The 128,125-nt window shown below is 44.4% G+C and overlaps 4 protein-coding genes and 1 long non-coding RNA gene across 12 annotated transcripts; 2 read left to right on the top strand and 3 right to left on the bottom strand.

Moving 5' to 3' along the window:
- Positions 1-11,087: 11,087 nt before the first annotated feature.
- On the bottom strand, positions 11,088-12,164 carry LOC139531437 (putative leucine-rich repeat-containing protein DDB_G0290503). The gene has a single exon (XM_071327885.1). The coding sequence runs from the start codon at positions 12,162-12,164 to the stop codon at positions 11,088-11,090; it is 1,077 nt and encodes a 358-aa protein (XP_071183986.1).
- Positions 12,165-74,672: 62,508 nt separating this feature from the next.
- On the bottom strand, positions 74,673-82,622 carry LOC139531528 (DNA polymerase alpha catalytic subunit-like). 3 transcript variants are annotated; one of them, XR_011666377.1, is made up of 5 exons: positions 81,916-82,622; positions 80,400-80,563; positions 80,200-80,260; positions 79,928-79,956; positions 74,673-79,531 (listed from the first exon to the last, which is right to left on the bottom strand). XR_011666377.1 is itself a non-coding variant. In XM_071328039.1 (5 exons), the coding sequence occupies exons 1-5, from the start codon at positions 81,982-81,984 to the stop codon at positions 78,204-78,206; spliced, it is 396 nt and encodes a 131-aa protein (XP_071184140.1). In that variant the 5' UTR covers positions 81,985-82,622; the 3' UTR covers positions 74,673-78,203. The 3 variants fall into 3 exon arrangements, 2 of the variants coding, with proteins under 2 accessions (XP_071184140.1, XP_071184141.1); XM_071328039.1 differs by having other exon boundaries at positions 74,673-78,383; positions 80,400-80,456; XM_071328040.1 differs by having other exon boundaries at positions 80,400-80,456.
- LOC139531529 (uncharacterized) lies at positions 82,121-83,364 on the top strand. The gene is made up of 2 exons (XR_011666378.1): positions 82,121-82,260; positions 82,579-83,364. It is a non-coding gene; the product is annotated as an uncharacterized lncRNA (long non-coding RNA).
- A 1,914-nt stretch (positions 83,365-85,278) lies between these two features.
- LOC139531537 (choline-phosphate cytidylyltransferase B-like) lies at positions 85,279-97,394 on the top strand. Of its 6 annotated transcripts, none has more exons than XM_071328050.1 (9): positions 85,307-85,576; positions 90,646-90,745; positions 91,520-91,636; positions 91,775-91,926; positions 92,247-92,325; positions 92,992-93,134; positions 93,423-93,449; positions 94,727-94,915; positions 95,313-97,394. In XM_071328050.1, exons 1-9 carry the CDS (start codon positions 85,316-85,318, stop codon positions 95,526-95,528), a joined length of 1,284 nt encoding a protein of 427 aa, XP_071184151.1. In that variant the 5' UTR covers positions 85,307-85,315; the 3' UTR covers positions 95,529-97,394. The 6 variants fall into 6 exon arrangements, with proteins under 6 accessions (XP_071184153.1, XP_071184151.1, XP_071184152.1 ...); XM_071328055.1 differs by lacking the exon at positions 85,307-85,576 and adding an exon at positions 88,772-88,938 and having other exon boundaries at positions 90,646-90,685; XM_071328053.1 differs by lacking the exon at positions 85,307-85,576 and adding an exon at positions 88,773-88,938.
- Positions 97,395-102,095: 4,701 nt separating this feature from the next.
- LOC139531538 (organic solute transporter subunit alpha-like) lies at positions 102,096-115,521 on the bottom strand. The gene is made up of 8 exons (XM_071328056.1): positions 115,070-115,521; positions 108,211-108,362; positions 107,764-107,837; positions 107,232-107,390; positions 106,744-106,855; positions 106,204-106,350; positions 104,922-105,027; positions 102,096-102,671 (listed from the first exon to the last, which is right to left on the bottom strand). Exons 1-8 carry the CDS (start codon positions 115,137-115,139, stop codon positions 102,520-102,522), a joined length of 972 nt encoding a protein of 323 aa, XP_071184157.1. The 5' UTR covers positions 115,140-115,521; the 3' UTR covers positions 102,096-102,519.
- Between the last annotated feature and the right edge of the window lie 12,604 nt (positions 115,522-128,125).

The following is a 128,125-nucleotide window of genomic DNA, read 5'->3' on the forward strand; positions in this document are numbered from 1 at the left end:
GGAGGAATTGAGAGGAGAGGAGGAGAGAGGAGAGGAGGAGAGGAGAGAGAGGAGGAGAGGAGGAGAGGAATAGAGAGGAGAGGAGGAGAGGAGGAATGGAGAGGAGAGGAATAGAGAGGAGAGGAGGAGAGAGGAGAGGAGGAGGAATGGAGAGGAGAGGAGGAGAGAGGAGAGGAGGAGAGAGGAGAGGAGAAGAGGAATAGAGAGGAGAGGAGGAGAGAGGAGAGGAGGAGAGAGGAGAGGAGGAAGGAGAGGAGAGGAGGAGAGAGGAGAGGAGAGAGAGGAGAGGAGGAGAGAGGAGAGAAGGAATGGAGAGGAGAGGAGGAGAGAGGAGAGGAGAGGAGGAATGGAGAGGAGAGGAGGAATGGAGAGAGGAGAGGAGGAGAGAGGAGAGAGGAGAGGAGAGGAGAGGAGGAATGGAGAGGAGAGGAGGAGAGAGGAGAGGATGAGAGGAGAGGAGAGAGAGAGAGGAGGAGAGATGAGGAATAGAGAGGAGAGGAATAGAGAGGAGAGAGGAGAGAGGAGAGGAGAGGAAGAGAGAGGAGAGGAATAGAAAGGAGAGGAGGAGAGAGGAGAGGAGGAGAGAGGAGAGGAAGCGAGAGGAGAGGAATAGAGAGGAATAGAGAGGAGAGGAATAGAGAGGAGAGGAATAGAGAGGAGAGGAATAGAGTGGGGGGGATAGAGAGGAGATGAATAGAGAGGAGAGAGGAGAGGAATAGAGAGGAGAGGAATAAAGAGGAGAGGAATAGAGAGGAGAGGAGGAAAGAGGAGAGGAATAGAGAGGAGAGGAATAGAGAGGAGAGGAATAGAGTGGGGGAATTGAGAGAAGAAGAATAGAGAGGAGAGATGAGAGGAGGAGAGAGGAGAGGAGAAGTGGAATAGAGAGGAGAGGGATAGAGTGGAGAGGAATAGAGAGAAGAGGAATAGAGAGGGGGAATAGAGAGGAGAGGAATAGAGAGGAGAGGAGTAGAAAGAAGATGATGCATGATCAAGATAAAGCAATCATGTCATCATTTCCGAAAAATAGGAGAAAACAATTATATTTTTCTCTTTTCCTCCTGCTGCATTTATTCATTCTTTCTATTTACCCCCTTAACCACTGGAATGTATAAAATAACGACTTAAGAGGAGAGGGAAGGAGGGAGGTAGAGAAATATGCAGAGCCCAGCGCTCAGTAGGGACTTCAGTTGAAATAAATGGCCTCCCTTTAAGAGAGGGAGTGAGGGGAAGGAGAAAAAGAAAGATAGGAGGGAGAGAAATGCGAGGAATGGACGAGAAAGCAAAAGGAGAAACGGAATGTTAAAAAAAAGACAGGTACAGTCAGGAGAATGAGAACCCCCCCCTCCCCTCCCCCCCAAAGCCGGCCTGTCTGCAGTTATCAGGGCCGTGCGCTGCGTCGCTCTAACTAGGTGTAAATACAATAAGGGTATAATTAAGTGTGTGTGATGAAGTTAATGCAGCCGGGCCGTAGCGATCCCTGCGCTAACGTGATGAAGTTAATGCAGCCGGGCCGTAGCGTTCACTAACGCTAACATGAATAATATTCTATTAGTGGATGGCTGTTAGCAGCTAGCGTAGCGGGCAGCTGGGACAGCAGTTAATTGAATCACCCGTCGGAGCATGGTGGAGCACGGTTAGGAAGGGGGAACTTCTTTGTGTGAAGGGTAATTGCACAGAAAGAATAATTGATTTGACAATCACACACAGATGTACTGTCCTTATGTGGACTGGTGTGGAGGGAGGGATAAGGGACAGATACCCCAACGGACAAAAATATATTGAAATGTTTGCAAAACGCAAAAATGGAGGCTGCAAGTGTAACGGGGAGAAGGTAGGGAACTTGTTTGTCTGTCTTTAATGAAAGACCAAAATTGGCAACAACAACAAAAAATGATAATAAATAAATCACGTACATCAGTTTAACTTCAGGACAAAATGTTGAGGGCGGTGTCATACAGGTTGAAAATAGTTGCAAAGAGATTTTTGATATGCCGATTCCGTGGCACAGGTTTTTTCAATTTAAATGATGATACACAGTTCTTGCAACAGACAGAATGTTATGTATATGGGGCATAGAACCATCACCGATCTGCAGATGTTGCTACAAACAGACAGAACGTTATGTATATGGGGCATAGAACCATCACAGGTCTGCAGATGTTGCTACAAACAGACAGAATGTTATGTATATGGGGCATAGAACCATCACAGGTCTGCAGATGTTGCTACAAACAGACAGAATCACTTATTTTGGTATTGCCCCTATGCAGCTTGTTTCTGGTCAAGAGTTCAGGGAATGGCTGAAAAATCACATCTCAAATTAACCCAACAAATAGCAGTGTTGGGACACTTGGAAAGCCACAGTCAACCAATCAACAATATAATAATACTTCTGGTAAAAATATCTTTAACTCGCAATCTATACAGACTCTGCTATCGGAACGGCTCAGAATTGATGTGAAACAGCAGAGTTGAAAAATATATGACACAAGGACATCATAAGAGGGCAGTTTACGGAGATAATAAAACAAATATATAGTTTATACATTTATCAACCTATCTAGTTGATCCAACGTCAGATGTGACCCATGATGCTCTTCTCACATTGTACACATGAGCAGTGTCTCTGAACTTTGAACCCGGATGGACTGAGTAGCTGAGGGGTGGGGTTAAGGTGATAGGTGGGATGGACTGAGTAGCTGAGGGGTGGGGTTAAGGTGATAGGTGGGATGGACTGAGTAGCTGAGGGGTGGGGTTAAGGTGATAGGTGGGATGGACTGAGTAGCTGAGGGGTGGGGTTAAGGTGATAGGTGGGATGGACTGAGTAGCTGAGGGGTGGGGTTAAGGTGATAGGTGGGATGGACTGAGTAGCTGAGGGTTGGGGTTAAGGTGATAGGTGATAGGTGGGATGGACTGAGTAGCTGAGGGTTGGGGTAGGTGGGATGGACTGAGTAGCTGAGGGTTGGGGTTCAAAGCTCATATTCTATAATAGTTTTTTTTTTAAAGCTGTGTATGTAAAATGTGTAAAATGCTGTAAAAGCTCATTTTATTTGTGTCGTCTGAAGAGGATAAATAAATGAATAAGATAATGGCCCAATATATATTTTTTTGTAATATAATCTTTGAGAACTATCAATCACCGAAATAAAAGATTGACAGTCAGGGAGAAGTGAAACTTCCCAAAACAATGAATTTAGCAGTATATATTTTGTTATTATGTTTGAGCAATAGAACACAGCATTAGCCATTGCAGAATGCATAGAATTGCAGGAAATTAGCTTTTAAACGGCAAAATGTTCTCTCAGCTCCATGGCAGAATATGTAGAATCACAGATAACTTGCTTTAAAACTGCAGCATTTTCTCTCAGCTGCATGACAAGATGTGTAGAGTAGAGGGAAATTGGCTTAAAAATGTGAAAATGTCTCCACCAACAAGATGCCACGTCCCCTGCCACGCCCCCTGCCACGTCCCCTGCCACGTCCCCTGCCACGTCCCCTGCCACGTCCCCTTCCACGTCCCCTGCCACGTCCCCTGCCACGTCCCCTGCCACGTCCCCTGCCACGTCCACTGCCACGTCCCCTGCCACGTCCCCTGCCACGTCCCCTGCCACGTCCCCTGCCACGTCCACTGCCACGTCCCCTGCCACGCCCCCTGCCACGTCCCCTGCCACGTCCACTGCCACGTCCCCTGCCACGTCCACTGCCACGTCCCCTGCCACGTCCCCTGCCACGTCCCCTGCCACGTCCATTGTCCAAAATACTTTAAAGTACTACTTAAGTATTTTTTTGTGGTATCTGTAATTTATTTTACTATTTATATTTTTGACAACTTTCACTTTTATTTCATTACATTCCTAAAGAAAATTATGTACTTTTTTACATTTTACCTGACAACCGAAAGTACTCGTTACATTCTGAATGCTTAGCAGGACAGGAAATGGTCCAATTCGCACACTTATCAAGAGAACATCCCTGGTCATCCCTACTGCCTCTGATCTGGTGGACTCACTAAACAGAGAACATCCCTGGTCATCCCTACTGCCTCTGATTTGGTGGACTCACTAAACACAGAACATCCCTGGTCATCCCTACTGCCTCTGATCTGGCGGACTCACTAAACACAAATGCTTTGTTTTTAAATAATGTCTGAGTGTTGGACTGTGACCCTGGCTATCCGTAAATAAAAAAAATAAAAAAGTAAATTGTGCCGTCTGGTTTGCTTAATATAAGACATTTTAAATTATTCATACTTTTACATTTACTTTTGATACTTAAGTATATTTAAAACCAAATACTTTTAGACCTTTACTCAAGTAGTATTTTACTGGGTGACTTTCTATTAAAGTATCTTTACTTTTACTCAAGTACGAGAATGTAGTACTTTCTCCACCACTGGACCTACAGTTATCCCAGTCTGAGCAAATCGAGGGTGTGTGTGCTGATAGGGTGAGTGTATGTAGTCACATACAGTCTTATGTTACAGTAGTGTGTCTGTTTAGGACTGGGAAGTGCTAAACAGTGCTAAAGAGTGTTTATAGTGTTTAGGGTGTAAAAGGTGTATAGAAAGAACATGGTGTATAGAATGTATAGGGTGTACAGGGTGTATAGAATATATAGGGTGTATTGGGTGTATAGGGTGTAGAGGGTGTGTAGCGTGTAGACGGTATGTAGCGTGTAGAGGGTATGTAGCGTGTAGAGGGTATGTAGCGTGTAGAGTTTGTATAGGGTGTAAAGAATGTATAATGAGTATAGGGTGTATATATTTTAGCGGGTGTATAGGGTGTATAGAATGTACATGGTATAAATGGTGTATAGGGTGTATAGAATTAATAGGGTGTATAGAATGTGTAGGGTGTATAGGATGTGTAGGGTGTATAGGATGTATAGAATGTATAGGGTGTATAGAATTTATAGGGTGTATAGGGTGTGTCGGGTGTAAAGGTCACACGGGGTGTCAGCGTATGGGTTGTGTCTTCATTGTCTATTAATGGATGTGTGTAATGTTTGGTGTGTGTGTGCGTGTGTGTGTGTGTGTGTGTGTGTGTGTGTGTGTGTGTGTGTGTGTGTGTGTGTGTGTGTGTGTGTGTGTGTGTGTGTGTGTGTGTGTGTGTGTGTGTGTGTGTGTGTGTGTGTGTGTGTGTGTGTGTGTGTGTGTGTGTGTGTGCGTGCGTGCGTAATTGCCCTCTACTCCCATGCGATGCCCACAGCTGTGTGGTCTGGTCAACTACCAAAAACGCATCCCTCGGTTAACAGTGCCAACGCAGCAAACACACCGAACTTGACTGACAGGTGTCGAAGAGGCGTGGCTAAAGGTGGTACAGGTAGTTATTGAATTTACAGTGCTCACACACTTTCCCACATACTCCCATTATCATTCGGCTCAGTGCTTTGTTCCTGTACTGACACAATTTCAATTTGCACCACAAATCTGCTGCTTTTTCAGCCTGGCTGCCTAAAGAGCAAACCAGCTGTGAAATTGCCTCTGGGAGTGAATAACCCCCCTGCCACCCGCCCACCCCCCCTTGCTAACTAAGCCCCTCACCAGATCTGCACCACACCACCATAGTATAGATGCACTTCCCTTTGCTATGCAAGTGAACCTGACAAGTATGGTGAGAGAGAGAGAGAGAGAGAGAGAGAGAGAGAGAGAGAGAGAGAGAGAGAGAGAGAGAGAGAGAGAGAGAGAGAGAGAGAGAGAGAGAGAGAGAGAGAGAGAGAGAGAGAGAAATATGGGAGCAAAGCGAGAGTGAGGAGGTGGAGACAGGAGAGTGAAAAAGGATGAAAGAGAGAGAAAGACTAAAAATGTGTCTAAATAACTCAACCACAGCCAACAGTCTAAATCACAGCCAACAGTCTAAATCACAGCCAACAGTCTAAATCACAGCCAACAGTCTAAACCACTAAACAACAGCCAACAGTCTAAACCACAGTCAACAGTCTAAATCACTAAATCACAGCCAACAGTCTAAACCACTAAACAACAGCCAACAGTCTAAACCACTAAACCACAGCCAACAGTCTAAACCACTAAACAACAGCCAACAGTCTAAACCACTAAACAACAGCCAACAGTCTAAACCACTAAACAACAGCCAACACTCTAAACCACAGTCAACAGTCTATATCACAGCCAACAGTCTAAACCACTAAACCACATCCAACACTCTAAACCAGAGCCAACAGTCTAAACCACTAAACCACAGCCAACAGCCTAAATCACAGCCAACAGTCTAAATCACAGCCAACAGTCTAAACCACTAAACCACAGCCAACAGCCTAAATCACAGTCAACAGTCTAAATCACAGCCAACAGTCTAAACCACAGTCAACAGTCTAAACCACAGCCAACAGTCTAAACCACAGTCAACAGTCTAAATCACAGCCAACAGTCTAAACCACAGTCAACAGTCTAAATCACAGCCAACAGTCTAAACCACAGTCAACAGTCTAAATCACAGCCAACAGTCTAAACCACAGTCAACAGTCTAAATCACAGCCAACAGTCTAAACCACTAAACAACAGTCAACAGTCTAAACCACAGTCAACAGTCTAAATCACTAAACCACAGCCAACAGTCTAAACCACAGTCAACAGTCTAAATCACTAAACCACAGCCAACAGTCTAAACCACTAAACCACAGTCAACAGTCTAAACCACTAAACCACAGCCAACAGTCTAAACCACTAAACAACAGCCAACAGTCTAAACCACTAAACCACAGTCAACAGTCTAAATCACTAAACCACAGCCAACAGTCTAAACCACAGTCAACAGTCTAAATCACTAAACCACAGCCAACAGTCTAAATCACTAAACCACAGCCAACAGTCTAAACCACAGTCAACAGTCTAAACCACTAAACCACAGCCAACAGTCTAAACCACAGCCAACAGTCTAAATCACAGCCAGTGGTGTAATGTACTTAAGTAAAAAATAAAGTAGTACTTAAGTCATTTCTTGGGGTATCTGTACTTTACTTTATTATTTATAGTTTTGACAACTTTTACTTTTACTTCAGTACCTTCCTAAGAAAGTATGATACTTTTTACTGCATACAGTTTCCTTGACAACCAAAGTTACTCGTTACATTTTGCTTGCTTAGCAGGACAGGACAATTGTCAAATTCCCGCACTTATTAAGATAAGACTTGGTCATCCCTACTGCCTCTTGGCTGGCGGACTCACTAAACACAAATGCGTCTTTAGGAAATAATGTCAGATTATCCGTAAATTATGCCTCTTGCTTTGGTGCCATCTGCTTTCCTAGAAGGAATTTTAAATGCTTTATACTTTTACTTTTGATACTTACGTATTTTTAAAACCAAATACTTGTAGACTTTTATTCAAGTAGTATTTTACTGGCTGACTTTCACTTTTACTTGAGTCATTTTATATTAAGGTATCTTTACTTTTACTCAAGTATGAGATTGGGGCACTAAAACAGAAAAAATTAAATTACTCAGAGAAATGCCTCTAAAATTAGTATTATATTCATACAGGTACTGAGATGTCAATGGATTACAACATGTGTCTCATAGTATCTGCTGTGTCACAGGCCTATACATACAGTCCTACAGTATAGACTGCAGTCAGCCATCACTACAGATCCATAACCACTGGAGATACATCTTAAGGTTCCATACTATATATTCCCCCTAGACACTGTTAAGCTAGAGATCCAGACCCCCTCACACACACACAACTGCGAGAGAGAGGAGAGACAGAGAACTCCCTGTGTTGCTGTGTGTTGTGATATCTGATATGGTTTAACTCTGACGTTGTAGCGGTGGGTTGAATCCTCCTGGCGATCGACTTCACAAGCCTCCATAATGAGTCAATATATGTAAATCTTTACTAGCCAAACACCGCAGGAAACAAATGCAGTTAACTGGCGCTCCCGCTCGCTAGCAGCCCTGCACCAATGGGTCATTTCTCCCCATTCACAAGGAATAATTGCCTGCTATTTAAAGATATTCATGCTCAATTTTTGAAATTAATTCCAATTGGGGGGAAATGTAGAAATGTCAGCTTCAGTGAAAAGGATTTGATTTCAATTATCCTCGCTCAAAGGCCCTGTGATTTCCAAATACACTTAAGCAAAATTATGACAAGAATTTTTGTTCAGTGAATTTCAGTGTTTAAAGAGCGATTAGGCGATAATGGGGCGGCTTTGAGTCGGGAGTGAACGCAGCCGTCTCCCTCTGAAAGGCACTCAATTATCTCTGATTGCTCCAGCTATAATTTATCAAATAGAGATACCTGCTATTGCCATAATTTGTGTGAAAATTTACATGCTGCAATTTCCACTAGAGAGGAAAAAAGAGCTTTAATGGGCGCATCAATGAAACAGAGGGAGGGAGGGAGAGAGAGAGGAGGGAGAGAGAGAAAGAGGAGGGAAAGAGAGAAGGAAAGAGAGGGAGGGAGAGAGGGAGGGAGATAGAGAGAGAAGGAGGGAGAGAGAGAAAGAGGAGTGAAAGAGAGAAGGAGAGAGAGGGAGGGAGAGAGAGAAGGAGAGAGAGGGAGGGAGATAGAGAGAGAAGGAGGGAGAGGGAAAGAGGAGGGAAAGAGAGAAGGAGAGAGAGGGAGGGAGAGAGGGAGGGAGATAGAGAGAGAAGGAGGGAGAGAGAGAAAGAGGAGGGAAAGAGAGAAGGAGAGAGAGGGAGGGAGAGAGAGAAATGGAGAGAGGGAGCGAGAGAGGGGGAATATGAGAGAGGGAAGGAGAGAGGGAAGGAGAGGGACTGAGGGAGGGTGGGCGAGAAGGAGGGAAGAAGAGGGAGGGAGAGGGGGAATGAGGGACGGTGGGAGAGAATGAGGGACAGTGGGAGAGAATGAATGAGGGAGGGAGGGAGTGTGGAAGGTAAAAAGGGACGGTGGGAGAGAATGAGGGAGGGAGGGAGAGAGGAAGGGAATGAGGGACGGTGGGAGAGAAAAAATAGTTTACGCTTTACTGAAGACACTTCATTTACTGAAAATATTACCAAGTGCACCTGTGCATAACTCTCTCAAATTACTAACCAATCAACAAGAGTGGCTATTACTCCTCTATTACATGGAGATCAGAGAGAGAGAGAGAAAGAGAGAGAAAGAGAGAGAGAGAGAGAGAGAGAGAGAGAGAGGGAGAGAGAGAGAGGGAGAGGGAGAGAGAGGGAGAGGGAGAGAGAGGAAGAGGGAGAGGGAGGGAGAGAGGAAGAGAAAAAGGGAGGAGGAAGAGAGACCGAGGAGGGGGAGAGGGAGGACTTGAGAGAGGGGAGAGAGCAAGGGAGAGGTAGCAGGAGGAAGGGAGAGGAAAACATCACTGAAAGAGATGGGAACGAGGCTGTGGAATAAAGAAGAAGAAGAGAGAGAGAGGAAGCAGATAACATCACTGAAAGAGATGGGAACGAGGCTGTGGAATAAAGAAGAAGAAGAGAGAGAGGAAGCAGATAACATCACTGAAAGAGATGGGAACGAGGCTGTGGAATAAAGAAGAAGAAGAGAGAGAGAGGAAGCAGATAACATCACTGAAAGAGATGGGAACGAGGCTGTGGAATAAAGAAGAAGAAGAGAGAGAGGAAGCAGATAACATCACTGAAAGAGATGGGAACGAGGCTGTGGAATAAAGAAGAAGAGAGAGAGAGGAAGCAGATAACATCACTGAAAGAGATGGGAACGAGGCTGTGGAATAAAGAAGAAGAAGAGAGAGAGAGGAAGCAGAAATAAAAGGATAGAAGGATAAGAAGATAAAGGACAAGAGGCAAAAGGCAAAAGGAGAGGGGAGAAAGAAGGATGACTGATAATGACATAGAGAATGAGAGAATAAGGGAGGAATAAAAGAGAACGGAGAAGTGGAAGCGAGCGGGCGAGGAGAGACAGGAGGGATGGGGGAGAACAGGAGGGATGGGGGAGAACAGGAGGGAGCACGGGAGAACAGGAGGGATGGGGGAGAACAGGAGGGATGGGGGAGAACAGGAGGGAGCACGGGAGAACAGGAGGGATGGGGGAGAACAGGAGGGAGCATGGGAGAACAGGAGGGATGGGGGAGAACAGGGGGGATGGGGGAGAACAGGGGGGATGGGAGAGAACAGGAGGGAACACGGGAGAACAGGAGGGATGGGGGAGAACAGGGGGGATGGGGGAGAACAGGGGGGAAGGGGGAGAACAGGAGGGATGGGGGAGAACAGGAGGGAGCATGGGAGAACAGGTGGGATGGGGGAGAACAGGAGGGATGGGGGAGAACAGGAGGGATGGGGGAGAACAGGAGGGATGGGGGAGAACAGGGGGGATGGGGGAGAACAGGAGGGATGGGGGAGAATGGGGGGGATGGGGGAGAACAGGAGGGATGGGGGAGAACAGGAGGGATGGGGGAGAACAGGAGGGATGGGGGAGAACAGGAGGGATGGGGGAGCTGAGGAGAGGAAAGGTTTGTTAAGGGTATAGCGGTGAGTTAAATATTTTATTCAGCCAACAGTTTAAGTGGCAGGGCCCTCAGGCACAGAGAAGGACACCTAAGTGGCCGTGGTGACAAGACAAATTGGACTTTTGTGTTTCAACCTGTCGCCACACAACCCAACACACTACTAGAGAGGGAGATAGAGGGGAAGAGAGAGGGAAAGAGAGAGGAGAGATGGGAAGAGAGAGGAAATAAGGGAAGAAAGAGGAGAGAGGGAAAGAGAGAGGAGAGGGAAGAGAGAGGAGAGAGAGAGGAGAGGGAAAGAGAGAGGAGAGAGGGAAAGAGAGAGGAGAGAGAGGAGAGAGGAGCGAGGGAAAGAGAGAGGAGAGAAAAGAGAAAAGAGAAGAGAGAAGAGAGAGGAGAAAGGGAAAGAGAGAGGAGAGAGGAGAGAGAGGAGAGGGGAGGGAGGGAAAGAGTGAGGAGAGAAGAGAGGGAAGAGAAAAGAGAGAGGAGAGAGAGGAGAGAGGAGAAGAAAGAGAGAAGAGAGAAGAGAGAGGAGAGAGGAGAGAGAAGATACAAAATGAGAGGGAGAAAACTAGAGGAGAAAAATGTATTGAAATGTCTGTCATAAAATGAGAGGGAGAGAAACATCAGATCAAGAGCAGCCATTCAGGCTAACTTGGCTGACTTGGTCTTCCATCCAGGCTGACTTGGTCTTCATTCAGGCTGACTTGGTCTTCCATCCAGGCTGACTTGGTCTTCATTCAGGCTGACTTGGTCTTCATTCAGGCTGACTTGGTCTTCATTCAGGCTGACTTGGTCTTCATCCAGGCTGACTTGGTCTTCATTCAGGCTGACTTGGTCTTCATTCAGGCTGACTTGGTCTTCATCCAGGCTGACTTGGTCTTCATTCAGGCTGACTTGGTCTTCATTCATGCTGACTTGGTCTTCATTCATGCTGACTTGGTCTTCATTCATGCTGACTTGGTCTTCATTCAGGCTGACTTGGTCTTCATTCAGACTGACTTGGTCTTCATTCAGGCTGACTTGGTCTTCATTCATGCTGACTTGGTCTTCATTCAGGCTGACTTGGTCTTCATTCAGACTGACTTGGTCTTCATTCATGCTGACTTGGTCTTCATTCATGCTGACTTGGTCTTCATTCAGGCTAACTTGGTCTTCATTCATGCTGACTTGGTCTTCATTCAGGCTGACTTGGTCTTCATTCAGACTGACTTGGTCTTCATCCAGGCTGACTTGGTCTTCATTCAGACTGACTTGGTCTTCATTCAGGCTGACTTGGTCTTCATTCATGCTGACTTGGTCTTCATTCAGGCTGACTTGGTCTTCATTCATGCTGACTTGGTCTTCATTCATGCTGACTTGGTCTTCATTCAGGCTGACTTGGTCTTCATTCAGACTGACTTGGTCTTCATTCAGGCTGACTTGGTCTTCATTCAGACTGACTTGGTCTTCATTCATGCTGACTTGGTCTTCATTCAGACTGACTTGGTCTTCATTCATGCTGACTTGGTCTTCATTCAGACTGACTTGGTCTTCATTCATGCTGACTTGGTCTTCATTCAGACTGACTTGGTCTTCATTCAGGCTGACTTGGTCTTCATTCAGGCTGACTTGGTCTTCATTCATGCTGACTTGGTCTTCATTCAGACTGACTTGGTCTTCATTCAGGCTGACTTGGTCTTCATTCAGGCTGACTTGGTCTTCATTCAGGATGACTTGGTCTTCATTCAGGCTGACTTGGTCTTCATTCAGGCTGACTTGGTCTTCCATTCAGGCTGACTTGGTCTTCATTCAGGCTGACTTGGTCTTCATTCAGACTGACTTGGTCTTCATTCATGCTGACTTGGTCTTCATTCAGGCTGACTTGGTCTTCATTCAGGCTAACTTGGTCTTCATTCAGGCTGACTTGGTCTTCCATTCAGGCTGACTTGGTCTTCATTCAGGCAGACTTGGTCTTCATTCATGCTGACTTGGTCTTCATTCAGGCTGACTTGGTCTTCATTCAGACTGACTTGGTCTTCATTCAGGCTGACTTGGTCTTCATTCAGGCTGACTTGGTCTTCATTCAGACTGACTTGGTCTTCATTCAGGCTGACTTGGTCTTCATTCAGGCTGACTTGGTCTTCATTCAGGCTAACTTGGTCTTCCATCCAGGCTAACTTGGTCTTTCATTCAGGCTAACTTGATATTTCATTCAGGCTAACTTGGTCCTCATTAAGGAGAGAAGTTTTAAACTAACAGTACCCTGCTACAGACACACACTCTGGCCGTAACAGGCCCGTGCAGAGAACAGAGGATACTCTTAACAGTGTGTATGTGTATGTTGTACTTCTACATTCATTATAAGTGTGTGTGTGTGTGTGTATGTTGTACTTATACATTCATTAACAGTGTGAGTGTGTGTATGTTGTACTTCTACATTCATTAACAGTGTGAGTGTGTGTATGTTGTACTTCTACATTCATTAACAGTGTGAGTGTGTGTATGTTGTACTTCTACATTCATTAACAGTGTGAGTGTGTGTATGTTGTACTTCTACATTCATTAACAGTGTGAGTGTGTGTATGTTGTACTTCTACATTCATTATAAGTGTGTGTGTGTTTTAGGGAGGCCCATGTAAGAATGTTCCTACTTTAAAATGAGATTGAACAATGACAGGATGGGATGGAGGGAGAGGGATAGGAGAAGGATCAATGGGAAGGTAAATCGATTAGGAGAGCAAAAACAAGGGAAAGTGACGAAAGAAGTGGACAAGAGAAGAGGACGAGAGAAGAGGAGAGAAGAAGAGAGGAGAGGAGAGGATAAGAGAAGAGAGAAGAAGAGAGGAGAGGAGAGGATAAGAGAAGAGAGAAGAGAGGAAAAGAGCTCAGTAGCTTTTTAATGACTCTACAGCACCATCACCTGGAAAAATTATCCAACAGTCAATAGTGAGCATGCGTGTGTGTGTATGCAAGTGGTGTGTTCGTGTGTGTATGTATGTGTGTGTGTCACCTCTGGTATGAGTGCAGAACGGGTACAGGCGATATGAAGCCTCATGGTTCTGTTCTGACAGGCCTGGTCCTCACACACCGACCAACTCTGACATGGAGACAAGGAGGGAGAGAGGTCGGAGGGAGAAGGGTGTGTGGAGGAAAGAGAGAAAGGGGGAGGGAGAGAGAGGGATGGAGAGAGAGAAAAGAAAAGGGGGAGAAGGGGGAGAAGGATGGAGAGAGAGAAAGGGGGGAGGGAGGGATGAGAGAGAGGAAGATAAAGAGAGAGAGGGAGAGAAAGAGAAAGAGGAAGGGATAGATAGAAAGAGAGAGGTGATAGATAGAGAGGGGGTGGGGGAGAGAGAGAGAAAGAGAGGAGGGAGAGGGATAGAGAGAGAGAAATGGGGAGGGAGGGGGGGATGAAAAGAGAGGTGGTGGATAGATAGGGGGTGGCGGGAAAGAGAGGAAGGTAGAGAGAGAGGGAGAAAGGGGAGAGAGAGAGAGAGAGAGAGAGAGAGAGAGAGAAGAGAGAGAGAGAGAGAGAGAGAGAGAGAGAGAGAGAGAGAGAGAGAGAGATGAAGAGATGAGGAGAGAGAGAGAGAGAGAGAGAGAGAGAGAGAGAGAGAGAGAGAGAGAGAGAGAGAGAGAGAGAGAGAGAGAGAGAGAGCGAGAGGAAGGGATGGGGAGAGAGAAGCAAAGGAAAATACAATGATGAACAGAAGTTCTATTCATATCAAGGACACTTTCTATCAGGATTTTTATTCTCCTAATTGCCCCAAATGCAAACCTCTGAAAACAATGACATAATTACCTGCCAAAACACACAGATCAACTTTCTACCTCTTTCTCTCTGCCTCCTTCCTAAATGTGATATTTTCAAATTCTCTAAGTCAACCTCTCTGTCTGAAGCAGGCACATGCCTGAGCCTGTGGGTCCTTCCCTTTTCAAACAGGCAGAGCAGAGGGCATCCCGTGGTTAGGACCCCTGGGGTCAGTCAGTGACCTTGGACAGGTGCAGCTCCAACCCCCCCCCCCCCCCCCCCCTGTCCCCCTCCTCCTCCCTAATCTAACGTTAGTCCCCCCAATACCCTATATCTCCCTGGCTAGCCTGCCCTGTCATTACATGAGGGGCTTTGGTTTGTGTGTTTTGGCGGTAATACCCAACTAATGACAGTTCTCAGGCCATCCCCAAGCCCTTACTACATACTGCACCTGTCTTAGCATTAAACCCACCGAATCACCACACACACACACCACCCAGCTGAACCCTCAAAGGGACAGCCACACCCCTATGCACCCATCACCCCTAAGACTCCTAGATATACTGGGCCACAGAAAAGGAGGAAATATGACGAGGTCTCTTTGCCTCGTCTCCATGTCTCAATCGTACAGAAAACTGATAAACTGAAGGGTCTAATTTACTAGTATCAATCTCATTAACCTGTAACCAATCACACACACACACACACACACACATCATTGGGATGAATATCAAAGCCAACAGAGCGGTTTAATGTCCCCATGATCCTTGTGTGCGGCGGCAGGCGATGTTTATATAATCAGCTCTCGCCCAGGGGTTTGCTGGGTAACGTTGTGAACTCTGGGAGATTGTAATTGAATTGGGACCTGTGTGTGTGTTTGGTTTTCATTTAGAGGAGATTGGAGGGACGTGGTGTGTGTGTGTGTGTGTGTGTGTGTGTGTGTGTGTGTGTGTGTGTGTGCGTGTGTGTGTGTGTTCATTAGGGATGTTATTGCATGAGTTTTTGATCCCAGTCTTTTGTGCTCCTGAAGACAAGACTAAACACACAGCACCTTTCCCATAGGCTGGAGATGGACACACACAGTCTTGTTTAACTAACCTTGTGGGGACACAAAATTCCTTCCCATTCAAAATCCTGTTTTCCCTAACCCCTGACCGTAATGCTAAACCTAACCCCAAAACTTTTTTACCCTTAAAACTAATTCTAACCTTAAACCTAAACCCCTAGAAATAGCATTTTTTTGTGGTAAGTAACAACATGTCCCCAGTTGGTAAAATGTTTGTTTGTTTAGTATTCTTGTGGGAACTTCTGGTCCCCCAAAAGTATAGTTAAACACGTCCACACCAGGGTTTCTGTTAGCCAGTAATAGCCTGCTTTTGTCCGAAAAAAGAGAGAAAAGCCTGTAAAATAAATTGCTGCTGGTGGGTAGAAGAAGAAAGAGAGAGAGAGAGAGAGAGAGAGAGAGAGAGAGAGAGAGAGAGAGAGAGAGAGAGAGAGAGAGAGAGAGAGAGAGAGAGAGAGAGAGAGAGAGAGAGAGAGAGAGAGAGAGAGAGAGAGAGAGAGAGAGAGAGAGAGAGAGAGAGAGAGAGAGAGAGAGAACAAACACCATTGTAAATACAACCCATATTTATGCTTATTTATTTTAACTTGTGTGCTTTAACCATTTGTACATTGTTACAACACTGTATATATATAATATAACATTTGTAATGTCTTTATTGTTTTGAAACTTCTGTATGTGTAATGTTTACTGTTCATTTGTATTGTTTATTTCACTTTTGTATAATATCTACCTCACTTGCTTTGGCAATGTTAACACATGTTTCCCATGCCAATAAAGCCCCTTGAATTGAATTGAATTGATTTGAATTGAGAGAGAGAGAGAGAGAGAGAGAGAGAGAGAGAGAGAGAGAGAGAGAGAGAGAGAGAGAGAGAGAGAGATAGAGAGAGGAGGGAGGAGAGAGAGGTGGTGGATAGAGAGGCTTTGCCGCTGGCTGGGAGAAGAAAAAATGGCATTGGGAAATAATTTTAGCCTCTTCATTGATGGAAATACCAGTTGATGGAAATACATTTGACTGGTCATGCTTCTCGGTCTATAGGGTAATTTGCATAATTTTGTGGAATTAAATCGGCGGTGTGTACCATATATTCATTATGCATCTTATTTATCACACGCCTACAGCACAGAGATACTGAGCCTTTGAGTGGAAAATCTGTCAGACAACACAAGAGCTGCCGCTGAAGCATCTGGTGGTGCTTTCAAGACAACTGGGAACTCTAAAAATTCGAGGTCAAAACATGACGTCAGTGACCTGCAGGTCCGTAAGTCTGAACTTTAGAAAGAAGTCAGAGTTCCCGAGTTGGAATTCCGAGTTGGATGACCGTTCAAAAGGGTTGTCGTTGCCGTTTTTCCCAGTTGTCCTGAACGCACTGAAGTCGGAGATTTCCGAGTTCTCAGTTGTTTTGAACGCAGCATCAAACGGCAACGGAAGGCAGGCTTCATCAGCGCGTCACACACCACTTTGCAATGAGCTGGAGGTAGCACGCATTTTGAAAACATATAGGCCTACTTCATTGTTTGAAACCTGAACGTTTTAATACATATGAGGCATGTCTTACCTTGTTTAAAAGTAGCCTATTAGATATTCTCTCTTTTTACATTTCTAACCGATATTTTCATTTCGGTCACAAGAACCGCCTGCATCTGCAGTGCCCTTTTGACAACGGTGTTATCCTGCTAATTGCATTATGGAACGAACGTTCACGCGTAGCCTCCTGCTTTGTAAAATTGCTGGACTTAATATAAATAATAGTTTATTACCATTTTAAGCTCAACATTCTGGTCTGATGCATCAGACTCGTTTATTCGAACCTTGTATTTGATGTAGTTTAGGCCTACTGGTTGTATGAATGTGGGATCTATCATCCCACAACTGTCCCAGAGTCTCTTTAGAATAGGCTATTTATTTCTCAACAAGCTGACCAATAGAATAGGTAGCCTAAAATGGTCTACTATAGTAGATTGACACAGGCTAGTGCTAGTGTTCGTTACTCATCTTGTTGACGGAGGAAAAGTCAATGTGGACAGCTATTGTAACATCGTCAAAGTGCACATCAGAATTAGGTACGAAGGACTGCACGTCGTTGCATCCTCGACTTGCATGTTCTGTTAATATGAACGACCATATTGGAAATGTGATGTCTGTCATTCTGAGCACAGGGAGTGGACGTCCTACTCAGGTTACGCACCCAATGCATAAAGGTCCGGTACATTTCTCAAATGTCCGGTAAATGAAAATGTTGCCAGTCAAATGTCCAGCGCCACATTTTTTTTATAACGGAAACCCTGGTCCACCCACAAAGACGAGGAAAGAACAAATAGTCAAGTATTCCCCTTCTGCCCAGTGGCCTTGAATATCTCACTCCAAAAGTACACACACTGGCTTGACAAACACCCACCCGGTGCCAGGATAAAGTGAAACATGCGAGGGGGAAAACATTTTTGCGGGTTCTTGCATTGGAATTATATTGTGCTATACTAGGGCTGGGCGATATGGACAAAATATCATATCAATATACTTTTTTTTACATTTTTTGACGGTATAACGTATTTGACGGTATTTTATGTATTTTAATAATAAAAGTTCTAAATTCGATTTATGAGTAGTTCATGACCCTAAAGTGGTTACTCAAATTTTAAGAGATTTCAATGTGGCATTTTCCATTTATGGTGTTCAATCCAACTCCAAACAAAATTCATTTTCAGTATTTTCATAAATTTCTGCATTTCCTGCACTTTTATTATCACTTCCACACGATGCCAAGCAGCATGATATGTGCAAAAATATAGGCCTGGTTAATTGGTGAACTGTTGGAATCATGGAAATAGAATGATTATTCTAATTCTATAGTTAGAAGATAGTGGGCAGCACCTTGAATACATCGTTGTTTGACATGACAACAAATTAATAAGCCAGTGAAGAATTATTGACAGGGTAGGAACCAAAGTGTTGGTCAGTGTTTCCAGGTTACCCTAATTAGACATTACATTACATGTTTTCTTACTTCATGTAGCTAGCTGGCCAACATATCAATGCTTCGCTTGTTCCTCTCTGATAAGATACTGTTGCACAAACATGCTTATCTAGGCCTACACCAACACTGGTACCAGGCAGTATTAGCTAGCTAGCTACGTCTGCTCTGACCCTTAGTACATTTAGCAAGCTAGCTGGCCCGCTAACTAGCGATTAGCATTAGCGGCTAACACAAATTATATTAGCAACACCTTGCTAAGAAAAGACAAACTAGCAGACAGTTGTTTGGAGACAGTAAGACACACAAACTAATAGTGCCATCATAGAACGCTTGTGGAAAGAAGCATGTCACCAACATTGTTGCATCCATCTGACCATGCAGTGTGAACAACAACTAAGTGCTCGTGACTCTGTGGTCGAGCAACTGTTCTCCCCTTGAGTGACAGGGGGCAGGGCTTGGTGTGGTTAGCGGCATGCAGCCAAACAAACAAAAAAAACTTCAAATTTTCAAACAGTACATTTATATTTTCCAACAGGGCTATACATTTGGGTGAGATTTTTTCTTGCATGAGTAGCCTAGTTTCACTGCCCAAAATAAAATTAAACCATATAGTGTTCGACGAAATAACAACACAATGTCAAACACAGGTAGCCTAGTCAAATAATTAACATCCACTCACATTAACCGTTACTCTCTCGCGGGAAACCTTCACTCTTGCGCAGACATTTAGAAATTAAACATGACAATTTGAAAATAAGCCATGGGAGTTTGTGCAAGAATAAAGACTACTTTCGAGTAGTAAGACATGTATTAAAGCAACAGATAACATTAATAAGAAGGGGCTAAAATAGTTTTATTTAGTGAGCTACCGAGTGGCTAGGACAGGCATAATATTGTCCAGGACTTAATTCTTCCTGCTGCCGCGGATATGGCTGGGACAATGCTGGGGGAAAAGGCCCAAAAAACCATACAGACAATGCCTTCATCAAACAACACTGTTTCACGACACATCAATGACATGGCAGGCGACGTTTTGAAACAATTACTGCTTTGCATACAAGCCAGTGAATGATATGCGTTATAATATAAGTTATTATATTATATTATAAGTTAATGAGTAAAAATTTGCTTAACACGTCACATAATAACTTGCATGGACTTACGCAAGTCCAGTGTTGAAAAGGATTTGGAATAACTACCTCATCTCCGTACCCTACACATACAGATAATTGTAAGGTCCTTCAGTCGAGCAGTGAATTTCAAACACAGATTCAACCAAAAAGACCAGGGAGGTTTCCCAATGCCTCGCAAAGAAGGGCACCTAATGGTAGATGGCTTTAACAACTAAATAAATAAATAAAACAGACAGTGAATATCCCTTTGAGCATGGTGAAGTAATTCATGACACTTTGGATGGTGTATCAATACACCCAGTCACAGAGGTGTGAATACTTATGTAAATGAGATATCTTTATTTCATTTTCAATAAATTCGCAAAATGTCTAAAAACACGTTTTCACTTTATCATTATGCGGCAGTGTGATGATGAGTGACAGAAAAACATCTATTTAATAAATGTTTTTATTCAGGCTGTAACAACAAAATGTGGAATAAGTCAAGGGGTATGAATACTGTCTGAAGGCACATAGGCCCACTTAAAACATAGATAATCATGTCGCTCATGAGTTTAGCAGCACGTTGTGATATGGCACGATACACTTCTGTGAAACAAATTCAAATACGTACAGTTCCATTTACAACCACGACAACCAATAGGCTATCAAGAAAACCATAACCAGAATGTAATCATCTCTATGATAAAACACACCGATATGTAGCTATACCCAGTCAATTGAGTTCTTGCATTGGAATTATATTGAATTCTGGGTATATCACAATAAAGAAAAGTTCAAATTATTTTGACAAAGTGTCACGTTCTGACCTTAGTTCTTTTGTTATTTCTTTGTTTTAGTATGGTCAGGGCGTGAGTTGGGTGGGTTATCTATGTTTGTTTTTCTATGTTGGGTTTTTCGTTTGGCCTGATATGGTTCTCAATCAGAGGCAGGTGTTAGTCGTTGTCTCTGATTGGGAACCATATTTAGGTAGCCTGTTTTCTGTTGTGTTTTGTGGGTGGTTGTTTTCTGTGTCTGTGTGTTCCACACGGAACTGTTTCGGTTTTCGTTCGTTCACTTTATTGTTTTGTATTTCAGTGTTCAGTTTGATCCATTAAATATTCATCATGAACACTGCGCTTTGGTCCTCCTCTCTTTCTCCCAACGAAGATCGTTACACAAAGAAGTGACGGGTTGGAGCGAAATCAGCACCATGGACAGTGAACTACACACCAAAGCATGATTTTGATAAAAACCAACCAGCTAGATAGTTTCTTACCTTTTTCAGAACATGTCCTTTACGTGTCCTTAAAACCAGCCTACAACTAATTACAAAAACACTATTCCTCGTGAAAAACTTTATAGTCTATTTGTTTTTTTACTTTCCTAAAACAATTGGCTAATTGTCCACCTCACGGTTCATCTGTCGGAGATTTGAGCACTAAATGCATCGGGGCATACATAGGCCCGTTATAATAATATATATATTTATTTTATTATATAAAAAGAAAGAGAAGCTAAAGCCCCAGAGAGAGATATAGAGACGTGCTGGCTATGACACCGACATTCTCTTATTGTCAGATAGACTGCTGCGTCTGCTACAGAATGAGGCTAATTCATTAATTTTCAATTAAAATATGTTTTTATAAAGATAAGCGTTGTATTTGTAAGTCGCTCTGGATAAGAGCGTCTGCTAAATGACTTAAATGTAAATGTAAATGTATTGTTAGATTATAGGAGTAACTCTGGTAGGGCTGAAACATTGTTCAACACCTCAAGTTCAACTGTCCGAGTCATTTGGAGTGTTGGTGCCCAGTGCCTTCACACCATAGCCCTGTGGTATGACAGGCTAATAGCCACACCATAGCCCTGCGGTATGACAGGCTAATAGCCACACCATAGCCCTGCGGTATGACAAGCTAATAGCATAGCCCTGCGGTATGACAGGCTAATAGCCACACCATAGCCCTGCGGTATGACAGGCTAATAGCCATACCATAGCCCTGCGGTATGACAGGCTAATAGCCACACCATAGCCCTGCGGTATGACAGGCTAATAGCCACACCATAGCCCTGCGGTATGACAGGCTAATAGCCACACCATAGCCCTGCGGTATGACAGGCTAATAGCCACACCATAGCCCTGCGGTATGACAGGCTAATAGCATAGCCCTGCGGTATGACAGGCTAATAGCCACACCATAGCCCTGCGGTATGACAGGCTAATAGCATAGCCCTGCGTTATGACAGGCTAATAGCCACACCATTGCCCTGCGGTATGACAGGCTAATAGCCAAACCATAGCCCTGTGGTATGACAGGCTAATAGCCAAACCATAGCCCTGTGGTATGACAGGCTAATAGCATAGCCCTGTGGTATGACAGGCTAATAGCCATACCATAGCCCTGTGGTATGACAGGCTAATAGCCACACCATAGCCCTGCGGTATGACAGGCTAATAGCCACACCATAGCCCTGCGGTATGACAGGCTAATAGCCACACCATAGCCCTGCGGTATGACAGGCTAATAGCCACACCATAGCCCTGCGGTATGACAGGCTAATAGCCACACAATAGCCCTGCGGTATGACAGGCTAATAGCATAGCCCTGTGGTATGACAGGCTAATAGCCACACCATAGCCCTGCGGTATGACAGGCTAATAGCCACACCATAGCCCTGCGGTATGACAAGCTAATAGCATAGCCCTGCGGTATGACAGGCTAATAGCCATACCATAGCCCTGTGGTATGACAGGCTAATAGCCACACCATAGCCCTGCGGTATGACAGGCTAATAGCCACACCATAGCCCTGCGGTATGACAGGCTAATAGCCACACCATAGCCCTGCGGTATGACAGGCTAATAGCCACACCATAGCCCTGCGGTATGACAGGCTAATAGCATAGCCCTGCGGTATGACAGGCTAATAGCCAAACCATAGCCCTGTGGTATGACAGGCTAATAGCCACACCATAGCCCTGTGGTATGACAGGCTAATAGCCACACCATAGCCCTGTGGTATGACAGGCTAATAGCCACACCATAGCCCTGTGGTATGACAGGCTAATAGCCACACCATAGCCCTGCGGTATGACAGGCTAATAGCATAGCCCTGCGGTATGACAGGCTAATAGCCAAACCATAGCCCTGTGGTATGACAGGCTAATAGCCACACCATAGCCCTGCGGTATGACAGGCTAATAGCATAGCCCTGCGGTATGACAGGCTAATAGCCAAACCATAGCCCTGTGGTATGACAGGCTAATAGCCACACCATAGCCCTGTGGTATGACAGGCTAATAGCCACACCATAGCTCTGTGGTATGACAGGCTAATAGCCACACCATAGCCCTGTGGTATGACAGGCTAATAGCCACACCATAGCCCTGTGGTATGACAGGCTAATAGCCACACCATAGCCCTGTGGTATGACAGGCTAATAGCCACACCATAGCCCTGCGGTATGACAAGCTAATAGCATAGCCCTGCGGTATGACAGGCTAATAGCCATACCATAGCCCTGCGGTATGACAGGCTAATAGCCACACCATAGCCCTGCGGTATGACAGGCTAATAGCCACACCATAGCCCTGCGGTATGACAGGCTAATAGCCACACCATAGCCCTGTGGTATGACAGGCTAATAGCCACACCATAGCCCTGCGGTATGACAGGCTAATAGCCACACCATAGCCCTGCGGTATGACAGACTAATAGCCACACCATAGCCCTGCGGTATGACAGGCTAATAGCATAGCCCTGCGGTATGACAGGCTAATAGCCACACCATAGCCCTGTGGTATGACAGGCTAATAGCCACACCATAGCCCTGCGGTATGACAGGCTAATAGCCACACCATAGCCCTGCGGTATGACAGGCTAATAGCCACACCATAGCCCTGCGGTATGACAGGCTAATAGCCACACCATAGCCCTGTGGTATGACAGGCTAATAGCCACACCATAGCCCTGCGGTATGACAGGCTAATAGCTACACCATAGCCCTGTGGTATGACAGGCTAATAGCCACACCACAGCCCTGTGGTATGACAGGCTAATAGCATAGCCCTGCGGTATGACAGGCTAATAGCATAGCCCTGCGGTATGACAGGCTAATAGCCACACCATAGCCCTGCGGTATGACAGGCTAATAGCATAGCCCTGCGGTATGACAGACTAATAGCCACATCATAGCCCTGCGGTATGACAGGCTAATAGCCACACCATAGCCCTGCGGTATGACAGGCTAATAGCCACACCACAGCCCTGCGGTATGACAGGCTAATAGCCACACCATAGCCCTGCGGTATGACAGGCTAATAGCCACACCACAGCCCTGCGGTATGACAGGCTAATAGCCACACCATAGCCCTGCGGTATGACAGGCTAATAGCCACACCATAGCCCTGCGGTATGACAGGCTAATAGCCACACCATAGCCCTGCGGTATGACAGGCTAATAGCCACACCATAGCCCTGCGGTATGACAGGCTAATAGCCACACCATAGCCCTGCGGTATGACAGGCTAATAGCCACACCATAGCCCTGCGGTATGACAGGCTAATAGCCACACCATAGCCCTGCGGTATGACAGACTAATAGCCACACCATAGCCCTGCGGTATGACAGACTAATAGCCACACCATAGCCCTGCGGTATGACAGGCTAATAGCCACACCATAGCCCTGCGGTATGACAGGCTAATAAACACACCATAGCCCTGTGGTATGACAGGCTAATAGCCACACCATAGCCCTGCGGTATGACAGGCTAATAGCCACACCATAGCCCTGCGGTATGACAGGCTAATAGCCACACCATAGCCCTGTGGTATGACAGGCTAATAGCCACACCATAGCCCTGTGGTATGACAGGCTAATAGCCACACCATAGCCCTGCGGTATGACAGACTAATAGCCACACCATAGCCCTGCGGTATGACAGGTTAATAGCCACACCATAGCCCTGTGGTATGACAGGCTAATAGCCACACCATAGCCCTGCGGTATGACAGGCTAATAGCATAGCCCTGCGGTATGACAGGCTAATAGCCACACCATAGCCCTGCGGTATGACAGGCTAATAGCCACACCATAGCCCTGTGGTATGACAGGCTAATAGCCACACCATAGCCCTGCGGTATGACAGGCTAATAGCCACACCATAGCCCTGTGGTATGACAGGCTAATAGCCACACCATAGCCCTGCGGTATGACAGACTAATAGCCACACCATAGCCCTGCGGTTTGACAGGCTAATAGCCACACCATAGCCCTGCGGTATGACAGGCTAATAGCCACACCATAGCCCTGTGGTATGACAGGCTAATAGCCACACCATAGCCCTGCGGTATGACAGGCTAATAGCCACGCCATAGCCCTGTGGTATGACAGGCTAATAGCCACACCATAGCCCTGTGGTATGACAGGCTAATAGCCACACCATAGCCCTGCGGTATGACAGGCTAATAGCCACGCCATAGCCCTGTGGTATGACAGGCTAATAGCCACACCATAGCCCTGTGGTATGACAGGCTAATAGCCACACCATAGCCCTGCGGTATGACAGGCTAATAGCCACACCATAGCCCTGTGGTATGACAGGCTAATAGCCACACCATAGCCCTGCGGTATGACAGGCTAATAGCCACACCATAGCCCTGCGGTATGACAGGCTAATAGCCACACCATAGCCCTGCGGTATGACAGGCTAATAGCATAGCCCTGCGGTATGACAGGCTAATAGCCACACCATAGCCCTGTGGTATGACAGGCTAATAGCCACACCATAGCCCTGTGGTATGACAGGCTAATAGCCACACCATAGCCCTGCGGTATGACAGGCTAATAGCATAGCCCTGCGGTATGACAGGCTAATAGCCACACCATAGCCCTGTGGTATGACAGGCTAATAGCCACACCATAGCCCTGCGGTATGACAGGCTAATAGCTACACCATAGCCCTGTGGTATGACAGGCTAATAGCATAGCCCTGCGGTATGACAGGCTAATAGCATAGCCCTGCGGTATGACAGGCTAATAGCCACACCATAGCCCTGCGGTATGACAGGATAATAGCCACACCATAGCCCTGCGGTATGACAGGCTAATAGCCACACCATAGCCCTGCGGTATGACAGGCTAATAGCATAGCTCTGCGGTATGACAGGCTAATAGCCACACCATAGCCCTGCGGTATGACAGGCTAATAGCCACACCACAGCCCTGCGGTATGACAGGCTAATAGCCACACCATAGCCCTGCGGTATGACAAGCTAATAGCCACACCATAGCCCTGTGGTATGACAGGCTAATAGCCACACCATAGCCCTGCGGTATGACAGGCTAATAGCCACACCATAGCCCTGCGGTATGACAGGCTAATAGCATAGCCCTGCGGTATGACAGGCTAATAGCCACACCATAGCCCTGCGGTATGACAGGCTAATAGCCACACCACAGCCCTGCGGTATGACAGGCTAATAGCCACACCATAGCCCTGTGGTATGACAAGCTAATAGCCACACCATAGCCCTGTGGTATGACAGGCTAATAGCCACACCATAGCCCTGCGGTATGACAGGCTAATAGCCACACCATAGCCCTGTGGTATGACAGGCTAATAGCCACACCATAGCCCTGCGGTATGACAGGCTAATAGCCACACCATAGCCCTGCGGTATGACAGGCTAATAGCCACACCATAGCCCTGTGGTATGACAGGCTAATAGCCACACCATAGCCCTGTGGTATGACAGGCTAATAGCCACACCATAGCCCTGCGGTATGACAGGCTAATAGCATAGCCCTGCGGTATGACAGGCTAATAGCCACACCATAGCCCTGTGGTATTACAGGCTAATAGCCACACCATAGCCCTGCGGTATGACAGGCTAATAGCTACACCATAGCCCTGTGGTATGACAGGCTAATAGCATAGCCCTGCGGTATGACAGGCTAATAGCATAGCCCTGCGGTATGACAGGCTAATAGCCACACCATAGCCCTGCGGTATGACAGGCTAATAGCCACACCATAGCCCTGCGGTATGACAGGCTAATAGCCACACCATAGCCCTGCGGTATGACAGGCTAATAGCATAGCCCTGCGGTATGACAGGCTAATAGCCACACCATAGCCCTGCGGTATGACAGGCTAATAGCCACACCACAGCCCTGCGGTATGACAGGCTAATAGCCACACCATAGCCCTGCGGTATGACAAGCTAATAGCCACACCATAGCCCTGTGGTATGACAGGCTAATAGCCACACCATAGCCCTGCGGAATGACAGGCTAATAGCCACACCATAGCCCTGCGGTATGACAGGCTAATAGCATAGCCCTGCGGTATGACAGGCTAATAGCCACACCATAGCCCTGCGGTATGACAGGCTAATAGCCACACCACAGCCCTGCGGTATGACAGGCTAATAGCCACACCATAGCCCTGCGGTATGACAAGCTAATAGCCACACCATAGCCCTGTGGTATGACAGGCTAATAGCCACACCATAGCCCTGCGGTATGACAGGCTAATAGCCACACCATAGCCCTGTGGTATGACAGGCTAATAGCCACACCATAGCCCTGTGGTATGACAGGCTAATAGCCACACCATAGCCCTGCGGTATGACAGGCTAATAGCCACACCATAGCCCTGTGGTATGACAGGCTAATAGCCACACCATAGCCCTGCGGTATGACAGGCTAATAGCCACACCATAGCCCTGCGGTATGACAGGATAATAGCCACACCATAGCCCTGTGGTATGACAGGCTAATAGCCACACCATAGCCCTGTGGTATGACAGGCTAATAGCCACACCATAGCCCTGCGGTATGACAGGCTAATAGCATAGCCCTGCGGTATGACAGGCTAATAGCCACACCATAGCCCTGTGGTATTACAGGCTAATAGCCACACCATAGCCCTGCGGTATGACAGGCTAATAGCTACACCATAGCCCTGTGGTATGACAGGCTAATAGCATAGCCCTGCGGTATGACAGGCTAATAGCATAGCCCTGCGGTATGACAGGCTAATAGCCACACCATAGCCCTGCGGTATGACAGGCTAATAGCCACACCATAGCCCTGCGGTATGACAGGCTAATAGCCACACCATAGCCCTGCGGTATGACAGGCTAATAGCATAGCCCTGCGGTATGACAGGCTAATAGCCACACCATAGCCCTGCGGTATGACAGGCTAATAGCCACACCACAGCCCTGCGGTATGACAAGCTAATAGCCACACCATAGCCCTGTGGTATGACAGGCTAATAGCCACACCATAGCCCTGCGGAATGACAGGCTAATAGCCACACCATAGCCCTGCGGTATGACAGGCTAATAGCATAGCCCTGCGGTATGACAGGCTAATAGCCACACCATAGCCCTGCGGTATGACAGGCTAATAGCCACACCACAGCCCTGCGGTATGACAGGCTAATAGCCACACCATAGCCCTGCGGTATGACAAGCTAATAGCCACACCATAGCCCTGTGGTATGACAGGCTAATAGCCACACCATAGCCCTGCGGTATGACAGGCTAATAGCCACACCATAGCCCTGTGGTATGACAGGCTAATAGCCACACCATAGCCCTGCGGTATGACAGGCTAATAGCCACACCATAGCCCTGCGGTATGACAGGCTAATAGCCACACCATAGCCCTGCGGTATGACAGGCTAATAGCCACACCATAGCCCTGCGGTATGACAGGCTAATAGCCACACCATAGCCCTGCGGTATGACAGACTAATAGCCACACCATAGCCCTGCGGTATGACAGCCTAATAGCCACACCATAGCCCTGCGGTATGACAGGCTAATAGCCACACCATAGCCCTGTGGTATGACAGGCTAATAGCTACACTATAGCCCTGTGGTATGACAGGCTAATAGCCACACCATAGCCCTGTGGTATGACAGGCTAATAGCTACACCATAGCCCTGTGGTATGACAGACTAATAGCCACACCATAGCCCTGCGGTATGACAGACTAATAGCCACACCATAGCCCTGCGGTATGACAGCCTAATAGCCACACCATAGCCCTGCGGTATGACAGGCTAATAGCCACACCATAGCCCTGCGGTATGACAGGCTAATAGCCACACCATAGCCCTGCGGTATGACAGGCTAATAGCCACACCATAGCCCTGCGGTATGACAGGCTAATAGCCACACCATAGCCCTGTGGTATGACAGGCTAATAGCCACACCATAGCCCTGCGGTATGACAGGCTAATAGCATAGCCCTGCGGTATGACAGGCTAATAGCTACACCATAGCCCTGCGGTATGACAGGCTAATAGCCACACCATAGCCCTGCGGTATGACAGGCTAATAGCTACACCATAGCCCTGTGGTATGACAGGCTAATAGCCACACCATAGCCCTGCGGTATGACAGGCTAATAGCCACACCATAGCCCTGCGGTATGACAGGCTAATAGCCACACCATAGCCCTGTGGTATGACAGGCTAATAGCCACACCATAGCCCTGCGGTATGACAGGCTAATAGCATAGCCCTGCGGTATGACAGGCTAATAGCCACACCATAGCCCTGCGGTATGACAGGCTAATAGCCACACCATAGCCCTGCGGTATGACAGGCTAATAGCATAGCCCTGTGGTATGACAGGCTAATAGCCACACCATAGCCCTGCGGTATGACAGGCTAATAGCCACACCATAGCCCTGCGGTATGACAGGCTAATAGCCACACCATAGCCCTGCGGTATGACAGGCTAATAGCATAGCCCTGTGGTATGACAGGCTAATACCATAGCCCTGCGGTATGACAGGCTAATAGCCACACCATAGCCCTGCGGTATGACAGGCCACCACACCAAACCTTCACAAAAGTTTCTACACATCATTATTTTTTTATTTTTTTAATTTTATTTCACCTTTATTTAACCAGGTAAGCTAGTTGAGAACAAGTTCTCATTTACAGCTGCGACCTGGCCAAGATAAAGCAAAGCAGTGCGACAGAAACAACAACACAGAGTTACACATGGAATAAACAAGCGTACAGTCAATAGCACAATAGAAAAAAAGAAAGTCTATATACAGTGTGTGCAAATGGCATGAGGAGGTAAGGCAATAAATAGGCCATAGTAGCAAAGTAATTACAATTCAGCAGATTAACACTGTGGTGATAGATGAGCAGAGGATGATGAGCTGATGATGGTGTGCAAAAGAGCAGCAAAATAAATAAAAACTATAAGGGGATGAGGTATGTAGATTGGATGGGCTATTTACAGATGGACTATGTACAGCTGCAGCGATCAGTTAGCTGCTCAGATAGCTGATGTTTAAAGTTAGTGAGGGAGATATAAGTCTCCAGCTTCAGCAATTTTTGCAATTCGTTCCAGTCACTGGCAGCAGAGAACTGGAAGGAAAGGTGGCCAAAGGGGGTGTTGGCTTTGGGGATTACCAGTGAGATATACCTGCTGGAGCGCCTGCTACGGGTGGGTGTTGTTATCGTGACCAGTGAGCTGAGATAAGGCGGAGCGTTACCTAGCAAAGACTTATAGATGACCTGGAGCCAGTGGGTCTGGCGACAAATATGTAGCGAGGGCCAGCCGACTAGAGCATACAGGTCGCAGTGGTGGGTGGCATAAGGCGCTTTGGTAACAAAACGGATGGCACTGTGATTATTAGGATTACAGTGCATTTGGGAAAGTATTCAGTATTCAAAATGTGACTTTTTCTACATTTTGTTACATTACAGTCTTATTCTAAAATGTATTAAATTGTTGTTTTTTTCTCATCAATCTACACACCATACACCATAATGACAAAGCAAAAACAGGTTTTTAGAAATTGTTGCTAATTCAGACCCTTTACTCAGTACTTTGTTGAAGCACCTTTGGCAGCCATTACAGCCTTGAGTCTTCTTGGGTATGACACTATAAGCTTGGCACAACTGTATTTGGGGAGTTTCTCCCTTTCTTTTCTGCAGATCCTTTCAAGCTCTGTCAGGTTGGATAGGGAGCGTTGCTGCACAGCTATTTTCTGAGATTTTAGATTAGGGTTCCAGTCCAGGCTCTGGCTGGGCCACTCAAGGACATTCAGAGACTTGTCCCGAAGCCACTCCTGCGTTGTCTTGGCTGTGTGCTTAAGGTCGTTGTCCTGTTGGAAGGGGAAACTTTGCCCCAGTCTGAGGTCCTGAGCGCTCTGGAGCAGGTTTTCATTAAGGATGTCTCTGTACTTTGCTCCGTTCGTCTTTGCCTAAATCCTGACTAATCTCCCAATTCCTGCCATGGAAAAACATCCCCATAGTATGACGCTGCCACCACCATGCTTCACCGTTGGGATGGTGCCAGGTTTCCTCCAGACGTGACGCTTGGAATTCAGGTCAAAGAGTTCAGTCTTGGTTTCATCAGACCAGATAATCTTATTTCTCATGGTCAGAGAGTCTCTAGGTGCCTTTTGGTAAACTCCAAGCGGGCTGTCATGTGCCTTTTACTGAGGAGTGGCTTCCGTCTTGCCATTTTACCATAAAGGCCTGATTGGTGGAGTGCTGCAGAGATGGTTGTCCTTCTGGAAGGTTCTCCCCTCTGCTCAGACCAAGGCCCTTCTTCCCCGATTGCTCAGTTTTGCCGGGCGGTCAGCTCTAGGAAGGGTCTTGGTGGTTCCAAACTTCTTCCATTTAAGAATGATGGAGGACACTGTGTTCTTGGGGACCTTCAATGCTGCAGAATTCTTTTGGTACCCTTCCCCAGATCTGTGCCTCGACACAATTCTGTCTCTGAGCTCTACTGACAATTCCTTCGACCACATGGCTTGGGTTTTACTCTGACATGCACTGTCAACTGTGGGACCTTTATGTAGACAGGTGTGTGCCTTTCCAAATCATGTCCAATCAATTGAATTTACCACAGATGGACTCCAATCAAGTTGTGGAAACATCTCAAGGATGCTCATTGGAACAGGATGCACCTGAGCTCAATTTCAAGTATCATAGCAAAGGGTCTGAATACCTATGTAAATAAGCTATTTCTGTTTTTTATATTTTATAAATGTTCAAAAATGTCTAAAAACCAGTTTACTCTTTGTCATTATGCGGTATTGTGATGTCATTATGGGATATTGTGATGTCATTATGGGATATTGTGATGTCATTATGGGGTATTGTGTGTAGATTGGTGAGGATGTTTATTAATTTAATCCATTCTAGAATAAGGCTAACAAAATGTAGAAAATGTCAAGGGGTCTGGTTATGAATACTTTCCGAAGGCACTGTATATCAAAGGTAAGTCAAGACCTTGTTCATAGGTAAAATACGAGCAGGATATTATATTGAGGCAAACACAACATCACAGATGGAACTGAGTTTGGCAAAAGAAAATGGCTCAACATAACGAAACAAAACACTTGTGAACTGGTTTAAACCTTCACAAAAAGTTTTGAACAGGCTATATTGCAGCAATTACCAAGGAAAACTAGTGCCTACGCATACACAACAATAACCTACGTATAACCTATCTTAAACTAAATACGGAACACACACAATTAAAAAGACCGATCAAACTTAATTTAGCCAACAAAATGTCAATAGAATGAAACAAAACACGCTTTGCATATTTTAAGAACTGGTTTGGATTAATAAATAGTTCTACAATAATAACAATGATATACAATTATAAAACAAATTATTATGAATATGAAATTTTTTATAAATTTAAGTTCCAAAATGGCATCCTACTTGAATAGCGAGTAGCACAATAGCTTGCTTCGACCACGCCAACGTTCTTCTCATCGTTTTCCACTACAATATTAAAACTTTTCCATACAGAGGACATTTCCCTTGTAGCAGGGCTCCAGACTAACATTTAGTCTGTGGCACCAGCCCATGATTTGGTCGCACTAAATGTTTTTTGCAGCATCTTGCAATAGAAAAATTGTGTAGGCTTATCATCTTACAAAAAGTAATCCACAGTGCTTCATTAAAAAGTTTAATAGACTACTGAGATGGTATTGTGAGTAGACACCAGTGTTGGAAAAAGTACCCAATTGCCATACTTGAGTAAAAGTAAAGATTCCTTAATTGAAAATGACTCAAGTAAAAGTGAAAGTCACCCAGTAAAATATTACTTGAGTAAAAGTTGAGTATATTTAAAACCAAATACTTAAAGTATCAATAGTAAAAATAATAAAAAATCTCATTTTAAGCAAACCAGATGGCATCAAAGTTGTCAAAATATAAATATTAAAGTCAAGTCAAGATATCCTAAAAAAACAAATTAAGTAGTACTTTAGAGTATTTTTACTTAAGTACTTTACACTACTGGTAGACACTTATGTTATTGTTGTTATATTTTACAGTTAAAATAGAGTTCCATTTTATTTTTTATTTTTGTTCAATAGAGATGAATTTGCCTGCATCTTAATGTGCTCTAATATCATAGGCTGGTTTATTTGTGGCTAATTCACCACCTGAGGAAGTGGAAACTCAAAACACATTAGCTAGATCACCAACTAAAGAAAATAGCTACTCATAGTAGCCATGTATTCATCTAACAGTACATTTAATATCCCCAAAAAACATTGCAGTTGTAGCCTACCGTCCAATGAGGCTTATGCTATCACAACGGCCAACGAGGCTTATTCTCAAAGCCATATCAAATATCTTTGTAAAATAGTTGCTATTGAACTCATAATTGAGAAATAAAAAGTTTCCCAGCAATTAGATTTAAAACATGTTCTACAATCAGAACACTTTTCTTTCTCCTGGAGGCTTTTCACTATAGGCTCTCTAACTTTCATTTAACTTCAATAAAAAGGCCTCCATCTTCACTATAAACAGTAGCCTCGGCCAAGGCTCCTCTGTTGCTCTCTCTCTACTCAGCAGCAGGACAGCCCCGGACAATTTGGCCGGCTACAATTTTATTTATCGTCTTTTCATTTATTTTATCGTCCAAAAGCCGGCAATTACCGGCTAATGGAAACCCTGAGCCTCAGTGGCTTTCCATAGCCCCTGTACAGACACACAGCGGCGCGCTCTGTCCATTGTGCTAACACAGTGCAAGATACAGATTTTGTGCCAACCTGTCACTCAATCAGTTGACATTTTTTGCTATTTTTATATTAGGGACATAAACCAAACTGAGGGGGGCTAAGCCCCTTTTAGCCCCCGTGGAGCTGGGTACACTAACCCACACACACACACACACACACACACACACACACACACACACACACACACACACACACACACACACACACACACACACACACACACACACACACACACACACACACACACACACACACACACACACACACACACACGAGAATGGGTAGGTTAACTGAGAAAGTCCAGCAGGTCTTTGGAGTGAAACTGAGCGAGAGGAGAGAAAAACATTAAGCCGGAGAGAAAGCGAGAGAGGGAGATGGGGAGGGGGGTAATATAATAATTAATGACATCATTACAGCAGTAGCTACATGACACACTGCATCCAGCCGGCAGATGACTTCCACAAGATTTAACTAAACACATTCAACTACAGTGAGACAACACACACAGAAACTAGCCTTCTCTTCTTCATCCTCCTTCTCTAGTCCTAACTCTCTCCTCTCTTCCTCTCTCTATCCTCCTTCCCTAGTCCTCACTCTCTCCTCTCTTCCTCTCTCTATCCTCCTTCCCTAGTCCTCACTCTCTCCTCTCTTCCTCTCTCTATCCTCCTTCCCTAGTCCTCACTCTCTCCTCTCTTCCTCTCTCTATCCTCCTTCCCTAGTACTCACTCTCTCCTCTCTTCCTTTCTTCATCCTCCTTCTCTATTTCTCACTCTCTCCTTCTTCTCTAGTCCTCACTCTCTCCTCCTCTCTCTATCCTCCTTCTCTAGTCCTCACTCTCTCCTCCTCTCTCTATCCTTCTTCCCTAGTCCTCACTCTCTCCTCTCTTCCTCTCTCTATCCTTCTTCCCTAGTCCTCACTCTCTCCTCTCTTCCTCTCTCTATCCTCCTTCCCTAGTCCTCACTCTCTCCTCTCTTCCTCTCTCCATCCTCCTTCCATAGTCCTCACTCTCTCTCCTCCTCTCTCCATCCTCCTTCCCTAGTCCTCACTCTCTCCTCCTTCCCTAGTCCTCACTCTCTCCTCTCTTCCTCTCTCCATCCTCTCTCCCTAGTCTTCCTCTCTCCATCCTCCTTCCCTAGTCCTCACTCTCTCCTCTCTTCCTCTCTCCATCCTCCTTCCCTAGTCTTCACTCTCTCCATCCTCCATCCCTAGTCCTCACTCTCTCCATCCTCCTTCCCTAGTCCTCACTCTCTCCTTCTCTCTCCATCCTCCTTCCCTAGTCCTCACTCTCTCCTCCTTCCCTAGTCCTCACTCTCTCCTCTCTCCATCCTCCTTCCCTAGTCCTCACTCTCTCCTCCTTCCCTAGTCCTCACTCTCTCCATCCTCCTTCCCTAGTCATCACTCTCTCCTTCTCTCTCCATCCTCCTTCCCTAGTCCTCACTCTCTCCTCCTTCCCTAGTCCTCACTCTCTCCTCTCTCCATCCTCCTTCCCTAGTCCTCACTCTCCTCCTTCCCTAGTCCTCACTCTCTCCTCCTCTCTCCATCCTCCTTCCCTAGTACTCACTCTCTCCTCCTTCCCTAGTCCTCACTCTCTCCTCATCTCTCCATCCTCCTTCCCTAGTCCTCACTCTCTCCTCTCTTCCTCTCTCCATCCTCCTTCCCTAGTCCTCACTCTCTCCTCCTCCCCTAGTCCTCACTCTCTCCTCCTCTCTTGATCCTCCCCTCTCCTCGCACCTCGTTCTCCAAATCTCATTTTCTCTCTCCTCTACCCTCTGTTCTCTTTTCTAACGCTCTTTCTTCTCCTGTCTTCACCTGTGTCCAACTTCCTTCCTTCCTTCCTTCCTTCCTTCCTTCCTTCCTTCCTTCCTTCCTTCCTTCCTTCCTTCCTCTCCCCCTCCCTCCCTCTCTCTCCACCCAGGGTCAGTGATAACGAGGCAGATAATTGACTCTGGAGGGTTCCTGTTTCACACACTGATCTCAGACCAGTGGAACTCAACACATAGGTATCCACATGCGTCCACACACACACACACACACACCCACACCCACACACACACACACACACACACACACACACACACACACACACACACACACACACACACACACACACACACACACACACACACACACACACACACACACACCCACCCACACACACACACACACACACACACACACACACACACACACACACACACACACACACACACACACACACACACACACACACACACACACACACACACACACACACACACACTTCATTTTGACCGGTGGTTCTCAGAATAGAAGGACTAGAGAGAGAATAGAACCACACAGGTTCTAGCTCGTAAAGTAATCAATCCAGCCAGCTCTAGAGTTGAATAGGCTTTTGTAGACACAAAGCACCCAAAGGACGCACACAGACACACACACCACTCTCTGTGTCTTTCTCTCTGAATGGGGTTGAAACCAGTCCACTTTGTACATCCTCCGCTTAATCAAAGCTGCTCCATTCAGCAGTTTGACCTTTTGTTCAAAATAGGATTATCACCTTCTCTTGTATTTATTCTCTCCCTCCTTACCACCCTCAGTCAGTTTCCAGGGGCGACCCACATGACGAGCGTAATTGCAATAATTTGTTGAAACGCCATGGCAACGGGTGTTAGAATGGGGGGAAATAAGAGGGGGAACAACAGAACAAACTAACGACACTCTGAAGACAGCATGGAGAGAGAGAGTGAGAGAGAGGGGGCAGCGGAGAGAGAGAGGGTGGCAGTAGAGAAAGGGAGAGGGCAGTATAGAGAGGGGGAGAGGGCAGCGGAGAGAGAGAGGGTGGCAGTAGAGAAAGGGAGAGGGCAGTATAGAGAGGGGGAGAGGGCAGCGGAGAGAGAGAGGGTGGCAGTAGAGAAAGGGAGAGGGCAGTATAGAGAGGGGGAGAGGGCAGCAGAGAGAGAGAGGGTGGCAGTAGAGAAAGGGAGAGGGCAGTATAGAGAGGGGGAGAGGGCAGCGGAGAGAGAGAGGAGGTAATCTCACTCATGATTCATGTCTCTGTACATTTTGCATTATGTAGCTCTTATCGAGAGGGACTTACAAGAGCAATTAGGGGTAAGTTCCTTGCTCAAGGGCACATTTTACCTATTCGGTTTGGGGATTCGAACCAGCGACCTTTCGGTTACTGGCCCAACCCTCTTAACTGCTAGGCTACCCTGTTGCACCAGGAACACACACAAAATATAGGAACACACACACAGGCCAGGGCTTTCAGTCTATCAGGCCTGACAAACATTTGAGCTCTCCCTTCCTCTGAAAGGAATCCTTAATTACACAATATTACCACTCTTCATCGCCCCCTCTGTGTCTGTGTGTCTACTGAACTTCAGCCTGAGCTGGTGTGTGTGTTAGTATTCAGTGGAAGCAGCTGTTTCACACGTCGTTACAAAGGGGGCGAGGGCCGAGAGAGAGAGAGAGAGAGAGAGAGAGAGAGAGAGAGAGAGAGAGAGAGAGAGAGAGAGAGAGAGAGAGAGAGAGGGAGGTCGGGCATGCACATTCCCCCCACTAATTGATTTCTGTTCAGCACTGTGGGAGAGTAACACCCCCTCCCTCATCCCCTTCCCACAACCACACTACCTTAACCTCCAGAACCCTAAAAGACTAGCAGGCCGCTCCACTCCACAATACCACAGCATTCCACAACCCCGAAGACAGCATCAGTGCTAGTTCTAGTAAACATACAAGGTGTTCAACAACACAAACAGTACACTGAGTATAAGGACCAATACATAGTTCCAAAACAGTTCTAGCATCCACTCTAACTGAAGCATTACAGACGCACACCCCAGTCAGAGCCCCAGTCAGGACTCCAGTCAGGGCCCCAGTCAGAGCTCCAGTCAGGGCTCCAGTCAGGGCCCCAGTCAGGGCCCCAGTCAGGGCTCCAGTCAGAGCTCCAGTCAGGGCTCCAGTCAGAGCTCCAGTCAGAGCTCCAGTCAGAGCTCCAGTCAGAGCCCCAGTCAGGGCCCCAGTCAGGGCTCCAGTCAGGGCTCCAGTCAGGGCTCCAGTCAGGGCTCCAGTCAGAGCTCCAGTCAGGGCTCCAGTCAGGGCTCCAGTCAGGGCTCCAGTCAGGGCTCCAGTCAGGGCTCCAGTCAGAGCTCCAGTCAGGGCTCCAGTCAGAGCTCCAGTCAGGGCTCCAGTCGGGGCTCCAGTCAGGGCTCCAGTCAGAGCTCCAGTCAGGGCTCCAGTCAGAGCTCCAGTCAGGGCTCCAGTCAGAGCTCCAGTCAGGGCTCCAGTCAGGGATCCAGTCAGGGCTCCAGTCAGGGCTCCAGTCAGGGCTCCAGTCAGAGCTCCAGTCAGGGCTCCAGTCAGGGCTCCAGTCAGGGCTCCAGTCAGGGCCCCAGTCAGGGCTCCAGTCAGGGTCCCAGTCAGGGCTCCAGTCAGAGCTCCAGTCAGGGCTCCAGTCAGAGCTCCAGTCAGGGCCCCAGTCAGGGCTCCAGTCAGGGCCCCAGTCAGGGCTCCAGTCAGAGCCCCAGTCAGGGCTCCAGTCAGAGCCCCAGTCAGAGCCCCAGTCAGACTAGACTAGAGAGTGTAACGTAGTATATTCTAGAAAAGTCTAATATTGGCCAGCTGGCCTTCTTTCCCCTGCCCAGTCTACAGTCACCGCACAACAGCCTAAAAGAAAAAAATACATAAATTCCTGCAGGGTCATTCCTCCTGGGGCGACAGGTAGACTAGTGGTTCGAGCGTTGGGATAGTAACCAAAAGGTTGCTGGATCGAATCCCCCTGAACAAGGCAGTTAACACACTGTTTCCCGGTAGGCTGTCAATGTAAATAAGAATTTGTTCTTAACTGACTTGCCTAGTTCAATAAAGGTTAAAAAAAAGAATTAAAAAGTCAAAACAGGACAGAACTGCTTGCAGGGTTGTTCCACCTCAAAAAGCACCAGAAAGAGGACTTTGACCCCCACCAGCTCAGACTGTTCAGAAATCGTTAGAAACAGATAAGATTAGCATTCCAGCTATTTGATTGCGGCCAAATTGGCAATTTCAAAAACACATTTCTGGCAATGAGTTAGACACGAGGAATCCAAATAGATGGTCAAGTGCCAACCGCAGGCCGGCCAATCCCAACAACGTGTATATAGTATCAGTTCTCTGGGTTTGACCAGTATTATGGAGCTGCGGTTTGGAGTATTGTTTCTTTATCATATGTCATGTAATCTCAGTGAATTTGGTGATGTTTCCCCCCCCCCAAGGTTCAGAGAAATGTGTCATTGAAAACACTCACCATCAGCAGAACACACACACACACACACACACACACACACACACACACACACACACACACACACACACACACACACACACACACACACACACACACACACACACACACACACACACACACACACACACACACACACACACAGAAAGGGACATCGTCAGCACAGAGAGGAGAGGAGACATACACACACACCAACACGGACAGACACACAAACACAGGACAACCAACAAAAGCCTGCTCTCCAGGTGTAGCAGTGAAGAACTCTGGGAATCATGTAGTGCCACATATTGGCAGTTCAAGCAGACCCCCAGCCCCAGTCAATCTCCCAGCCTGCAGACCCCCAGCCCCAGTCAATCTCCCAGCCTGCAGACCCCCAGCCCCAGTCAATCTCCCAGCCTGCAGACCCCCAGCCCCAGTCAATCTCCCAGCCTGCAGACCCCCAGCCCCAGTCAATCTCCCAGCCTGCAGACCCCCTGCCCCAGTCAATCTCCCAGCCTGCAGACCCCCAGCCAATGCTGTTCTTATCAGACTATGTTGAAATTCTATTTAAAAAATATAGGTTTATGATCACACTGGTAATAGATCATTTGTTGTATTACTTGAGGCACAGCTGAGTGAGCATAATAATATACTGTATATAAACTTTTTTTAACTGGACTGATGGCCTGCATCGATGGTCAGTCTGAAGGGAGCCTCTCACCTGACTCACCGTCCGTCAGCTCCCCTCCACCCATCCCTCCCTCCGCTGAGAAAAGGGGACACAGTCTCCCAGCTGATGGAAACTCAAGTGACACTGCGTTATTTCTGCCTCATGCACCAATTCATGTTGTCACTCCTACGACCAGAGACAGTGAAATATTCCTCGATATTAAAAAAGATACAAGCCGCTAATAATAACAACGTAAGCTTATCAGAACACTTGGTTTATAAAAGCGTTGAACAAAGTGTTGACAGAGCTGAATAACAACTTAAACATGAACTCATTAAAACAGAACTCTGTGTTGTATTCTGTTGAGTCTCTCTTTAGTCGTGGTTTTAAAAGTTTAGAAATCTCACAGTATCTTTGCTGTGCGTTCGAGGCTTGTTTTAATAGGAGGAAACTGTGCAGACACGGTGATCTGAGCTATCTGATTGGCCAGCTTATAGCTGCACTTGACTTTCTCTCTGGGCCTGCCAGGTAGGCAGAGATCTAACTTCAGACATGAAATTGTTCAAAATGGGAACACTTTGCCTTCCTGGGGCTAAGTGCACCTACCGTCAACAGTGGTTCTAAATTGGATTCAATTAAAATGTTTCCTCGTCAATCTACACACGATACACCATAATGACAAAGCGAAAACAGGTTTTTAGAAATGTTTACTCATGTATAAACATAGAAAAACAGAAATACCTTATTTACATAATTATTCACACCCTTTGCTATGAGACTCGAAATTGAACTCAGGTGCATCCTGTTTCCATTGATCATCCTTGAGATGTTTCTACAACTTGGAGTCCACCTGTGGTAAATTCAATTGATTGGACATGATTTGGAAAGGCACACACCTGTCTATATAAGGTCCCATAGTTGACAGTGCATGTCAGAACAGGAATTGTCTGTTGAGGCACAGATCTGGGGAAGAGTACCAAAACACGTCTGCAGCTTTGAAGATCCCCAAGAACACAGTGGCCATTCTAATCACTCTTCCTAGAGCTGGCCGCATGTGCAAACTGAGCAACCGGGGGAGAAGGACCTTGGTCAGGGAGGTGACCAAGAACCCGGTGGTCACTCTGACAGAACCCCAGAGTTCCTCTGTGGAGATGGGAGAACCTTCCAGAAGGACAACCATCTCTGCAACACTCTACCAATCAGGCCTTTATGGTAGAGTGGCTATACGAAAGTCACTCCTCAGTAAAAGGCACATGACATGCCACTTGGAGTTTGTGGCATTCAGGCCTGAATGCCAAGTGTCACTTCTGGAGGAAACCTGGCACCATTCCTACAGTGAAGCATGGTGGTGGCAGCATCATCTCTGGAGAGACCTGAAAATAGCTGTGCAGCCACGCTCCCCATCCAACCTGACAGAGATTGAGAGGATCTGCAGAGAAGAATGGGAGAAACAGAGGAGTGGAGGCTGTTATAGCAGCAAAGTGGGACCAAACTCCATGTTAATGCGTTTGTGGAATGAAATGTTCAACGAGCAGGTGTCCACATACTTTTGGTCATGTAGTTTATATACACTGAACAAAAATATAAAGGCAACATGCAACAATTTCAAAGATTGTACTGAGTTACAGTTCATATGAGGAAATCTGTCAATTGAAATCAATTAATTAGGCCCTAATCTATGGATTTCACATGACAGGGAATACAGATATGCATCTGTGGTCACAGATAACAAAAAAAAAAAAAATGGGCCTCAGGATCTCGTCACGGTATTTCTGTGCATCAAAATTGCGATCAATAAAATGCAATTGTATTCATTGTCCGTAGCTTATGCTTGCCCATACCATAACCCCACCGCCACCATGGGGCACTCTGTTCACAGCGTTGATATCAGCAAACTGCTCACCCACCCGACACCATACGTGGTCAGCGATTGTGAGACCAGTGGACGTACTGACAAATTCTCTAAAATGACATTGGAGGCGGCTTATGGTAGAGAAATTAACATTCAATTCTCTGGCAACAGCTCTGGTGGACATTCCTGCAGTCAGCATGCCAATTGCACGCTCCCTCAAAACTTGAGACATCTGTGGCATTGTGTTGTCTGACAAATATGCACATTTTAGGGGGGCCTTTTATTGTCCCCAGCACAAGGTGCACCTGTGTAATGATCATGCTGTTTAATCAGCTTCTTGATATGCCACACCTGTCAGGTGTACGGATTATCTTGGCAAGGGAGAAATACTCAGTAACAGATGTAAACACATTTGTGCACAAAATTTGAGAGAAATAAGCTTTTTGTGCGTATGGAACATTTCTGGGATATTTTATTTCAGCTCAGTAAACCTGGGACCAACACTTTACATGTTCCGTTTATATTTTTGTTCAGTTTAGAAAAGGAGGTTGAGTAGAGAGAAACTTCTTTGGGATAGGGGGCAGTATTTTCACGCTCGGATAAAAAGTGTGCCCAAAGTAAACTGCCCAGAAGCTAGAAACTCAGGAAGCTAGGATATGCATATAATATAGATTTAGATAGAAAACACTCAAAAGTTTCTAAAACTGTTAAAATTATGTCTGTGAGTATAACAGAACTGATATGGCAGGCGAAACCCGAGAACAAACCATTCTCCCCCAAAACATTCTGCTTATAATTAAAGTTCTAGCCATTGAAAGTAGTGATAAGGTGAAGTCCTCCCAGATTGCAGTTCCTCGGGCTTCCACTAGATGTCAACAGTCTTTAGAAAGAGTTTCAGGCTGGTTTTTGGAAAAATGACCCAGAAATAGTAGTTTTTCTAGGTGGCTCCTATTTTGGCTATAGTGTTTCCAAGCACATGGATGAAAGCCCGTTCTTTGTTATTTATCTCCGGTAATGAACATACTATTCTCCGTCTTAAATTTGATAGTTTATTTGCGTATTAGGATACCTAAGGTTTGAATATAAATGTTGTTTGACTTGTTTGGAAAAGTTTATTAGTAACGTTTGGGATTCATTATGTATGCATTTTGATGGAGGGAAACTGGATGGATTATTGACTGAAGCGCGCCAGCTAAACTGAGTTTTTATGGATATAAAGAAGGACATTATTGAACAAAAGGACCATTTGTGATGTAACTGGGACCTTTTGGAGTGCCAACAAAAGAAGATCATCAAAGGTAAGGCATTTTCTATATCGCTATTTCTGACTTTCGTGTCGCACCTGCCTGGTTGAAATATGTTTTTCATGTGTTTGTATGCGGGGCGCTGTCCTCAGATAATCGCATGGTTTGCTTTTACCGTAAAGCTTTTTTTAAATCTGACACGGCGGCTGGATTAACAAGTTAAGTTTTATTTTGATGTATTAAACTTGTGATTTTATGAAAGTTAAATATTTATAGTAATTTAATTTGAATTTGGCGCTCTGCAATTTCACCGGGTGTTGTCGCTAGCGACACGCCTTTCCCAAACAGGTTTTAATGTGATTGAAAGAACCAGAATTTTCATCAGTATATTTTCTACTGTGTTCATTTGTCGGCTTTATGTATTTATACTTAGTTGATAATGGAAGCTATAGGCCAATGGCTGCACTGGTCATCTCTGAGTTCCATTCTCTCATTTAGGCTATTAAACCGCCTATGATCAAATCAAATCAAAGTTTATTTGTCACGTGCTCTGAATACAACAGTTGTAGACCTTACAGTGAAATGCTTACTTACAGGCTCTAACCAATAGTGCAAAAAAAGGTATTAGGTGAACAATAGGTAAGTAAAGAAATAAAACAACAGTAAAAAGACAGGCTATATACAGTAGCGAGGCTATATACAGTAGCGAGGCTATAACAGTAGTGAGGCTACATACAGACACCGGTTAGTCAGGCTGATTGAGGTAGTATGTACATGTAGATATGGTTAAAGTGACTATGCATATTTGATAAACAGAGAGTAGCAGTAGCGTAAAAGAGGGGTTGGCGGGTGGTGGGTGGCGGGACATAATGCAGATAGCCCGGTTAGCCAATGTGCGGGAGCACTGGTTGGTCGGCCCAATTGAGGTAGTGACTATGCATATATGATAGAGAGTAGCAGCAGCGTAAAAAGAGCAGTTGGGGGGGCACACAATGCAAATAGTCCGGGTAGCCATTTGATTACCTGTTCAGGAGTCTTATGGCCGGGGGGTAAAAACTGTTTAGAAGACTTTTTGTCCTAGACTTGGCACTCCGGTAGTAGAGAGAACAGTCTATAACTGGGGTGGCTGGGGGTCTGTCCATATGGCAGAGGCTGGTGGTCTCAATTTGGTTAAATTTAAACATTTATATTTTTATACATTTTAATTAAGATGTTTTACGATTAACCATGTGACAACGATTGACAAACTTTATTATTAAAATGAAAATTGTTCGACGAAAATGAGTATTTGAAAATCATGACTGCCACACAGATTGGTAAAAATGGTCGGATAAATTGCATGCTTCCCCGAACTTGAAACTCACACACACCTAAGAAGTGTTTAGAAAATAACTGCCTCCATGTTTTTATGGTTGGATTTTCAAGCAAGGTAAGACATGCCTCATAATATGAAGTAAAAATATTCATGGTTCAATTAAGTATGATTTCAAAAGGCTTACTGCCTCCAGCTCCCATTGTAAAGTGGTGGATGACGCGCTGATAACCTGCCCTTTCTCTCCCGGTCAATTTGGCCTATTTATCGGCTTTTAAAAATATTGGTCAAAAGCCGGCAATTACCGGCTAACGGAAACCATGGTGTGTGTGTGTGTTCAGACCCATGGAAGGGGAGAGTCTCGCTACGCTTTATGAGTTTCTCCACGACAACAGAAAGCTGTGTCTGTCTAATTCATTACAGAATGATAATAACACCTTCTCCAGTCACCACGGGGATAGGAATGGTTGTAGAAAGGGAGGGGGGAGGGGGGGGTTAGGAATGGTTGTAGTAAGGGAGGGGAGAGGGGGGGTTAGGAATGGTTGTAGTAGGGGAGGGGGGAGGAGGGGTTAGGAATGGTTGTAGAAGGGGAGGGTGGTGGGGGGGGGGGGTTAGGAATGGTTGTAGTAAGGGAGGGAGGAGGGGGGGTTAGGAATGGTTGTAGTAGGGGAGGGGGGAGGGGGGGTTAGGAATGGTTGTAGAAGGGGAGGGTGGTGTGGGGGGGTTAGGAATGGTTGTAGTAAGGGAGGGGGGGTTAGGAATGGTTGTAGAAGGGGAGGGTGGTGGGGGGGGGGGTTAGGAATGGTTGTAATAAGGGAGGGGGGGGGGTTAGGAATGGTTGTAGAAGGGGAGGGGGAGGGGGGGTTAGGAATGGTTGTAGAAGGGGAGGGTGGTGGGGGGGGGGATAGGAATGGTTGTAGTAGGGGAGGGGGGGATAGGAATGGTTGTAGTAAGGGAGGGGGGAGGGGGGGGATAGGAATGGTTGTAGAAGGGGAGGGTGGTGGGGGGGGAATAGGAATGGTTGTAGTAAGGGAGGGGGGAGGGGGGGTTAGGAATGGTTGTAGTAGGGGAGGGGGGGATAGGAATGGTTGTAGTAAGGGAGGGGGGAGGGGGGATAGGAATGGTTGTAGAAGGGGAGGGTGGTGGGGGGGGGATAGGAATGGTTGTAGTAAGGGAGGGGGGAGGGGGGGTTAGGAATGGTTGTAGTAAGGGAGGGGGGGTAGGAATGGTTGTAGTAGGGGAGGGGGGGGGTAGGAATGGTTGTAGTAGGGGAGGGGGAGGGGGGGGTTAGTAGAATGGTTTTAGTAGGGGGGAGTAGGATTGGTTTTTAGGAGGGGAGGGGGGGGTTTAGGAATGGTTGTAGTAGGGGAGGGTTAGGAAAGCCTTTTAAAAATGCAGGAGTGTAAACTATGCCAGTGTGTATGAGACAGTCCTCTATCTAAAAATAAGACTGGAGGAGTATGCTTCACAGGAATGACCAAATGTGTGTGTGTGCGCATGTTCATGTGTGTGTGCCTGTGTGCGTACATAGCGCTCCCTGAAAGATGTTGCTGTAGACGTTAGAGTAACAGAGAGGGCAGGTGAATGTCAAGAGGTCTTTATATTAGAAGAGAGAGAGAGAGTAGAGGGTAGAGGAGAGAGAGGGTAGAGGAGAGAAAGAGGGTAGAGGAGAGAGAGAGGGTAGAGGAGAGAGAGAAGGTAGAGGAGAGAGAGAGAGAGAGAGAGAGAGAGGGTAGAGGAGAGAGAGAAGGTAGAGGAGAGAGAGGGTAGAGGAGAGAAAGAGGGTAGAGGAGAGAAAGAGGGTAGAGGAGAGAGAGAGGGTAGAGGAGAGAGAGAGGGTAGAGGAGAGAGAGTAGAGGAGAGAGAGATAGAGAGAGGGTAGAGGAGAGAGAGAGGGTAGAGGAGAGAGGGTAGAGGAGAGAGAGAGAGGGTAGAGGAGAGAGAGAGAGAGAGAGAGAGAGAGAGAGAGAGGGGGGGGGTAGAGGATGGAAGTAGAGGAGAAAGAGAGGGTAGAGGAGAGAGAGATATTCTACACAGATTCTACCAGACCTGGGCCATGACAGTAAATCTCATTAAGACCAAAATAATGGTGTTCCAAAAAAGGTCCAGTCGCCAGGAACACAAATTCCATCTAGACAACGTTGCCCTAGAGCACACAAAAAACTATACATACCTCGGCCTAAACATCAGAGCCACAGGTAACTTCCACAAAGCTGTGAATGATCTGGGAGACAAGGCAAGAAGGGTCTTCTATGCCATCAAAAGGAACATAACATTTGACATACCAATTAGGATCTGGCTAAATTTTGAATCAGTTATAGAACCCATTGCGCTTGGTTGTGGGTTGTGAGGTCTGGGGTCCGCTCCCCAACCAAGAATTCACAAAATGGGACAAACACCAAATTGAGACTGAATGCAGAATTCTGCAAAAAATATCCTCAGTGTACAACATAAAACACCAAATAATGCATGCAGAGCAGAATTAGGCCGATACCCGCTAATTATCAAAATCCAGAAAAGAGATGCTAAATTGTACAACCACCTAAAAGGAAGCGATTCCCAAACCTTCCATAACAAAGCCATCACCTACAGAGAGATGAACCTGGAGAAGTGTCCCCTAAGCAAGCTGGTCCTGGGGCTCTGTTCACAAACACAAACAGACCCCACAGAGCCCTAGGACAGCAACACAATTAGACCCAACCAATTCATGAGAAAACAAAAAGATAATTACTTGACACATTGGAAAGAATTAACAAAAAAACTGAGTAAACTAGAATGCTATTTGGCCCTAAACAGAGAGTATACAGTGGCAGAATACCTGACCACTGTGACTAACTGAAATTTAAGGAAACTTTGACAATGTACAGACTCAGTGAGCATAGCCTTGCTATTGAGAAAAACCGTCGTAGGCAGACCTTGCTCTCAAGAGAAGACAGGCTATGTGCAAACTGCCCACAAAATGAGGTGGAAACTGAGCTCACTTCCTAACCTCCTGCCCAATGTATGACCATATTAGAGACACATATTTCCTTCAGACTACACAGATCAACAAAGAATTTGAAAACAACCCCGATTTTGATAAACTCTTATATCTACTGGGTGAAATACCCCAGTGTGACATCACAGCAGCAAGATTTGTGACCTGTTGCCACAAGAAAAGGGCAACCAGTGAAGAACAAACACCATTGTAAATACAACCCATATTTATGCTTATTTATTTTCCACTTGTACTTAAACCATTTGTACATCGTTACAACACTGTATATATACATAATATGACATTTGTAATGTCTTTATTCTTTTGGAACTTCTGTGAGTGTAATGTTTACTGTTCATTTTTATTGTTTATTTCCTTTCTAGGGAGTTTTTCCTAGCCACCGTGCTTCTACACCTGCATTGCTTGCTGTTTGGGGTTTTAGGCTGGGTTTCTGTACAGCACTTCGAGATATTAGCTGATGTACGAAGGGCTATATAAATAAATTTGATTTGATTTGACATCTGTATATGATCTACTTCACTTGCTTTGGCAATGTTAACATATGTTTCCCAAGCCAATAAATCCCCTTGAACTGAATTGAATTGAGAGAGAGATCACTATATGTCTGTGTGTGGCTGAGATCGTCAATTCATTAGAAGCTGAGCAGCTGAATACCCATTTAGTATTCCCAGTTGAAACCACACACACACACACACACACACACACACACACACACACACACACACACACACACACACACACACACACACACACACACACACACACACACACACACACACACACACACACACACACCCACATCCACACCCACACACACACACGGCTAAGTGAATAATGTGCTAGTAAATCAGTGTTGAGTACTCTGTTACAGAACCCCTCCCTCTAGACGAGAGCAACACACAGCGCCACCTACAGACAGACGAGAAGACCAAGGACTCAAGTTTCTGTGAACTAAATATTAGGGCTGTGCATCTTTCCCTTTCAAGATGTTTCAATACGTATCTAGATACATGGGCTCCGGTACGACAGGGGACAGACTAGTCCAACAGCCCCAGTCTGGAGGTCTACAGACTAGGAAACAACATCATGAAAACAAACACTCAAACAACAATTAACTGTCAAGTCCTCAAACACACATGCACTTCTCTCTCACAAACCCCCACACCAACACACAAGGAAACCCCCCACACCAACACACAAGGAAACCTCAAACAACAAGGAAACCCCCCACACCAACACACAAGGAAACCCCCCACACCAACACACAAGGAAACCCCCCACACCAACACACAAGGAAACCCCCCACACCAACACACAAGGAAACTAATTAGTCAACCTACTAATCAACCCTTCAGTTAGACAACCTACTAATCAGCCCTTCAGTTAGTCAATCTACTAATCAACCCTTCAGTTAGTCAACCTACTAATCACCCCTTCAGTTAGTCAACCTACTAATCAACCCTTCAGTTAGTCAACCTACTAATCAACCCTTCAGTTAGTCAACCTACTAATCAACCCTTCAGTTAGTCAATCTACTAATCAACCCTTCAGTTAGTCAACCTACTAATCAACCCTTCAGTTAGTCAACCTACTAATCAACCCTTCAGTTAGTCAATCTACTAATCAGCCCTTCAGTTAGTCAACCTACTAATCAACCCTTCAGTTAGTCAATCTACTAATCAGCCCTTCAGTTAGTCAACCTACTAATCAACCCTTCAGTTAGTCAACCTACTAATCAACCCTTCAGTTAGTCAACCTACTAATCAACCCTTCAGTTAGTCAATCTACTAATCAGCCCTTCAGTTAGTCAACCTACTAATCAACCCTTCAGTTAGTCAACCTACTAATCAACCCTTCAGTTAGTCAACCTACTAATCAACCCTTCAGTTAGTCAACCTACTAATCAACCCTTCAGTTAGTCAACCTACTAATCAACCCTTCAGTTAGTCAACCTACTAATCAACCCTTCAGTTAGTCAACCTACTAATCAACCCTTCAGTTAGTCAACCTACTAATCAACCCTTCAGTTAGTCAATCTACTAATCAACCCTTCAGTTAGTCAACCTACTAATCAACCCTTCAGTTAGTCAACCTACTAATCAACCCTCCTGTTAGTCAACCTACTAATCAGCCCTTCAGTTAGTCAATCTACTAATCAACCCTTCAGTTAGTCAACCTACTAATCAGCCCTTCAGTTAGTCAACCTACTAATCAACCCTTCAGTTAGTCAACCTACTAATCAACCCTTCAGTTAGTCAAGCTACTAATCAACCCTTCAGTTAGTCAACCTACTAATCAACCCTTCAGTTAGTCAATCTACTAATCAACCCTTCAGTTAGTCAACCTACTAATCAACCCTTCAGTTAGTCAATCTACTAATCAACCCTTCAGTTAGTCAACCTACTAATCAACCCTTCAGTTAGTCAATCTACTAATCAACCCTTCAGTTAGTCAACCTACTAATCAACCCTTCAGTTAGTCAACCTACTAATCAACCCTTCAGTTAGTCAATCTACTAATCAACCCTTCAGTTAGTCAATCTACTAATCAGCCCTTCAGTTAGTCAACCTACTAATCAACCCTTCAGTTAGTCAATCTACTAATCAGCCCTTCAGTTAGTCAACCTACTAATCAACCCTTCAGTTAGTCAACCTACTAATCAACCCTTCAATTAGTCAACCTACTAATCAACCCTTCAGTTAGTCAATCTACTAATCAGCCCTTCAGTTAGTCAACCTACTAATCAACCCTTCAGTTAGTCAACCTACTAATCAACCCTTCAGTTAGTCAACCTACTAATCAACCCTTCAGTTAGTCAACCTACTAATCAACCCTTCAGTTAGTCAACCTACTAATCAACCCTTCAGTTAGTCAACCTACTAATCAACCCTTCAGTTAGTCAACCTACTAATCAACCCTTCAGTTAGTCAACCGACTAATCAACCCTTCAGTTAGTCAACCTACTAATCAACCCTTCAGTTAGTCAACCTACTAATCAGCCCTTCAGTTAGTCAATCTACTAATCAACCCTTCAGTTAGTCAATCTACTAATCAACCTTCCTGTTAGTCAACCTACTAATCAACCCTTCAGTTAGTCAATCTACTAATCAACCCTTCAGTTAGTCAACCTACTAATCAACCCTTCAGTTAGTCAATCTACTAATCAACCCTTCAGTTAGTCAACCTACTAATCAACCCTTCAGTTAGTCAACCTACTAATCAACCCTTCAGTTAGTCAATCTACTAATCAGCCCTTCAGTTAGTCAACCTACTAATCAACCCTTCAGTTAGTCAACCTACTAATCAACCCTTCAGTTAGTCAACCTACTAATCAACCCTTCAGTTAGTCAATCTACTAATCAGCCCTTCAGTTAGTCAACCTACTAATCAACCCTTCAGTTAGTCAACCTACTAATCAACCCTTCAGTTAGTCAACCTACTAATCAACCCTTCAGTTAGTCAACCTACTAATCAACCCTTCAGTTAGTCAACCTACTAATCAACCCTTCAGTTGGTCAACCTACTAATCAACCCTTCAGTTAGTCAACCTACTAATCAACCCTTCAGTTAGTCAACCTACTAATCAATCCTTCAGTTAGTCAACCTACTAATCAACCCTTCAGTTAGTCAACCGACTAATCAACCCTTCAGTTAGTCAACCTACTAATCAACCCTTCAGTTAGTCAACCTACTAATCAGCCCTTCAGTTAGTCAACCTACTAATCAGCCCTTCAGTTAGTCAATCTACTAATCAACCCTCCTGTTAGTCAACCTACTAATCAACCCTTCAGTTAGTCAATCTACTAATCAACCCTTCAGTTAGTCAACCTACTAATCAACCCTTCAGTTAGTCAATCTACTAATCAACCCTTCAGTTAGTCAACCTACTAATCAACCCTTCAGTTAGTCAACCTACTAATCAACCCTTCAGTTAGTCAATCTACTAATCAGCCCTTCAGTTAGTCAACCTACTAATCAGCCCTTCAGTTAGTCAACCTACTAATCAACCCTTCAGTTAGTCAACCTACTAATCAACCCTCCTGTTAGTCAACCTACTAATCAGCCCTTCAGTTAGTCAACCTACTAATCAACCCTTCAGTTAGTCAACCTACTAATCAACCCTTCAGTTAGTCAACCGACTAATCAACCCTTCAGTTAGTCAACCTACTAATCAACCCTTCAGTTAGTCAACCTACTAATCAGCCCTTCAGTTAGTCAACCTACTAATCAACCCTTCAGTTAGTCAATCTACTAATCAACCCTCCTGTTAGTCAACCTACTAATCAACCCTTCAGTTGGTCAATCTACTAATCAACCCTTCAGTTAGTCAACCTACTAATCAACCCTTCAGTTAGTCAATCTACTAATCAACCCTTCAGTTAGTCAACCTACTAATCAACCCTTCAGTTAGTCAACCTACTAATCAACCCTTCAGTTAGTCAATCTACTAATCAGCCCTTCAGTTAGTCAACCTACTAATCAGCCCTTCAGTTAGTCAACCTACTAATCAACCCTTCAGTTAGTCAACCTACTAATCAACCCTCCTGTTAGTCAACCTACTAATCAGCCCTTCAGTTAGTCAACCTACTAATCAACCCTTCAGTTAGTCAACCTACTAATCAACCCTTCAGTTAGTCAAGCTACTAATCAACCCTTCAGTTAGTCAAGCTACTAATCAACCCTTCAGTTAGTCAAGCTACTAATCAACCCTTCAGTTAGTCAAGCTACTAATCAACCCTTCAGTTAGACAACCTACTAATCAACCCTTCAGTTAGTCAACCTACTAATCAACCCTTCAGTTAGTCAACCTACTAATCAACCCTTCAATTAGTCAACCTACTAATCAACCCTTCAGTTAGTCAACCTACTAATCAACCCTTCAGTTAGTCAACCTACTAATCAACCCTTCAGTTAGTCAACCTACTAATCAACCCTTCAGTTAGTCAACCTACTAATCAGCCCTTCAGTTAGTCAACCTACTAATCAACCCTTCAGTTAGTCAACCTACTAATCAACCCTCCTGTTAGTCAACCTACTAATCAGCCCTTCAGTTAGTCAACCTACTAATCAACCCTTCAGTTAGTCAACCTACTAATCAACCCTTCAGTTAGTCAACCTACTAATCAACCCTTCAGTTAGTCAACCTACTAATCAGCCCTTCAGTTAGTCAACCTACTAATCAACCCTTCAGTTAGTCAACCTACTAATCAACCCTTCAGTTAGTCAATCTACTAATCAACCCTTCAGTTAGTCAACCTACTAATCAACCCTTCAGTTAGTCAACCTACTAATCAACCCTTCAGTTAGTCAACCTACTAATCAACCCTTCAGTTAGTCAACCTACTAATCAACCCTTCAGTTAGTCAACCTACTAATCAACCCTTCAGTTAGTCAACCTACTAATCAACCCTTCAGTTAGTCAACCTACTAATCAACCCTTCAGTTAGTCAACCTACTAATCAGCCCTTCAGTTAGTCAACCTAATAATCAACCCTTCAGTTAGTCAACCTACTAATCAACCCTTTAGTTAGTCAAGCTACTAATCAACCCTTCAGTTAGTCAAGCTACTAATCAACCCTTCAGTTAGTCAAGCTACTAATCAACCCTTCAGTTAGTCAACCTACTAATCAACCCTTCAGTTAGTCAAGCTACTAATCAACCCTTCAGTTAGTCAAGCTACTAATCAACCCTTCAGTTAGTCAACCTACTAATCAACCCTTCAGTTAGTCAAGCTACTAATCAACCCTTCAGTTAGTCAATCTACTAATCAACCCTTCAGTTAGTCAATCTACTAATCAGCCCTTCAGTTAGTCAATCTACTAATCAACCCTTCAGTTAGTCAACCTACTAATCAACCCTTCAGTTAGTCAACCTACTAATCAACCCTTCAGTTAGTCAACCTACTAATCAACCCTCCTGTTAGTCAACCTACTAATCAACCCTTCAGTTAGTCAACCTACTAATCAACCCTTCAGTTAGTCAAGCTACTAATCAACCCTTCAGTTAGTCAACCTACTAATCAACCCTTCAGTTAGTCAACCTACTAATCAACCCTTCAGTTAGTCAACCTACTAATCAACCCTTCAGTTAGTCAACCTACTAATCAACCCTTCAATTAGTCAACCTACTAATCAACCCTTCAGTTAGTCAATCTACTAATCAGCCCTTCAGTTAGTCAACCTACTAATCAACCCTTCAGTTAGTCAACCTACTAATCAACCCTTCAGTTAGTCAACCTACTAATCAACCCTTCAGTTAGTCAACCTACTAATCAACCCTTCAGTTAGTCAACCTACTAATCAACCCTTCAGTTAGTCAACCTACTAATCAACCCTTCAGTTAGTCAACCTACTAATCAACCCTTCAGTTAGTCAACCTACTAATCAACCCTTCAGTTAGTCAACCGACTAATCAACCCTTCAGTTAGTCAACCTACTAATCAACCCTTCAGTTAGTCAACCTACTAATCAACCCTTCAGTTAGTCAACCTACTAATCAACCCTTCAGTTAGTCAACCTACTAATCAACCCTTCAGTTAGTCAACCTACTAATCAACCCTTCAGTTAGTCAACCTACTAATCAACCCTTCAGTTAGTCAACCTACTAATCAACCCTCCTGTTAGTCAACCTACTAATCAGCCCTTCAGTTAGTCAACCTACTAATCAACCCTTCAGTTAGTCAACCTACTAATCAACCTTTCAGTTAGTCAACCTACTAATCAACCCTTCAGTTAGTCAACCTACTAATCAAACCTTCAGTTAGTAAATCTACTAATCAACCATTCAGTTAGTCAACCTACTAATCAACGCTTCAGTTAGTCAACCTACTAATCAACCCTTCAGTTAGTCATCCTACTAATCAACCCTTCAGTTAGTCAACCTACTAATCAACCCTTCAGTTAGTCAACCTACTAATCAACCCTTCAGTTAGTCAATCTACTAATCAACCCTTCAATTAGTCAACCTACTAATCAACCCTTCAGTTAGTCAATCTACTAATCAGCCCTTCAGTTAGTCAACCTACTAATCAACCCTTCAGTTAGTCAACCTACTAATCAACCCTTCAGTTAGTCAACCTACTAATCAACCCTTCAGTTAGTCAACCTACTAATCAACCCTTCAGTTAGTCAACCTACTAATCAACCCTTCAGTTAGTCAACCTACTAATCAACCCTTCAGTTAGTCAACCTACTAATCAACCCTTCAGTTAGTCAACCTACTAATCAACCCTTCAGTTAGTCAACCTACTAATCAACCCTTCAGTTAGTCAACCGACTAATCAACCCTTCAGTTAGTCAACCTACTAATCAACCCTTCAGTTAGTCAACCTACTAATCAACCCTTCAGTTAGTCAACCTACTAATCAACCCTTCAGTTAGTCAACCTACTAATCAACCCTTCAGTTAGTCAACCTACTAATCAACCCTTCAGTTAGTCAACCTACTAATCAACCCTTCAGTTAGTCAACCTACTAATCAACCCTCCTGTTAGTCAATCTACTAATCAGCCCTTCAGTTAGTCAATCTACTAATCAACCCTTCAGTTAGTCAACCTACTAATCAACCCTTCAGTTAGTCAACCTACTAATCAACCCTTCAGTTAGTCAACCTACTAATCAACCCTTCAGTTAGTCAACCTACTAATCAGCCCTTCAGTTAGTCAACCTACTAATCAACCCTTCAGTTAGTCAATCTACTAATCAACCCTTCAGTTAGTCAACCTACTAATCAACTCTCCTGTTAGTCAACCTACTAATCAACCCTTCAGTTAGTCAACCTACTAATCAGCCCTTCAGTTAGTCAACCTACTAATCAACCCTTCAGTTAGTCAACCTACTAATCAACCCTCCTGTTAGTCAATATACTAATCAGCCCTTCAGTTAGTCAATCTACTAATCAACCCTTCAGTTAGTCAACCTACTAATCAACCCTTCAGTTAGTCAACCTACTAATCAACCCTTCAGTTAGTCAACCTACTAATCAGCCCTTCAGTTAGTCAACCTACTAATCAACCCTTCAGTTAGTCAATCTACTAATCAACCCTTCAGTTAGTCAACCTACTAATCAACCCTTCAGTTAGTCAATCTACTAATCAACCCTTCAGTTAGTCAACCTACTAATCAACCCTTCAGTTAGTCAACCTACTAATCAACCCTTCAGTTAGTCAACCTACTAATCAACCCTTCAGTTAGTCAACCTACTAATCAACCCTTCAGTTAGTCAACCTACTAATCAACCCTTCAGTTAGTCAACCTACTAATCAACCCTTCAGTTAGTCAACCTACTAATCAACCCTTCAGTTAGTCAACCTACTAATCAACCCTTCAGTTAGTCAACCTACTAATCAACCCTTCAGCTGCGTGTGTGTGTACGCCTTGGTGATTTGTTATTAAATGTAGGATAATTGGCTAATTTGGCTATTAGTCTCGCTGCAACAGGCCTTTAAACCCACCCTCCCACCCACACACCCACAGCAAAAACCAAATGACTCCTAATGGCCTTAATCGCTAACAGAGTGAGTGACGGACCCGAGAGAGAGATTGAGTGGTAAAATAGAGCAAGCGAGAACAAATGGAGGTGTGTTCAAAGGGGAACCAGCTGACAGAAAAATTCAAGAAACAGAGTGTCTGTTCAAAGGCATAAAGGAGATGTGTAAGAGAAAGATGGACGGATAAGAGAGAGAGATTGACAGAATAAGAAAAATAGAGATGGAGGGATAGGAGAGAGAGAGAGAGAGAGAGAGAATAAGAAAAAGAGAGATGGAGGGATAGGAGAGAGAGAGAGAGAGAGACAGAATAAGGAAGAGAGAGATGAATGGATAGGAGAGAGAGATGAATGGATAGGAGCGAGAGAGAGAGAGAGACAGAATAAGGAAGAGAGAGATGAATGGATAGGAGAGAGAGATGAATGGATAGGAGAGAGAGAGATGGACAGAATAAGGAAAAGAGAGATGAAGGGATAGGAGAGGAGCGAGAGAGAGAGATTGACAGAATAAGGAAAGAGAGATGGAGGTAGGAGATTAGAAACAGAATAAGGAAAGGAGAGATGGAGGGAGAGGAGAGAAAGATGAACAGAATAAGGAAAAGAGAGATGGAGGGATAGGAGAGATACACTGAACAGAAATATAAACGGAACATGTAAAGTGTTTCATGAGCTGAAATAAAAGATCTCAGAAATGTTCCATATACACACAACACTTATTTAGCTCAAATTATGCGCACAAATTTGTTAATGTCCCAGTTAGGGAGCATTTTCTCCTTTACCAAGATAATCCATCCACCTAACAGGAGTGGCATATCAAGAAGCTGATTAAACATCATGATCATTACACAGGTGCACCTTGTGCTTGGGGACAATAAAAGGCCCCTCTGAAATGTGCAGTTTTGTCACAACACAATGCCACAGATGTCTCAAGTTATGAGGAAGTGTGCAATTGGCACGCTGACTGCAGGAATGTCCATCAGAGCTGTTGCCAGAGAATGTAATGTAACATTTCCTACCAAAATGTTGTTTTAGAGAATTTGGCAGTACATCCAACGAGCCTCACAACGGCAGACCACGTGTAACCACGCCAGCCCAGAACCTTTACATCCTGCTTCTTCACCTGCGGGATTGTTTGAGACCAGCCACCCGGACAAATGATGAAACTGAAGAAACGGCCTCAGGGAAGCTCATCTGCATGCTCGTCGTCCTCACCAGGGTCTTAACCTGACAGCAGTTCGGTGTCGTAACCAACTTCAGCAGGTAAATGCTCACCTTCGATGGCCACTGGCACGCTGGAGAAGTGTGCTCTTCACGGGATGAATGCCGGTTTCAACTGTACCGGGCAGATGGGTGAGCGGTTTGCTAATGTCAAGGATGTAAACAGAGTGCCCCAAGGTGGTGGTGGGGTTATGGTATGGGCAGGCATAAGCTACAGACAACAAACACAATTGCATTTTATTGATGGCAATTTGAATGCACAGAAATACGGTGACGAAGCCGCCCGAGTGGCGCAGTGGTCTAAGGCACTGCATCTCAGTGCTAGCTGTGCCACTAGAGATCCTGGTTCGAGTCCAGGCTCTGTTGCAGCTGGCCGCGACCGGGACACCCATGGTGCGGCGCACAATTGGCCCAGCGTCGTCCAGGTTAGGGGGGAGGGTTTGGCCAGCAGGAATGTCCTTGTCCCATCGCGCTCTAGCGACTCCTGTGGCGTACTGGGCGCATGCACGCTGACACGGTCGCCAGGTGTACGGTATTTCCTCCGACACATTGGTGCGGCTGGCTTCCGGGTAAAGCGGGCATTGTGTCAAGAAGCAGTGCGGCTTGGTTGGGTTGTGTTTCGGAGGACGCACAGAGTCCCTCCGGCAGTTGCAGCGATGGGACAAGACTGTAACTACCAATTGGATACCAGGAAATTGGGGAGAAAAAGGGGTGAAATATTAAATATTACAAAAATAAATTATTAAATAACATGACGAGATCCTGAGGCCAATTATGGTACCATTCATCCACCGCCATCACCTCGTGTTTCAGCATGATAAGGCACGGCCCCATGTCGCAAGGATCTGTACACAATTCCTGAAAGCTGAAGATGTCCCACTTCTTCAATGGCCTGTATACTCAGCAGCCATCACCCGTTGAGTATGTTTGGGATGCTCTGTATCGACGTGTACGACAGCATGTTCCAATTCCCACCATTATCCAGCAACTTCGCACAGCCATTGAAGAGGAGTGGGACCGCATTCCACAGGCCACAATCAACAGCCTGATCAACTCTATGTGAAGGAGATGTGTCGTGCTGCATGAGGCAAATGGTCACACTAGATACTGTTTGGTTTCCTGATCCACGTACCTACCTATTTTAAAGGCATCTGTGACCAACAGATGCATATCTATATTCCCAGTCATTTGAAATCTATAGATTAGGGCCTAATGAGCATTGGGCCAGTTGCTGGTTCGAATCCCCAAGCCAACTAGTTGAAAAATCTGTAGACGTGCCCTTGAGCAAGGCACCCTAATTAACCCTAATTGCTCTGGATAAGAGCATCTGCTAAATGACTAAAACATTTAAAATAATGTAGATGGACAATCTTCTGTTAAAAGAGAGAAAGTGAGGCATGGTATGTACGTTTCTGAGCGTTTACACAGTGTGTGTCCAGAGTGTGTGTGCATTTGTATGGTGCAAGGATCAGGGGTGCAAATCTGGGGGGTAAGAGCGACTGGGTGCAGTGTGACCTGTCATCAGCAATCTGTCCCATCTCTCTCTCTCACACACACAAGGGCAGGGCAATTTGAGGCAGACAGCGTGGGGAGAGTAGGGGTTTCCCCTCCCTGAAACTAGATCGGGACTTAAGCTTTACGGGCTGCTATATACCTCCAATACATGACAGAGGGAGATGTGAGGAGGAGAGGAAGGGAAATTTGAGTAATTATAGAACAGCTTCGTCCATTGGAGAAAACCGCCAAGGTCACCCTACATCATGTGGACACACACACACACGCACGCACGCACACAAGCCTAAATAGAATATACAGTGCATTCGGAAAGTATTCATACCCCTTGACTTTTTCCACATTTTGTTACGTTACAGCCTTATTCTAAAATGGATTTTAAAAAAGATTTCCGACATCAATCTACACACAATACCCAATAATGATGAAGTGAAAAAAGTTTTTAGAATCCTTTGCAAATGTATAAAGAAATGTAAACAGAAATAGCTTATTTATATAAGTGTTCAGTCCCTTTGTTATGAGACTCGAAATTGAGCTCAGGTGCATCCTGTTTCCATTGATCATCCTTGAGATGTTTCTACAACTTGATTGGAGTCACCTGTGGTAAATTCAATTGATTGGACATGATTTGGAAAGCACACACCTGTCTATATAAGGTCCCACAGTAGACAGTGCATGTCAGAGAAAAAACAAAGCCATGAGGTCGAAGGACTTGTCCGTAGAGCTCCGAGACAGGATTGTGTTGAGAAACAGATCTGGGGAAGGGTACCAAAAAATGTCTGCAGAATTGAAGGTCCCCAATAACACAGTGGCTTCCATCATTCTTAAATGGAAGAAGTTTGGAACCACCAAGACTCTTCCTAGAGCTGTCCGAAAGGCCAAACGGAGCAATCAGTGGAGAAAGCTTTGGTCAGGGAGGTGACCAAGAACCCAATAGTCACTCTGACAGAGCCGCAGAGTTCCTCTGTGGAGATGGGAGAACCTTCCAGAAGGACAACCATCTCTGCAGCATTCCACCAATCAGGCCTTTTTGGTAGAGTGGCCAGACAGAAACTACTCCTGAGTAAAAAGGCACATGACAGCCTACTTGGAGTTTGCCAAAAGGCACCTAAAGATTCTCAGACCATGATAAACAAGATTCTCTGGTCTGATGAAACCAAGATTGAACTCTTTGGCCTGAATGCCAAGTGTCACGTCTGGGGGAACCTGGCACCATCCCTACGGTGAAGCATGGTGGTGGCAGCATATTGCAGTGGGTGTTTTTCTGCGGCAGGGACTGGGAGACTAGTCAGGATCGAAGTAAAGATGAACGGATTAAAGTACAGAGAGATCCTTGTTGAAAACCTGCTCCAGAGCACTCAGGACCTCAGACTGGCCCAGCCAGAGCCCGGACTTGAACCTGATCGAACATCTCTGGAGAGACCTGAAAATATCTGTGCAGCGATGCTCCCAATCCAACCTGACAGAGCTTGTATATAAGGATATAAGCTTTTAGCGTTATATTCAAGAAGACTCGAGGCTGTAATCGCTGCCAAAGGTGCTTAAACAAAGTACTAAGTAAAGGGTCTGAATACTTATGTAAATGTGATTTCAGTTTATGTTTAATAAATTAGAAAACATTTCTAAAGACCCGTTTTTGGCTCGTCATTATGGGGTATTTTGTGTAGATTGCTGAGAAAGAAAAAAAATATATCTAATTTTTTTAATATAACTGCAACGTAACAATATGTGGAAAATGTCAAGGGGTCTGAATAGTTTCCGCACTGTTTGTACTGTTGTTAGTTAGGAAAGTGCCCTCAAACCGCCTAAACTCAGAAGGAGAGACAGAGGGCGTGAATAAAGAGAAATAAAGTAGTGGAAGAAAAGAGGGGACGAGATGAAGAGAAGGAGAGAGAGAGGAGGTGTAGTGTTGATGTCATCGATGGCTTGGTGGTCTGGTCCGTATTTAGTCAGTTCCCTATCTGCTGTCTATGACCACAGGACGGACCGCTAAAGGAGCCATTCCTGCTGAAACACTAATCGTCAGAAAATTACTCCAGAGTGTGTGGTGTCCAAACAAGCATGACACCACTCAGAGATAACAAACAAGCACGACACCACTCAGAGATAACAAACAAGCATGACACCACTCACAGATAACAAACAAGCACGAGACCACTCAGAGATAATAAACAAGCACGACACTACTCAGAGACAACAAACAAGCACGCCACCACTCAGAGATAACAAACAAGCATGACACCACTCAGAGATAACAAACAAGCATGACACCACTCAGAGATAATAAACAAGCATGACACCACTCAGAGACAACAAACAAGCACGACACCACTCAGAGATAACAAACAAGCACGACACCACTCAGAGATAACAAACAAGCATGACACCACTCAGAGACAACAAACAAGCACGACATCACTCAGAGATAATAAACAAGCACGACACCGCTCAGAGATAATAAACAAGCAGAGTGCTGACACAGGGACATGCTGTTCTGTTTACACAACTACACTATGCTTAGACTCCTGTATAGCAAGTTACGTGGCACTCGATCTTCTCTTTCTCTTTACTTCTCTCCTTTCACTCTTTTTCATTGCGTCTTCCCCTAAACTGCAGAATCAGAGCTGAGAGAATTTGTCGTTTTAAAGCTAATTTCCTTAATTTCTACATATTCTGCCTTGGAGCTGAGAGAATTTTGCCATTTTAAAGCTAATTTCCTGAAATTCTACATCGATCGGGTTCAAGTCCAGCTCAGAATGTCCTTGAGTAGCCGAGCCAGAGCCCAGACTTGAACCCGACGAATATCTCTGGAGAGACCTGAAAATAGCTGTGCAGCAACGCTCCCCAACGAACATGACAGCGCTTGAGAGGATCTGCAGAGATGAATAGGAGAAACTAGACCAGATACAGATGTTCCAAGTTTGTAGCATCATACCCAGGAAGACTTGAGGCTTTAAATCGCTGCCAAAGGTGTTTCAACAAAGTACTGAGTAAAGGGTCTGAATACTTATGTAAATGTGATATTTAGGTTACATTTTTTATAAATTAGCAACAGTTTTTAAAAAACAGTTTTTGCTTTGTCATTATGGGGTTTTCTGTGTAGATTGATGATTTTTTTTAAATGTAATACATTTTAGAATAAGGCTGTCACCTAAAAAAAATTGGGAAAAGTAAATAATTTTCGAAGGCACTCTATGTCTCCTTAACTCATCTCCTCACCCAAGACACTACAGAGTCATTTGCTCACTGAAAGAGTATTCCGCGCCCCCTACCCCAACAGACACGCCTCCCCAGCCCTCTCCAGATGAGAGGCGGTATGTTAAGCCCTGTCCAGGCTCAGAGCCCCAGTAAAAGTGAGGCTCCGGTTACGATTGTTTTGAAAAGTGTCCAGTTGAAAAGCATTTTGAGGACGACAGTACTCAGACCGGAATAGACCCGACAGAACTCTAGTGTCAAAGAGCGGAGTCACGAACGGGCACCCTCTCTGACTTTCATACACTACACGAGTGATAGACACACACACACACACACACCTGCCCTAGTTATTGGATGTTAGTGCTGTTATTTTCACTCCTGAGATTAAACATCTACTGTAAATCTGTTTAGAAATCCACGTGTGAATTAATACCACCGTCTCACAAAACTACACAGAACACCACAAAGCTCAGTAGTATTACATACACTGTTATAAGCCAAAAATGACCCCAATAATTACATATCATGATAACCTTACATTAAATATCAAATTCCGTGAGCTTTATTTTGTCTACTAAGCAAAAGATGACTTACCAAACACAATTGGGCTTTCATTTACCGTTTTCAATGAATCACTCCCACAAGGAATTAACCGTATCATGCTCTTCATTCTGGACCACAAGATAAAGGTAAATATTGTAGCTATTACACTCATCCAAATATAGGCTCTCTCTCCCAATGTGACAAGTCCAGGCATATTAGCAGCAAATCTCTATATTTAGGAAGATAGGGGAGCAATGCTACTATAACCCCCCCCCCCCCCCCCAAGCTATGGTGTCAACTAATATATGATACTGTACGTCCATTTCTCATTCTGGGAAGTATATAAATGGATTTAGTGATTGTAACACAGGAGAGGGGTACAGGGAACAGTATTTACCCTGACCTCATCACACACACAGAGGATTAATCCTGAACACCCGTAGCCCCCATAACAACCGCCCCCTGGCGCCATCCCTCTCCTTTCATTCTACCCTCTTACCCCTTACCCATGGCCCTTACCCCATGGTCCTTACCCCTTACCCATGGCCCTTACCCCTTACCCATGGCCCCTACCCCGTGGCCCTTACCCCTTACACCTTACCCATGGCCCTTACCCCTTACCCATGGCCCTTACCCCTTACCCAAGGCCCTTACCCCTTACCCCTGACCCATGGCCCTTACCCCTGACCCCTTACCCATGGCCCTTATCCCTTACCCCTTACCCATGGCCCACGGCAAGCGGCTTACCCATGGCCCACGGCGCTTACCCATGGCCCTTACCCCATGGCCCTTACCCCATGGCCCTTCCTTCCACCTTCCCTCTGACCTCACTAATGTAAGCTACAGGCTTATGTCTGTCTGTTTTTAAACAAGGACAGTCTGGGATTCAATTACAACATCATGGGTTTTAGAGGTCCTCTGCATCTCTAAAATATTCCCCTACAACACTGATACATGCACACACGGTCAAACTAACCAGCGTTCCAAAACCATTAACAGCTCAGACAGACAGACAGACAGACAGACAGACAGACAGACAGACAGACAGACAGACAGACAGACAGACAGACAGACAGACAGACAGCTCAGACAGACAGCTCAGACAGACAGACAGACAGACAGACAGACAGACAGACAGACAGACAGACAGACAGACAGACAGACAGACAGACAGACAGACAGACAGACAGACAGACAGACAGACAGACAGACAGACAGACAGACAGACACAGACAGACAGACAGACAGACAGACAGACAGACAGACAGACAGACAGACAGACAGACAGACAGACAGACAGACAGACAGACAGACAGACAGACAGACAGACAGACAGACAGACAGACAGACAGACAGACACAACCCTGTGTGGCTGTTATCTCCTCACTACTATACCATGTAACCGCTGAACTCCCTTCACCGCTAACCTCTCCAAAATAACCATTGCGCCAATGTGTGATTGTATATTACAACATCACGTCTCTTCCCTCCCCTCTACCCCTGATTCTGGCTACCACACAAAGGAACCAAAAATAACACATTGGGGGACATCAATCCTTGCCGGACCCTGAGCCATGTAACCCTAAACCCTTCCCCTTTAATGCTCCCTATCCACTCTGTCTCATCTCTCCTAATACCAAGGAGGGGGGCACAACAAATATTTCCCCACAAAGGCCAGAGTTCAGACAGCAGCAGTTGTCACTCTCTGCACACACACACAAAAAGTCATTAATGCGAGTGAGACTTGGCAAAAGCCTGGAGATAACGGAGGGAGATTACCCCGCTAACCTATAAATCAGAACCAGGACATCCAGAGCCAGGGGGCTGTCATCCCCTCCTAAGCCCGAGATTCTTAACCCTTCCCTGGGCTGAAAACTCACCGGGGCCCCAGGCCTGACCCACTATTCCCAGAGGGTTAAGGACTTGGCTTAGACAAGGGTGAAAGAAAGATGAGTGCACGCATGCACACGGTGAAGGGACCACAAAGGGAGCCGCGAAAAGGCCTTCATAAGCAAAGCATTCTAGGTCAGTGGTGTCGTGTAATGATCATAAATAAACAAAAACCCTAAATCAGATTATAAAAGGAAAGTGCAAACGGAACGATTAAATTGATGAGGGATGTGAGTGTGTGTATGGTGATACAAGACTGCTATGGGGTTTCAGACGTGTATAAATACACTACAAAACACACTACAAAACACCCAGCTGCCCTTGTTGGCTCCCAATCACTGGAAACTAACTACTTGGTGTTCAGCCGTCAGAAGTCTAAGCGGAGTCAAGGTCTCTTTTTCAAAGTGGCTTCTTAGAACTCGCTATTTTCAGTGTTCTATTCTAGTTTATACCATTGAGTGGGGATTGTATCAACCATAGAACCAGAACCTCCGCCAATTCTATAGAAGGGGAGAATCCTGTGTACATCAATGATAACTTACAAAGTGGCAGCTCAGCTCTTAAAACAAGTATATAGGAAAGGCCCTTAGGCTAAGGCTGGTCCAATCTATTCTACCTACTGTCAAATAATGAAGCTATAGACTAACACCAAACCCCAGGCTCAGGGTTACACAGATACAGAGGTAAACTGGTTGGGATAGACATATTACACCTGGTAATGATACCTGTATCACTCACTCAATCTCACACAGCTGTATCACACACAAGCCCTGACCTCTATTAGGGAACACAATGGGGTCGTAAGGGGATCACAATAAACATCTCGCCGAGGATCACTGGAACACCACTGAGCTGACAGAGTTTATTTTTAGAGATCATTACATGAACACAGGCGTGGTGTACTGTTACAGGTTAACCCCTAACTAAAATGTTAACTTTATGTCACTGTGTGTACTGTCTATTAACAGGGTTCTGCCCAAAGAATGTAAGAGGGTCACTGCACCACCTTGTACACTGACTGTGCAACTATTTACATAATACAATAACAATACAAATATGTGTATACAGTACCAGTCAGAAGGTTGGACACACCTACTCATTCAAGGGTTTTTCTTTATTTTTACTATTTTCTACATTGTAGAATAATAGTGAAGACATCAAAACTATGAAATAACACATATGGAATCATGTAGTAACCAAAAAAAGTGTTAAACAAATCTAAATATATTTTATACTTGAGATTCTTCGAAGTAGCCACCCTTTGCCTTGATGACAGCTTTGCACACTCTTGGCATTCTCTCAACCAGCATCATGAGGTAGTCACTTGGAATGTATTTCAATTAACAGGTGTGCCTTGTTAAAAGTTAATTTGTGTAATTTCTTTCCTTCTTAATGCATTTGAGCCAATCAGTTGTGTTGTGGCAAGGTAGGGGTGGTATACAGAAGATAGCCCTATTTGGTAAAAGACCAAGTCCATATTATGGCAAGAACAGCTCAAATAAGCAAAGAGAAACGACAGTCCATCATTACTTTAAGACATGAAGGTCAGTCAAATTTCAAGAACTTTGAAAGTACAGTCCTAAAAACCATCAAGCGCTGTGATGAAACTGTCTCTCATGAAGACCGCAACAGGAAAGGAAGACCCAGAGTTACTTCTGCTGCAGAGGATAAGTTTATTTGAGTTACCTGCCTCAGAAATTGCAGTCCCAAATAAATGCTTCACAGAGTTCAAGTAACAGACACATCTCAACATCAACTGTTCAGAGGAGACTGTGTGAATCAGGCCTTCATGGTCAAATGGATGCAAAGAAACCCCTACTAAAGGACACCAACAAGAAGAAGAGACTTGTTTGGGCCAAGAAACATGAGCAATGGACATTAGACCTGTGGAAATCTGTCCTTTGGTCTGATGAGTCCAAATTTGAACGGATGATCTCCGCATGTGTGGTTCCCACCGTGAACCATGGAGGAGGAAGTGTGATGGTGTGGGGGTGCTTTGATGGTGACACTGTCAGTGATTCATTTAAAATGAAAGGCACACTTAACCAGCATGGCTACCACAGCATTCTGCAGCGATATGCCATCCCACCTGGTTTGCCCTCAGTGGGACTATCATTTGTTTTTCAACAGGACAATGACCCAACACACCTCCAGGCTGTGTAAGGGCTATTTGACCAAGAAGGTGAGTGATGGAGTGCTGCATCAGATGACCTGGCCGCCACAATCACCCAACCTCAACCCAAATGAGATGGTTTGGGATGAGTTGGACCGCAGAGTGAAGGAAAAGCAGCCAACAAGTGCTTAGCATATGTGGGAACTCCTTCAAGACTGTTGGAAAAGCATTCCAGGTGATTCTGGTTGAGAGAATGCCAAAAGTGTGCAAAGCTGTCATCAAGGCAAAGGGTGGCTACTTTGAATTATCTCAAATATAAAATATATTTAGATTTGTTTAACACTTTTTCGGTTACTACATGATTCTATATGTGTTATTTCAGTTTGACGTCTTCACTATTATTCTACAATGTAGAAAATTGTCATAATAAAGAAAACCCTTTGAATGAGTAGGTGTGTCCAAACTTTTGACTGGTACTGTATCTTTATTTGTATAATTTAAGGTCATTTTTTTTTGCTCTAGATTGCAGGAAATGGTGGTTACAGGTGTTATAAAATACAAACATCTGAGGCACTGCCCTCCTCTGAGGCCAACCCCCACCGTCATACTCTGCAGCGCTACCTTGGTAACATATCTCTGATCAGATGGATATCACAGCATTCCCTCCTGTGTCTGAGGCTACAAGAGAAAGTACAGATACTGTCACTACCGCTAGTGGTGTGTGTGTTTGTGGTCTTAGAGTGCCCTCTAGTGGTATTTGCCCTACATTTCATAATCCAGACTTCCTCCTCTCTGTCCTTGTGTCAGACTTCCTCCTCTCTGTCCTTGTGTCAGACTCACCTCTCTGTCCTTGTGTCAGACTCACCTCTCTGTCCTTGTGTCAGACTCACCTCTCTGTCCTTGTGTCAGACTCACCTCTCTGTCCTTGTGTCAGACTCACCTCTCTGTCCTTGTGTCAGACTCACCTCTCTGTCCTTGTGTCAGACTCACCTCTCTGTCCTTGTGTCAGACTCACCTCTCTGTCCTTGTGTCAGACTTCCTCCTCTCTGTCCTTGTGTCAGACTCACCTCTCTGTCCTTGTGTCAGACTCACCTCTCTGTCCTTGTGTCAGACTCACCTCTCTGTCCTTGTGTCAGACTCACCTCTCTGTCCTTGTGTCAGACTCACCTCTCTGTCCTTGTGTCAGACTCACCTCTCTGTCCTTGTGTCAGACTCACCTCTCTGTCCTTGTGTCAGACTCACCTCTCTGTCCTTGTGTCAGACTTCCTCCTCTCTGTCCTTGTGTCAGACTCACCTCTCTGTCCTTGTGTCAGACTCACCTCTCTGTCCTTGTGTAACCTTAAAGAACCTTCAAGAAGAAAGCGTCTAAACCATCTGACCAATGTGTTTTTTTGGGGGGTCAAGTTTAAGGAGCTCCTTTAGCACCTCGGACTCAGTGACTGCCTGCAGGGAGAAACTTTGTAGCGGGGAAGGGGAAGAAAGAGGGAGGAGCATCGGGGCTAGTCGTATTAGAAGGGCTGGGAGATGAGGAAATGTTGGACGGGCAAGGAGGCATGGCTGAGTTAAATAGGAATCCTGACTTCATGAAGTGGTGATTAAAGAGCTCAGCCATGTGCTCCTGGTCAGTAACAACAACAGGTTTTTGGTAGGGCCTCATATATAAGCCTATACGTATGCATAAACTACGTTGGCGTTTTGAATTAATCACCTTGGAGAGCGTTGTCCATTTCGTTACTAAGCTTTTATACTCAGTTTCAACCTGTTGTTGAACTCCTTTCCACAAAATAGATCAATCACAATGATTTGAGTTTTAAAAGCAGTATACTGTTTTGATGATTAATGTTTGATGTGATGTTTAATTGGATTTGAATTGATGTCAGAGTGGCTAGAGGAACAATAGAGCTCTGAGTACCAGACCATTAGGACCTGATGGAGGAACAATAGAGCTCTGAGTACCAGACCATTAGGACCTGATGGAGGAACAATAGAGCTCTGAGTACCAGGCCATTAGGACCTGATGCAGGGACAATAGAGCTCTGAGTACCAGACCATTAGGACCTGATGGAGGAACAATAGAGCTCTGAGTACCAGACCATTAGGACCTGATGGAGGAACAATAGAGCTCTGAGTACCAGACCATTAGGACCTGATGGAGGAACAATAGAGCCCTGAGTACCAGACCATTAGGACCTGATGGAGGGACAATAGAGCTCTGAGTACCAGGCCATTAGGACCTGATGGAGGGACAATAGAGCTCTGAGTACCAGACCATTAGGACCTGATGGAGGAACAATAGACCTCTGAGTACCAGGCCATTAGGACCTGATGGAGGGACAATAGAGCCCTGAGTACCAGGCCATTAGGACCTGATGGTGGACAATAGAGACCTGAGTACCCAGCCATTAGTGACCTGACGGTCATTAGTGGGTTGGGTACTACTAATGCAAGTTCAGAGTGCATAAGAGGAGATTACCGTGACTCAGAGGCAGTGGTGGAAAAACTACCCAAATGTCATACTTGAGTAAAAAGTAAAGATACTTTAATAGAAAATGACTCAAGTAAGTGAGTCACCCAGTAAAACACTAAAGTAAAAGTCTAAAAGTATTTGATTTTAAATGTACTTAAGTATCAAAAGTAAATGTAATTTCATATTCTTTATATTAAGGAAACCAGACGGCACAATTGTTTTTAGTTTATATTTACGGCTAGCCAGGGACCATTTACTGTCCTGCTAAGCATTCTACATTTAACGAGGTACTTTTGGGTGTCAGGAAAAATGTATGGAGTAAAAAGTATATTATTTTCTTTAGGAATGTAGTGAAGTAAAAGTAATCAAAAAATATAAATAGTAAAGTACAGATAACCCAAAGAACTATTTAGGTAGTACTTTAAAGTATTTTTTCTTAAGTACTTTACACAACTGCTCAGAAGTCATGTGGAATTTTACAGCGGTCATAACTCACAGTCATCGCAACAGACCTAAGTCTGACTCAGTATCACACACACACACACACACACCTCGTTGTGGTGTTTTGGGGTTCTGTAGTCTTCAGGCTGAAGGACATGACAGTGAGAGGTGTAGGAGGCGGGTCTTTGACCTCGGTGACAAGGTCGCTATGCAACGCCATCGTTTCCACCAACTCACTGGCTGGCTGCTCAGCTCTACAGGGGACAGGAGAGAGGGTTAAGGTGTGTGTTAGTGGTGTGTGTGTGTGCGTGCATGGGAGGGGGTGTGAGCATGTGTGTTTGTGTATAGGTGTATGCAGTGCGTGTTTACGTGAGTGTCTCAGAGCGTGTGTGTACGTGAGCTCTTGATGTCCAGCTAGCAGGGTCCTTTGACCTTCCTGCGAGGAGGAAGTGTTCCAGGCTGGAGGTGTTGGTTCCAAACACCTGGAGAATGTCGCCCCCTTCAGGTCGGAGGGCAGAGACGGCTATTCAGCTTGCAGGAGAAATACAATAACAATGGATACGATGGGAGTGTGTGTGTGTGTGTGTCTGTGTGTGTGTGTACTTACAGAGTTTCTGACTTCCATGTATTCTGACTCTGTAGGCATGTAGTGGTTCTTCCTCTAAAAGTTGCATCATACTGCAGCACAGCTTGCCGGGTGCTGCGGAATGGTATGGCACGTTGGAGTGCATGACCTCATAGTATTTTACTGCCAGCCCTTGTAGCCATTAATGTTAGCTTCTCAAAGATGCTCTCTGGTGGTCAAACTAAGTTATTGAAATGACATGGAGCTGTAGGCAGGTAGCCTAGTGGTTAGAGCGTTGGACTAGTAACCGGCAGGTAGCCTAGTGGTTAGAGAGTTGGACTAGTAACCGGCAGGTAGCCTAGTGGTTAGAGAGTTGGGCCAGTAACCGGCAGGTAGCCTAGTGGTTAGAGCGTTGGACTAGTAACCGGCAGGTAGCCTAGTGGTTAGAGAGTTGGGCCAGTAACCGGCAGGTAGCCTAGTGGTTAGAGCGTTGGACTAGTAACCGGCAGGTAGCCTAGGGGTTAGAGAGTTGGGCCAGTAACCGGCAGGTAGCCTAGTGGTTAGAGCGTTGGACTAGTAACCGGCAGGTAGCCTAGTGGTTAGAGAGTTGGGCCAGTAACCGGCAGGTAGCCTAGTGGTTAGAGCGTTGGACTAGTAACCGGCAGGTAGCCTAGTGGTTAGAGAGTTGGGCCAGTAACCGGCAGGTAGCCTAGTGGTTAGAGCGTTGGACTAGTAACCGGCAGGTAGCCTAGTGGTTAGAGAGTTGGGCCAGTAACCGGCAGGTAGCCTAGTGGTTAGAGCGTTGGACTAGTAACCGGCAGGTAGCCTAGTGGTTAGAGCGTTGGACTAGTAACCGGCAGGTAGCCTAGTGGTTAGAGAGTTGGACTAGTAACCGGCAGGTAGCCTAGTGGTTAGAGCGTTGGACTAGTAACCGGCAGGTAGCCTAGTGGTTAGAGAGTTGGGCCAGTAACCGGCAGGTAGCCTAGTGGTTAGAGCGTTGGACTAGTAACCGGCAGGTAGCCTAGTGGTTAGAGAGTTGGGCCAGTAACCGGCAGGTAGCCTAGTGGTTAGAGCGTTGGACTAGTAACCGGCAGGTAGCCTAGTGGTTAGAGCGTTGGACTAGTAACCGGCAGGTAGCCTAGTGGTTAGAGAGTTGGACTAGTAACCGGCAGGTAGCCTAGTGGTTAGAGCGTTGGACTAGTAACCGGCAGGTAGCCTAGTGGTTAGAGAGTTGGACTAGTAACCGGCAGGTAGCCTAGTGGTTAGAGCGTTGGACTAGTAACCGGCAGGTAGCCTAGTGGTTAGAGAGTTGGACTAGTAACCGGCAGGTAGCCTAGTGGTTAGAGCGTTGGACTAGTAACCGGCAGGTAGCCTAGTGGTTAGAGCGTTGGACTAGTAACCGGCAGGTAGCCTAGTGGTTAGAGAGTTGGGCCAGTAACCGGCAGGTAGCCTAGTGGTTAGAGAGTTGGACTAGTAACCGGCAGGTAGCCTAGTGGTTAGAGAGTTGGACTAGTAACCGGCAGGTAGCCTAGTGGTTAGAGCGTTGGACTAGTAACCGGCAGGTAGCCTAGTGGTTAGAGAGTTGGGACAGTAACCGGCAGGTAGCCTAGTGGTTAGAGAGTTGGACTAGTAACCGGCAGGTAGCCTAGTGGTTAGAGAGTTGGACTAGTAACCGGCAGGTAGCCTAGTGGTTAGAGCGTTGGACCAGTAACCGGCAGGTAGCCTAGTGGTTAGAGAGTTGGGCCAGTAACCGGCAGGTAGCCTAGTGGTTAGAGCGTTGGACTAGTAACCGGCAGGTAGCCTAGTGGTTAGAGCGTTGGACTAGTAACCGGCAGGTAGCCTAGTGGTTAGAGAGTTGGGCCAGTAGCCGGCAGGTAGCCTAGTGGTTAGAGCGTTGGACTAGTAACCGGCAGGTAGCCTAGTGGTTAGAGAGTTGGACTAGTAACAGGCAGGTAGCCTAGTGGTTAGAGCGTTGGACTAGTAACCGGCAGGTAGCCTAGTGGTTAGAGAGTTGGGCCAGTAACCGGCAGGTAGCCTAGTGGTTAGAGAGTTGGGCCAGTAACCGGCAGGTAGCCTAGTGGTTAGAGAGTTGGGCCAGTAACCGGCAGGTAGCCTAGTGGTTAGAGAGTTGGGCCAGTAACCGGCAGGTTCATAAATCGACTCCCCAAGCTGACAAGGTAAAAATCTGTTGTTCTGCCCCCGAACAAAGGAAGTTCCTAGACCGTCATTGTAAATAAGAATTTGTTCTTAACTGACTTGCCACGTTAAATAAACGCTAAATAAATAAAAAATAAAAGGCCTAAAAGTCCTATTTTACTGTAGCTGTTTTAGCGTAACTTACTTGTTGGCATAAAGACCTACTTCAAAACACAGTATATAAATCATTCATTCATTTGTCCATGTCATCACACAGCATACAAGTCATCCATGTCTTTAAATACACAGTCAAGCATTTTAGTTCTAAAACTAAATAACAAAGGGAGCCTTTAATAATTAAACAATGAGTAAAACAGCAACATGTCAGCTAAAGGGATTGAATTCACAAATGCACTTGACTGAAAACAAAATGGTAAAGCCTTTAATACAGCACAGGAAAGTTTAAAAACAGACGGATTTGTGAAATTGCTTTACCCGACATTTTGCGGTTAGTGAGGCTTGGTGATCTCAGAATCAGTAGGATATTTAACAAACACTCAAATAGGCCACAGAAGCAAGAACAGCATAAGGCTGAGTGAATCACTCATTCCTGTTCTTCCTTCAAAATAAGTTATATTATAATGCAGGTTAAAGACATTCTTTCTGATTGTCTTTAGCATGCAGTCTCTCCTCTTGCTACAGCTAATTTTGTACGAATTAAGTGGATTATAATACATTTATATATTTGCAGGAGTTGATGCATTTTTCGTTAGGGCAAATCTGGTCTGTGATATTGAGTTAGAAATGTAAAACTGCGCCTCCCGGGTGGCGCAGTGGTCTAGAGCACTGCATCGCAGTGCTATGCTGCGCCACCAGAGTCTGGGTTCGCGCCCAGGCTCTGTCGCAGCCGGCCGCGACCGGGAGGTCCGTGGGGCGACGCACAATTGGCTTAGCGTCGTCCGGGTTAGGGAGGGTTTGGCCGGTAGGGATATCCTTGTCTCATCGCGCTCCAGCGACTCCTGTGGCGGGCCGGGCGCAGTGCGCGCTAACCGAGGGGGCGGGTGCACGGTGTTTCCTCCGACACATTGGTGCGGCTGGCTTCCGGGTTGGAGGCGCGCTGTGTTAAGAAGCAGTGCGGCTAGGTTGGGTTGTGCTTCGGAGGACGCATGACTTTCGACCTTCGTCTCTCCCGAGCCCGTACGGGAGTTGTAGCGATGAGACAAGATAGTAATTACTAGCGATTGGATACCACGAAAATTGGGGAGAAAAGGGGATAAAAAAAAAAAAAAAAAAAAAGAAATGTAAAACTTTAGGCCTCAAATACATTGCAAGTCTGCCCTTTTTTGACCATTTGGCTACACTTTACAATAGTACTCAAATGACTGACCGCAGCATCTATCAGTAGTCTAAACTGTGACACAAATTTAGGGATTTTTCACACCTAGTCGAGTTATTAGACTATCCTTTGGTAAATTAATGGAGGTGTGAATGTTTCAGTCAGTCTCTCTACTATCACACTAAAGTCCCGCATCGGGCAAAAATGAAAACCGCGGTCGGTCCCGCAGTTGAGAGAGAGAACTTGGGTAAATACAAGGGCGCAATTACACTTGACATGTGGACTGACGATTTTCGAAAAATAGGATACTTGTGCCTTTACAGACAGTGCAGCTCAAAACTACAGATAACATAAGACCAGCTATTGTGAAAGAATACTTGTGGATCTTGTTGATTTCCTCTATTGCGTGAAGAGGCCTAATGTCCACTTGGTAATTGTGTGGTTCCAAAGAATAAAGCGTCACCTTCAGATAGAGGTGTGTTTTCAGAGAGAAGCCAGCTGTGACCAGGCACGGTGGATAAAGCCTCACCTTCAGATGGAGGTGTGGTTTCAGAGAGAAGCCAGCTGTGACCAGGCACGGTGGATAAAGCCTCACCTTCAGATGGAGGTGTGGTTTCAGAGAGAAGCCAGCTGCCACCAGGCATGGTGGATAAAGCCTCACCTTCAGATAGAGGTGTGGTTTCAGAGAGAAGCCAGCTGCCAGCCTGTGACCAGGCACGGTGGATAAAGCCTCACCTTCAGATGGAGGTGTGGTTTCAGAGAGAAGCCAGCTGTGACCAGGCACGATGGATAAAGCCTCACCTTCAGATGGAGGTGTGGTTTCAGAGAGAAGCCAGCTGCCACCAGGCATGGTGGATAAAGCCTCACCTTCAGATAGAGGTGTGGTTTCAGAGAGAAGCCAGCTGTGACCAGGCACGGTGGATAAAGCCTCACCTTCAGATAGAGGTGTGGTTTCAGATTGAAGCCAGCTGTGACCAGACACGGTGGATAAAGCCTCACCTTCAGATAGAGGTGTGGTTTCAGAGAGAAGCCAGCTGCCACCAGGCATGGTGGATAAAGCCTCACCTTTAGATGGAGGTGTGGTTTCAGAGAGAAGCCAGCTGCCAGCCTGTGACCAGGTACGGTGGATAAAGCCTCACCTTCAGATAGAGGTGTGGTTTCAGAGAGAAGCCAGCTGCCAGCCTGTGACCAGGTACGGTGGATAAAGCCTCACCTTCAGATAGAGGTGTGGTTTCAGAGAGAAGCCAGCTGCCAGCCTGTGACCAGGTACGGTGGATAAAGCCTCACCTTCAGATGGAGGTGTGGTTTCAGAGAGAAGCCAGCTGCCAGCCTGTGACCAGGCACGGTGGCACTTTAATAATAAAAAATTTGATGTAATAAATATATCACTAGTCACTTTAAACAATGCCACTTCATATAATGTTTACATTACTCATCTCAGATGTATATGCTGTACTCTATACCATCTACTGCATCTTGTATATGCTGTACTCTATACACTCTACTGCATCTTGCTTATGCCGATTGGCCATCGCTCATCCATTTATTTATATGTACTTATTCATTCCTTTACACTTGTAGTTAAGGTAGTTGTGAAATTGTTAGATATTACTGCAAGGTCGGAACTAGAAGCACAAGCATTTCGCTACACTCACATTAACATGTGCTAACCATGTGTATGTGACCAATAAAATGTGATGCTTGTCAACGCATTAGGGAGAGTGAACAAGTGCACACTTCTGGGTGAAGGGAACAGAATCGGAAAGCTGCATGTGTCTAAGACCCATCAACAAAAAAAAATAAAAAAAACAAATCAGTAGAGCGTTAACTGGTAACCTTTCCTTAATACGTTCAACTGGGCTGGTTTGGGTTACAGTTAATAGCTGAATCTCAATAGTGTAAAATGCCATAAAAAGTTGGCCATTTTGAAGTAGATGATCATGTGTCAGGAAACTCAGGTGTTCGCGGGGCAGGAAGTACATGGTCCTCTCGATGTTCTTCACCGACACACGTGGGCCTTGGCCGACTGTTACGCACACCTCTAGGAAGAGGGAACGCAACACCCTGCTACAACTCAACTCCCCGTGGAGTGAACGAGGTATGGGACTGTAGGTGCGAGTAAGGATGACAAAGGCAGAGAGAGTGGTACCGTTTACAAGGAATTTATTCCGTCATGCGGTAATTTTGGGGAAAATGGGGCTGGACGGAACCAAAGCAAAGAAAGTAAATATCAAAGCCCCCTCTCCTACCTTACCTGCCTACCCTCTACTTACCTAACTAGCACCACCTGGTGCGCTAACCAAAATACAGGGGATGGTCCGCCCAGGTCTTAACTAGTGTGCATAGACAGAGTATATGTATGCCCGCGGGCCTCTTGCCTAAGCACTCCCAAGGTGCCTTCCCCTTCCCCCCTGGGAACAAAAACAGAATAACACAAACAATGTCAATAATCAAAACACTGCATCCTACTTTCACACACAGGACATACTAATTAGTTAGCTCTCTCTCTCTCTCTCTCTCAAATTCAAATTCAAGCTGCTTTATTGGCATGAAAAACATTGTGTCAATATTGCCAAAGCAACAATGTATACAATATACATTGAAATAAAATTATAAACAATGACAAATAATAATATAGAATGGCAGTAAATAATAATACAAAATGAAATATAAAAATAGTAACAATAAAATGGTAACAGTCAATAATCGAATGTAATGTAATAAAAAAATGAAACTATAACTAACTTATAACTAAATAACGGTCATCTTCACCATTACATCGGTACTACAAGTACTATCATCATTACCACTACTACCACCACCACCATCATTAAACTGCTATCATTACCATTACCACCCATACCATTACTACTTGGAATGATAAACAACAATAATAATAGTAATAACAATAACAGTAATAACAATAACAGTCATAATAAGTAAGTTACTGCTTACTATGCAGATGTTATTATTCAGTGTCTCTCAGGCTATGGCAGGCAAATACATATTTGGCTGCAAGAGGAGCCATTGCTCCTTCGCCCATGAGTATTTTGTTTTTCCTCTGGGTTTAATAAGTTAAAATTTTGAATAAATGTAGACATTTCTGTGAATAATGAATCTCTTGGTGAGGAATATTTATCACAGTAAAGGAGAAAGTGCATCTCTGTTTCTACCTCCCCTGTCGTGCAGTGACCACATACAGGCTCCTCTTTGGGTAGCCATGTCTTTTTATGTCTGCCGGTTTCTATTGCCAATCGGTGGTCACTCAGCCTGTACTTGGTAAGGGTCTGTCTCTGCTTCGTATCTCTGACAGAGTAGAGATATTCAGCCAATTCATATTCTCTGTTTAGGGTCAGATAGCAATTTAGTCGGCTTTGGGATTTTGTTTCGTTTTTCCAATGTTGTATATATGAGTCCTTTGATTGGTTCATGATTTTGTTTATTGGAATTCTTTCTTTTGAAGCAGTGCTGGTGTCAGCTTGGTTGGTGAGGTCCAACACCAGCTGACTGAGAGGGCTCGTTTCTGGGCTCAGCTCTTGGGTTTGAAGTGCTTTAAATTGCAGACTCGAATTTGGACTTGAATTTAGATGTAGCCAAAATGTTAATGATCTTTTCTGTATTTTCATTATTACTGGAAAGCGGCCCAATTCTGCCCTACATGCATTAGTTGGTGTATTTCTCTGGACTTGTAGGATTTTCAGACAGAATTATGCATGTAGGGCTTCAATTGGATGTTTGTCCCACATTTTAAAGTCCAGTTTATTGAGTGGCCCCCGAACCTCACTTCCGTAAAGAGCTATTGGTAGGATTACACTGTCAAATATTTTGGTCCAAATTCTAATTGGGATGTTGATTTTGAATAATTTCATTTTTATTGCATACAATGCTCTGCGGGCTTTTTCTTTGAGTGCATTCACTGCCCTATTAAAGTTTCCCGATGCAGATATGGTCAGACCAAGGTAGGTGTAATTTTTTGTGTGTTCAATGATGGTGTTGTTCAGGGTGAATTTATATTTGTGTTTCTGACATCTGTTTTGTTTTTGGAAAATCATGATTTTAGTTTTTGGGAAATTTACTGCCAGAGCCCAATTATGGCAATATTGCTCTAGAATATTAATGTTCTGTTGAAGACCTTCTTTGGTTGGTGATAGAAGTACCAAGTCATCAGCATATAGCAGGTATTTCACCTCTGTGTCAAATAGTGTGAGTCCTGGGGCTGGAGAATTGTCCAACATGTCTGCTAATTCATTGATATAAATGTTGAAAAGATTTGGACTCAAACTACAGCCTTGTCTCACACCTTGACATTGTGAAAAGAATTCTGTTCTTTGGTTTTTGATTTTTATTGCACACTTGTTTTCTGTGTACATACATTTTATTAAGTCATACACCTTACCACCAAGCCCACTTTGGAGAATTTTGTAGAATAGCCCTTCGTGCCAAATAGAATCTAATGCTTTTTTAAAGTCAATAAAGCAAGCAAAGATTTTGCCCTCTTTTTTTTGGTGGACGTGTTTATTAATTAGTGTGTGTAAGGTGTATATATGGTCAGTAGTGCGATGGTTAGGGAGAAAGCCAATTTGACATTTAGTTATTACATTTTTTTCTTGAAGAAAGGTTTGAATTCTTGAATTCAAAATGCTACAGAAAACCTTTCCCAAGTAAGTTACTGTTTACACAAATTCCCCTGTAATTATTGGGGTCTGATTTGTCTCCACTTTTGTGGATAGGGGAGATGAGCCCTTGGTTCCAGACATCAGGGAAGCAGCCAGAAGTTAAAACCATGTTGAACAATTTAAGCACAGCATTTTGCAACTCAGGTGTGCTGTTTTTCAGCATTTCATTTCTGATGTTGTCTAGACCACAAGTCTTCTTTGATTTAATAGATTTTAGCTTTTCATTTAGTTCTTGTTGGGTTATTGGGTAATCTAATGGATTTTGGTTGTTTTTAATGACTGATTCAAGGATGTTCTTTTTGTGGGATGTTTTTGTATAGATTATCAAAATAAGTTTTCCAAATTCCTACATCTTGTATGGCTAATTCTTGTGGCTTTGTTGTGCTTAAATTGTTCCACATGTCCCAGAACTGATTTTGGTCAATTGCGTTTTCAATTTCATCAAGTGTCTTGTTGGTATAATTCAGTTTCTTGCGTTTCAGTGTATGTTTATACTGTTTCAGAGTTTCAAAGTATTCATATCGTAGCTCTGGGTTGTTTTGCTGCTTATGTTTTTTGTTTGACTTTTGTCTTAGGCGTTTTCTAATTGTTTTACATTCATTATCAAACCATTTGTCAGAAACATTTTGTTTTTTGTTTCTGATGTTGCATTTCTTTGGATTTCTCAAATTTGCTTTCGATGCTGCTTTTTGGAATATGCAGTTGATGTTTAGAGTAGCCGAATTGACACCATCTTTATTGTTTTGGTATTGTGAGTTATTGAAAAACTGTATATAGTTCATCATTTCATTTGAGTTCAATGTTTCAATGAATCTATCTGCACTGTTTGGAGCCCATCTGTACAATTGGTTTATGTTGTAGTTTATTGGGCAGTTTTTTTTTATGAATATTGCCGGTTAATTTCTTCAAAAACACGTTGATCTGACTGTGATCTGACAAGGGTGTCTGTGGTCTGACAGTGAATGCACTAATGGAGGGGTCAATCTCTCTCTCTCTCTCTCTCAACAACAACCAACACAGGACACACTCATCATTTCTCTTCTGAGCAACAGAACACTGGCTATATAGCTGGAGAAGGAGTCTAATGGGATACAGCTGTATCCTGACGAGAGGGCGGGGTCAGCACCAATTAGCAATGAGACCGACCAATCAGCTGCTTGGGGGAATTTCAGGAAGCCATCCTGAAACACACACATACAAAACCACAACACAGAAACTGGAGAACGTAACACCGACTCAATACACATCTTAACTGACGTTTTCAGCCACATATCAGTTTAGGAACTGACTTGGTTGGCTCTAATGGTCTACGGCAGGGGTTCTTAAACCTTCTCAGAATGGGACCCAAATTAGAAATTGTGTGTTTTCCTGGGACGCAAGCGTAGGAAAATATGCAACTATACATAAATATCGGTACATTTCATTGCCCTTATGCATAAAACAAATGCAATATAGACAAAAACAAGATGAAATATCCATATAAATATATATTAATGTTTATTTTCCCCCATTAAAAACACTCTTACAGATCTGTCTAGGTTGGACCTGTTGCTGCTAAAATACAATAAATAATTTATTCTAAACTGGAATAAACAGATTGATCACATCACACAGATGTAGACCAACAAGCATGTCTATATTCTGGGCTCTGATTTAGACAATACAACACGGAGGTCATGCTCAGCCTTAAACTTCTTCTGTACTTGTTTTTTAAGTACGTCAGAGTTGAGAACCCTGACTCGCATAGGTATGTGGTGCCAAACTGGACCAGAACATCTACTGCTTTCTCAGTCAGGCAGGAGACCGCTTCCTGCAAGGTCGGATTGGTGTATTGGTGTTTCATGACGATTGAGCTCAGTCAGAACTTGTTGCTAGCATGAGTCCATTTGATGACAGCAGTGAGTGATGGCGAGTGGGAATGACAAGTCAGCGGCAGACAGCGCATCATCTTCTGCTGAACCACAGCGCTGCATCTTCTGCTGAACCACAACGCATCATCTTCTGCTGAACCACAGCGCATCATCTTCTGCTGAACCACAGCGCATCATCTTCTGCTGAACCGCAGCGCATCATCTTCTGCTGAACCGCAGCGCATCATCTTCTGCTGAACCGCAGCGCATCATCTTCTGCTGAACCACAGCGCATCATCTTCTGCTGAACCACAGCGCATCATCTTCTGCTGAACCACAGAGCATCATCTTCTGCTGAACCACAGCGCATCATCTTCTGCTGAACCACAGCGCATCATCTTCTGCTGAACCACAGAGCATCATCTTCTGCTGAACCACAGCGCTGCATTGTCTGTGTCGCGGAGTGATCTTCAAGAAAACTGCAGAAAAAAAGATCTGGTAAACCACGAAGCACACAGGCATCTCCCTCTCACACTCGCGCAGCTGCCAAACTGAGCAGAGAGCGCAGATGCACTTGGCCAAATCAATTTCAGTAATTAATGAAATAATTTCCTCTGACACGTCACAACCCACCGTTAACATGTCCGCGACCGACCCATACTTTAAGAACGGCTGTTCTACGGTAGTGTAGCACGGTATACCGAAACGTTTATACATTTTCGATAGTAGAACATGAAAAACGATTTGGTACTAGAATGTGTTACTTTCGGTACTTCTGTAAAATGTGTCTCACGGATCAAGTCTGTCTGGCTGGCTGGATAACTGACTGAGTGTGTGACTGATAAGCAGAAAGGGTCTGGAGGTGTTTTACTCACCATCATCAATGATCCAGTCATCGTCCTGCCTCTGTAACAGTTTAACTTTAGTCCGTCCCCTCGCCCCGACCCGGGCGCGAACCAGGGACCCTCTGTAAACATCAACAACTGACACCCACGAAGCATCGTTACCCATCGCTCCACAAAAGCCGCGGCCCTTGCAGAGCAAGGGGAACCACTACTTCTAGGTTTCAGAGCAAGTGACGTAACCGACTGAAAGGCTGCTAGCTCGCACCACCGCTAACTAGCTAGCCATTTCACATCCGTTAGACCTCTCTCACCATCCGAGAGTTCCTCGTCCGCCTCGTCATACACACTGGTCAAATCCGCCACCTAGACACAGCACACACATCAAAACAAGGCTATAACACACACTAGACAACTTGTTCACTAAACACAGATTAAAAAGGGGCAAAACTGTTAACACTCCTGTCAGAACAGGGCTTGGACAACGAACACACACGACTCTCACCTCGTATTTGACCTTCTCTCCCTTGGCTCTCTTGAGCTGCCAGACCACAGTCATCCCCTGAAAGCACGTTCAGGGCAGGCAAGTGACTATCTGCTTTTAGCAACGCGGGTGTATTTACATACACTAGCGTTACTTCCTATTGTATTGGGTTGCACAAGAACAGTCTGTGGGAAGCCAGAAGTTAAATAAAATGAAAATAAATAAAACAATCCGTTGATCATTATGACGGGAGAATTTGAGACAATATCTAAAGTAACATATTATACTGAACAAAAATATAAAACGCAACATGTAAAGTGTTGGTCCCATGTTTCATGAGCTGAAATAAAAAGATCCCAGAAATGTTCAATACTCACAAAAACCTTCTCTCTCTCCAACTTTGTGCAGAAATCTGTTTACATACCTGTTAGTTAGCATTTCTACTTTGCCAAGACAATCCATCCACCTGACAGGTGTGGCATAACAAGAAGTTGATTAAACAGCCTGATCATTACACAGGTGCACCTTGTGCTAGGGACAATACAAGGCCACTCCAAAATGTGCAGTTTTGTCAAACAACACAATGCCACAGATGTCTCAAGTTGAGGGAGCGTGCAATTGGCATGCTGACTGCAGGAATGTCCACCAGAGCTGTTGCAAGAATTTAATGTTAATTTCTCTACCATAAGCCACCACCAATGTCATTTTAGAGAATATGGCAGTACATCCAACCGGCCTTACAACCGCAGCCATGTGTAACCACCAGCCCAGGACCTCCACATCAGACTTCTTCACCTGCAGGATCGTCTGAGACCAGCCACTCGGACAGCTGATGAAACCGAGGAGTATTTCTGTCCATAATAAAGCCCTTTTGTGGGGAAAAACAAATTCTAATTGGCTGGGCCTGGATCCCCAATGGATGGGCCTTGCTCCCAAGTGGTTGGGCCTATGCCCTCCCAGACACACGCCCCTGTCCAGTCATGTGAAATCCAGATTAGGGCCTAATTAATTTATTTCAATTAACTGATTTCCTATATGAACTGTAACTCAGTAAAATCATTGCGTTTATATTTTTGTTCAGTATATTAAAGACTTTCCAAACGTGGGTCTGTTGTAAGCAGAGGAAGTTTGGAAAGTGTTTAATAATACATTTCTTTAGATATTGTCTCAAATTCACCCTGTCATAATGACCAACCGGCATGCCCACTGGCACAGTAAGTTGAAAAGGAACTTGGGGAGGCTCCAAGATGGCAGCTTGAACGCCCGCTTCCTACCGAGCTCTGCATACCAACTTTTGAAAGATAGTGAAAAGTGTATTATTTTGGACTACGAAACTAATACTTTGCTTGCTAAAAACACCAGGTTATTGATGGTTTAAGATTATATTTTCTAAAATGTCACAGCGCGCTGACAGAAAGAGAAATCTTATGGCTGGCTAGCAATGCTCAGGCATCATCCAATGTCGTTACCCAGGAGGCAAATGCTTTGATTGACAACTGCACAACTATACTGGTCTGACAGACTCTATGACACTTACCGTGTCAGACGAGGATTTTCCTTCTTTGCCTATAACCCCAAGCAAACCTCCAGCTTCCAAGAAAGGCATGTCTGGAACTGGGCCCAGATGCCACTGCGAATAATTTTGTTATCGCCACTCATCAATGCAAGTTGCGATGCCTTAGAGAAAATGGTTGGCGACAACTCAATGAAAATCGAGGGCTTAAAAAAAATGGAAATGGAACTTCTGACTTCCTGTTTCGGTGTAGCCCAATTACAATAGAAGCAACGCTAATGTATGTAAATACACCCGCGTTGTTAAAAGTAGCTAGCGACAGACCACTTCCTAAAATGTCAACATCACAGAGTAGCTAGCCAGCTAACGGTGGGTAATAATTCATATTACGAACATTTAGTGTAAATGTAATGTAACTAAATCTAGTAATTCTGGAAAAGCTAGCTAACGTTAACTGGCTAATAGTTTCTTTGTTGTTAGTGAGAGCTACTGTAACGTTAGCTGACAGCATGCGCTTGCTGGCTAAGCCGTATTTGCGTGTTCACTCTTGTCTAGCTCGCTAACATGCTTGTTTGTTTACAGTAACTTTCCGTTCAGACTCACTACCGCCTGGATTGTCCTTCTCTGTGTTAGAAGCCGGAGCCATTGCTATTTATTGACAACCTTCATCTCTCTCTTGGTACACAGCTCAACAAACAGAAGTTTCCGCGCCAAATATTCTTCCCGGTGAAAGTCATTTCCAGGAAATGACGCAGCATGAAAGCAGCCAATCGCTGGTGTTTTCGAAGCTAGTCCAGAGAGGAAGAGGCAAAGCGAGAGGATTTACTCCGCTCGAAATCTGTCCACGAAAATAAAACCACTAATTGAAGAGTTGTATGGAGGACAATGAGAGTGTATAATTTGGTCAACAAAAAATGTAATTGCTACGTGATGTTTATTTGATCGAATAGAAGTTCCGTAATGGTTAGGTTGTTAAGAATGCACTGATATAAGTGGACTCACCTGGCATTTTGGCAATTAAAAACAATAGGACTTTAAATCGGAGTTCTGCCTGTTGTTCACACGCATATCTGCCCTCTCATTGGCTAGAGTGATCCCATCTTGTCTCGCCTCTCCCGTCTGGCTTCCATCTTTGAGAACATGTATTTCCATTGTTTAAGCGGTCTCTTTTCAATATATAATCTTTGGCCTGGCGCTTGGTATAACAATGTGTGTGGTCCAATGTCCGCTTGATGGCAATGTTGTTTCATCGTCGATGTAGGCTAGTACTGTAGGCCTACACTAGGTTACAACCTAGTTAACCTTGAATGCAATTTACAATGTATTCATCACTTTATTAGTCTGGGGGTCTGGACTGTAAGGAAGGTTGGTGATGGTGAGTTAAAGTTTGTTTATTGCTTGCTTGTTTCATCATCAAGAACACTCGTGCTCTCGGCCACATGGTGCCAATAAACACACCATCCTCTCTCTCTCTCTCTCTCTCTCTCAATTAAATTCAAGGGGCTTTATTGGCATGGGAAACATATGTTAACATTGGCAAAGCAAGTGAGGTAGATAATATACAATAGTGAAATAAACAATAAAAATTAACAGTAAACATTACACATACAGAAGTTTCAAAAATAATAAAGACATTACAAATTTAATATTATGTATATATACAGTCTTGTGTCTCGCTCTCTGTCTCTGTCTCACTCACTCACTCGTATCTCCCACCTCTTTTGACAAGTTAGGGAACATTTCTCTGAAGAGAGGCGAGGCCTATTTACAGATGCTTTGACAGCAGAAAGTGTCGCCTTTTTATCGCAATGAAGCTTGTTTCCATGGTGACCCTGGCGGGACTCTGTGCGCGCACAAAAGATTCCCCTGTCCCAGATTTGGAGGATGAAAGCGCGCTCGGGCTTGTGGGACACGCAGACGCATATTGGCACTGTGGTTCTACAATGCGTTCAAACATCAGTCCTACAAAAGATCCATTGTAGCCCATGCAAGTGCAGGTCTACTGTTCAGCTTTGTTCTTGTTTTTGGATTATTGAAGGAATTAACACAGACAACGTTGTCAACGTGTGATAGGCCTAGGCATATAGCCAGTGGTGTAAAGTACTCAAGTAAAAATATTTTAAAGTACTACTTTAGTCGTTTTTTGGAGTATCTGTATTTTACTTTACTATTTATATTTTTGACTACTTTTACTTTTACTTCACTACATTCCTAATGAAAATAATGTACTTTTTACTCTATACATTTTGCCTGACACCCAAAAGTACTCGTTACATTTTGAATGCTTAGCAGGACAGGAAAAGGACCTATTCATGCACCTATTAAGACGACATCCCTGGTCATCTTTACTGCCTCTGATCTGGCAGACTCACTAAACACAGAACATCCCTGGTAATCCCTACTGCCTCTGATCTGGCAGACTCACTAAACACATGTGCTTCGTTTGTAAATTATGTCTGAGTGTTGGTGTGCCCCTGGCCATCCAAAAATAAAATGGTGCCGTCTGGTTTGCTTAATATAAGGAATTTTAAATAATATATAATTTAACCAACTTGTAAGTCGCTCTGGATAAGAGCGTCTGCTAAATGACTTAAATGTAATGTGATTATAAACTGGGTGGTTTGAGCCATGAATGCTGATTGGCTAAAAGCTGTGGTATATCAGACCATATACCACAGTATGACAAAACATGTATTTTTACTGCTCTTATTATGTTAGTAACCAGTTCATAATAACAATAAGGCATCTCGCGGTTTTGTGGTATATGGCTAATATACCATGGCTAAGGGCTGTGTCCAGGCACTCCACATTGCGATGTGCATTAGAACAGCCCTTAGACGTGGTATATTGGCCATATACCACACCCCTTCGGGCCTTATTGCTTAAGTATATTTGAGCGATTACATTTACCTTTGATACTTAAGCATATTTAATACCAAATACTTTTAGACTTTTACTCAAGAAGTAATTTACTGGGTGACTTTCACTTTTACTTGAGTAATCCTCTATGAAGGTATATTTACTTTAACTCAAGTATGACAATTGTGTACTTTTTCCACCACTGCCTATAGCACTCTATCTGCTATAAAACATCAACTTTGGGTACACAGTGTTGTGCCTTCAGTGTTACGCAATGAATTCTTGAACTAGGCTAGACTGAGAGGCAACGTATGGTCAGAGAGCCGATGTGTGACGTATCTGGATATTTAGGGCGTGAGAGTATTTGTTTTAAAGATATTCAGGGCATGCTAATTTTGTTTCAAGATACCAAATGTGGCCACAACTTTTGTAACCTGGACACATAGCTAGCTACTCGTTCATTTAGCCCACTTGGCCACAGAACAAGATCCACTAATTGGGCATGCCTGTAGTTGGTGAACATTGTGCCCGGTGTGGCCGGTCACGCATGTGTGTTTGCTCATGCATGCATGTCCGACCCAGGCCGGCTGTTTTTAAAAACAAACGTGCACGCCTCACTCGGCTACACTCGTGCGCTGAGTGTCTGCCTCGGTGCCTGTTGGTGACGGTTGGAACGAGGGAAGGGAAAAGCCAAGACCGTTTTTATACAGTCAACGTTTTGACGGACAAATACGCGTCTCTAATCATGGTGGGGCGGACAAGCAATGGAACGCAAGATTACGCAGGTGCTTCTGGTGCGCCCGGACGCAGGAGAGGAGCAGGCACGGTAAATCAGCCAACCAACAATAGTATACTTGTAACTTCTACCTGTACTATGGCCTCAGCCAAGATGTCTGGACCTTTATGGCACAGGACATAGTGGAATTGGGCTATCCTTTAATAGTGGTTGCTGGTTCAAGCCTTTAGATGTCAGTCATGTAATAAATGAAGTAGACCTATCAAGTAGGCCTACTTTTTCCCAGATTACTTTTGTGGCTGTAGTAAGGTAGTGGCTGTAGTCTCTGGCTGTAGAAAGGTAGTGGCTGTGGCTGTAGTCTCTCTATGACTATGCAACAGTGTCCTTTATGTTCTTGTAGAGGTATTTAAAGAAAGACAGATGTAGAGTCAGAGAGACTCTTATATAAAGTGGTTAAAAGTGATACAAAAAATGAAGTGAGAGAATGTTCCAGGGGAGAGAGAAGTAAAGATAGAAAGAGGAGAGACAAGTAAAGATGGAAAGATGGAGAGAGAAGTAAAGATGGAGAGAGAAGTAAAGATAGAAAGAGGAGAGAGATGGAAAGAGAGGAGAGAGAGGTAAAGATGGAGAGATGGAGAGAAATGTAAATATACAGTGAATTCGGAAAGTATTCAGACCCCTTTCCTCTTCCACATGTTGTTACCGTACAGCCTTATTCTAAAATGGATTACATTTTTTAAAATCCTCAACAATCTACACACACTACCCCATAATGACAAAGTGAAAAACAGGTTTTTAGACATTTTTGCAAATGTATTAAAAAAAATATATATATATATACCTTATTTACATAAGTATTCAGACCGTTTGCTATGAGACTCCTCCAAATTGAGCTCAGGTGCATCCTGTTTCCATTGAGCATCCTTGAGATGTTTCTACAACTTGATTGGAGTCCACCTGTGGTATATTAAATTGATTGGACATGATTTGGAAAGGCACACACCTATCTATATAAGGTCCCACAGTTGACAGTGCATGTCAGAGCAAAAACTAAGCCAAGAATTGTCCGTAGAGCTCCGAGACAGGATTGTGTTGAGGCACAGATCTGGGGAAGGGTACCAAAACAATTCTGCAGCATTGATGGTCCCCAAGAACACAGTGGCCTCCATCATTCTTAAATGGAGGAAGTTTGGAACCACCAAGACTCTTCCTAGAGCTGGCCGCCCAGCCAAACTGAGCAATCGTGGGAGAAGGGCCTTGGTAAGAGAGGTGACCAAGAACCCGATGGTTACTCTAATAGAGCTCTAGAGTTCCTCTGTGGAGATGGGAGAACCTTCCAGAAGGACAACCATTTCTGCAGCACTCCACCAATCAGGCCTTTATGGTAGAGTCGCAAGACGGAAGCCACTCCTCAGTAATAGGCACATGACATCTCGCTTGGAGTTTGCCAAAAGCACCTAAAGGACTGTCAGACCACAAAAAACAAGAATCTCTTTTCTTATGAAACCAAGATGGAACTCTTTGGCCTGAATTCCAAGCGTCACATCTGGAGGAAACCTGGCACCATCCCTACGGTGAAGAATGGTGGTGGCAGCATATTGCTGTGGGGATGTTTTTCAGCCTCAGGAACTGGGAGACTAGTCAGGATTGAGGGAAAGATCAACAGAGCAAAGTACAGGGAGATCCTTGATGAAAGCCTGCTCTGGAGCGCTCAGACTGGGGCGAAGGTTCACCTTCCAACAAGACAACAACCCAAAGCACACAGTCAAGACAATGCAGGAGTGGCTTCAGGACAAGCCTTTGAATGTCCTTGAGTTGCCCAGCCAGAGCCTGGACTTGAACCCAATCGAACATCTCTGGAGAGACCTGAAAATAACTGTACAGTAATGCTCCCCATCCAACCTGACAGAGCTTGAGAGGATCTGCAGAGAAGAATGGGAGAAACTCCCCAAATACAGGTGTGCCAAACTTGTAGCGTCAATAACAAGAAGACTCAAGGCTCTAATCACTACCAAAGGTGCTTCAACAAAGTAAAGGGTCTGAATACTTATGTAAATGTGATATTTCAGTTCTTTATTTTTTATACATTTGCTAAAAATTCTAAAAACCTGTTTTTGCATTGTCATTATGGGGCATTGTGTGTAGATTGTTGAGGGGGGAAAACTATTTAATCCACTTTAGAATAAGGCTGTAACGTAACAAAACGAGGATAAAGTGGTCTGAAAACTTTCTGAATGCACTGGAGAGAGAAGTATAGATAGAAAGATTGAGAGAGGGGAAAGAAATGTAAAGATTGAGAGAGGGGAAAGAAATGTAAAGATTGAGAGTGGGGAGAGAAATGTAAAGATTGAGAGAGGGGAAAGAAATGTAAAGGTAGAAAGATTGAGAGTGGGGAGAGAAATGTAACGTTAGAAAGATTGAGAGTGGGGAGAGAAATGTAAAGGTAGAAAGATTGAGAGAGGGGAGAGAAATGTAAAGTTTAGAAAGATTCACTTCCATGTTCCTGCTGGTTCATAGGAATAAAATAAGGTTAAAGCTCTCTCTAGGTTCCTTCTCTGTACTGTATATCATTGCAATTCAGTAGGAAACATTATACTGTTCCCGTATATTCTTAAACGGTCTCCTGTCCTCCCCCCTCCCCCTTGTTTTCTCTCATAACACCTGATCCCCAAAAGCACTGGATAGGTGTCTACTACTATAACAGCCTCCTGCTTTCACCTATCCTGATGTGGTCAAGGAGGAAAGGTGGCAAGAAACTGGAGCTGATTAAGACTGTTGGGACACAGCACAGGGAGGAACCATTCCAACCTTTGAACACATAGTGGTGTCTCAATAGTCTACTCTAAAGAGGGCTTCCTTCATTTGCACTGATGTGAAAGAACTGGGTATATAAAAGCAACCACCTTAGTGTGCATGTATGTGCCATGATTACTTTCACCTATAGTGTGTTTTCAGAGGAGAGGAGAGAGGAGCTATTGTAGACTATTGACAGTTAGCCTCCTAGACACTAATAGTCACTGCCATCCTTCACTGATGGTCCTAGCCAGCTCAGCCAATCCGTATCACTGATGCAAATGAGACAGTGGGAGCTGTGCACTGATTGGAGCTCTCTCTCTCCCCTTTGTCATCGCCATGGCAAGAATTTGGAGACGCTTGGCTGCTGGTCTGTGAGCGAGGGATCACTCTGCCAAAGGGAGGAGAGAGGGAGGAGAGAGGGAGGGAAGAGGTAGAGTATAGGGAGGGAGAGAGGAGTGAGAGTAGGGCAGAGTGGGCGGGGATATAGGGGGAAGTGAAGAGAGGGGAAGAGAGGGAGGTAGAGAGAGAGAGAGAAATAGAGAGAGGTATCATCTCACTGATGCTGAGTCACAGACAGGGGGTGCAGCCGCTGTATCCCATGAGCCTTTAGGGGAAACATGGAGGAGCTCGAGCACACCTGCCCCCAGCTGGTCACGGTAGGGTCTGTGTGTGTGGAGGGGAGGGGGGCTAGCTCGTCTCCTTGTTGTTATGAAACAGATCCACTGTCTGTGTGTGCCTTTGGGGGATGTTCTGAATGCTGAGTGGACTGTGTGTTTCTGTGTGTTGGGGGAGGGTGGGGGGATGCGTGTGTTTCTCAGTATTGGCAGGGGTACGTGTGTATAAGCAGTCTAGCATAGATCTCCTGACATGGACACAAAAGCTCAAGAAAACAGGGGCGATGCCAGCCCCATTCAGTCTATCTTTCTCTCGCTCTCTTTCTCTCGTCTGTTCGCATCTCTCCCTTTTATTCTTTGTGCCTCTCTCCTGCTCTTCTTCATCTCCCCCCTTTCCCTCTGTCTCTCTCTTTCTTTACTCCATCACAGCGTTGTTGTTTTCTTAGTTAATCCTTCTCACTCTAGACGTTCTCTGCTTGTGCCAGTGTAAGGGTGTAGTAAGCATGCTCGCTGCGGTCACTCTGATTGGCCGATCGACCGAGGCATCCGCCTGCCCTTTGTCCGCTCTGGGCTCCTCCCTGATTTCACCTTGCAGTGGATTGTGGGAGAAAAGTTACCTAAGTGCGTCCTCCTCACTGTTCCGTTCTCCCCATCTGTTGCCATGGGGATGGGAGCTCACACGGGAGCTCTCTCTACCTACTCTTTGTTCTATCTCATCCCTTATCCGGATGGAATACGTAGAGGTGGAATTACCTTCATATATCTTGTGTTATGGGAGTGGATCTATGATGTCATTGGGGATGTCACTGGGGAAGTCATGCATCTTACATTTTCTCTTTGTCTCCCGCTCTAGAGAATGAGAGCCAGAGAGATGTCAACAATGTAAACATATCTTTCTCATGCCAATAAAGCCCTTTGAATTGAATTGAACTGAGAGAGATGGAGAGAGATAGAGAGATAGAGAGCGATGGAGTTCCATTTTAGCCAGACGTAAATCAATACCACTGAGTGCTGCTTGTCCCATCACCATGTAATCGATAGTTGTGATAGAGAATAGATAATAGTCCTGATCAATAATCTAATGGACATTACTAAGCCAGAGAGAGGGGATGGCAATCAAGAAGGGGACATGAGTGTCATTCAACTTTATTTTTATCTCCTCCATCTCTCGCTTTCTCTGTGTCTCCCGCTCCTCTCTCCGTCCCCCTTTCAAATTCTATTGGATTCTTTCTGCCTCTTTTGCTTTTCAGGTTAATCTTTCCTTTCCCTTCTTTTCTTCTGCTCTTTGCCACTCTTTTCATCTATCACGTTGTTCCTCTGTAAATCCATACCATTTGTGGTTTGTTGCGAAGAGTAAAATGGTTTTGTAGATGTGAATTTGATGCATGTGCTGTTTTAATATGCTTTTGTAGAGTTAACAATAAAGTTAACGCTCTAACGCTGAACCAATAAAGTGACTAACAGTTAAATCTCTCCCTCTGTTGAATCAATTCAGCTCAATTCAATTGGCTTTATTGGCATGGGAAACATATATACATTGCCAAAGCAAGTGGAATAGATATACAGTGAAGTGAAATAAACAATAACAAATTAACAGTAAACATTACACTCACAAAAGTTTCAAAAGAATAAAGACATTTCAAATGTCATATGTCTATATACAGTGTTATAATCATGTGCAAATAGTTAAGGTACAAAAGGGAAAATAAACAAACATAAATCTAGGTTGTATCGGTCTCTCTCTCTCAGATGCTGACAGAGCCTGCTATCTTTGCCAAGGACACCAGCTGTGAGTGCCGCGCCCCTCACGAGAAACTCTCCATCGCTCAGGCCCGCAGAGGCACCCCAAGTATACCTCTTCTTCTGTTCCCAGATCCATCACTAGTTTACCACTGTTCCTGCTCTTACCCTCATTCTTCATCCTCTCTTCTTCTGTTCCCAGCTCCATCACTAGTTTACCACTGTTCCTGCTCTTACCCTCATTCTTCATCCTCTCTTCTTCTGTTCCCAGCTCCATCACTAGTTTACCACTGTTCCTGCTCTTATCCTCATTCTTCATCCTCTCTTCTTCTGTTCCCAGCTCCATCACTAGTTTACCACTGTTCCTGCTCTTACCCTTATTCTTCATCCTCTCTTCTTCTGTTCCCAGCTCCATCACTAGTTTACCACTGTTCCTGCTCTTACCCTCATTCTTCATCCTCTCTTCTTCTGTTCCCAGCTCCATCACTAGTTTACCACTGTTCCTGCTCTTACCCTCATTCTTCATCCTCTCTTCTTCCCGTCCTCAGTGTTTTCACTCATAACCATCTGTTCTTCTTTTCCACATCCTCCTCACATTCACTCACTTTCTCCTCCTCCTCTCTCCTCTCCTCCTCTATGATAGTGGTATATATGTGTTAGATGTAAACTCTGTGTGTGTCCTCTAGATGTTACATCTGTGTGTGTCCTCTTGATGTTAAATCTGTGTGTGTCCTCTAGATGTAAACTCTCTGTGTGTCCTCTAGATGTAAACTCTCTGTGTGTCTTCTAGATGTAAACTCTCTGTGTGTCCTCTAGATGTAAACTCTCTGTGTGTCCTCTAGATGTAAACTCTGTGTGTAAACTCTCTGTGTGTCCTCTTCAGTGGACCGTCCAGTGCGTGTATATGCAGATGGAATATTTGATCTGTTCCACTCCGGCCATGCCAGAGCCCTGATGCAGGCCAAGAACCTCTTCCCCAATGCATACCTCATAGTGGGAGGTATGTACACACACACATGTAGATATGTACAGACATACATTTATAAACATGTGGATATTATGACTCTTAGCTAAACATATATGTTATTCATACTCTAGGGTTACTGCGTACCTTTGTGACTTTGTGTATGTGTGTCAGTGTGCAGTGATGAACTGACCCACAAGTACAAGGGTTTCACGGTGATGACGGAGGATGAGAGGTATGAGGCTCTGAGACACTGTCGCTATGTCGACGAGGTGGTCCGAGACGCACCATGGACGCTCACACAGGACTTCCTGGAGAAACACCAGGTGTGTCTAACTGTTTCCATCACACCTGTTTATTCAGCTTTCTCTAACTGTTTGTGTATCTAGAGTAATGTGCTAGCGTGCATGGCTCTTTCTGGGCGTCACTTTATCAGTGTGCTTTCTTCCTGTTCTGTGATTCTTGTCTTCCTGTTCTGTGATTCTTGTCTTCCTGTTCTGTGATTCTTGTCTTCCTGTTCTGTGATTCTTGTCTTCCTGTTCTGTGATTCTTGTCTTCCTGTTCTGTGATTCTTGTCTTCCTGTTCTGTGATTCTTGTCTTCCTGTTCTGTGATTCTTGTCTTCTTGTGTTCTGATTGTTTCTTAGATCGATTTTGTGGCTCATGACGATATCCCATACTCCTCAGCAGGAACTGAGGACGTCTACAAACACATCAAGGAGGCAGGTGTGTGTATGTGTGTGTGTAAAGCTCTATTCAGAATCAGTTTCAGGTATCCATACGTCTGGAGATTCTTTTATTAGCCGAAATGTCTAGAATGTTCCGCCGGCTTTCAGCAGCTACAATTTGATTAGATGTTACATTTTAAGAACAATCCCCCACCTGCCCTTAGGAGGGGTGCAGCGTGTTATGTTTGTTACTGTTTACCGACTGCAAAGAGTTGTGTACTGTTTTGCTAGTTTGCAATTTTGCAGAAAATAGATCAAACGTAATTCTGTTTTGCCAGAATTGTGCTGTAGTCTTTGAAGACATTACATCTCCTCTGCTTGAACAAATGACTGTATGGCTTCAACACTCTCCTCCTAAGCAAGCAAGTCATTTGATTGGTTTGACGCGTTGCGAAGCGTCACTAATTTACAATGGGGTTTCCACCACTTTTTAGCGACTTTGCCATTGACTTCACCAGGCTTTCCGATTAGGGAAGGATGGTCCTCGACGATCAGTGTGTGTGTGCGCGCTTGTTCATCTGTGTGGATGTTTATCTATAATATATTTAGAATATGTGTGGGTCTTTATTTAGAATATATTTAGAATATGTGTGGGTGTTTATTTATAATGTGTGTGTGTGTGTGTGTGTGTGTGTGTGTGTGTGTGTGTGTGTGTGTGTTCCAGGCATGTTCGTGCCGACCCAGCGGACGGAGGGTATCTCGACCTCTGACCTGATCACTCGTATCGTACGAGACTACGACCTCTACGCTAGACGCAACCTACAGCGAGGCTACACTGCTAAAGAGCTCAACGTCAGCTTCATCAACGTAAGTGTGTGTGTCTGTGTGCTGTCTACCCTTAACAGAACTGTCGCTTTTGTGCGCATGTGTGTCCGTGTACACTTGGAACATAACTGATAACTTTCAAAAAACACACAGACATACAGTACAGCCAACCTTCCTCCAACCTCCTTCACCTTCCTCCAACCTCCCTCCCTTCAACCTTCCTCTAACCTCCCTCCAACCTCCTTCACCTCCCTCCCACCTCCCTCCAACCTCCTTCCTCCAACCTTCCTTCAACCTCCCTCTCTTCAACCTCCCTCTAACCTTCCTCAGGAGAAGAAGTACCGCCTGCAGAACCAGGTGGACCGTATGAAGGAGGCAACATTCCTTCAACCTTCCTCCAACCTCCCTCCAACATTTCTCCAACCTTCCTACAACCTTCCTACAACCTCCCTCCAACATTCCTACAACCTACCTCCAACCTCTGTCCAACCTTCCTCCAATCTCCCCCCAAGCTCCCTCCAACCTTCCTCCAACCTTCCTTTCACCCCCAACCTCCCTCCAACCTGTTGATCATATCACTCCCATCATTTTACGTCCTCCCTTTTCTCCATCCTTTCTTTTAGTTTTTATCTCAACTAGGGTGAACAGGATAGGATATATTGTACAGCGATCGACTGCAGTGTGACTTTTTGCAGTGTGATATCCAGTGAGCAGGCCTACACTGTTACAGAGCTCTCCAGATAGAGACGGACTTCATAGACAAACAGACACAGTTCTCCATGCTCATAGAATAAGATAATAGACTGTGTCTGCCCTATGCATTCTGTTTCTACCTGCATCATTCTGTAACATGGTACCTGCTGACTGACTGTGCCCTAGTGGACTTAACAGAGAGAAACACTGTCCTCCAGAGTTGTAGTGTAGCTGTATCCTTCCTGGGAGACGAGGAGAGATGGCTACTTAAAGGACTCCACACAGTCTACACAATGGATCTGACGGAACATAGTTTGCATAGCTCTCTATGTAGTTCTACGTACTTTTACGTGGCTGAATTTTTGTAAATCACTGTGGCGAGCCCTTTAGACTATTGAGATGCACCCCATTGCCTTAGCGACTGCATAAATTAATGGATGTTACATCATTTCAACGATGGTAACACCAAGGAATTCAGCTCCCTCCAACTCCCAACCTTCCTCCAACATCTCTCCAACCTCCCCCCAACCTTCATCCAACCTTCCTCCAACCTCCCTCCAACATCTCTCCAACCTCCCCCCAACCTGCCTTCAACTTTCCTCCAACCTTCCTGCCTCCCTCCCTCCAACATTCCTTCAACTTTCCTCTAACCTTCCTCCAACCTCCCTCCATCCTCGCTCCAACTTCTCCCAACCTCCCTCCCCCTCCCTCCAACATTCCCCCAATCTTCCTGCCTCCCTCTCTCATTCCTTCAACTTTCCTCCAACCTCTCTCCAACGTTCATCCAAGCTCCCTCCAACGTTCTCCCAACCTCCCTCCCTCCAACCTCTCTCCAAGCTCCCTCCAACATTCCTCCATCTTCTCCCAACCTCCCTCCCTCCAACCTCTCTCCCTCCAACCTCCATCCAACCTCCATCCAACCTTCCTCCAACCTTCCTCAGGAGAAGAAGTACTGCCTTCAGAACCAGGTGGACCGTATGAAGGAGAAGGTGAAGACGGTGGAGGAAAAGAGTAAACACTTTGTCTACCGCGTGGAGGAGAAGAGCCATGACCTCATACAGAAGTGGGAAGAGAAATCACGGGAGTTCATTGGTAACTTCCTGGAACTTTTCGGCCCAGATGGAACATGGGTAAGTAAGGCCTGTCTCATGCTCCACTCATGCAAATTTTACAATCACTCATCTGCCATGTCACTTCTTTGTTCACAAATCTAATCTATGATCTAAACTGTATACCTCCAACTAGACTAGTCTTTGAAGTGAAAGTACTCTCACATACCGGTCTCTGTCTCTCTCCGACTTCCTCCCTCTCTCTCTCTCTCCATCCCTCCACCATATCCTCGCTATCCCTCCACCCTATCCTCTCTCCACTCTTCCCCACCCCCCTCCATCCCTCTCTTAACTCTCTCTCTCTATCCCTCCCCCCTATCCTCTCTCCACTCTTTCCCTTCCTCTCTTTCCATCACTCTCCTCTCGCCCTCTCTCTCTCCATCCCTCTACCATCTCGCCCCCCCCCCCCCCCCAACAGAAACAGGTGTTTAGTGAGCGTAGTGGTCGGATGATCTCCTATGCCATGTCACCTCGCGGGTCACCTAGCAACAGTCCACCCAGGCAACTGTCTCCATCCCGTTCCCCATCTCCTCCCTCTCGCTGGTCTCAGCCCAGGCTAGCCTCCCCCTCCTCACCCAAAGAGGCCTCAGCCTCCTTCAGTAGCATGAGTGAAGAAGATGAGAACGAAAAGTAGTGCCCCGGACTGTGGAACACATGCCATGTTCAAAACAACTGGGAAGTCGGAAATCTTTGACTTCCAACTTTAGTCAATTCAAGACAATTTAGAACGTGGGAAAAAACGATCTCCGACTGGTAAAATTGTTTTCAACAGTCAACTAACTCAGAATTCCAAATGGGAAACTCTGACATCTTTCTAGAACTCCAACCTGAAGATCACTGACGTCATGATTTGACCCCCCCCCCCACCCCACACACACACACACACACACACACACACACACACACAGACACACTCTGTCATCTTCTTCCACACACTGACAGCAATGACAGGATGCTGAAACTGTATCTTCCAGGAAGTAGATATGCAAGACAGAGGTGGGTCATGGGAAATGTAGTCTAGTGCTATAGCACAAAGAAGCCATCACAGTCTCTGTTGCCTGGGCAATGAAGCAGATGGGAGTGTAGAGAAGATGATGCGACTGATCTGTTTTCGATTGCTCAGGTCTGACAGAGGCAGTAAATAAAATAGTGCCTGTTGATCATATCACTCCATCCTTTTATGTCCTCCCTTTCTTTTCTCTATCCTTTCATTTTTTTATCTCATTGTGAGAACAACTAGGGTGAACATGATAGGAGATATTGTACAGCGATCGACTGCAGTGTGACTTTTTGCAGTGTGATATCCAGTGAGCAGGCCTACACTGTTACAGAGCTCTCCAGATAGAGACGGACTTCATAGACAAACAGACACAGTTCTCTATGCTCATAGAATAAGATAATAGACTGTGTCTGCCCTATGCATTCTGTTTCTACCTGCATCATTCTGTAACATGGTGCCTGCTGACTGACTGTGCCCTAGTGGAGACTTAACAGAGAGAAACACTGTCCTCCAGAGTTGTAGTGTAGCTTCATCCTTCCTGGGAGACGAGGAGAGATGGCTACTTAAGACTATTGAAATGCACCCCACTGAATCACAAATGATTCTGTACCAGATTATTTGCCATAGGGACTGCATAAATTATGGATGGGGGGGGGGGGGGGGGGGTGGGGGGGCAGTTAGCTTAGCAGTTAAGAGTGTTGGGACTGTAACTGAAATGTCGCTAGTTCGAATCATCGAGTTCACTAGGTGAATCCTCGAGCTGACGAGGTGAAAAATCTGTCGATGTGCCCTTGAGCAAGGCACTTAACCCTAATTGCTCTGGATAAGAGTGTCTGCTAAATGACTCGACAATGGTAACACCATGGAACTCAGTACCTGATTGGTGATTGCATAATTAACAGAACACTTGGAACTTCAGTACCAGGGAGGTTTGTCTCCCCCCTTTCCCAATGTGGCTGCCTGCCCGGCCCATCTCTTGTAAACAGCTACACAAAATGATCTAGCAATTCAGTAGCATTTAGAATGTACAATTGTGACTGAGCTTATTCAGGGTCTTTCCTTAGAGACCAGAGAACAAAGGTTATAGTCCCGGTATGGCCAGTGATATCCACAAAAGGCTGGCGTGGCTGGCGTGGCCATAAAATCAGGTGGCTGGAACAAAAACTAGTACCGGCCATTTGTGGATTGGCTTGTTCACCTCTGCTGTGGTAGAGTCATAATGGTCCCTGGCCTAGCTAGTCACAACACCACACAGAACTGTGACCTCTTCAGCTCAATGTCTCTCGCTATGACACAACTGTTCCACAGCAGAAAGCCACATGAGAGCACATTAAACCACTTGCTACCACACAACTCCTGATCTGCCTTAGAGAGGTTCTTGTCCTGTATGTAACGTATGTAACCCTGCACTCTATGTACGAACTTTGGAATGTCTGTTTCTGTTTGTATTGTTTTATTTTCTAATGGCTTCATATGTAAATAAATAGAAAAGGAAAATCATTGAAAGAGAAGCAGCTTGGTGATTGTTTCCTCTCAATCTCTCTCTTTTTCAGCAGATTACAGATTTACACACACACACACACACACACACACACACACACACAAAGAGAGCTTGACAGAACAGTGGCAGTTGTTTTTCTTCTTTTTACTGTAGGTTTGAATAATTTACAGTAGGTACTGCAGTAGGTATTACAGCAGGTACTGCAGTGGGTATTGTAGTAGGTATTGCAGTAGGTACTGCAGTAGGTATTACAGTAGGTACTGTAGTAGGTATTACAGCAGGTACTGCAGTAGGTATTACATTAGGTACTGCAGTAGGTATTACAGCAGGTACTGCAGTAGGTATTACAGCAGGTACTGCAGTAGGTATTAAAGTGGGTATTGTAGAAAGTATAGCAGTAGGTATTGTAGTAGGTATTACAGTAGGTATTGTAGAAAGTATAGCAGTAGGTATTGTAGTAGGTATTACAGTAGGTATTGTAGTAGGTATTACAGCAGGTATATTGTAGTAGGTATTACAGTAGGTATTACAGTTCGTATTACAGTAGGTATTGTAGTAGGTATTGTAGTAGGTATTACAGCAGGTATTGTATTAGGTATTACAGTAGGTATTACAGTTCGTATTACAGTAGGTATTGTAGTAGGTATTGTAGTAGGTATTACAGTAGGTATTGTAGTAGGTATTGCAGTAGGCATTAAGGTAGATTTTACAGTAGGTATCTTAGTAAGTATTGTAGTAGGTATTAAAGTGGGTATTACAGTAGGTATTGAAGTAGGTATTACATTTTGTATTACAGTAGGTATTGTAGTAGGTATTGCAGTAGGTATTACAGTACATTTTACAGTAGGTATTGTAGTAGGTATTGCAGTAGGCATTAAGGTAGATTTTACAGTAGGTATCTTAGTAAGTATTGTAGTAGGTATTAAAGTGGGTATTACAGTAGGTATTGAAGTAGGTATTACAGTAGGTTTTGTAGTAGGTATTGCAGAAGGTATTACAGTAGATATTACAGTAGGTATTGTAGAAGATATTGCAGTAGGTATTACAGTAGGTATTGTAGAAGGTATTGCAGTAGGTATTACAGTAGGGTTAACAGTGGGTATTGTAGTAGGTATTACAGTAGGTATTGTAGTTATTAAAGTGGGTATTACAGTAGATATTGCAGTAGGTATTACAGCAGGTATTGTAGTAGGTATTGCAGTAGGCATTAAGGTAGATTTTACAGTAGGTATCTTAGTAAGTATTGTAGTAGGTATTAAAGTGGGTATTACAGTAGGTATTGAAGTAGGTATTACATTTTGTATTACAGTAGGTATTGCAGTAGGTATTACAGTACAATTTACAGTAGGTATTGTAGTAGGTATTGCAGTAGGCATTAAGGTAGATTTTACAGTAGGTATCTTAGTAAGTATTGTAGTAGGTATTAAAGTGGGTATTACAGTAGGTATTGAAGTAGGTATTACAGTAGGTTTTGTAGTAGGTATTGCAGAAGGTATTACAGTAGATATTACAGTAGGTATTGTAGAAGATATTGCAGTAGGTATTACAGTAGGTATTGTAGAAGGTATTGCAGTAGGTATTACAGTAGGGTTAACAGTGGGTATTGTAGTAGGTATTACAGTAGGTATTGTAGTTATTAAAGTGGGTATTACAGTAGATATTGCAGTAGGTATTACAGCAGGTATTGTAGTAGGTATTACAGTAGGTATTGTAGTAGGTATTACAGTAGGTATTGTAGTATGTATTACAGTAGGTATTGTATTAGGCATTACAGTAGGTATTACAGTAGGTAGAGCAGTATTACAGTAGGTATTACAGTAGGTGTTGTAGTAGGTATTACAGTAGGTTTTGCAGTAGGTATTGTAGTAGATATTGCAGTAGGTATTGTAGTAGGTATTACAGCAGGTTTTGTAGTAGATATTACAGCAGGTATTGTATTAGGTATTACAGTAGGTATTACAGTACATTTTACAGTAGGTATTGTAGTAGGTGTTACAGTAAGTATTAGAGTGGGTATTGTAGAAGGTATTAAAGTTCGTATTACAGTAGGTTTTGCAGTAGGTAGTACAGTAGGTATTGTAGAAGGTATTGCAGTAGGTATTACAGTAGGGATAACAGTGGGTATTACAGTAGGTATTGTAGTTATTAAAGTGGGTATTACAGTAGGTATTGTAGTAGGTATTACAGTAGTCATTGCAGTAGGTATTACAGTAGGTATGGTAGTAGGTATTACAGCAGGTATTGTCGTATGTATTACAGTAGGTATTGTAGTAGGTATTAAAGTGGGTATTACAGTAGGTATTGCAGTATGTATTACAGTAGGTATTGCAGTAGGCTTTGCAGTGGGTATTGTAGTAGGTATTAAAGTAGGTATTACAGTATGTTTTGCAGTAGGTATTAAAGTGGGTATTACAGTAGGTTTTGCAGTAGATATTGCAGTAGGTATTACAGTAGGTATTGTTGTATGTATTACAGTAGGTATTGTAGTAGGTATTAAAGTGAGTATTACAGTAGGTTTGCAGTATGTATTACAGTAGATATTGTAGAAAGTATAGCAGTAGGTATTAAAGTGGGTATTACAGTAAGGATAACAGTGGGTATTGTAGTATGTATTGTAGTAGGTATTACAGTAGATATTGTATTAGGTATTACAGTACATATTACAGTAGGTATTGTAGTAGGTATTGTAGTAGGTATTACAGCAGGTATTGTATTAGTATTACAGTACATATTACAGTAGGTATTGTAGTAGGTATTGTAGTAGGTATTACAGCAGGTATTGTATTAGGTATTACAGTAGGTATTACAGTACATATTACAGTAGGTATTGTAGTAGGTGTTACAGTAAGTATTAGAGTGGGTATTGTAGTAGGTATTGCAGTAGGCATTAAGGTAGGTTTTACAGTAGGTATCTTAGTAGGTTTTAAAGTAAGTATTAAAGTATGTATTACAGTATGTATTGCAGTGAGTATTACAGTAGGTATTACAGTAGATATTGTTGTAGGTATTGTGGTAGGTGTTACAGCAGGTATTGTATTAGGTATTACAGTAGGTATTAAAGTGGATATTGCAGTAGGTGTTACAGTATGTATTACAGTAGGTATTGTAGAAGGTGTTACAGTAGGTTTTAGAGTGGGTATTGTAGTAGGCATTAAGGTAGGTATTACAGTAGGTATCTTAGTAGGTATTGTAGTAGGTTTTAAAGTAAGTATTAAAGTATGTATTACAGTAGGTATTGCAGTAGGTATTACAGTTCGTATTGCAGTAGGTATTGTAGTAGGTATTGCAGTAGGTATTACAGTAGGTATAGTAGAAGGTATTGCAGTATGGGTCCTCAAAAGGTTCTACAGCTGCACCATCGAGTGCATCCTGACTGGTTGCATCACTGCCTGGCATGGAAACTGCTCGGCCTCCGACCGCAAGGCACTATAGAGGGTAGTGCGTGCGGCCCAGTACATCACTGAGGCCAAGATTCCTGCCATCCAGGACCTCTATACCATTCTATATGTGTCAGAAGAATGCCCTAAAAATTGTCAAAGACTCCAACCACTCAAGTCATAGACTGTTCTCTCTGCTACCACACGGCAAGTGGTACCTGAGCACCAAGTCTAGATCCAAGAGGCTTCTAAGCAGCTTCTACCCCCAAGCCATAAGACTCCTGAACATCTAATCAAATGTCTACTCAGACTATTTACATTGCCCCCCCTCATTTAAGCTGCTGCTACTCTGTTTATTATCTATGCATAGTCACTTTAATAACTCTACATGTACATATTAACTCGACTAACCGGTGCCCACGGACACTGACTACCGGTACCCCCTGTATATAGCCTCGCAATTGTTATTTTACTGCTGCTCTTTCATTATTTGTTACTTTTATTAGGTATTTTTCTTAAAACTGCATTGTTGGTTAAGGGCTTGTAAGTAAGCATTTCACTGTAAAGTCTAAACCTGTTGTATTCGGTGCATGTGACAAATACAGTTAGATTTGTAAGAGCTATTTGACCAAGAAGGAGTGATGGAGTGCTGCATCAGATGACCTGGCCTCCAGAATCACCCGATCTCAACTCAATTGAGATTGTTTGGGATGAGTTGGACCGCAGAGTGAAGGAAAAGCAGCCAACAAGTTCTCAGCATATGTGGGAACTCCTTCAACACTGTTGGAAAAGCATTCCAGGTGAAGCTGGTTGAGAGAATGCTGAGTGTGCAAAGCTGTCATCAAGGCAAAGGGTGGCTACTTTGAAGAATCTCAAATATCGCATTATTTGTTTAACACTTTGTTCACTACATGATTACATATGTGTTATTTCATAGTTTTGATGTCTTCACTATTATTCTACTATGTAGAAAATAGTAATGAATTAGTGGGTCCAAACTTTTGACTGGTACTGTATGTTTACCAGGACTTCTAATCTAAACCTGTATCTGGGTTGTTGTGATTACTCAGATTCCACAAGATACAGATCTGAAGAGGATGAGAGGACAACGAGCTGTGGTGATCTGTCAGTGACCTTGGTAATGTTGGCATAACCTTACCCAAATGTTGTCAATGTAGGCTACTGCTGCTCAGTGTCACTCTGTCAATCATGCCACTGCAACAAATACAGGTTTCTCCTCTACAACTAATCTGCCCACCCTAACCCAGACCTGTGTGTGGGTGTGCATGCCTACTGAAAAACAAATGACAAAATATGAAATCCTCAAATTAAAACGTTTTTAAAAAATGTATACATTATAAATGGATCATTATGATACAGTACAAAGTTCACAATGGCAAAACGTATAACTTGTGATAAAAATACATTTCTGAAATCATTCTTATATATTACAGTTACATAACAGCAACACTATCACATCCAAACACACTGGCTGAGAGGTGAAGAATTATGATCCACCTCAACCACTTTGCTCACCAAGAAAAGTACTGAACTGATTTCTTATTGCACAATTCAGTGTAACAGAACACAACAAGCTTAGGTCATCCATTGCGTTCTGTCAGTTTAGTCCATATACACATGTGAGAATATATCAGTATTCTCCAACGGATCCTAATCCCACATAATTCTCCCTTAAACGTACGCGTGTGCACACACACACACACACGCAGTTTCTTTCTCCGTCACGCTATGCCAGAGTTCTCTCGGCTGATAGAACAATCTTAGTGTGGTCGTCGTCATGCTCGTCGTCAGGGAGTGGCTCATACTGGCGACGATACAACAGGCGGGTTACCAAGGTGATGATGAACATCTCCAGGATTAACAACTGTTGACTCATCACTACAGAGAGAGAAGGAGGGCGTGGGAGAGAGAGGGGGGGAGAGATGGGAGAGAGAGAGGAGGAGGGCGTGGGAGAGATGGGAGAGAGAGGAGGAGGGCGTGGGAGAGAGAGGGGGGAAGAGATGGGAGAGAGAGGGGGGAGAGAGAGGAGGAGGGCGTGGGAGAGAGAGGGGGGAAGAGATGGGAGAAAGAGGAGGGAGAGAGAGGAGGAGGGCGTGGGAGAGAGAGGGGGGGAGAGAGATGGGAGAGAGAGGAGGAGGGTGTGGGAGAGAGAGGGGGGAGAGATGGGAGAGAGAGGGGGAGAGAGAGGAGGAGGGCGTGGGAGAGAGAGGGGGGAGAGGAGGAGGGCGTGGGAGAGAGATGGGAGAGAGAGGGGGGAGAGAGAGGAGGAGGGCGTGGGAGAGGGGGGAGAGATGGGAGAGAGAGAGGAGGAGGGTGTGGGAGAGAGAGGGGATAGAGAGGAGGAGGGCGTGGGAGGGGGGGGGGAGATGGGAGAGAGAGGGGGGAGAGAGAGGAGGAGGGCGTGGGAGAGAGAGGGGGGAAGAGATGGGAGAGAGAGGAGGAGGGCGTGGGAGAGGGGGGGAAGAGATGGGAGAGAGAGGAGGAGGGCATGGGAGAGAGGGGGAGAGATGGGAGAGAGAGGGGGGAGAGTGAGGAGGAGGGCGTGGGAGAGAGAGGGAGGGAGAGATGGGAGAGAGAGGAGGGAGAGAGAGAAGGAGGGCGTGGGAGAGAGAGGGGGGGAGAGATGGGAGAGAGAGAGAGAGGAGGAGGGCGTGGGAGAGGGGGGGAAGAGATGGGAGAGAGAGGAGGAGGGCGTGGGAGAGAGAGGGGGGAGAGATGGGAGAGAGAGGGGGGAGAGTGAGGAGGAGGGCGTGGGAGAGAGAGGGGGAGAGATGGGAGAGAGAGGAGGGAGAGAGAGAAGGAGGGCGTGGGAGAGAGAGGGGGGAGAGATGGGAGAGAGAGAGAGAGGAGGAGGGCGTGGGAGAGGGGGGGAAGAGATGGGAGAGAGAGGAGGAGGGCGTGGGAGAGAGAGGGGGGGAGAGATGGGAGAGAGAGGAGGGAGAGAGAGGAGGAGGGCGTGGGAGAGAGGGGGGGAGAGATGGGAGAGAGAGGAGGGAGAGAGAGGAGGAGGGCGTGGGAGAGAGAGGGGGGGAGGGGGAGAGAGAGCGGGGAGAGAGAGGAGGAGGGCGTGGGAGAGAGAGCGGGGGGAGAGATGGGGGAGAGAGAGGAGGGGGGCGTGGGAGAGAGAGGGGGGAGAGATGGGATAGAGAGGAGGAGGGCGTGGGAGAGGGGGGGAGAGATGGGAGAGAGAGGGGGGAGAGAGAGGAGGAGGGCGTGGGAGAGAGAGGGGGGGAGAGGAGGAGGGCGTGGGAGAGAGAGGGCGTGGGAGAGATGGGAGAGAGAGGGGGAGAGAGAGGAGGAGGGCGTGGGAGAGAGAGCGGGGGGAGAGATGAGAGAGAGGGGGAGAGAGAGGAGGAGGGCGTGGGAGAGAGAGGGGGGGAGAGATGGGAGAGAGAGGGGGAGAGAGAGGAGGAGGGCGTGGGAGAGAGAGGGGGGGAGATGAGGAGGGCGTGGGAGAGGGGGGAGAGATGGGATAGAGAGGGGGGAGAGAGAGGAGGAGGGCGTGGGAGAGAGAGGGGGAGAGATGGGAGAGAGAGGGGGAGAGAGAGGAGGAGGGCGTGGGAGAGAGAGGGGGGGAGGGCGTGGGAGAGAGAGGGGGGAGAGATGGGAGAGAGAGGGGGGAGAGAGAGGAGGGCGTGGGAGAGAGAGGGGGGAGAGATGGGAGAGAGAGGGGGAGAGATGGGAGAGAGAGGGGGGGAGAGATGGGAGAGAGAGGGGGGGAGAGATGGGAGAGAGAGGAGGAGGGCGTGGGGGGGAGAGATGGGAGAGAGAGGGGGGAAGAGATGGGAGAGAGAGGGGGAGAGAGAGGAGGAGGGCGTGGGAGAGAGAGGGGGGGGGAGATGGGAGAGAGAGGAGGAGGGCGTGGGAGAGAGAGGAGGGGGGGAGAGAGGAGGAGGGCGTGGGAGAGAGAGGAGGGGGGAGAGATGGGAGAGAGAGGGGGGAGAGAGAGGAGGAGGGCGTGGGAGAGAGAGGGGGGAGAGAGAGGGGGAGGGCGTGGGAGAGAAGGATTGGGGACAGAGAGAGGGGGGAGAGAGAGGTCACTTATGGTATCTTCTAGCCTGTGAGGATAGTGTGTATATGTTTAATAAGGGATATAGTGATGAAGGGATGGATGGAGATGAGTCTCACAGTATCCCCTGGCCTGAGAGGAGTATGGCGGGGTGCAGGCGATAGTTCCCATCATAGCCAGGATGTTGATGATGGCTGACTGGAGCTGACTCAGCACTAGCACCAGCTGCACGGCATCATGGGTAAAACATAAAAACACTGTGCTCAGCATGAGTAAACACATGTTATCATTTTCTGTTTCAGGGTATTAACTGACCTCTGATTGGTTGAGTTGGGCCTTACTGTATACCAGAGTTCTCCAACCCTGTTCCTGGAGAGCTACTGTCCTGTAGGTTTTCATTCAAACCCCAGTTGTAACTAACCTGATTCAGCTAATTATTAGAATCAGGTGCACTAGATTAGGGTTGGAGTGAAAACCTGCAGGACAGTAGCTCTCCAGGAACAGGGTTGGAGTTAAAACCTACAGGAGGGTAGCTCTGCAGGAACAGGGTTGGAGTGAAAACCTGCAGGATAGTAGCTCTGCAGGAACAGGGTTGGAGTGAAAACCTGCAGGATAGTAGCTCTGCAGGAACAGGGTTGGAGTGAAAACCTGCAGGATAGTAGCTCTCCAGGAACAGGGTTGGAGTTAAAACCTGCAGGACAGTAGCTCTGCAGGAACAGGGTTGGAGTGAAAACCTGCAGGATAGTAGCTCTCCAGGAACAGGGTTGGAGTTAAAACCTGCAGGACAGTAGCTCTGCAGGAACAGGGTTGGAGTGAAAACCTGCAGGACAGTAGCTCTCCAGGAACAGGGTTGGAGTTAAAACCTGCAGGACAGTAGCTCTGCAGGAACAGGGTTGGAGTGAAAACCTGCAGGATAGTAGCTCTCCAGGAACAGGGTTGGAGTGAAAACCTACAGGACAGTAGCTCTCCAGGAACAGGGTTGGAGTGAAAACCTACAGGACAGTAGCTCTCCAGGAACAGGGTTGGAGTGAAAACCTACAGGACAGTAGCTCTGCAGGAACAGGGTTGGAGTGAAAACCTGCAGGATAATAGCTCTCCAGGAACAGGGTTGGAGTGAAAACCTACAGGACAGTAGCTCTGCAGGAACAGGGTTGGAGTGAAAACCTACAGGACAGTAGCTCTCCAGGAACAGGGTTGGAGTGAAAACCTACAGGACAGTAGCTCTGCAGGAACAGGGTTGGAGTGAAAACCTACAGGACAGTAGCTCTGCAGGAACAGGGTTGGAGTGAAAACCTACAGGACAGTAGCTCTCCAGGAACAGAGTTGGAGAGCCGTGCTTTACCTCTTTCCTCTGATTGGCTCACTTACATAGCGTGTGTGTGTGTGTGTGTGTAATCTCACCTGGTACATGGCGTATTTGGGAATGATCTTGAGGCTGCGCAGCACGGTCCTGAGATGCATGAACATGATGGCTACAGGCCACAGTGCTATGATGGTCAGGACCCCCACTCCCAGGGAGATCCAGATAGACGCTCCCGTTACCGCCGTCTGAAACACATACGGCGTTGGGAGTGTATGTGTGTTTAGATAGTCCCCGGTTCCAGCCCAGGTTATGGAGATGAGCGGGACAGAGTCAACTCTGTGAGTGTGTGTGTGTGGGAGTTTTCAAATGGGCGTGTGCGTTTGGAAAGAGTATGGTTCTGTGTGTGTGATTGTAGGTATGCGTGTGTGTGTGTGATTGTAGGTATGCGTGTGTGTGTGTGTGTGATTGTAGGTATGCGTGTGTGTGTGTGATTGTAGGTATGCGTGTGTGTGTGTGTGTGATTGTAGGTATGCGTGTGTGTGTGTGATTGTAGGTATGCGTGTGTGTGTGTGTGTGATTGTAGGTATGCGTGTGTGTGTGTGATTGTAGGTATGCGTGTGTTGACGCCCCACACTCACATCTGTAACGTTGAAGTTGCCATTGGTCCAGAGGATGATTGACAGAATGGTGAAGACAACCTTCATCAGGGCGAACTGGAACGATCCCAACTTCAGCAGGAACAAACTCCGGCTGGAGAAAACCACAGGAAAACATTCATTCAACATATATTTCATATGTATATTGTATACATATATTTAACATATTATTTAATATGTATATTGTATACATATATTTAACATATTATTTAATATGTATATTGTATACATATATTTAACATATTATTTAATATGTATATTGTATACATATATTTAACATATTAGTATGACTTTGTAATATGTCATGTCCTATAGGGTGCAATGACCAGTAGGGGGCATATTTGGGGTGATAATGTTTTCTGACATGTCTCTATATGGACCCATACGAGGGTGAGTGGCCAGGGGGTACATTCAACCTGTTGGGGCCTGAACCAATACAGATAGTTTCACTACTAAACTGTGTGTGTTACCGTGTGATGTTAACATGGGGTAGACAGAGGCAGCAGCAGCAGCAGGGACCAGTACTGATCTTCAGTTTGTTCCTCCCTGCTCGCCGTAGAAACGCCTCGTCACCCCCCACCTCCTCGATCATTAACACCAGGAACTTAAACACGACGATCGCAAAGTAGCTGTGGAGGCAGGCACAAACATGTTCCACACATCAAGAACGCCAAGCAGTGAAGGAGGGAAGATAGACAGAGGGAGAGATGGGTGTGGAAAGATCTACACACACTATTGTAATGGTGTCTTTAGTATCTCTGTAGGTTTTGCTGACACAGGGTATATCTTCCTGCTCTCTAATGGGTTTCCTGTCTGTCACAGAAGGAGTCTGAGATCAAGAGAACCCCAGATCCACTCAGACACAGGAAGAGATAGAAGGTGGAAGAGAGGAAAGAGGATAGGATGGAAGAGAGAGAGAGACAATATGAGAGAAAAATTGATACATAGAGAAAATGAAAGACAGGAGAGAGATAGGAAAAGAGCGAGGGATGAGTAACATACCAGGCGGAGGTCATGTCAGTAAACATGGTGGCTCGGGGAATCCACATCCCCAGACAGGACATGGTGCCAATCACCTGACACACACAGCCGAGACATACAGCCTTAGTTTGGATACTTTAACAATGCAGTCTTCCTAACCGTGCTACTGCCCTAGAATTTCCTAGTAAACTGACGGGATGGGTCATAACTAAAGTTGTTATTTTGTTCCTTGGCCGCATGTGTTTCTTCTGTAGAGGGACGTACCAGTAGGTACCAGATTAAAGGCTGCCTTCAGTGTGTTCTTACCACATGTGTTTCTACTGTAGGGGGACATAGCAGTAGTACCAGCAGGTACCAGATTAAAGGCTGCCTTCAGTGTGTTCTTACCACACGTGTTTCTACTGTAGGGGGACATAGCAGTAGTACCAGCAGGTACCAGATTAAAGGCTGCCTTCAGTGTGTTCTTACCGGCGCTGCCCCGTTGACCCAGATGATGGCGCTCTTCTTGTGGGAGGGAACCTTCCGGTAGATGTACCAACACTCCTCTATGTAGACCAGCATGGACACCGCTGCCATGAAGGTCAGCACTGAGTACAGGATGATACCAAAGATGTCCAACTCTAAAGACAGACAGACAGAGGAGGTGTTTACAGGAAGACAATGAAAAGTATCGAACAGGAAATCAAAAAACAGCACCATCCCGTCTGCCAAACACAGAGTAACTAACTCACACATGCAAACGCCGGTACCCCTGGCCACACAATTAACTAAGAATAAACTGACACATACACAAATACACTTGTATACATGTCTGCAGACAGCCATGTCAAACAAAATGTTATTTGTCACATTCTTCATAAACAGCAGGTTTAGACTAACAGTGAAATGCTTACTTATGGATCATTTTCCAACAATGAAGAGTTAACATGATATATACAGTACTATTCAAAAGGTTGGACACATCTACTCATTAAATGGTTTTCCTTTGTTTTGACATTGTAGAATAATAGTGAAGACATCAAAACTATGAAATAACACATATGGAATCATGTAGTAACCAAAACAAAGTGTTAAATCAAAATAGATTTATTTTAAATTCTTGAGTAGCCACCCTTTACCTTGACAGCTTTGCACACTCTAGGCATTCTCTCAACCAGCTTCATGAGGTAGTCACCTGTAATGCATTTCAATTAACAGGTGTGCCTTGTTAAAAGTTAAATTTGTAGAATTTCTTTCCTTCTTAAAGCGTTTGAGCCAATCAGTTGTGTTGTGACAAGGTAGGGGTGGTATACAGAATACAGCCCTATTTGGTAAAATACCAAGTCCATATTATGGCAAGAACTGCTCAAATAAGCAAAGAGGAACAACAGTCCATCATTACTTTAAGACATGAAGGTCAGTCAATAAGGAACATTAAGAACTTTGAAAGTTTCTTCAATTGCAGTCGCAAAAACCATTAACCGCTATGATGAAACTGGCTCTCATGAGGACCACCACAGGAAAGGAAGACCCAGAGTTACCTCTGCTGCAGAGGATAAATTCATTACAGTTACCAGCCTCAGAAATTGCAGCCCAAATAAATGCTTCACAGAGTTCAAGTAACAAACATCTCAACATCAACTGTTCAGAGGAGACTTCATGAATCAGGCCTTCATGGTCAAATTGCTGCAAAGAAACCACTCCTAAAGGACACCAATAAGAAAAATTGACATGCTTGGGCCAAGAAACACAAGTAATGGACATTAGACCAGTGGAAATCTGTCCTTTGGTCTGATGAGTCCAAATTTGAGATTTTTCGTTCCAACCGCCATGTCTTTGTGAGACGCAGAGTAGGTGAACGGATGATCTCTGCATGTGTAGTTTCCATCGTGAACCATGGAGGAGGTGTGATGGTGTGGGGGTGCTTTGCTGGTGACATTCAAGGCCCACTTAACCAGCATGACTACCACAGCATTCTGCAGCGATCCGCCATCCCATCTGGTTTGCACTTAGTGGGACTATCATTTGTTTTTCAACAGGACAATGACCCAACACACCTCCAGGCTGTGTAAGGGCTATTTGTCCAAGACGGAGAGTGATGGAGTGCTGCATCAGATGACCTGGCCACCACAATCACCTGACCTCAACCCAATTGAGATGGTTTGGGATGAGTTGAACCGCAGAGTGAAGGAAAAGCAGCCAATAAGTGCTCAGTATATGTGGGAACTTCACCTGGAAAAGGATTCCAGGTGAAGCTAGTTGCGTGAATGCCAAGCGTTTGCAAAGCTGTCATCAAGGAAAGGGTAGCTACTTTGAAAAATCTTAAATATAAAATAAATGTTGATTTGTTTAACATTATTTTAGGTTACTACATGATGTGTTATTTCATAGTGTTGATGTCTTCACTATTATTCTACAATGTAGAACATAGTAAAAAATATAGAAAAACCCTTGAATGAGTAGGTGTGTAAAGACACACACAGTGAATAATGAATAACAAGTAAAAATAACATGGATATATACAGGGAGAACCGAGGCAATGTTCCGTTTAGTTTATTAGGATCCCCTTTAGCTACTGCACATGTAGAAGCTACTCTTCCTGGCGTCCAAATAAAAAAAACGTACAAATACATGACAAAGTACAGAATAGTAATACAGAAGACCAACATAAGATATTACATTAATTTACAAAAGACACCAACAGACAATAAATACTATTTCCACACTATTCATATATACATACTAATAATTAATACAAATTATTATATACAGTTAAATTAGATCTTTAAAAAAATAGGAGAGGCTCTGTGATTAAAAAAAAAAATCTTATATCCATTTTTTAAAGCTAAACTTGTTTTTTGCCTGAGCAACCACTGGTGGCAGAGCTTTCCACGATGACATGGCTCAATGCATAACTGAGCGACACATTAAATCTGTTTTTGGTTTGGGTACAGTGAAGAAAACCGCAGTGGCGTGTCTGGTGAGGTATATCTGTTGGAAGCGTATGCAAATATACTGAACAGAAATATAAACACAACAAGTAAAGTGTTGTTTCATGAGCTGAAATAAAAGATCCCAGAATTGTTCCATACACACACAAAAAAATATATATATCCGATTATGTGCACATATTTGCTTACATCCCTGTCAGTGAGCATTTATCCTTTGTCAAGATAATCCATCCACCTGACAGGTGTGGCATATCAAGAAGCTGATTAAACAGCATGATCATTATATAAGTGGACCTTGTGCTTGGGACAATAAAAGGCCACTAGAATGTGCAACATAATGCCACAGATGTCTCAAGTTGAGGGAGTGTGCAATTGGCATGCTGACTACAGGAATGTCCCCCAGAGCTATTGCAGGGAATTTAATCGTCATTTCTCTCTAAACGTCGTTTTAGAAAATTTGACAATACGTCCAACCGGCCTCACAACTGCAGACTACGTGTAACCACGCCAGCCCAAGACCTAGACATCAAGCTTCTTTACCTGCGGGATCGTCTGAGACCAGCCACCCAGACAGCTAATGAATCTGTGGGTTTGCACAACCAAAGTATTTCTGCACAAACTATCAGAAACCATCTGAGGGAAGCTCATCCGTGTGCTCGTCATCCTCACCACGGTCTTGACCTGAATGCAGTTTGGCGTCGTAACTGACTTCAGTGGGCAAATGTTCACCTTCGATGGTCAGTGGCACCCTTCGAGAAGTGTGCTCTTCACGGATGAATCCCGGTTTCAATTGTACCGGGAGTTTGGCAGATTGTGTTTATGGCATCGTGTCATCGAGCGGTTTGCTGATGTCAGCGTTGTGAACAGAGTGCCCCATGGTGGCGGTGGGGTTATGGTATTGGAAGGCATTAGCTACGGACAACGAACACAATTGCATTTTATCGATGGCAATTTGAATGCACCGAGATACCGTGACGAGATCCTGCGGCCCATTGTCGTGTCAATGCAGGTAGTCTGGGTAGCCATTTGATTAGCTATTTAGCTTTGGGCCGTGTACTCTTCACAGCTGTGTGGGTGTGTGTGGATCATGTTAATTCCTTAGGGAAGTGGGGAAAGGAAGTGCTTGCTCCATGATTTCTGGGAGAGCATCTTGGTTTGTGAAAGAGGCATAAGGACATGATTAGAGAGAGGAGGGGAGGGATGGGGGGGAGATGAGACATACCCATAAGGACATGATTAGAGAAGAGCGAGGGATGGGTAGAGGATTGTGTTTCAGTCCACTCCAGCGAGTTACAGATGTGTTTTTAACAGTGTCATGAAATTGTTGCTTCTTCAGATCAAGGGTCTGCTTACTGTAACTTAGCCATTAGGGAGGAAAATGCACCCTCCTTTCCAACACACTATATCAACACCAAGACCGGATTCAGAACTCAGATTATCCAGAGTGATGCAGAGCAGGGGTAGGATGTAGGACTGTTGACCATGCGGTCAAACGTCAGGGATGGGCGGATCTGCAGTACACACATGTTATGCCTGCCTGCTATTGGTCAGACCAACAGTTATGTCGTCCAAACAGAGCATCCGTCACATCCTATTTATACTGTTCCTACTGTAACCGCGGGGTGCTGTAGAGGGAAACTACTTTGCGTGACAATACTTTAGGAATGTAAGTAGGCCTACATACCAGGATACACACTATAGGCTACATACCAGTGTGTGGCCAGCCACGGGTAATGTGGTGTGATGAAACCCTTAAAACCATAGTTTTGTGGTTCAACCATCCTCAGACATCATCAAGCCTCTAAACATCAATAAATAATCTTATTGTGTGTGTGCACTGTTTCATTGCAGCCATTCCATTTCGAATCCCTGAGCTGACAAGGTAAAAATCTGTCGTTCTGCCCCTGAGCAAGGCAGTTAACCCCCTGTTCCTCGAGCGCCATAGACGTGGATGTCGATTAAGGCAGCCCCCCGCACCTCTCTGATTCAGAGGGGAAGGGTTAAATGCGGAAGACACATTTCAGTCAGTTTCAAAATGTCGACAAAACTAAATACAAGGTGGGATATTGCAGAATTAATTATGCAAGAAATTGTGGCGGGTAACACCTTTATGCGCAAATATTGATATCATAACCATCATATCGAAGTAAAATTCTAACCAAATGTGAATTGAAAATATGGTTACAGAAAACGGAAACGCAAAACGTCAACCATGTGGGCACAGTCGCTATGTAACGCAACATTTTGTGACAAAGCCATAAGTAAAGTTGAAAATGCGAAGCAAACCCATTTGACCTGTATTTTTAATTGGATACATGCGTATTTAACTGCAAAAGTTAATTTTATGCACTTGTATTACACACAAACTTCTAGGGTACTAGGGGTAACTGCCCCCACCCTGTAATTCACATTAAGACCACAAGATGTCACCAAATTATTTTCCCGACACTACCAGGCTGCCACTGCTCTTGCTCAACAAAAAATGTCCTGATAATGTATTTACATTCAGTAATCTTGCTCTGATTTGTCATCCTGAGGGTCCCAGAGATAAAATGTAGCATAGTTTTGTTTGATAAAATACATGTTCTTATTCAAATGTAGGAACTGGGATCTACAGTTTGAACCCCTGCTTTCTTTGGCTCCACACCCACCCTGCCCGGCCATCTAGATTTGTGAAAGTTAGTGTATAAGCTAATGATCCATCATGTATGACATTCCTGGGAGTGTGTAAATGTAAACGTTGTATTACCATATAATTTTTGTATGTTCTCTATAGTTATGTACTTGAAAATGTATCAATTGACCAGTTCGGAACACTTTGGGCATACTTGATACAAAATATTGTCCAGTACTGCCATGCTTCACTGGATCAATCTGAAACTTCGCACACACTGCTGCCATCTAGTGGCCAAAATCTAAATTGCGCCTAAACTACAATATTATGATGGCCTTTCTCTAGCATTTCAAAGATGAAAAACAAAAAAAATTGAAAACGCATGTTTTTTTTGTTTGTATTATCTTTTACCAGATCTAATGTGTTATATTTTCCTACATTAACTTCACATTTCCACAACATTCAAAGTATTGCCTTTCACATGGTATCAAGAATATGCATATCCTTGCTTCAGGTCCTGAGCTACATGCAGTTAGAGAACATCCCTACTGCCTCTGATCTGGCAGATTCACTAAACACAAATGCTTTGTTTTTAAATAATGTCTGAGTGTTGAACTGTGACCCTGGCTATCTGTAAATTAAAAAAATTATAATAATTGTGTCGTCTGGTTTGCTTAATATAACACATTTTAAATGATTTATACTTTTACTTTTGATATTTAAGTACATTTAAAACCAAATACTTTCACTTGTACTCAAGTAGTATTTTATTGGGCGACCTTAACTTTTACTTGAGTCATTTTCTTTAAAAAAAGGTGTCTATACTTTTACTCAAGTATGAAAATTGGGTCGTTTTTCCACCACTACAAAATGGATTGTATGGAAAGGGAACATCAAAGAAAGAACAAAGAGAATGAATGTGCAGGTGAGATATCCTGCAATAGCAGAGCAGGTGAGATATCGTGCAATAGCAGAGCAGGTGAGATATCCTGCAATAACAGTGCAGGTAAGATATATCAAATCTCCTCATACTGCGGATATTAATGGTGACATGTGCAACACCATTTCCCCCCGTATTTGATTTAAATCATTAAAATAAGATAACTAGACTTAGCTTTTAAATATTACTTACTAAATAAAACTGATTAAATGGATTTTAACACTTCTGTGAAACCTTATCCCATCATTTTATAGAGGTAACTGCCCCCCGGTACTTGAAAAAAAAAAACATCCCTTTTCTAAAAACAACATTTCATGAAATAACTAAAAAACTGTGTAAACTATAGCCATTTATTTCCCTTCATAGTTTATTCGCCTAACGCATGACCTTCATCCACATACCAATTTTTTCTCTCCAAACATTTGTTTTTTGTGTCAGTAAATAGACATTGTTCTTAGTGGGGACTAGTTACCCCCTAGTACCCTAGCCACAACAAGTCCATTTGATGGAAACATCTCAATTAGATGGTAGCACTTGTTTTCGGGCGGGTTTTAGAATATTCGCATGAAAATGTGTCATCAATTGGATGGAAACTTAGCTAACGTAGCTTAGAATGTAACTAACATAGAATGTAACCAACTTGAATGTGTGTTTAATAATAGCCCATGGACATGGTGGCAAATTGGCAATGCCTTTTCAATGTTTACAGGACAAGCGCAATCAATCAGTCAGAAAAAAGTAGCTGGCAGATTGGAGAAACTAACGGCACTTGGCAGCTAAAATGTTATCGTTGGCTAGTTATGGAAAGCGCAGCTACGGGCCTAGACGAGCGGCTCAACTCACTGAGAATGATGTCGATGGCCACGGGAGGTTTTTCACTGCAGCTTGGGTCGATGGTTCGGTTCCCGTCCATCCTTAGTCAGCCCGGTTAGAAGTTCTGGAGCAAGTAGAGGGCGGCGGGGGACGAAAACAAAGAGCTATCTATCCCTCAACCACTCAGACGCATCCAGTTGGCAGCAGTCACTGGTGATAGGAAATGAATGAATAAATAAATTATGCGTGGAGTGCTGCTGCTAGGGGCATCCGCTACGGCTCCCCTCTGAAATGCGCAACTGCGGGCGAAATCAGAGAGGAATCACGGATTTCTAAATACTTGTTGAAATATTTGGACCTGCCTTCTGCTCCGGCTGCACCGCATGGGCGCTTTCTGGGAACTCATGGGCTTGTGTCTACTCGTTGTAGGGCTAGGGACCCCTCCACGGGACCAATTGTGCAATCATGCCCAGCGCGCGGAGAATTACTCAAACGTTTGCCTACTAGTTCGCAACGGCCCTACCCACTCCCCACTCCCCTCTCTCTTTCGCTCTCTCTGCAGTGAAGAGCCATAGAAAATGATAGAGGCATTTGGTAGCCAAAAGGCTGTCTTAGCATGGGCAGCGCCATTGAGGGCTTCCATCATGTTTCCGACATTTTAAAGTAGTCAACTGAGTTGTATTCGGAGCGTGTGACAAATAACATTTGATTTGATTCCTATGGGTTGTAGCATCAATGGCGTTGCCCATGCTGTCACATAGGCTACAATGGTACATACACAGTATAAAGATGACTCCTTTACGTGCTGCGTGCTACATGAGTAGGCTCACAGAAATATCTTGTCTAAATAACGTTCTATTTCCATCAGAACAAAGTACACTTTTGATGGAAAAAAAGCTCTATTTATTTAAAATACATGAAATAACTAGGATGTGTGTTTGTGAGAGTTTATCACTGGCAGTTAACCACTTAATTCATGGAAATGGCTCCTGAGTGGCGCAGCGGTCTAAGGCACTGCATCTCAGTGTTAGAGGTGTCACTACAGACACTGGTTCAATTCCAGACTGTATCACAACCGGCTGCGATTGGGAGTTCCATGAGGCGGCGCACATTTGGTCCAGCGTTAAGGTTTGGCCGGGGTAGGTCGTCAAGAATTTGTTCTTAACCGACTTGCCTAATTAAATCAAGGTTAAATTAAAAATTATAACGGAGACACAATGTGGTTAAGGAGGGGCGAAAGAGAGGGGGAGGAGGGGGGGGGGGGCATTCCTGAGTAGGAACCGGAGTCCAACTTTATCCCCAGCGTTCCCCATCACATGCCGCTGGCTGCTATGGAGATGAGCACAGTGGTGTCATCATGTGAGGTATTTATAGCTTGTTCCCCACTTCCTTAGAAAAGCAGAATTTAATATACAGAGAGTGTACATACCTGGGTGGCCAATAAAGTTGCATTCACTCTTCTATTCTACTACAGTTGAAGTCAGGAAGTTTACATACACCTTAGCCAAATACATTTAAACTCAGTTTTTCACAATTCCTGACATTTAATCCAAGTACAAGTTCCCTGTCTTAGGTCAGTTAGGATCACCACTTTATTTTAAGAATGTGAAATGTCAGAATAATTTTAGAGAGAATGATTTATTTCAGCTTTTATTTCTTTCATCACATTCCCAGTGGGTCAGAAGTGTACATACACTCAATTAGTATTTGGTAGCATTGCCTCTAAATTGTTTAACTTTGGTCAAACGTTTTGGGTAGCCTTCCACAAGCTTCCCACAATAAGTTGGGTGAATTTTGGCCCATTCCTCCTGATCGATCTGGTGTAACTGAGTCAGGTTTGTAGGCCTCCTTGCTCGCATACGATTTTTCAGTTCTGCCCACAAATTTCCTATAGGATTGAGGTCAGGGCTTTCCTGGCCACTCCAATACCTTTACTTTGCTGTCCTTAAGCCATTTTGCCACAACTTTGGAAGTATGCTTGTGGTCATTGTCCATTTGGAAGACCCATTTGCGACCAAGCTTTAACTTCCTGACTGATGTCTTGAGATGTTGCTTCAATATATCCACATAATTTTCCTCCCTCATGATGCCATCTATTTTGTGAAGTGCACCAGTCCCTGCTGCAGCAAAGCACCCCCACAACATGATGCTGCCACCCCTGTGCTTCACGGTTGGGATGGTGTTCTTCGTCTTGCAAGCATCCCCTTTTTCCTCCAAACATAACGATGGTCATTATGGCCAAACAGTTCTATTTTTGTTTCATCAGACCAGAGGACATTTCTCCAAAAAATACAATATTTTTCCCCATGTGCAGTTGCAAACCGTAGTCTGGCTTTTACTGGCGGTTTTGGAGCAGTGGCTTCTTCCTTGCTGAGCGGCCTTTCAGGTTATGTCGATATAGGACTTGTTTTACTGTGGATATAGATAATTTTGTACCTGTTTCCTCCAGCATCTTCACAAGGTCCTTTGCTGTTGTTCTGGGATTGATTTGCACTTTTCGCACCAAAGTACGTTCATCTCTAGGAGACAGAACGCGTCTCCTTCCTGAGCGGTATGACGGCTGCGTGGTCCCATGGTGTTTATACTTGCGTATTATTGTTTGTACAGATGAACGTGGTACCTTCAGACTTTTGGAAATTGCTCCCAAGCAAGAACCAGACTTGTGGAGGTCTACAATTTTGTTTCTCATGTGTTGGCTGATTTCTTTTCATTTTCCCATGATGTCAAGCAAAGAGGCACTGAGTTTGAAGGTAGGCCTTGAAATACATCAACAGATACACTTCCAATTGACGTCAATTAGCCTATCAGAAGTTTCTAAAGCCATGACATAATTTTCTGGAATTTTCAAGCTGTTTAAAGGCACAGTCGACTTAGTGTATGTAAACTTCTGACCTACTGGAATTGTGATACAGTGAATTATAAGTGAAATAATCTGTCTGTAAACAATTGTTGGAAAAATGACTTGTGTCATGCACAAAGTAGATGTCCTAACCGACTTGCCAAAACAATAGTTTGTTAACATGAAATTTGTGGAGTGGTTGAAAAAAGAGTTTTAATGACTCCAACCTAAGTGTATGTAAACTTCCAACTTCAACTGTATATTCTGTAAGTACCAGGGAACAATCCATCAGACAGTTAGGCCTATGTAAGTTGTCCCTTACTGTCTGTTTCATATCCAAATGACAGTTTAATAAATCTACCATTTCATGTGAGAAAATGCCTTTTATAATTGCTATGCCTGACTAGTTTGGGGTGTTACACAATGATATTAACTCATCATTGAACACGACTCTGTAGCCTCCTCCATTCTGAAACAATAGCCATCGGCTATGTTTCTTCTTCTCAACTCAAAGAAAACATTCAGCACTGCTAACATGTGACACACAGAGAGAGAGAGAGAGAGAGAGAGAGAGAGAGAGAGAGAGAGAGAGAGAGAGAGAGAGAGAGAGAGAGAGAGAGAGAGAGAGAGCGAGCGAGAGAGAGAGAGAGAGAGAGAGAAAGAGAGAGAGAGAGAGAGAGAGAGAGAGAGAGAGAAAGAGAGAGAGAGAGAGAGAGAGAGAGAGAGAGAGAGAGAGCGAGAGAGAGAGAGAGAGAGAGAGAGAGAGAGAGAGAGAGAGAGAGAGAGAGAGAGAGAGAGAGAGAGAAAGAGAGAGAGCGAGCGAGAGAGAGAGAGAGAGAGAGAAAGAGAGAGAAAGAGAGAGCGAGAGAGAGACTTCTCTCTCTCTCTCTCTCTCTTTTTTTAAATTTATTTAAAGAGAGAGAGAGAGAGAGAGAGAGAGAGAAAGAGAGAGAGAGAGAGAGAGAGAGAGAGAGAGAAAGAGAGAGAAAGAGAGAGCGAGAGAGAGAGAGAGAGAGAGAGAGAGAGAGAGAGAAAGAAAGAAAGAAAGAAAGGGAGAACTCTTATTCCTAAGTTTCTATTGCACTTTCTTTCCATCTGTTATTATTATCTCATCTATGTACCTACCTGAAAAGTCGGTGGTGGAAAAAGTACTCAATTGTCATACTTAAGTAAAGATAAAGATACCTTAATAGAAAAGTAAAAGTGAAAGTCACCCAGTAAAATACTACTTGAGTTAAAGTGTAAAAGTATTTGGTTTTAAATATACTTAAGTATCAAAAGTAAATGGAGTGTCTAAAATTGAAAGTAAAAGTTTCAAATATTAAGCAAACCAGATGGCACAATTTTCTTTTTTTTCTTTTTTGACGGGTGGCCAGGGGCACACTCCAACATTCATAATTTACAAATGAAGCATTTTATGTTTAGTGAGTCCGCCAGATCAGAGACAATAGGGATGACCAGGGATGTTCTCTTGATAAGTGTGTGAATTGGACTATTTTCCTGTCAAAATGTAACGAGTACTTTTGTGTGTCAGGCTAAATGTATGGGGTAAAAAGTACATTATTTTCTTTAGGAATGTAGTGAAGTAAAAGTAAAAGTTGTCAAAAATAGAAATAGTAAAGTAAAGTACAGATACCCCCAAAAACTACTTAAGTAGTACTTTAAAGTATTTTTACTTAAGTACTTTACACCACTGCTGATAGTTTTTTTTCTTCTCACCTTTATTTAACCAGGTAGGCCAGTTGAGAACAAGTTCTCATTTACAACTGCGACCTGGCCAAGATAAAGCAAAGCAGTGCGACACAAACAACAACACAGAGTTACACATGGAATAAACAAGCGTACAGTCAATAACACAATAGAAAAAAGAAAGTCTATATACAGTGTGTGCAAATGGTGTGAGGAGGTAGGCAATAAATAGGCCATAGTAGCGAAGTAATTACAATTTAGCAGATTAACACTGGAGTGATAGATGAGCAGATAATGATGTGCAAGTAGGGATACTGGTGTGCAAAAGAGCAGAAAAGTAAATAAAAACAATATGGGGATGAGGTAGGTAGTTGGATGGGCTATTTACAGATGGGCTTACAGCTGTCGCAATCAGTTAGCTGCTCAGATAGCTGATGTCTAAAGTTAGTGAGGGAAATATAAGTCTCCAGCGATCATGACTCCATTTTATTGCTCCCCTGCTATAGACAAAAACTAAAACAGGAAACGCCCGTGTCAGGCACATCCAACATTGGTCTGAGCAATCGGATTCCACGCTTCAGGATTGCTTCGATCACACGGACTGTTATATTTTCACTGCACACACTGCATATGTTCCCAATAGCCTCAGACAATAATATTGATGTATACACTGACTCGGTGAGTGAGTTTATTAGCAAGTGCATCGGAGATGTCGTACCCACTGCGACAATTAAAACATTTCCTAACCAGAAACCGTGGATTGATGGCAGCATTTGCGCTAAACTGAAAGTGCGAACCACCGCTTTTAAACATGGCAAGGCGACAGGAAATATGACCGAATACAAACAGTGTAGCTATTCCCTCCACAAGGCAATCAAACAAGCAAAGCGTCCGTATAGAGTCAAAGTAGAGTCGCAATTCAACGGCTCAAACACGAGACGTATGTGGCAGGGTCTACAGTCAATCACGGATCACAAAAAGATTGAAATGGTCCACCCACACAGACAGCTAACCATGTGCTAACCATCTGCTAACCATTTGTATGTGACCAATAACATTTGATTTGATAGTACTAACCCCCTCTATCTCTTGCTGTTTCCCCTAGATACCTTTACCTTAAATATGACCTTACCCTGCTGTTTACTCCAGATACCTTTACCTTAAATATGACCTTACCCTGCTGTTTCCCCAAGATACCTTTACCATAAATATTATCCTACCCTGAATTGTTTTCTGACCATGGCTCCTTCAAATGCTCAGATACATATTTTTTGTGCTTCTTACACCACATGGGGATGAAACTAAAACCTCTCCCTGTCCCCCCCCCTCTCTCGCTCTCTTTCGCCCCCCTCTCCCTCACTTTCTCCCCCCTTTCTTTCTTCCCACTCTCTCTTTCTCTCTGCTCTCTCTCTCTCTCTTTCTCTCCCCTCTCTTTCTCCCCCCTCTCTTTCTCTCTCCCCCCTCTCTCTCTTTCTCCCCCCTCTCCCCCTCTCTCTCTCTCTCTCTCTCACTCTCTCACTCTCTCCCCTCTCCCCTCTCTCTATTTCTCCTCCCCCTCTCGCTCTCTCTTTCTCCCTCCTTTCTCTCTCTCGCTTTCTTTTCTAAATCTAGGATCTCTGAGCTGCATGTGCAAACACATTTAAAGATTGACACGCAAAGACGCAAGGACACACAAACATACCCTAGTCCATGCTGGTCTGATCAGGTCCAACTCAGGGTGTGTGTTTACCTGAATGACACCTGAATCACCACACTTGAGTCCAGACAGGTGTGTACAAGACTGGTGATCACACACACCTGTGGCACACCTCACCTGGCCTTGTGGGGTTTCCAGTGAGTCTGGTATTGAACTGAATGGTGTTTGCGCTCTTCCTAAACTCTGTGTATCAGATAACAGCACAGCTGCTATTCACCCGAGAGTACGTACACACACACACACACACACACACACACACACACACACACACACACACACACACACACACACACACACACACACACACACACACACACACACACACACACACACACACACACACACACACACACACACGTCTTTACCACGTGCCAATATCACTTGTTACTGTACAGGAAACTGTGTCAGTGTAAAGGACACGTCAGTGTGAAGGATATGCCAGTGTGAACAACAAAAGTATTTCACCAAACCAGTCATTCTTCATCACTTCCTCCCCACTCATCCTCAGACAGTTCAAAATGTTATTTCACTGTCCATCTACCTGAGCTGGCATAACCATGGCGGTGTTAACACCATCAGGTAAGTAACACGGTAGCAGCCAGTAATGTTACTAGTTTGGAGAGAAGATAAGGATGATAAGTACCACTGTTCTGACTCACCTGGGATGGGTCCCACTGGAAGACTGTGTGCATCCCTGATTAGAATGAAACTAGAAAGATTCAAGGTTGGATGAATTGTGAGCGTGAGAGTGACTGACCAATGTTGCAATACCAAGACTGACTCTTGTCTATCCCTTTCTCTCTCTGACTCTAGAACAGTGGTCAGCGACCCACTTCCTGGAAAGCTATCGTGTGGCTTTTTCTACTTTTCTAGTATAGAACGCTAATAACCCGCTGTGCCATGCTAAATTGCGACTTAACTAAATAGAAGATGCGGAAGGGAAGAGAATGAAGCCCGGTGGATTAAAACAAAACATGCATTATTATTTCTACACCTTAACAGTTTATATAGGCATGTACTTCATTCACAAAATAGGAACATGAAAACATAATCAGACAAGAGAAATAGATAGGTGGACATATTCTGAATTTTATTACATTATCAATATAGTGTATAGTGTAGGCCTGCATCCCGGAGTTGCCTCTTCACTGTTGACGTTGAGACTGGTGTTTTGCGGGTACTATTTAATGAAGCTGCCAGTTGAGGAATTGTGAGGCGTCTGTTTCTCAAACTAGACACTCTAATGTACTTGTCCTCTTGCTCAGTTGTGCACCGGGGCCTCCCACTCCTCTTTCTATTCTGGTTAGAGCCAGTTTGCGCTGTTCTGTGAAGGGAGTAGTACACAGCGTTGTACGAGATCTTAAGTTTCTTGGCAATTTCACGCATGGAATAGCCTTCATTTCTCAGAACAAGAATATACTGATGAGTTTCAGAAGAAAGGTCTTTTTGAGCCTGTAATAGAACATACAAATGCTGATGCTCCAGATACTCAACTAGTCTAAAGAAGGCCAGTTTTATTGCTTATTTAATCAGCTCAACAGTTTTCAGCTGTGCTAACATAATTGCAAAAGGGTTTTCTAATGATCAATTAGCCTTTTAAAATGTTAAACTTGGATTAGCTAACACAACGTGCCATTGGAACACAGGAGTGATGGTTGCTGATAATGGGCCTCTGTACATCTATGTAGATATTCCATTAAAAATCAGCCGTTTCCAGCTACAATAGTCATTTACAGTATTAACAATGTCTACACTGTATTTCTGATCAATTTGATGTTATTTTAATGGACAAAAAATGTGCTTTTCTTTAAAAAAGATGGATATTTCTAAGTAACCCCAAACTTTTGAACGGCGGTGTATGTATAAAAATGTATATATACAGTTGAAGTCGGAAGTTTACGTACACCTTAGCCAAATACATTTAAACTTTTCACAATTTCTGATATTTAATCCTAGTAAAAATTCCCTTTCTTAGGTCAGTTAGGATCACCACTTTATTTTAAGAACGTGAAATGTCAGAATAATAGTAGAGAGAATGATTTATTTCAGCTTTTATTTCTTTCATCACATTCCCAGTGGGTCAGAAGTTTACATAACCTCAATTAGTATTTGTTAGCATTGCCTTTAAATTATTTAACTTGGGTCAAACGTTTCGGGTAGCCTTCCAGAAGCTTCTGGAAGTTGGGTGAATTTTGGCCCATTCCTCCTGACAGAGCTGGTGTAACTGAGTCATGTTTGTAGGCCTCCTTGCTCGCACACGTTTTTTTCAGTTCTGCCAACAAATTCTCTATGGGATTGAGGTCAGGGCTTTGTGATGGCCACTCCAATACCTTGACTTTGTTGTCCTTAAGCCATTTTGCCACAACTTTGGAAGTATGCTTGGGGTCGTTGTCCATTTGGAAGACCCATTTGCGACCAAGCTTTAACTTCCTGACTGATGTCTTGAGATGTTGCTTTAACATATCCACATAATTTTCCTCCCTCGTGATGCCATCTATTTTTGTGAAATGCACCAGTCCCTCTTGCAGCAAAGCACCCACACAACATGATGCTGCCACCCCCGTGCTTCATGGTAGGGATGATGTTCTTCGGCTGCAAGCCTCCCCGTTCTTCCTCCAAACATAACGATGGTCATCATGGCCAAACAGTTCTATTTTTGTTTCATCAGACCAGAGGAAATTTCTCCAAAAAGTACGATCTTTGTCCCCATGTGCAGTTGCAAACCGTAGTCTGGCTTTTTTCTGGCGGTTTTGGAGCAGTGGCTTCTTCCTTGCTGAGCGGCCTTTCAGGTTATGCCAATATAGGACTCGTTTTACTGTGGATATAGATACTTTTGTACCTGCTTCCTCCAGCATCTTCACAAGGTCCTTTGCTGTTGTTCTGGGATTGATTTGCACTTTTCGCACCGAGGTACGTTCATCTCTAGAAGACAGAACACATCTCCTTCCTGAGCAGTATGATGGCTGCGTGGTCCCATTGTGTTTATACTTGCGTACTATTGTCTGTACAGATGAACGTGGTACCTTCAGGCATTTGGAAATTGCTCCCAAGGATGAACCAGACTTGTGGAGGTCTACAATTATTTTTCTGAGGTATTAGCTGATTTCTTTTGATTTTCCCATGATGTCAAGCAAAGAGGCACTGAGTTTGAAGGTAGGTCTTGAAATACATCCACAGGTACACCTACAATTGACTCAAATGATGTCAATTAGCCTATAAGAAGCTTCTAAATCCATTACATAACTTTCTGAAACTTTCCAAGCTGTTTAAAGGCACAGTCAACTTAGTGAATGTAAACTTCTGACCCACTGGAATTGTGATACAGTGAATTATAAGTGAAATAATCTGTCTGTAAACAATTGTTGGAAAAATGACTTGTGTCATGCACAAAGTAGATGTCCTAACCGACTTGCCAAAACTATAGTTTGTTAACATGAAATTTGTGGAGTGGTTGAAAAACGAATTTTAATGACTCCAACCTAAGTGTATGTAAACTTCCGACTTCAACTGTATATTCTGTAAGTACCAGGGAACAATCCATCAGACAGTTAGGCCTCTGTAAGTTGTCCCTTACTGTCTGTTTCATATCCAAATGACAGTTTAATAAATCTACCATTTCATGTGAGAAAATGCCTTTTATAATTGCTATGCCTGACTAGTTTGGGGTGTTACACAATGATAGTGAAATAATCTGTCTGTAAACAATTGTTGAAAAAATTACTTGTGTCATGCACAAACCGACTTGCCAAAACTATTGTTTGATAACAAGACATTTGTGGAGTGGTTGAAAAATTAGTTTTAACGACTCCAACCTAAGTGTATGTAAACTTCCGACTTCAACTGTATATATATAGCTATATAAAAAATAATATATATATGTATATATATATTTATATACATATATTTAAAATCCTGCTTATCTTAATTTCCATAATAAACTATTAATATTTGTAATAATGTAGGTAGTTTATGCAAAGAATTGTTACCTCTTACCAGTATTGCCATTACAAAAATTACATAAAGGCAAGCAATTATTATTTTACCAAACAATTGTGATTCATCCTATATTGTCCCTAACATCTTTACTCCCTAGCAACAGATATGGGATACACACACACAAACACACACACACACACACACACACACACACACACAAACACACAAACACACACACACACACACACACACACACACACACACACACACACACACACACACACACACACACACACACACACACACACACACACACACACACACACACACACACACACACACACACACACACACACACACACACACACACACACACACACACACACACACATAATCACTCAAACAGATCAGGATGTGACACAACCCCTTTCCCCCACAAACAACCATACACTCAGATGCTCAACAGTTGTTCCATCCCAGAGCCCAACTCAAGAAAGGCCTTGATTTGGCAAAAATGGGGAGATTTGATTAACCTTTGTCACGTCCTAGGTGATGGAAATCAGATATACCCCCTTCCCCTGAAACACCCACACGCAGTCCCCCGTTGACCATATTCCCAAGTATCTCTGCAGTCAGACCTTTGATGATTTTGTGCCACCAGGGCCACAATAATATGCCCCTCCTCTCTGAATGTCAGAGTGTGACCCCCTCCCCATGGGTTACTGCAGCCAGTGTTGCCAGCACTGCCACTGCCTGGGTGGGGGCCCCCCACTGGAATCCCCACCGGCTAGGTACAAGGTCGTCAAGGTTCTCATTAGCAGCTTTGAGAATTGCCTTGTATATTATGCTCTCCCATCAGGGTGCTTTGGCTTTGTAGGACCAACCCTGCCAGGCAGGCTCAGAGTCTTGAGGGGGCAGTGCTGCTTTAGTAGGTCTCTGATCACATTCATCTTTCTGATTTGGCTGCTTATAGGCTACTTACAGTAGGCCCATAAAACAGATAAGGACTTCTCCTTAGTGTATGGGTCTTTCAGGTGGGTGTCTAGGGGATAGGGTTGGGGACCATTCCATCATGATAAGACAATAAATAAATATTAATAATGTATTTTAAAATGTATATCCCATATCTGCACAAAATTGAAAGCTCTCTCTCATAACCCCTGCTCCGAAAACACATGAGCTCTGGGATTTGCAACCATTATCCTTTTTCATTCACTTAACTCCACACTTTTCCAAACACAAAAACACACACCCCACCTTCCATCACAATACATGCGCACATACCCACATACTGTGCCTTCTATGTCCTCTGTGTTTTATCTCATCGCTTTTGGTTGAGTACTTTTGTGTTCCAGTTCCTTATATTTGAAGATATATTATTTAGCTAATTATTCTTTCTTCTAATGCTGTCTTATTAATTGATGAAATACTATAAATGGAAAGCCTAAAACAAATAATCTTTCAACATTCCCTATTTAGAATGTTATAGTGTAGTTGTAGTTTATTTCTTTAACAATTGTTGTATTTTATTGCTTTTCTATATATTTTTTTACTACAATCCCTACCATGTCCAGTATTGTGTGTTCTATTATTCGACTCCTCTGTGAACTTTGTAATATTTACAGTAGCCATGGAGTAGTCTTTGTGTCTCTGAACATTTGGTTATCAATATACAGTTTATCGACTACGAGAGCTATACGTTTCCCTTTCAATCTATTTTCCTTGAAGATTAGATACAGAACTTTGAGTCGTTCTGCAATTACCTTCGGGAACTGATCATTCATGTCTATTTTCATGCCAGCAAGTTTTTTACCCAGGCTTTTAACCATTATTAAGAAAGCAAATTTGGCAATGACTGGGCGTTCATATCTCTGCCCTCTCTGTCCGAAACGCAGTGTCAACCAATGAACCAGTGTCAACCAATGAACCAAAGATGCGTGAGGGAGGACTTAGCTAATTCACTTACAGACACACGCTTAGCAGCCGAGGAGAGAGAGGAAGGACAGCTGTGAAACCATCAGCTGGAAAATGAGTCGGAAGCACAGTAGCATTTGGATGCATTTTAATAATGTAGACAATGTTAGAGCACAGTGTAGAATTTGCCAAAACAAAATCTCATATAAAGTCGGTTCAACGCACATATGCGAACTGTGCACCCAACTGTGAAGCTAGCTGTAGCGGAGCTTCGAGAAACCTGCTAGTGATAGTGGTGGAGCCAGCACCTCCACACGTGGAGATGTCTCCAGTCAGTCGGCGTTACTCTGGACCCTGATCTCTCTTTTCACGAACATATCAAGACTGTTTCAAGGACAGCTTTTTTCCATCTACGTAACATTGCAAAAATCAGAAACTTTCTGTCCAAAAATGATGCAGAAAAATGAATCCATGCTGTTGAAACTTCTAGGTTAGACTACTGCAATGCTCTACTTTCCGGCTACCCGGATAAAGCACTAAATAAACTTCAGTTAGTGCTAAATACGGCTGCTAGAATCCTGACTAGAACCAAAAAATCTCATCATATTACTCCAGTGCTAGCTTCCCTACACTGGCTTCCTGTTAAGGCAAGGGCTGATTTCAAGGTTTTACTGTTAACCTATAAAGCGTTACATGGGCTTGCTCCTACCTATCTTTCTGAGTTGGGCCTGCCGTACATACCTACACGTACGCTACGGTCACAAGACGCAGGCCTCCTAATTGTCCCTAGAATTTCTAAGCAAACAGCTGGAGGCAGGGCTTTCTCCTATAGAGCTCCATTTTTATGGAATGGTCTGCCTACCCATGTGAGAGACGCAGACTCGGTCTCAACCTTTAAGTCTTTACTGAAGACTCATCTCTTCAGTAGGTCCTATGATTGAGTGTAGTCTGGCCCAGGAGTGTGAAGGTGAACGGAAAGGCTCTGGAGCAACGAATCACCCTTGCTGTCTCT

Source organism: Salvelinus alpinus, chromosome 10, assembly GCF_045679555.1.
Source record: "Salvelinus alpinus chromosome 10, SLU_Salpinus.1, whole genome shotgun sequence".
Taxonomy (NCBI): domain Eukaryota; kingdom Metazoa; phylum Chordata; class Actinopteri; order Salmoniformes; family Salmonidae; genus Salvelinus; species Salvelinus alpinus.

Excerpts from the sequence above, each read along its gene's own strand:
- LOC139531437 (XM_071327885.1), bottom strand. The coding sequence starts at position 12,164 with ATGGAAGACCAAGTCAGCCTGAATGAAGACCAAGTCAGCCTGAATGAA.
- LOC139531528 (XM_071328039.1), bottom strand. The coding sequence starts at position 81,984 with ATGCCTTTCTTGGAAGCTGGAGGTTTGCTTGGGGTTATAGGCAAAGAA. Across the intron at positions 80,457-81,915 it reads GAAAATCCTCGTCTGACACG|GGGATGACTGTGGTCTGGCA; the intron begins GTAAGTGTCATA and ends ACGTGCTTTCAG. Across the intron at positions 78,384-79,927 it reads TGACTGGATCATTGATGATG|GATGGCTTCCTGAAATTCCC; the intron begins GTGAGTAAAACA and ends TGTGTGTTTCAG.
- LOC139531537 (XM_071328050.1), top strand. The coding sequence starts at position 85,316 with ATGCATGTCCGACCCAGGCCGGCTGTTTTTAAAAACAAACGTGCACGC. Across the intron at positions 85,577-90,645 it reads GCAGGAGAGGAGCAGGCACG|ATGCTGACAGAGCCTGCTAT; the intron begins GTAAATCAGCCA and ends TCTCTCTCTCAG. Across the intron at positions 91,637-91,774 it reads TGCATACCTCATAGTGGGAG|TGTGCAGTGATGAACTGACC; the intron begins GTATGTACACAC and ends TATGTGTGTCAG.
- LOC139531538 (XM_071328056.1), bottom strand. The coding sequence starts at position 115,139 with ATGGACGGGAACCGAACCATCGACCCAAGCTGCAGTGAAAAACCTCCC. Across the intron at positions 108,363-115,069 it reads GGCCATCGACATCATTCTCA|AGTTGGACATCTTTGGTATC; the intron begins GTGAGTTGAGCC and ends GTCTGTCTTTAG. Across the intron at positions 106,856-107,231 it reads CCCCATGTTAACATCACACG|CCGGAGTTTGTTCCTGCTGA; the intron begins GTAACACACACA and ends GGTTTTCTCCAG.